The following is a 140,735-nucleotide window of genomic DNA, read 5'->3' on the forward strand; positions in this document are numbered from 1 at the left end:
ATCGGGATCGAATGAGAAAAGCACCTTCATGCCAGCTCAAACAATCTTCCGTATACTCTACATCTAAGGATACGGCCTCTTTACTAAGGTGAAATTCATGCCAACTCTCTATTCTCTTCCCATGTTATTATATACTTGAAGGATCCTAATATTGTTTTGAAGTGCCTTGGATTGTATTATTGAATTTTGGGTTGGTTCATTACTGATTTTATCACCTATACAGGAGACTTAGTGATGTGTGCTCGATTGAATATGCAGTATGGAAACGACAAAATTCTTTGGGGGACTATACATCCCTGGTAAAGTATTGCTAGTAAGCGTTCGTTATTCTAACTTCCGTGACTTGATTTAAACAAAATGTGATGTTCAAACTCATGGTGGTCACTTACTTTAGTAATTTCTATATATTTTTCAATATTAAATATTATAGAGTCAGACAGTTACTCTATGAGATTAGTCAAGGGGTGCGCAAATTAGTCTGGACACTCATGCAATTAAAAAAAATGATTTTTTGTTAATAGCTCGCTAATTTTAAACGAAGTAAATTATGCAGCAGTGACCTACTGAACCCCACTTTCCTTATTTTTCATTTATGATGTGTGATGGGTTGTAGATGTCATCTCGAAGTTAAATTAAAGAAATATATGTATTGCATTGTCGAATTTTATATACCACTAGTTATATCTATACTACAATGTATGTGGGGTTATATATATATATTCTCTACTCATTATTTTTGTTTATTTAAAAAGGAAATTGAACTCTATTATCATTATTATTGATTAAATTTTTAGTCTCTAGTGTTTAAATTTGATTTCAACTTGATTTCTATGATTTTAAAAGTACAGGTGATGAAAAGAAATCGATTAAACCGACAAGCAGAACTAAAGGTATGTTTGTGATTCTGATTTGATTAGAAAAATTCACTACTTCCAAGTTCCAAAATTGAGAAAATTTATTGAGCATAATTACATTTAATTTTCTATGAACCCGTGATAGGAAAAAAATGCAATGAGTTGCTGTTTAGTAAGTGATGAGTGAATAATAAAGGGGTTGGATTTAGTGAATTTGAATTAAAAATGATTCTTTCAAAAAAAAAAAATTTACCCATGAGTAAAAAAATATATAAAGAATCATTTATTCTAGTAGATGAAAATTACCAAGAGATTAGAATATTTAAAAGAACATGAAGAGGATTATGGGTAAAAGCAATCACATTGTAGGGGTAAAGAAAACAAGTAAAATGAGGTTTTGGCTTGAGTAAAAAAAAGATGAAAGATTGAACTTCGGAAGAAAGAATAAGGTGTTTTAACTGAACTATATATTCTCATATTTGACGTGAGGCTTTTTTTTTTATGGCTATAAAAAATAAAGATCAATTTGCAATTTTATCTTAGTGGTGTTTGCAAAATGAAAGTTGATTTTATCTTCAAGAATACTTTATCCTAGTCAAATTAATTTTCATTGATTGTCTCGAGTTATATTTATAGAAGAGGAAGCAGGTAGGAAAGTTTGTTGGAAAATACCTACCTCCTTACTCGCAAATCTTTTGTTAGATGGATAATTTAAAAAAACGAGACAGAGAATAATTTAATAATTTTATCTTACTCGCAAATTATCCATCTAACTGGTTAACACTTGACACTTGAGTTATATTTATAGAAGAGGAAGAGGATCTATCTAATCTTTACCAATATTAAATGTTCGATAAATGAGATAGAGAATGTAAAAATTTGATATTTAAAAAAACTAATGAACTGTTAATTGTCAATTTTTTAATGGTAGTCAGGATGAAAATAAGTCCTCACCAATAAGACAGCAAGTATTTTCGGGTACTATCCAAACGGCTATAGTCTCGGAAATACCCATTTTGTGGGGCAGAAAATTTTGCTTTTGTCTTCGTTTTCAAAGTGACTCCTTAACCAGTTTCACCTAGCCAAATACTTACCCAAAAAAAAAACATTAATATCCCATTTTAAATTACTAGTTTTTATCCTAAATGTATGTACTTATATAACATGATTCTCGATATCTCCCTCGTCAATAATTGATCAAAACTATATTAGCCGGAGAGAGGAAAAATAAAAGCCAAGCAACGTTAGGAAATAGCATGTCCAATTTATTAATGTCATATATAACTCAACTAATTAAAACACCAATAACTTTTCTAAAATTTAAAAGTTGAATCTCATTCCGCTCAATTGTACTAAAAGAAATAGTCGATTCATATAAGAATCCAAAATCATGAACAACCAAAAAAGTGTTCAAATCACCCAATATATTGTAATGGGTGTTGAACAAAAAGACAATGTAAAATAAGCATCAAGTTATGATGCTTGCTAATCCAAATTGGCTAATTTGTTGATGCTCCCCCTCAACATCTTTAGTCAAAATGACATATTGAAAGGATTAGTGATTGATGCCTCTAGAAGAAAGAGTTGTCCATCTGCTTAATGAAAATGATTATTGTGAGCTTGGACAATACCTTGGTGACCAATAGGGGCATCAGTATCCGAGTCAGTTTGCGCGCATCTCCACTAATCTCACGGAACAACTGCCCAACCTTGCTACATTTGATTGTCAATGAAATACATAAGAGACTAATTCTTAGGTGGGTGACTCACCTCGATTTTGAAACCATTTTCTCTAATTTTTTCTTTTATTTACCTCGGTCTTTTTCGGTTCAAAGAGTCAATCCATGATGGTTGAACCTATCTTATCTTTAACTCTAGGTTTGATATTTCACCATACGAGTGTGCTTCTCTTTGTAAAATTTTATCCTTTTTTTTTTTTTTGAAAATTTTCTAGCTCTGCCACCGGTTATTAATGGAGTTGGTATAAGTTATGATGTTTGTTTGATAACATTTTCTTTTTCGTTTCCTCATTCGTAATCTTTAGTTTTTGAAAAATGAAAATGAGAACAATGTTTGGCAATTTTCTTACTTAATGTTCTTACATTTTTTTATTTGAAAAAAGAAATCCAAATCTATTTGACAACTATTTCTAATTCTCTCCTTTCAAATTACATATTAAGGAGAAATCTTTGCTCATTAACCTTTACCTTCACGTGGCCCTATAATAAGAAGTTCCCGCTCTGATACCATCTTAAGAATGAACAAACCATCACTCAATCCAAAAACTTTAAGTTGATGGGTTGGGTAAATTTAATTCATTTATATGGATTCTAATAAGATGAGAGAAAAAAAAAGAAGTGAGAAGTGGTAGGAAAAGAGAAAAAAGAGGAAGAATAGTTCAACTAATTTTTTAAAAAAAAAAATTAAAGAGATTTGGGAAGATTTTGATGAGATTGTGGATTTTAATGAAATAATTAAAAAAAAATAGTCAATCCTTGTTTTCTGATCGTGAAAGTAAGAAGCACAATGCTCCTCACCGTTTAAGGAACGAAGTTATAATGAAGCTTTTTACTTGAAAATAATATATTTGCTAAGAGTAACGTACTCATAATTATTTTTATCCAAATAGACAATCAACAAACTAATTATAGACATGTTACATAAAAATATATATCTAATATTGAAAAATTGGAGATTTGGAAATTAAAACTTTTTTAAGATACTAAATAGACATGATGTTCAAAAATATAGAGACTAAGAAGAGGAGAAGAAGAAACTACTATACCATATAACGGTATGAGTTCAATTCTTATTTCAAATTTAACTCTTGAAGTTTTAAATGTGTCTTACAAGTTCCTAAATTTTAATCAATGTCTCTAATAAATCTTTAAACTATCAATTTTGTATCTAACATGTCTCTAAACTTTAAGTGATGTCTAATAGGCTTCGACTACTATACCATATAACGGTATGTGTTATACTGATTTTATTTCAAGTTTAATTATATTCTTGAACTTTCAAGTGTGTTTTACAAGTTTTTAAACTTTAATAAGTGTCTCTAATAAATCTTTAAACTATCAATTTTGTGTCTAATATGTCTCTTAACTCTAAGTGTCTAATAAGCCTCCAAATTTTCAATTTTGTGTCTATTAGGTATCTCACCCTTCGACATTTTAAAAAATTAACAAATCTATAAGACATGAATTAATTTAATTTTGTGTCTAATCTAGAATGCTAAATTTTCAATTTTGTATCTAATAAGTTTGTGAATGTTTTTAAATGTCAAATAGTTCAAAGACTTGAGACCAATTAGAGACAAAATTGAAAGTTTAGAAATATGTTAGACATAAAATTAAAAGTTCAGGAATATATTATATTCTCTTGTACGTTTTTTAAAGTTTAGAAATCATTCATACACTAACATGAAAGTTTAAAGTAATAAACTTATAATTTAACCCAAATTAAAAGGTCATTAAGAACTAAATGATACATTAGCTCAACAAAGCACTATACACATTTTATATAAAATTAAAGCTATCTAGATGTTCATGATTTTATTAGTCAAATCAGACCTCACTGTACCTGAATTTTTTCTTTTTTTTTGAGGTTGATCTCATATTAGGTACAAAGTTTCTGTCACGGCAAGTTGTGTGGGAAAGAATTGATTTTGGTCTTTCCCAAAGTTGAAAAAAGAAGAAATATTTTCAAATTGAAAAGGACTTAATTTGAACTTTCAGAGAGTTGGATGATGTGACCTAATGCACTCACCCTCAAAGCAATCAATTTTTGAAGTAAACAATCACATCAAAATATGTTGAAGAATTAAAAAATATATATCTTTTTATTCAGTACTTTCAAATGGGTTTCATTCACAGTCTTAATTATTATCTAAATATTTTAAATTTTTTTTCATTTTAATTTTTTTGTTTTGAAACATTCGGATCTATACTTAAAAAAAAAAAAAAAAGATTATTTGGTTCTTTTCATTTTCATTTTTATCATTTATTTTAATCAAGATTTTAAAATTATACTCTGACTCATTAAATTTTTTGAAATATAGTCACTACTTTTTATTAAAAGATTTCCATTGTTTATTAATTTGTGTTAAAATTTTATTAATAAACAAAAATATAGAAACAAAATGTTAATTTTTAAAAATATAGAATCAAAAAGTGACGTTTTAAAAGCATGGGAATAAAATTAACAGAAATTAAAATAGATACGTTCAAACTACACCAATTAAATAAAAAAAAAAGTGAAAAACAGAAAGAAGAATATTTTTTAAAAAAAGAAAAAAAAAACTTATCGTTTTTCAACAAGAAATATACACACCTCATATTAGTGGTATACAGAGAAAACAAAGATACATGGGAATTTTAATTGATAGACTATTTGAAAATTTGTTTTGAAAATAGATTTTATTATCTAAAGAAAATAAATCAACTTTTTAAACAATTTTCAAGCAATTCCTCTCATTTTCATTTTTAATAAAATAAATTCAGAATAGATAGTTTTATCTAGCAGTTTTATAATGTCATTGGATTTACGAGGAAAATCATAAATATATCTTAAATTTATAGCTAAAGTGGTTATTAAAGGTGTTATGCAATGGAAACCGAAAGTCGAGGTACAGGTGAAGATCGGAAGGAAGCCACTGGGCTGCGATGGGCTCGGTCCCGACCCGTGGCACGGCCCACGGCCCTCCAGCGGCCCTTCGTCTTCGATCCACGATTTCGCCCAGGCCCGCCAACGAAATTAGGGTTAGCTACCTATGGAATGTTCTGGAACAACCTAGCGAGTAGCGATCCAGCCTTAGAGGTAAGGGCATCTAAAACTAGCTACATTTCACATTATCCTCCTGCTAACTTAAGCATCGGAGCCCGTGTGACTAGAGTCGCACCGGTTTAGCTCATCTGGTTTTACAGGTACTAGTCCCGGATCAACAAGTTTGGTAGGTGCGAGGAGGAGAACCGGAGAACCGAAATCACGCATCAACAAAAGGATATGCACAGACTTTTAAAATCTACATCCAACCGTTGCAAAGAGAAACCATACATATTATTATTTTCTTGCAAGTGAAATTTTTTAATGCATTATCCTCTTATATTTCACAAGGATTCATTATTATTATTATTATTATTATTATTATTATTATTATTATTACTACTCCTGTTATTATTTTATTTATTATTATTATTATTATTATTATTTTTTAGATAACAACTATTTATTATTATTGTGTTTATAGCTTGGGTAACGTGTCTGTATTCTACACCACGAGGTTGTTATTATTTTATTTATTTTTTGTTTCTAAAGAGGGTGTGAAATTGCATTTATATATTCAATAATAAAATCTTTGTTTGTGACATTATTTTATTTTATTTTATTTCTTGATTTTTGAACTAAATTTATTCATCAATAGCACCATCTGCCAATGATTTGGGCCATTAATTTTTCTATTAAATGCTCACTATAAACTGTGTGAACCATATGATTAAAATTTTTATTAAAAAATTTCTTTAAAATGTGTGTTTATGTTTGATTTTTTTATTTTTAATTTAAGGTTCTACTTACGGACGCTAATTAGGTGACTGTCAATTGAACGATCCTCAGATTGATACATTTATGTTTAATTTGAACTAAATAGATTTAAATTAGTAAAATGTCATACCAAAGCGAGCATAGTTCAACGATAATTGTCATATATCATATATGATACATTTTTTAACAATCAAGCTAGAAAGTAATTAATATAGTTAATTATTCCACTTCGGCTTACAAGTATTAAAGAAAAATAATATTATGATCTTTAAACTCTTACATTCGTTATGAAAGATATTTCTAATGTTTAAAGACCTATGGTCTCCGATAATTGTATAGTCCGTATTTTATTTGTGTGTTATAATTAAAGTTTATTATAATTTGATACGTTTGTATATTATTTTATAGATATGAGTAGCATTGCATATGAGTATGAAATATGAGGCTTGAAAAATGACGTGTGAAATAAAAAGACTTGTTTTATCGACTAGAAAGTTTTTGCACATCTCAAATCTATTGATGGACTTAATTAAACCAATTCATCTCTTTCTCAAAGTTTCCCATCTACCCGTATGAGAGAGAGAAAATAGAATAAAAAATTTTCATTTAAATCCTATTTGGTATTGAAATTGTTTGATTTTATTTTATTTTGGTCATCGTTATTATTATGTTGTCAAATGTTTAACAAAATGGATTCTGTGTATCAAATAGTCCATGTGGTTTATTAGATATCTATAAATGAATTAAATTTATCCAATCCGCTTTTGGATTGAGTGGTAGTTTATTCATCATGTATTAGAACGGGAGATCTGTTGGGTAAATATAGGTTGTATATGAAAATTGGATAATAATAGCAACAATTTACAACGTAACTGACTACAAACAATTATAGATCTTGACAATTTGATGAACACCAAAACTTGATCAAAATAGTTGAGGCACGCTTCAATAGCGCTGACCTGAAGACAATTATTCGCCCTGCACAAGTTGCTAGCAGACTACAGCGATCGTCTCAGCAAGATACAACGACTAACTCCGGTATAACTGCAACTTCGAACTACTCGGATCTGACACAACTCTTAGACACTTGCTCTCAACACAAACAAGAACAAGAACTCAAAAAGAAGAGAGAATTCTTGTGAGAGGAGGAGAATACTCAATTGTGGTATGCTTGGATATCTCAAAAAGAACAAAACCACAACTATATATAGTTGTCCATAACAAGTAACATCTCACAAACATCTTTAACACATATAAAGTTACAATTGTAACTTTAACAAATTAAAGAAAAAACTTCTCATTTGAAGTATAACTTCAAGTTTAACAACATGTAACTTTAACAAAATAAAGTTGTTAAAGTTAGATAACACAAGATTGAAACAAAAACAACTTCATGAAATAAATAATGAAATTGTTACAAAGGTAAAATAAGTTTCAAATTCTTAATATACAAATTTAATTTCAGATGTTAAATTTGAATACTCAACGGTTTTCTCACTTTCTTTCACATATTAAACATCCAACAAGGTCCAAGCCATAAGCTTAAAGAACTTTTATTTATTCATACAAATCAAAAAACCAAATTACAAAACTTTTTCCCAACCTTTAAATAAAAATTTTCTAGCATTCTACCAAGCCTAGGCATGGATTTGAACAAGCCTATATACATTAGTCTCATTTAAGCTCAAACCCTTTAGAATTTAAATTCCCCATCCTAATTCAAATGAATCCCAATAATACTAGAAATTACGAGGAATTAACTCTGTACATACGATTCATTTATCTAAAAATGTGGCTAAGATTTGATTAAGACCATGTCGCGACGTCGAGTTTATGCACACGAGCGAAGTGAATAAGGAAGGAGATGATGCAATTTTCTCCCTACTCGATTCGTCTTAAATTTTAAAAGAAAAATTAAGATTTTAAAATTTCTTCATAATTTGCTTCTTCCACCTAAAATTTTAAAATTAAAATGTAAATTTTTCCATTTCCCAAAAAAAAAAAAAAATTCTAGCTCTTATCCTAAACCCTTCAACTAATTATTGTGTAGCTTGATTTGATTTAACTTGCAGGCTGTCTAAAATTTTTGTTTGCAATAATTGATTTTAGGACAAAATATATTTTTGGCCCTAAGGCTCGAGGTAGGTGTTTATTTGGTCCCTGAATTTCAAAATGAACGCTTTTGGTTTCTGATGTTTGAGGTAGGTGTCTGGTCTATGAAGTTTGAAAATGAACATGTTTGGTCCTTGAGGTTTAAAGTAGGTGTTAATTTGGTCCCTGAAATTTTAAAATGAACATTTTTAGTCCCTGAAATTTGAGAAATAGTTCTAAATGGTTCTTTTTTTTTACTTTTAATTAACTAATATTAAAATAACGTGACAAATTGTAATTAAATTGTTTATTGTAGTTGTTGATGTGACAAATTATATTAATTAAAAATATATGGGTAAGTGATTGTACTTTATCTCTAGTCTCCTCATCTCTTTTTCCTATCCTTTTCCAGCGACCACCACGTCTTTACCGGACATATATCATTTAATTAATATAATTTGTCACATCAGCAATTACAATAAATAATTTAAATGCAATGTCATTTTAATATTAGTTAATTAATAGTAAAAAAAAATCAGGAACCATTTAGAACCATTTCCCAAACTTTAGGGACCTCGAACAAAAAAATGTATTCTGCCTTGATTTTACTTTATTTGGTTGCTATCTACAAGAAGATTGCATTGAGGGGTTCTGAGTCTATTTGTGTATTTTTGTAAAAAATAAATATAAATTTTCTGTATATTAAAATCATTTTAGACTTTTTTTCCTTTTTAAGTGAATCTTTTTAGTGTATTATTGTACGACCCACCATCAATTATTATCACAACTTGGTGCTCGTTAATTGCTTTTTTTTTAATATTATTTAAAAAATATATATTTCTTTTCAAATCGTGAAAAGTTGTCATACTCAAGTTGAAAACTTTGAATTTGCCTTTGATAAAACGAATTTGCATATGTGAAAGTACAATTTTCTTTTGCACAAAAAAAAAAAAAGTACAATTCCATGAAAAAGCAAATTTGGCCATTTTTATTTTTGTCATCTGCAAACTCCATTAAATTAATCTAATTTTCCCTCTCCGACCTTAGAACAAAAAAAGTTTTACTGTGAAATTTTTCAGTTCTATTTTTTTTTCTAATCCTTTTTCTACTAACAAAGATTTCTCTTTTCTCAGTTTTAACCAACATTTTTAAAATTATATACAAATTTTATAAATAAAAAAATATGGTTATTTTCTTTATTATTATTTCTAATTTTTCAATAATAAAATTATATTTTTACTTGTAAAATGCATGGTGATTACGAATGAAACTAAATAAACAACAATGACAAATATCTAAAAGTTGAAATATCTATAATACATGTGCTTTTCATGTAAATTTTTTATGAAAATTTTGACCAAACACAAAACAACAAGCAAAGAGTAGGATGGATTACCGATCGTGTTTCTTTTTCTTACTTCCCGATCGTGTTTCTGTTTCTTACTTCAATAATAAGAAACAAGAAGTAAGAAAAACAAATACTAAACGTGTTTTTTATCACCAGAAACAAATTAAAAAAGAAAACAAAAAAAAAACACAGGAAATAAGAAGCAAATTTAGTAAATCCACTACTCAAAACTTTTTCATCCCTAAATTTAAAATTGTAGTTTTATAACGTCTTAATAAATACCTTGACTATGATAACGTGATTTGTCTATTAATAGTAAATATCATTGATGGGTCTATTAATAGATAAATATTAGCTGATTTAGCACAAAGTACAAATAAATGGTAATACTCGACAAATATAAACTTAAAAAATAGTTGAGTGGATAAAGTATATTATGATTTGATTTCTCACCCATGAAATTGAACTAAAATAAAATATTAATTTCAGAAGAAATTAAGGGAAAACAACAATTCCACCAAAGTTATTATTTAGCAACGCTTATTTCCTTAGTCAAATTGGGAATTCAAAGGGAAGTCACTACAAAATTATTTAAATTAAATGAAGTCCTGCACAAATGAAATTGATGGCTCTCTTATTTTCCCTCATACCTTCCCTTTTAAAAAAGAAAAATAAACCATAGATATGCAAGGCTCAATATGGTCTTATTTGGTAACATTTCAATTTTCTAAACTTGAATTTTGTATAATTATTATGTTATAAGGTTATATAATTTAGAATATATTATATTTTACCTGTTTTAATTTTAACCAACATAAAACGAGTTTATAATATGAATGGATATATTTATAAAGTTTTTAATTCTGCATCTTAAAAATTTTAAATTCCCAATCGAAAAACACTGAAAACATAAAGAAAATCGTTTTCAGAATTTGATCATAGAATCAGGAAAGAAAACAGTTTTAAAAAACGAAACTCACAAATTTGATTAAGTGAATCTGATGACAAAAAAGATAACCGAGTTCCAATCAAACCGATCCTAAATATCATGGCATGCAAGTTTATCACGAGTGAAGCAAGAAAAGGTATAGTTAAAAATATTTAAAAAAAATACAATGGGACTAAGCTGCAGCTGTTTAAATATTTCTCTTTCTCAGCGACTTGTCGATGAATTTGCAGTCACGGGTTCCATATCAGTTTCTTCCAGAAACAGTCACCAAAACGCAACCATTTCTTAATCACTCACTGTCTCTTTGTCCATTTTGGTCGGTAATCAAACAAAATAAAATTTTGTAAAAAAATTTAATAATAACACTAAATCCATTTTTACCATAGCATATCTATTTTCCTCCTTAAACTTATAATTTTTACCTTAAATTCGACCTCCAATATATTTATCCACTAATCTTACCTCACACAGAGAGAGAAAAAAAAGGTAAAAATCATTTAAAACTCACTCATAAAAAAAAAAAAAAAGTAGTTAATTTTATACGGGACATAGAAGTAAAAATTTATAATATTTGTTTAAATTTGAAATAAATATTGATACACTTCGAGGTCACAAATTTAGGGTAAAATTGATACACGCTGCAAAGTCACTAGTAGAAATTAATTTTTTTTCAAAATTTATCCTATATTTTCAACAAAAGTTATGCTTTTGACCTACGATTCAATTTCAATGTATTTTTTATATTTTTTAAATTTTTATTATCATCTTTTATCTTTAATAAAGTTTATTAGACACATATCTTCCATGAGTGACAGCATCAAGAATCCAACGTGATAAAAGTTGTCTGTAGGTATTATTTAGGGTGAGTTCCATGATATGACCCTCTCACTTTAGTTGAAATTAAAAAATAAAAAATAAAAATATATATATATGGACTTGAATTTGATTTTAGGTCACCATTTTAGTTTTTATGTAAAAATAATATTGTATTGGGGGGCAATGGATAATTCCCCTTGATGTCTATTTTCTGTGATTCATTTTTCAATTCAACTAGAATGAATTCTAAACTATTTTGGGAGCATGTGGAAGGCAGGGCAACTCGAACTATACGGAGCGAGATATTTGAGGAAAGACCCGAGCAAATTAAAGAAAAACAAATACATCACTACACAAGTTAGTTAGGATCTGACATATGCTCTTGAAGACGAGAAATCAGATAAGCATTCGCTCACCTAAGTGCGAACTTGAGAGTCTTTTGTTATGTTGGACCGTTTTAAGAATTTATTACACGGTTACAAACTATTGTGAGCATGGGTACTTTGGTGTCTAGCCGTTTTAGAAGCTATCTTAGGTTGGACCGAGCTATTAGTACTATTTTTTATAATAGAAAAAGGTATCGTGAGATGATATTTCTTTTTGGTCCACGTGGCAAGTCGTCTTTTACATTCAAACAAACTTCAAATAACTTGGTATATGTTTGATTTTGCTGTTATTTACTGATATGAGAGATAAAAAACATATCAAACTGACTGTATAGAAAATAGATAAGATTCATGTATTTAAATCTAAGTTACACTATATATAATAATGTCAATTTTATTCTCCATAATAATAAAAAGAAAATAGGGATATATTAGACACTTTAAAAATTTAATGGTCTACAACATCGGATGAGAGTTCGAACTCACAGTTTCTCTATTTGAAAGCTAGGTTAATTATCATTAAACCATATCTGCTTTCGCATCTTATAGTTTGACTTTACTATGCTTGAAAATGGTCAGTAGTACAAAAAAAATTTAAAAAAAAAAAGAAAAATGGAAGTTAAAATTTTATAAATTAAATACATCATGATAGTGGGGAAAAAATTTATGGGGACAACTAAGCATTCCACCTTAGACCAAGTTTTGTTCTCTTCTTAATGCTTTGATTTTGTGACATTCAATTATTTGTGAGTCACATTAAATGAAAATGTATTAAGACTACATTTTAGACCTTCAAGACATGTCACTTCATCTTTTCCATCATCCAATGAAATTTCATTACTAATTTCAACATATCATTTTCCCATAAATAATGCACTTGTGATTTTTGTTGGTATATAAATACCATATATGACTAATTTTATTCATCTTCATTATTTTTGTATAGAAAATGTATGGAGAATTAATTAAATTTAAATATTTATAAATTCGCTTGAAATATTCTTCTAAATATTTTTCATCTGAGTTAATATATCTAGTATGATCTCAAATATATTTGAAAGTGACAAGTAGGTTCATATATATGATTATTTTGACCAAACAAATATAATAACTCTTAATCTTTTGAAATTTTAAAACTTAACGCTTTTTATTATAACTAGAATACATAGATTCTAAAGTAATTAATAATTACTGTTGGTTATCAATTGGAAAGTTTCCTTTTTAGTACCAATTAGAAAGTTATTCAACTTAAAAATATTAAAATTGTATTTTTATATGTAATATAGAATATGATATGTGCAGAGAAATATGAAGAAAAAAAGAAAAAAAGTGCATGCAAGTTGATAATCCTCAAGAAATTTATAATTACATTATAGTTGGGTCATTAAATATACTTTTGTTTTCAAAATACTAAAAATTGTATAAATAAATTAAACTATCGTAATTTGCAATTTTTTTTTATAGTTCAACGATTGTGAGGTGAGAGATCGAACCACCCGACTCTTGAAATATTATTAAAGTGTCTTTATCTACTTGAACTGTGTTTAGATTGACATAATTTGCAACATTTGACTTATAACTCACATCAATATGTTTTAAATGAAAATAATAAATTATGAGATCTCTATTAAATTTTTACAAAAATAACTTACATGATTCACAACCAAATAACTAAAGTCTATGATTTTTTTTTAGTTCAACAAAATGTGGGGTGAAAATTTGAACGTTTCAATTTTTTTGTCAACAATATGTACCTTAATTAATTAAATTAGGTTCGGGTAAATCATTCTACTCTTGCATTTGATGGTCATTGGCGGATGAACCTTTAATTATTCAAGAATAAATAAGCATTTAATAACCCTAAATTTCCTTCTTAAAGTGTCAAAATAGACATTGTATCTATTTCATAATAATTATTTCATAATCATTGAATATTCTCTATTTTCTCTTGTAGAGGGATTGTGTGGTCTATAGCTAGCAAGCAATCTTCTTTAGCTCAAGCCTAGAGAACTTGTCTTCCACCAACTTTTTCATGTTTTAAGTAATTAAAAGCAAAACAGAATCATGAGGCTCTGTTTAAAATAAAATTAAAAAAATAATAATCATAAACTTGTTTTGAATTTTTTTTTTAATCCTATACTATACTTAAACCATTTGTGCTTAATTTTCTTTTGGTCCCTTAACTTTTAAATATTTTATTTTAGTCCTTCAAACATTTTTATAGAATATTTTATCCCTACACTTTATATAAAGAGCTATTTTTAGTCCTTGCTGTCAAATTTTCTTCATTTGTTTAAGAATACAAATGTATTCTAATATTTTTCTTTGTTTATCACATTATCTCTCTCTCTCTCTCTCTCTCTCTCTCTCTCTCTATATATATATATATATATATATAAAGAATATCATAAATTGGTGTTTATTTTTGTTGTACCAACCAAGGGCCTACAAATTTGATTTATTTAATGAAGCCAAAATCAGATTGAAGTTAACCAATACACATTTAATGTTTTTGCCACTAATTTTGTCTTCATTTTGTTGGCTCAAAGTCAAGTCTTTATTCAATTTCATAAAACTTTGAAAGATCATAACCCAAATCCAAAAACTCCAACTAATGTGTACTTTGTGTTTGTTTATGCCAGTAGTTGCATCTTCTAATTAAAGATAATACAAACTGTCACATTAATTATTTATGATTTTATTTGTGTGTCAAATCAAATATTTAATGCAATTATTGTGTAATTATAGTGCTAAAGTTGGGGGAAGAACATATCAAAACTTTGTTTTGGATAAGATTAGAGTTACTAATATCACCTCACCATCACCTAATTACTGTTATTATTTTAACCACTTATCACCCTTTTTTTTCTTTCTTTTAACCACTTGAATGGAGATTTAAACTTTCGATGAATGTATTAACGAAGGGAGATTCAAACTTTTTGATGAACTTATTACACTAACTCTATTGTTAATTGTTCCTGTGAATTCAAAATCAAACTGAATTGAATGAAAATGATTTGGTTTGGTTTTTCTTTTTTATTTTGTGAGTTAAGTTATATACACTTCATTTTTATTTTTGGTTCAACTCACATTGCATTAATTTTGACGGGATGAAACCAAACTATGAACTAAACTTATATATAAATGTAAAATATATTTAATTGCTTTGTGATTCTCTTCATAGATTAATTCAAATTTCACTTAATTAGCCTTCTTAATTAACTTATGAAAATTTCAGTTAATTATAATTATACGGGTTCTTACAGTTTGTTTCGATATGACCATCATAAGTGGCTATGTCATTAAAGCTATGTGACTGATGTTATACTTGTTAATTATAGGTAGAGGTGAGATTCGAATTTCTAACTTTTTAGTCAAATGATTTATATTTATGGTAGATTTTGATCTGGTTTGGAACCGTCAAAGATTGGTATTGGGTCGAGCTTGAGTGTCTAGTCAATAGGAGTTCTACCTTAAGCGAAAAGTCGAGCTTAGATTGCCTGCCTAATGTCAGGATGAGGCTCTATATTTTCCCGATGGTCGATTATACTTGTTAGAAAGTTTGTTACAATATAGGACAGCCTGGTAGGTGTGCAAGATTGGAGCTGGATGAGACCTGTAACCAAATGGAGTTCATTGAGTTTACCTTTTGCAAAAGATCTTGTTTTTCGAGCTTCCATTGTTCTCTACGTGATAAAGTTGTTTTCATCCTTCAACAATATACATCTTAACTAATTGAACTATATTTACATAGACATAATTATACTGTGCGAAAAGAATAAAATAAGTTTTTTTCATATTTTAGTAGGCATGGCACTTGTCATTCAGCATCCATGATAAAAATCCAAGGTCTTACAGGAGATATTGTTTATGTGTTAACGCATTCATGGAAGCTCAAAAGTACAACTCAGCTAATTTAGGGGAAGTAATAGGAAAAGCTCCTACGTCTAAGAATAAAAAATAAAATATAATAATAATAATTGAAAAAACAACAGAAAATAATAACAATAAAGAAACACAATCGAAAAAATTACAACCCGCTAGAAAGAAATACTCTATGTGAAAAATATTACAACTACACAAAATTCTCTCTACGATCCCAATTACAAAAATATACTCTCAAAGATTTATATCACTCACACCACTAAAGTTAATATTACATCAAATCTTAAAGTATCTCAATTTATGGATGATTATAATCCAAATATCTGACTTACGAGTCTTGTTTATAACCCTTCGAGCACATCACTTCATTGTACCTTTTCAATGTGAGATTTTTTGCTTTTCTAATATTTTGCAACAAAACAAAATAAATAAATAAATAAACCTAACAGAAGATCATGAGTATATAAATGAGTGAAAATATAGCTCTATTGGTACGAGACCTCCCGGGTGATACAAAACAACACTATTGGTGTGAAATCTTCTGGGTTATACCAAAATAAAAAGTGACGAGGACTTATGTGTCAAAAGTAGACAATATCATACTATTTGAGGATACGTGAGGTGGGTCTATTGTCCCTAATAGTTTTATGTTTTATTTCTTTTTGGAATTTATACTATTTCAAAATTTCTAACTATAGTCATAAATTTTGTAAAAGGAAAAGCTAGAAGTTTTTTTTTATATATAATTAGAAGTTATTTCTTAGTTCAACTTTTTTTTTTCCTTTTATGTATTATTTCATAAATTTATAACGTATTGTCTACATGTAGAAAACATTATAACACGAGTTGTTGTAATATACAAGGAAATGTTTCGATCAAAAAATATATATATATAGAAGGAAATGAAAAATTATGTATTTTTAGGATTCAAAATACAAACAAAAAAAATTGGGAAACAGATGTGAAAGTACAAGAATATTACCAACAAATCAATAATGTTGTTTAGAATTTTTCTATTGATTGAATAAATGAACAATTTAACAAAATGTTCTACAAACTTCTATTTGTGTCCTTACCTTTCTCTATTCTTCTATTTTTATTATGAAAAAGACATGCATACAACTCAAAAATACTTTCAATAGCTTATCAAATTTAATGTAAATAGAGAGAATTGATTTTTTTTTCTCTTTAATTTAACAATAAACTTCTGTTATGCCTTTAGTAAAAAATAAAAAATAAACAATTATAATAAAATAAAATAAAGTAAATAATAATAATAGAATAAAATAAAGTAAAATAATTTGTTTTTAATCCCATGCATGGCAAACAATCTAACCATCAACTTTATAACAGGTTTGTGCAACAAAATGAGTCAAGGTCCAACTCGATGTCATCGGTGAGATCTTTAGGATCAGGCATTGTCACATATCGTTGGGCACGAGAATACCTAGATAAGGGGAACAGACACTCCAACCCTCACATTATTCTTGGGTTCGACTTAGATTGGGAGACTGAGCTAGAATACGATACATGATGTTAGAGTGCAGTCCCCTGTTTATAGGTTTGTGAGTGAATCGTGTAAACATCTAACAAGCAGTTGAGGAGTAGGTGTACTGAACCGCAGGTAGTTGAGAGCAGGTACACCGAACCACATGTCGTTCAACTTGGGGCGGCGTGTGGTCAAAGACCATATGATCCCTATCTTTGGGTCGCCTCTTCCATGTCGCTCTATCTCCCAACACTCTGAGACGGGATCACAGATACAAGCCCTCTCCTCTATGTGGCATCATTCTAGTTAACTTCTGCGAACATAAGAGGTAGTATGTACTTATCCAATTTAATTATGTTAAAAAAAAAAGACCTAACAAAAAATAAAATTATGAAAAATATATTATTGAAAACAAAATGTGAATGAAATCTCAATTTTACTATTATGTTTGGTGTATCTTTGTAGATGGGTGGGGAGATATATGGTCTATTTTATTATTGCAATAATAACATTATCTCTTCAAACAAGTAATTTTATAATTATAGAAAATCAAAATACATAGAAGTGACTAATTATAAATATCAACTCAAGTTAGCTCATGTTCATTACTATTCATTTAGAGTTTGCTTTTGTTTATGTTTTTTTTTTCTTTTTTTCATTTTATTTTTACAAAAATTATGAGACAAGACCCACCATGCCAACCATTATGTTTCATCCACTACACTATGAATCTTTGTAAATAATTTATAATTCAAAACTTTGGAACTTCACCCTCACAATTGTAATAATATTTCTGTCAAAATTGATTCAGCAAAACTTTGTTATTAGTTTAAATCATATTTTATTCCATAAACTTTCATATTTATTTTTATTTCATTTCAATTGTTTAACTGTATTTATCAAATTCAAAATAGATTCGACTGCAAAAAGGTTCTGATGTGATTAATTTTTTTTATAGGAACCACGAATCTCTTTATGATAAATAGATTCATTTTGCAAGTTTGTTTTCACGGATAGTTCCTACAAAGGGGAAAATCTGTCGGCTTTAAAAAGTCGTGAGGGTTCAAGTTCCGTTGATTCTATATTACTTTTTACTTTTTAAATACTTTAGCGTGAAAGGGAAAATGTAAAGACCACCGTTAAAAGCAACCCAAGCAAGACTATCCTCCTATAAAATAAAATAAAAATTGAATATGAGTGGTTTTCCTCTCGACGATGAATTATAACAAGTTATTATATGATTTCTAGTATACTAAAGTGGATGATTTACTCATTCTATAAATTCAATTACTAATTTGAATTTGAAACAATCTATCTCTATTTTACCCCTTCATTATTGAATTTTACATTTTAAAAAATATATCGTTTTAGTTCTTACCGTTAATTTTATAATTTTTTTAAAATGAATAGTAAGGATTAAAATTATTTTCATGTAAACTAGTTTAAGAACTAAATTAAAATGAAAGTTAATGAGGCCAAAAATAGATTAAAGGTTAAAATATTATGTGGGTTCATAAAGTATTATTTGTTCATTTTGGTTCTTGTACTTTTAAATTATTCATTTTGGTCCATGTACTCTTAAAATGTTTGCTTTTGTCACTATTTTAAAAAATTTAACACAAATTCTATACATAATGAAAATCTTTAATATAAAGTCATAGTTACATTTCAAAAAATATATTAAGTATAGTGTAGTGATAAAATTTTGATAGAAAAAATGAGATAAAAGATAAAATTAAGAGACCAAAATGCTCACTTTTTAGAAGTACAAAAACCAAAACGACATTTTTGAAAGCAGAAGAACTAAAACAAGCCAAAATCGAAAGTACAAGAACTAAAATTAACATTTTGAAAGTACAGAAACCAAATTGAACTAAAATTGAATGTACAGTGACCAAAATAGTATTTTAACCTAGATCATTAAACATGAAAATTTCGGTGACGAGTTTTGTGTGCGATAATTATAGGAAATTTGAAATTGTAGGCTAATAGAGCCAAGAATGATTTCAACACAAACACGTGTGTGAATTATATGAAGTGTTTTTATGCCAAACTTTTATGGGCAAAGAACATGGTTGGTTCTATAAGCAACCAAAAAAGTCTAGTTGGCTCTTTGGCTTCCCCTTATATTTTTTTCTTTTCCATTTTCTTTTAAGGATAGGGATGTGACACAAAGGACCAAGATATGGGAAAGTTCTATTATTTCTTTGTGAAGCCATGATTTTCTTAGAGCAATATGTGAGATATGAGCATATCTTGTTATGGGGAACAATGGGAATATTTTGAAAATTTTATTTTTGTTGTCTACAATTTTAGTGATCAGTGCTCATATTCATGCATATAGTAGAACAATATTGGTTTTAGTGTTATGATTGTGTTGAAAGCAAAATTATTTTGACAACGTATTATAACACGACATATTTCAAAGTCGTTTTGACAAATACCACAGTAATGGTAGCTAAACACGTAAAATTAATTCTCAACATTTCTTTAATTGTTGCGTTTTTGGCAACGTGCCCAAATTCGAATGATTCTTAGAGTTTTGAATGGAGCCTCCTCCAATCACACATAAAGCCATACAAAAATTAACGAGTAAAAATAAAAGGTTTAGATCTCATTTCATCTATAAACTTCATAATTATTGTAATTTGAAAAGCTCATAAACTTTGAAGATGTTCAACTTAGTTCTTGCACTAAAATTTTTTTATTTTGCTATTATTCTATCTCCTAATATTCATCCAGACGATATCAACCAACCCGCGTGACTTTAATACAGGATTATATTAGTAGATTAAAACACATTCAAGACCACGTTATACATATGCCTAAATAATTGACCACGAACTCTAATAGCAAGAACCAAAATAATTATTTGGATTAAAATAGACCTTTAAAAATTCAAAGAAGCAAGATAGAACAAAATTTACAAGTTAGAAACTAAAATATCCATTTTCAAAGTTCAAGAATCAATATAAAGTTCAGATTTTGGTCGTAAAATCAAGTTCAATCTTAAAAACGAAAATATGTTAATAAAATCCTCATTTTCAACCCAAACAAAAAACTTGAATTGCATTTGTTTCAAAGCTCTCAGTCCAAACGAAATTGAAAAAATAGAATCATTTTGAGCCCTTCAAATCACATCATTCAAAATAACTTCTCATACTTTCTCAATTCCAAAATAAGGGCCAATTTTCCTCTAGCTTAACATCATTCTGATGAAACCTGTTTTTTTAACTGCCATTGAGACTTCCATTTGTGAAACAGAGCCACATGCATACATTTCCATTTCTGAGGAAAGAAATTGGCATCCATTTTCATGTTGGATATTCAAGAAAGACAAACCATAGTCACCAAACTTATCTCAACAGCCATATTGAAGAGACACCACAAGGAACATGCAGATGCAGCAGAGTTGATAACTTTTTCAGATTGGTAAATGATAACATGGTTTATTAGCTATGAATTTCGACCTTAATGAAAGGGTTCGTCTTAACCTGGGGGCCAATTCATTTGTCGTCCCCCCAAGAGGTGAACATGAAGATGATAAACCGATTGACCTGCAAAAGTTTCCCAAGTGTTGGTCAATCTTCGGAAAAATATGGCAGAAGCAAATGCTTGATAAAGCAAATACTAAGAGAAGATTTTTGGTATTGAGAGTAAGAAATGAGAGTGAGTACTGACATCCACTCGGTCCATCGTTAATTACAACCCTAAAGCCATCGTCTAGCCCTTCTTGCTTGGCAACGAGCTTGGCAGTGTAAAGAAGGTGACCGAGAATCCCCGTGTGCCTCTCCTCGGCCTAGGAAGCACATGAAAGTATACAATTAAAAAAACAAAAAAGAAATAAAGTAACAATTGTCTTTCCGTAAGGTTACGGAAAAAATCTTTTTATTGACCATATTATTTGTTTATGCATATCTATTTTAGTTTATTTCAATAAGTAACTCCTTTAGAATTCTTATTAACTCCCAAAGCCCTTGAGTGTATTTTCCACAAAAATAAAATATGAAAATGAGCTACTAATTTTAAAACTTCAACTCAATGTGTGAAAATAGGTAAATAAAACCATAAAATACTGACATTTTTCACAACTATTTTGAGGTTATGATCATGTTGATTTCATTTTCACAATTATGTGACAAAGCTTGTGATATCCTTTAGACTTTAGAGAGTGTGGTTAGAGAGAAATCAGAGGATTTTCAAAGGAGTAAAATCCTGCATGGTGGGCTTTCGAGATCTATCTAAACATTTCTTCTAGTGTTCTTTCTGCAAACATTTTTGTAGTTTCAAGGTTATGATCATGTGGAAAAGATCCAAAAGCATCTTTCTTCTTGGAAAATGGTGTTTTACTCTACGGGAGAAGGTTGATTCTCATCCAGGCTGTATTTTCTATATTTGGATTCTTTCCTTTACTGGTATGGGGGGCAAGGGATTCAAGAAAATAAAAAGGGACTTTCTGTGAAAGGGTGTTGACAAGGGTGGGAGTTTCTAATTTTTCTCACTCCTTTTGGAGTTTGTATCTTTGAAAAATTTTGTTCCTTTTCATTTATCAATGAAAAGTTCGTATCTTGTTAAAAAAAAAAAAGGTGGGAGTTCCTATTTGATTAGGTGAAGATTGTTATAAGGCTGTTTGATTCAGGTGGGCTGAACATAGGAAACCAAGGCTTTGTCATTTGTCAAGACCTTAGTTGGATATATATGTGGGGGGCAGAAGCCAAATATAGAAACCAACAGAAGGCTATCTCTCTGGTTCCCCATCCTTCGTGAATTTTTCGAAATTCTCTGTTGGAGATGACTCAGATGTTTACTAGGTTCCCTAGTCTCTACCACCTCTCCTCTTTGAAGTTGGCTTCCCGACTATACAATCCTTCCATATGTTAACTCCTCATATAATTTTTTTGAGAAGAATCCTTCTCATATAACTTTGATTCCCCCATTCTCTTTTGATTGTCAATTTTCATTTCTATTTGTTGCATTTATGGAGACATACACTGGGCATCACTTTAGCTCGTAACGGTGAGTGTGATAGGATTATTAGGATAGGTTGGGGTTCTTATCAGGGTATTAAGGGTATATCAATAATTGGGTTAGGGAGTTCTGGTTATGAATAAGGTGACGGTGAGTGTGATAGGATTATTAGGATAGGTTGGGGTTCTTATTAGGGTATTAAGGGTATATCAATAATTGGGTTAGGGAGTTCTGGTTATGAATAAGGTGAGGGGGTAAGGATGAGGGTAGGCAATTGGTAGTATGGCTTAGTCTTGAGTAAGAATACTCAGGAGAGGGTCCAAGTACCTCAAATTACTTGGTAGCCATTGTAGTTTCTATATCTTTTATATTTCAATATATTGTGAGTTGTTTTGATTCTACCAGAGTGTTGTTCAATAACTGAGGAAGTCTTGTTTCATCCGTTATTTCGAGTCAAAAGCATAGCTCTTTGGCACACACGAAGGTTTCTTTGCCATTTGGTGGAGTATTTAGTTTGTAAGGAACAAAATAATTCTGAGGTGTCAAGAGGAGGAAGGTTTAGTCTTTCTCTAGGTCTAGTGCCTTCTTGAGTGTCTACTTCAGGGCTCTCTGTAATTATCCAGCCCCATTTTTATCTATTAAGAATTTATTTTGGCTCCGTTTTTTACCCAGCCAGATTTCAAATTCTTCCCAATATTCTTATAGATGAATTGAGTTTTCCAATTATGATTTCAAAAAATGAGGAAGAGTCAAAATCTGAGATCAGAATTACTTCAAAAAATAAAATGCCAGAAGAATACCCAGTAAAGCAATACCTTAGATAATCCAGATAACCCATCCTTAACTTTCGGAATGAGTAGAATATGTGTAGGAGCTTGTGGTGATATGTCCCTAAAAGCAAGGACCTGCCATGAAAGTAAAATTAAAATAAGAATCAATTGAATTCACAATGACAGATCTTGACTACTAGTACAAATATTCATCTCGTGACAATATACAAGCCAGGTTAATAAAAAAAATGAGTAGCCAACAGCCGTGATAGTACAGATGTCAAAGGACTCGTATATTAATATATATTACATTCTTTAGAATGAAATAAGAAAATCAAGAAAATGGTTTGGAAAAATAATCATACAAAATGAAAAACTATAAAAGCAAGAAACTTTCTAATCTACTTTTACCAGCCGTGTACTATTTCAGCATCAGTCTTAATCCTAATTAAACAAAGTATTGAAAAGGTATAGCAGTAATCAAAATACAAAACTATCTTTAGAAGTTTTGAAGAGCTCCTCAAACCAAAAAATATAAACGACAGAACATTCTGTAAGAAAAAAGTTGACCATTCCAGACATAAATGAGGCCTGGAACCTACAAAAAATCTTTCAAACTATACAAGAGACTTGTTTTTTAACATCTAATTTCTTGCAAACCAAATTTCTAAAATAAATATTTCAATAGCATTCATTTTAATTATACATTAAATGAAAAAAATAATAAAAAAAATAATAATCAGCGGTAGATTCTAAATTTTATGTCACAGAAAGTGACAATTTCTCCTAGAAAGTAATCTAACATAACATATTCAGAAAATACATTATTCATAATGTTAACCATGTATTTGTTCTTGAAGATGCCAATGCCTAAACTTTATATTTCCTTCTTAAAATCTTTTACATAATAATACAGTTATATATTAATAACGTAAAGGAACCTTGTCATCCTCGAAGACCACTGTTGATGGAATTTCCTTATTAATGATTTTGTCAAATCTGCAAAAGTAACAACCAAAAATATTAGTTACAGGTTGCACTAGCTACTAGGTTTTCGTGAAACTTAATGACATTACTTTTACTCTATTAGAGTATAGTTAAAACTTACAAGGTCTTCTAAAAGGAAAGAATAGATCAAACTCCCGTAGGAAAGAGACAAAAATAAACAGAAAATTAATACCTCCCTAAATTAGAATAGTGGTACAATTAATACCTCCTAAAATCTAAATCAGAAAATTAATCATGAGCCAATTAATAAATCCAATGAAATTCAACCAACAAAATATTCAAAACTCAAATCAAGTCGCAGAAATGTCAAAATTGAACTATAAAATATTTTAACCTAGCAACAAAAATTTAAGTAGGTAAAATAGTACTTAAACTCAAAAATAAAATGTTGAAATTGAGTTAGAAAGCATCTCAACATGACCAGAAGAATCAATTCTCATAAAAATAGGATCATCCAACAATACAAGTTCACATAGCAACCCACAAATCTTCAAAAAATATTTATGCATAAACTTAACAAATTAAGGGTGTTTGATTGCAAAAAACTCGATTAAATTTAGGATTTAATTGGAGGCTATAATTACAAAAAAAAAAATTTGTGGGAAATAATCCACCTCGAAGCAACATGTTTAATATTCAAACAAAATGAATCCACCAAGGTCGAGATAAACTTTTTCCTAACTATAGTAAACATAAGATAAATGATATATAAAATTTCAATACTCCACCTCATGCATGTTTGAAGATTCTTGCCTAGCTAGATTGACAATCAATTTGTCAAGTTGGTTTTTGTGTAGTCCCTCAATTAATATTGCAAGACCCACCTGTCGAGCATGACGAAATCCATCCTTAGCAATCTGTTCTGTACTAAGAAGCTAAGGTGCGCACAGATGACCTTATATCAAGCTTCTCCTTGATGAAGTGTTTGGCCACTTCAATTTTCTTTGTCCAATCATATAGAAAACTATGAAAATTGCAATAATTTTATCACAGCATATCCCTATAGCAGCCAACTAGGAACATTCCAGCTATTCACAAACTCCGTGGGGCAAATCCCTAAATTCTACTTTAACTACTCGTAGCTATTCTTTTTGGCAGTTGGCACATAGGGTGACGGTGGAGGTGTTGTTGCATCATCCTTCCGGGACAAGGGAAATGTTCTTTTGGCATTATTTTTTTTTAATCCTATTTTGTGGAGTACTTGGCTGGAGAGAAAGAATAGAGTTTGGGCTTAGGGGTCTGGGAGGAGGTGGGACATTACTAGATTTAATACCTCTTTTTTTTTTTTTTATACCTGTCTTTGGGTCGATTTCGAAGATCTTTTTTAGTTATCAATTAGGTGCTAATCTTTTGGATTGGAGTCCTTTATAGGCTTTGGGTTCCTCTTAGCAGGTGGTTTTATTTGTCCTTCTGTATTCTTTCATTTGTTCAATGAAAGCCTAATTTCTTATTAAAAAGAATCATAGCTACTATATTTTGTTTTTTGCTTAGCTAGGTTTCTCCCAAGCTTCCAACAAAAGAATAGTAGCCCAAAGTAGATCTTCTGTAGTAAAACTTCTAGCCCAGTCAACACCAACGTTACCTTTTACGATAAACACTATTTACATCCTGCTTTTTTAATCTAATCGTTTGGAAAATTAGGAATTTCTAAGTACCATATTTTCCCCAATGTTTTAAAAGGCTTTTGAGGCTTACGCCTTGAGACCCGCCTCGAGGCAAGGCTCTAACTTTTAGCCTCAAGTCTTACGCCTTCTTTGGACTATAAGAGGCTTACGCCTCGCATAGAAGAGGCTTACGCCTCTTTGAAAACGCACTGAGGCTTAAAGTATACGCCTCGTGTAATGATTACAAGAATACTATTAATTTTTCCAATTCTTAAAAAATATCAAGGTTTTTTTTTTATGGAATCCTAAGCAAGAGTTGTAAGTGTAACAATTCAATCTATTACTACTTTTACTACCTAGACTTTAAAAATATTGAAGACAACAATTTATAGAATAAGTAAGTTCTATTGGTGATAATAGTAGTGATGTTATGATGTTTTTTTAGAATTTTTTTTGAGTGACAAGTAACAGGCGGATATTTTGATAATTTTATATAACTATTATGTTTGGTAATACTTGACCACACAAATTTAGGATTTGTTTAATTCTTTTAATTAAAATTGAGGCTTACGCCTCATACCGCCTTGAGGCTTACGCCTCGCCTTTTCAAGAGAAAAAGCTTCGAGGCCGCCTTTAGCCTTTTAAAACATTGATTTTCTCTAATACAATATTCATTTCCTCTACAATAGAAAGTACATTAGTGTCTAGCAAAGTAAATTAGCTTAGCTAAGTTAAGTCTATTAATCATATTGTCCTTGTATTATAACTTTACTTTCTTTATTTATGAGTCTTAGAACACCTGTGTACAACTCTAAAGAATGAGGAATATCATGGTTTTTCTCTCAGACCTTTTTGAAACTATATGGTATCGAAGCACTATGGTTTTTCCGAGGGTTATCTTTATAGTGAGATATAGAGTTTGTAGTTGAAGTCATCATTTTGGGATAGTAACTACTCCTCACTAACTACCATACCAAAATGAGGAGTACCTCAAGTTTGGTCAATCTGCATACCACCATAGGAGATGAATGTGAGGCTCTCACTCACCATTGTTGTGTGTTCTGTCCTGGCACGTGCCTAGCAAGTCGAAAATCTTCTCCAACCACCATGGTTCGATACACCCATTCACTTTCATTCTATTTAGGTGCTTACTCTGGTCACCCCGATAAAACACCACACCAATCTCAACAATCAGCTAAGGTCATTTCTTGTTTAGAGTGATCACGTTCTGTGTTTCTCCCCTTCCCGCAGTCAGAGACAACTAACACCAATCATTTCTAAAAACGCTACCGCACTTTCATTGACGCTCTCTAGAGGGTTTCTCCCAGTAATGATTGCACCCGACTTTGAACCTAACTCAGGTCCTCTCGTCAAGCTTCCGGTATCAGTTAATAGTCACTTCAAAGCTATACTCATAAAACGATTAGCCTTCTGCTTCGAAATAAGCGGTAAATTCAACTAACATCCATAACGATACACAATCAAAAAGAAAAAAAAAACCAATTCCATTTGTTGATCACCCAATAGCCATGAACCCAATCACGAACCGATCAAAGCACAAAGAATGACAAATTGCAGGGGGTACAAAACTTAAAATACAGAATGTTGAATGGAGAAGCTTACATGGTGGGGGAATCGGAGGGGACGGCTGCAAGAGCCGCGTCCTTCTCGGAAGAAGCCATGGAAATGGAAATGTGGGAGCTGAGAACTGAGAGACGAGTCCTGTGATTTATATCTCCATTGACCATCAGAATTTCAGAGCCCTAATTTTGTTGGCTTTGATATTCTTCCTAGAGCTTTGCGTCTAGCAGATGCCAGGTATAAAGGCTAAAAGCCCACTCTTTAGTATTTTGACCAATTATAAGCTGCCACGTTGGTTAGGTCTGGTGGGCCTGTCGTTTCCTTCCATAAGATGTTTGATTTTAACAACAAAAATAGGTTACTCTTTGCTCCATGTGCTCTTCAGTTATTTTGAAGTTCAAAATGTTTCGTTTTTATCTCTCTGGAATCTTTATTTGTAAAATTTTAATACAAATTTTCTAATAAAAAAATATTTAATATAAGGTCATAGTTGCATTTCAAGAAATATGTTGAACAAAATGTTGTATTTAAATTGTAATTGGAAAAATAGATTGAAAATAAAATTAATGGACAAAAATGGTCCCTTTTTTTTTAAGTATATGGACAAAAACGAACATTTTGAAAGTAAAAGTAACGAAAATGAACAAAATTTGAAAGTACATCGACCGAAATAAATATTTTGAAAATAACCAGGACTAAAATGAACCTTAGTCGAAAGGAAATGACCAAAATAGTATTTTAACATAAAAAGTCATTTTTTTGAAATATATATACATATGACTAAATGACGTTATCATATGTAATAAAGATATTGTTTAGAAAATATTGGTGTATTCTTAGTTGATGGAAATTTTGTAAATACATCGCCACAAATATAAATAAATTGTTGAAATCAAACATTTGGACTTGGAGGACAGTAATTTAATTCCATGCCACACTTTACTAAAACAAAAACAAGACTACATTCCAATAAAACAAACAAATTTTTAACACCCCGTTTGATAAGAAGTTTTTGCTTTTTTTAAAAAAAAAAAAAGAAAATTAAGCTTATAACCCCTAGTTACACTTATATTATTGTTTTGTTGTTATATAATCCTTAAAAAAAATAAATCTAAACCAACTTTTGAAAACTAAAAAAAAACAAGTTCAAAAGCGTTTTAAGAAATGTGGAAAATATATTGTGAGAAAACAAAACATAATTTTAAAAAATGAAATGGTTGAGTTCTTTTTTTTTTAACTTTAAACAAATATTACATTAAAAATATTACATCACAAATGTGTTGAAGCAATTTACAAAATTGCTGAAAATATTTTATTATTTTTCTTTCTTATTAAAGATTCTACCGGTCGCTCCATAGATTCCAAAAGAAAATGAAACTAGAGGATCTCTTTTTGTTTGTTGAAAAAGTAGCCCATAAAATAATTTGGGAGAGGCAACTGCAAATTATATTTTGAAAAAAAAATGATTATTAGATTATTAGATTATATAAAATTGATTAAAAATTTAATCTAATTTTATCTAGAAAAACACTTTAGAAGAAAGAATAGATGTAATCCCACAAAAAAATGTCAATTTCTTCACAATCCCATCTCATTCTCCTGCCAAAAGTAAAACTGATATATTAACAAGAGATAATAGGGGTTTTGATCATCCATAGTTATTCCTGATACTTAACCATATTCCTGACGCATCACAATCGAACTGCTTAGCAAATACACGATCAGTGAAACAGCAGAAAACGAGCACGTTTTGCTGCGAAGTAACTGCTTACGTAGGAGTGTTTCAATAAGGTTTACAAATAGGTTCAATGTGCACATTTATATACAGAGGTTACAGAAATCATCAACTTCATGGAGACAACAACACAGTACTCTATGAACCACAAATCGGATCTTAACTTCAACGGTACACTTGATGCAACCAGCCTGCCTTCTTCTCTCTAGAGACTTGATTTCGAACTCCAACGCAAACCCAACCCATTGTTACATTGATACAATTCTCGGTCCTATCGACCACAAATTTATTCGGGTAAGTTAAGGTAAATTAATAGATGGGGCAGAATCCTCTGTTGATCCACGATCTACACGTTGTTTCTTTCGGGGAGATGAAGGCCCTGCAGACACGTCACCATATGACTCAGACTGGCAAGTCTTCTGCTTATTGTCCTCAGCTGGGGGCAAGACCTCGGTGTCTTTCGATTCACCGCCTAGTTTCTGCTGCTCTTCGATGATCTTCTGCAAATATTTCGCCTGAGCTTCTATTCTCATTTGTAATTGCCTCTGAACCTGATATGTGATTCAAGCAAACCAAACTTAGTTACTGGCTTGAGCTTTTTGAGATTTTAACGACAGAACAACCACCCATAAACTTGATGGTGAAAAACAAAAACCAAAGAGATGACCTACTCCCTCTTTTTTCTTGAAATGCTCAGCTCAAAAACAATAGGACAAAATTATTTGGAATGTAGAATTTTCTAGCATTGAGTTTACGGATCATTCTAGAGGCATTTGGTTAACAGGTTGAATTTGTAGAATTTGAGGTTGGGAAGTTGAGCCTACTTTCTAAATGTGATAGGTATCCTTTGGTTTGCTTCAACTCAATACCTTTTTTCCGATAACTGGGAGTTGGAGCTTTGCTCTCCTATACTAAGCCACTTGCTCCCACCCCAAGCTTCAACTCAATACTCTTCTAAAGTTATTTTGTAAATCTGTTGTCATCGAACTCATAGATGCCTAATACTTATAATTTCCACGAACATCTTGTCAATTTTCAGAAATCACGAATTTTAGTTCCATTCAAGAACAAAATCAGTAATGCCAATGATTAGAAAAGACAAGTTAGAGTACAATGGTGATAGCTGTAGAGAGGACTACCTCTCCCTCTCAAATCTACTCTCATCATCGATCTGCTGTTTCCTAGCATTGCATTCCCTTTCCTTCTTGTACTGCTTGCTACTAACAATTTCCCACCCACATGCCAAGTCTTCTTAAGAACAATAGTCTAACAAACTTCTACCTTCAAGATCTCGGCTAAAACTCTCCTTTTCTGTTAGAAATTCTCTTATGAGAACAGGTCGTTGTCTCTCACTTCAGTTCCTTTCATACAGAGTACCTAGAATGGAGATAGAATACGTACCGTCCTTTCCAAACCCTGTTAACCTTTCTCGACTAGTCCTGCACGACATTAGACAAAAAGCAAGCAGTGGGGGAAGCATCAAAAACTGCCAGTCAGTACATGTGGTGGGTTCAAGGCAGACGGGTATAACAAGAAATAGAACGGGGAGAGGTGAATGGATAAGGAAACAAGGGCCAAGTGTGGGTGAAAGTAAGCAGATTGGGTTGGGTTATATAGATTCAAGTTTGCACAGATTGCACTAGAGGCTCTTGAACCATCCCAAAATCGAGCAAAAACCACAAAGAACAGGGCGAGAACATAGCAATGGCAAGGAGATGAGAACAACTGAAGACTAACAGTGGGGATTGGAGAATGGAAACGAGTGACCTTGGGTGGTAGTTGGTAGCAACTAGTAAAACAGGAAAGCGTATGGCAATAAAGTGAGATTTTGAAATATAGTTTACCATCTTTTTTCTTTTTGATATTTTGACTATCAAGGCCAGCTTTGCGCACCCAACTATTCTTCCAACTATTCTCACAAGACTTGTCTGATCTTACGGCATTTTATTGTCGAGGTAACACGTAGGATATTAAATTCTAGATGAGGTGACCACCAACCATCATGGGATGGCCTAGTGGTCAATAAGGGCCAATGTAAATAGCAAAGGACTTAGAGGAAATGGGTTCAAATCATGGTTCCTACCTAGGATTTAATATCCTATGAATTACCTTGTCAACCAAATGTAGTAGCATTAGGTGGTTGGCCCGGACACACGGATTTCAAAAAAAAGAAAAAAAGAAAAGAAAAGCTAAGGTGGCCACCATATTTTAGACTCATTTTCTCTAAGCTCTTTACTATTTACATTGGCCTTTATTACCCACTAGGCCATGTCCAACCCATGATAAAGGTTATTTGAACCCAGGCCAAGCTTGATAATTATCTAACCAAATCTTAGTTGTTCTACTAGTTTTGTTAAAAAGATTACCTTGTTTTCTTGTAAGAAAAACCTGTCAATTGGTAAGCATCTCTTGCAAATCAACTCTCAATATCCGCCTACCATCTATTTGCCATTCAATATTCCCCTCCCATTATATACTACTTCACACTCACAATGTAACTAGCTCCACCCACAGCCTATCCTAGCCTAGCATTAATAGCAAGTCTTACCAACTTTCAGCTGAATTATTCTACTGCCTCACTATGAATCCTAATTCCTAATACAACTTTTCCGATTGAAGTTTTATAATCTGCTTCTTATGTTATTAATGATTTAATGTTCGTCTAGGCTCTGGCTTCCAATTATTGTATTAAATTTTTTATACTAATATTTAGTGCTTTGACAGTGTGCGATGGTTTCTTTGACTTTGATAATTTCTTTTTAAACGAATATTTCATTGATGGTATGAAATATACAAAAGGCCACATGACAATTACAAAAAAGCCTTCCAGCTTGTAATAAGATTGTTTAGGGAGTAGCTATTGAAAGGGGTTGATTTTGATAATTTATGTTTCTTTAGTTATTAAGTCTATCATGTTTTACACATCGCCCTTTGTTCATCTCCTGTCTCCAAGACTGAGACCAAATGATTTGTCAACTAGAGGTGTGCTGCACCACTTTGAAAAAATTCCATCCTATCTGTGCCCATGTTGCTTAAAAGACGGTGCCCGCTCACTGATCTATTTTATGCGCAGACCTTTGAAACATTGCATTTAATAATATTTCACTATTTCTTATACAGAATCTATAAAGAGCGCACATATTTCCCACGTGGGTAACCAGTTCTTCTTTAAATGCAAATCAAAATCATGTTGTATAATGACCATGGGCTAACCCTTCCATCAAGAGCAGAAGGAAAGTTGTCAAGCATGTATATCTTTCAACTTCAAAGCGAAAAGCAAAAGAGTGGTAAATGACGAGGGAAGGTAAACCTCGAGCTGTTCTTGAAGACGTTTTTGAACCTCCATTTGCAACCTCAATGCCTCATTAATTTGCAGGCCCCTAAAGGATAAGGATGCAAGTCAAAAAACAAACTGGAGCAAAAGAAGTCACAAGAGGAGTTCTAAAAAGGAATGGCTACTCACGAAGAGGAGTCTGTTCCAGAGAGACTCTCTGAGCTTCTTTTCTCATCTTTAGAACCTACACGCCAATAAGGAATAATCCAAGTGAAAATCAATACACTCAATAGACAGATAAACGATTGTTGCTAAATTTTAAGGAAAAGAAAAAAAGCAATACTAAAAAGATTGTTTTACCATCTGCTGGAGATTCTGGCAAATACTTTGCAAGTCGATACTTCTGAAGGAATAAAAATACAGTCAATTTCATATTAGCACCTTTTGTGTATTTTCATCATAGCTGATAAATTCAATACATGGATGCACCTGTAAATGGCTTTTGACATGATATATGGTAAGGCCAGGTACCCCCATCACTCTTAGAACGCCTTTCGGAGTTGCCCCTACAAGAAAATGGGAAGGAAAATTGTTGGTGAAATATCTATCATGTTGAAGTTAAAAACATTAACACTACAAAGATAATGCATTTAAGCATAGAAGTTGCAGAATGAAGATTCCCATCTTACTTAAAAAAGATAAAAATGATAATCTTACTTTCAAGTGGTCATCTACCAAACTCATCCTACTTCATTACAATCTGCCTCTCTCCTCCTCTCTCTCTTCTCTCTTTAATATCACCCTTTTCTCTCTCTCTCCTCTCTTTCTCTTTTCTCTCTGTTTAATATCACCCTCTTGGTGACTTCTCCTCTATCTCTCATCTCTCCTTCATATGCTTTATTTGTCAATGTTTGCCTCAACCCATTCTCCGACTTTCTCTCTCATCTCTCCTACATACGCCAATTTGGTTGCTTGGAGCAAAGTGAAACTCCTCATTCACTTAAGAAGTTTGGCTTCGCAAATCTCCTCAATAACAATGTTTCCCTCCTTGTAAGTGGCTTTGTACTACGAAAAAGAATGCCCTTTTGCAGGAGAGTGGTGGCTGCCAGATATGGAATCTGTGAGCGTGGCTAGTGATTTCTCTCTAATACCACCAAGAGCCCTTAAAGAGACATTCTCAAACTAAAAAAATTTATTGGCTGCGAGACTCAACCAAATTATCGGAAATTTTATGCTTTATCCAACAGCAAGAAAATTTTAGCCACGTTCAAACTCCTCAAATGCCTCTTGGTATCTCAACTTCAGAAGAATCCTTAATGGCATTGAGTTTCAAAATTGGTTCCTCTCATGCAATCTCTTATCAGTTTTGTTTTTAACCACTCCAAGGATAGACGAAACTAATCAGTCTTGAGACTGCTTAGGCATCTTCAGTTTAAATCTCTCCGAAAATATTTCACCAAAATATTAATGAGAAAACAGATAGTCCATTCTTCATTGATACGATGAAATATACAAATAAAGAAGTGGAGGCCCCATAGAGGGTATTACAAAAGAGGAGGAGGGGGGGGGGGGGGGGGGGGGGGGGGGGGGGGGGGTGTTGCCCTTCCAGATCATCAAAAGGTGTGGAAATATAGATGTGTGGAAAGAAATCTCAATTCTAAAATGTGCAAATAGGTGTGAAACTATAGATGCCCCAAGTTCATACAGAAGCTCCTAATGGGAAACAGAAAGTATTAATACGCAAGACAAGGCTTAAAGGAAAACCCCAATATGTCTGTGCAAAAATACAATGAACCCCAAAGTTCTCTCTTGCCTCTCTTTTCAGGCTCCACCTAACCAAATCTTTAGGATGGATGGCACCAACTCATAGGGATAGATTTTTTTGACGTGATAACCAACTTATAGGGATATATGAAGCCTTCTTTATTTCTTATTTGGTGGACATCCCTCCAAAGACAAAGCAAAGTGTCTTCTGTCGACCATTATAAGCACATTCTTTAGGACTTTTTGGAGTGAAAGGAACAAGAAAAAAGATGGAGGGAGGAATAAAAAAAAGGCTTCCCCTCTTAATTATTGGATGGGATACTTTTGGTGGTTGTCATTTGGTGCAAGCTTATAACTTATATCCGTGATTACAGTTTAATCACTCTCTGTTCAGAAATTTCCTTTGGACTGGAGTCTCTCTTCCCCCTTTTTTCTTTGTAATTTCATCTTACCAATGAAATTCTTTCTTTTTATTCAATTATCTTATCAGAAAATAAAATCGAAAAACTGTTTTGTAAAATATAGTTCATTGTGATGGTCTATTGATCAAGTTCACTTCTCGACATGGATACATTTACACTATCCTACTTCATGGATTAGTTTTCTCCTAGCAAGATGTGGAGATGGCTTTGCAATATCGTATGTAGGATTGAGATGAAATACAAAATGATAACCTTCATGATGTGCACAAGGCCTAAAAAAACTATCTCGGTAACATATTCCAATGTAAACAATGCTTCATCAATGCCAAGATTACTTTTGTCTTACAGAGCCTTAAGTATTTTACGATTGTCCTCCTTCCTTTTTGATGCAAATAAGATAGCCTTTCCATAAGCTTGGCATTAATGAAACATTGTTTACATTGAATAATCTTGGAAGTCTTCCATTCCCTTTATGTTATTACTAATTGGAGGGAGCTGTTTCTTACTAGCCTAATACTAATAAGATTTATAATAATAATTAACCTAGGAAAATGCTTTCCAATCCCCTAGGAGAACTAAGTAACAAAGAATGTAAGAATGCAATCCTTTGTTTTCCCAATTCATGATTTCTTTTGGTTCTTACATACACCAAAGTATAGGCACACCACACATGAACATTTGTTATCCATCTTCCACCTGACCTTATAGACACTTGTGTTGAGGTGAGATTACCAAACTCATGGCAGGATCTTTAACCTTCCTATACTTTCTACTACACTAGTTCATTCGTGATTCAATTGAAACCCCTTGAACTCATTCAAAAAACGGCTAGCCACAAATAGACACAGAATCATGTTTAATCAAAGCTATTACAAACAACAAATTGATGCATGGCTTCTTCAAATTTTTCTCCTTCCAGTTTAGAAAATTAAGATGAAAGCAAATGCATAACAACATTACTGTAAATAAAATACCCACTATCTGGTCCACCAAGTTGTGTGATAGCATCCACAAAACGATCATGAAGATCTGATGTCCATCGCAACCGTTGTTTTCCACCTCCTCCAGGTGGCATTGGACTTTTTGCTGTAGATCCACCCAGAACCGCAACACTAGCACTTTGTTCAGCACCTTGAGATTTATGTGGAACTAAACTAGCAGTTGAAAACTTCTTTGCATGATACATGATGAGGAGACTACAACTTGGAGAAACTTTCTACAAAAAAAATTGTAATCTGTCAGCAGCTTAATAGAAATGAAAACTGCCTGGGATATGACTGGCCAGCTTATCAACACTCCAACAGCAAATAAACCAACCCAACCTATCTCTAAAACTTACCTTACCACAAAATTATTACTCTACGTCTGTTAATACAAAACAAGTTCATTTAATACTCTATCCCAGAAAATCAGTCAAGAAAGGAGTCATAAATAATGCTCGAAATCACATAGCAACAAAAAAAATTCAGCCATATAAGATGCAGTTCCCGCTATACTGCTTCAAGATGCTTCGACAAATTCGTCTTCCAGCTTCTACGGAAGAGCATATAATTGAAGTAAACCATAGTATGTAACTACATAAAATTTCCAAATAAACTCAGCTTTAATTAGCTATTCAAAGTCAAAGAACTAGGTTTCAGTTTCACCTGGAAGGGACTCAGAGCTCCGACGAAGGCCGGTCAATTAGCTTCAGAGCCATCATCTCGAAGTCAGCAGGAACACAACAAAATCCCCAATTTCAAGGGGGAGCAAACGATCGAGTGGGGGGCGGCGGCGGTGGTGGTGGTGGTGGGGCACGGCGGCAGCGCGGTTCTCCGGGAAGCAAAATGGAATTGGGTTTTGTCTTTTTAGGGTTTGAGAAAGGAAGAGAAAGGGGTAAGAAATTCTGGTTTTGGCAAGATGGCTCGTCAGACAGAACCAGACTAAACGAAGCTCTTTCTCTCTCTTCTTTCTCTCTCTGTGGTTTTTTTTTTCTTTTTTCCTTTAATTAAATACGAAAAAATTAAAAAACAAAGGAATTAATAATAATAAGAGACGGAGTTTTAATTGTGCAGAGACCAGAGGATAGCGTGAAAAGGACGGCGATATTTATATGGACTTTCGGGTCACCATGTGGGTCCCATCGCAACCCGACCCGAATGTTGGAAAAATCTTTTTTCCATTCCCTACTTTGTTATTACGTTACAACTAAGAGTCAATATTTGAATAGTTTAAATTTTTTCCTACAAACGTGGGATGAAAAATTGAACTTTGTTATCATAATAGTTTTGCTATGTTCATGTTAATTTAATGATCAATATAGTATTTTAACATTTCTTTTTTAGTTCAACATCATATAGGAGTAGAAATTTGAATATACGATCTTTTGATCGATGATACATGTCTTAACGAGTTGGGTTATATCATGTCGGTGTATTTAAACCTATTTGAATCTAGTATATGTTCAAGTTGTCAAGATAAACATAACTTAGTGATTAGGACATCACTACTTTCTTATAATTCATAGGTTCAAATATTCATTTCTGCATTTATGACGTGATATATTCTAAAAAAAATTATGTTCATGTGATAACTCTCCAATTATTTTAGAGGGAAAAAATATTTTGGGTATATAAAAATGTTCACAAGGTAGCTCCAAGCCTCCGATCACCAATGTTTTAGGGCTAGTATATATGTAAAAGTTTAGAGTGAGCCTACATTTCTAGTTAATGTTGTGACTTTTGTGAATTATTTCTAACCTTGAAATGCTTTGAGGCAACTTGTTGATGTTGGAGTATCGGATAATTCTAGAAAAAGTGAACTGACAGTGATAGCTTTTACCCGATAAATTACTATAGTAAAATGAAAAGTTTATATTGTTGCCTTAAAGTTGAGGAGGCGTATAAAAGCTTCAAATGTAGATTGCCTCTAGGATTATTCATCACTCCCTACGAAGAACAAGACAATAAAGAATGGAAGATTCTTACATTTTGTCGAGGAAAAACCAAAAGAAGACAAAAAAAGAAGCTGATACAGTGAAAGGTTGTTGTCCTTTTTAATTTTCCCCTTCACTCGTATTATTTAGTTCATGGGTTTTGTATTTCCTTATTCCATTTTCTTCGTTATGGAGTTAAATAGCTAAATACATTGAGGGGGTTGTGGACCTTTGATTGTTAATGTTGATTTTATGGTTTATAAAGTTGTTTCTATCTAATTAAAGCTTGTTTTGCATTTTTAAGTTCAATGTGCGATCACCATGTTGAATGAACTTTTTATTAGCTTTTGGGAGATTGTAATTAATAGGGTGTGGACGACTTTAAATTGTATTAATCTATCTTTGAGAATAGAGTGTGGGTACTTTAAGGATAAGACTCACCTAATATAGATAAAAACTATTATGATATATTGTTGGTTCAAATGGGCTTTGGATTAGCGTCAAAATTTTGGCAATGGAAAGATGTCGCGTTTGTTTGGTGACTAGTTTTACAACCTTGTTGTTACAGCATCAATTAGTGAATCCTCTTTTTCTTTACATTTGAGTACTCTCCATTTTCACTTCTTCTTTCTTCTGTTTGTGCTGAGGGTTTGATACTTTTAAATCTATTTTATTCATGTTTTAATGCAATTTTATCTTATTTTCAAAGTAGCGATAATCCAAAATATCTTTTGTTTGTTTTTTCCGTTTATCGAGTGAAAGTTGAAATGTTTAGTTACTCAATCCCTGTGGATTCGATTTTTTAATTATTTACTATGCGAGTTGTCTATACTTTCATAAGAGTCGTTAAAATCGTTAACATCAAGTTTGGCTTTGACCGAAGACAAAAAAATTTTGCATATCATACTGCTCAAATTTATTAAATTGTTTATTTTTTACAACGGTTAAAAAATTTAGCATATGAAGCTGCTTAAACTTATCAAATCTATGGCCGCCTACTTAGAAATCAATTTCTATGTGTTTTTTTGGTAATCAAATATAGTAAAGTTGGGTGATTTTTCTATGAGATAGTCGATGTGTGCGCAAGCCAACTCGAACACTCATAGATGTTAAAAAAACATTTTTTACATCGATATTTATTTAAAATTGGAATTTGAAATAGTAGTCAATATGAGCAAAAATTAATATGAAAATATCAATATTCCAAGTGTTTAAACAGCACGTCAAAACAAACATAACTCAGCAGTAAGTTGTATATATTTCCAACTAAGAAGGTGTGAGTTCGATCCTCACCCCATACTAAAAAAACCGCTCACACCCTAATCTTTTAATACAACGAATGAGAATGGGGATTCAATAATCAGATGTCAATTACATCGAGATAAATTCAAATTAGCCATCCCACCCCGATTTATCGTACATAGAAAAATAAATTACATATCCCGCATACTACCAAAAAAAAAAAATAGTTTTTTTTTTTTGTATGCCTTAAATAGATACATTTATTTTCCTGACCCGACTCCATGATTGGATGGGGGTGGAAAGTGGCGGGACCCACTCCTGGTTTCTCAACGATGAATTTGAGGTGGGGAGGACCGGTCGTCGAATAAAACTGAACTCTCTCGTGGGTTTTTACGTACTTTTACCTGAACCTTGTACTACTTCGTTTCCTTTTTCTCCATATTGTATAAATTAATTAAATACCATTCTATAAATATGACAGAGTATACTTTTCAAAATAAAATAAAAGAATATATATATATATATATATATGACAAAGTATACTTTTGGTTTGAGTTTGAAGTTTTTTTTTCCCCTTTTTTCCTGCCTCTTTTTGTAATAAAGAGTTTAAAGTTAATGTTATAAAATCTTGAAAGATATATTTTTAGTAGTAGTTAATAAGAAAAGAAAAAGATTCATGTTAACGGGTCAAGACGAAAATATTTCTTTAAATGTAACTATTTTCACCATAAACTTTAATCTTCATCAGAACATTATGTTCGATACGAGACATTGAAGTCATTTGAGTTTCAACGTAGTTGTTTAATGATTGGTTTTATACCTTGATTAAACATTGTTTATATAATGCTTAGTTTTCTAAATATTCAATGGATAGTTGTGTTAAATTAAATATACAAATGGCAATACTCATCTAAACAACAAAATTGATGAGATTTAAAGTGGTGAAATTTAAGACCCTTTGTGGTGAAAAAAAAAATTATTTCCTTTTCCCATTTTAAGAGACTAGTGTTTTCTTAGACTCTTGCACGTAAGACTTTTTAATTTAATATTATACTAACATCGGTAAAAAAATGAAAAAATCATTATTTATTAAAAAAAAAGATATGGCAAAAAAATGCTTCTATAAATTATATTAATTTAACTCAAGTTTAATGGTAAAATAATTGTTTGAGAGTATTAATTTTTTTACGTTGTACTACAAAAAATGGTGAAACTTTAGAAAGTATAAAAGTTATAACATTTTTTAAAATTTATCAATTAAAATTTTATAATTATTTATAATTAAAAATGAAATAGAAAAATTTTTCCATTCAATCTTTTTAAATTACATATATTAATCAACTTAATGAAACATTTAAATGTTCATTTATTCAAAGTTAATTTTTCAACAATTATATTTTAAGTGATTGAATTTGTAGTCTCTCGTTCCATTTTGAACTTATCAACTTTTTTAGAAAATAGATACTCATAATATTTTACATTTTAAAGTTAATTGTACTTATTTATTCGTATTATATTCATTTGAGTATTTAATTAATAATTATAGTATATTGTTATAATTTAAAAGTTATTTTTAGTCTTTTTAATTTATTATATTAATTTTAATGAGTTATAATTAGTTTATCATGAATGAGAGAAATATCTTTAGAAAATAAATTAAATAATTATGAACTCATTATTAATAATATCTTAAATTAGATTAAAATTTTGTTGTATATTTTAAATAAACTAATTCTATAAAAATTAAAGATTATTTTTTAACTAATTTTTTACTAAAAATCATGTTATTAAAAAAACTCAAGAAACAAGAAATGATTAGTGGGAGAGAGAATTATTCAGAATCATATTACACAAATAAATTATAAAAATAAAAAATATAGTAATAAACATTTTATAGAAAACATTGATATTTCAAAATAATATATAAGATTGTCCACCTCCCTTCCATATTTGAGATCAAACCATTTTGTAGGATTCAATGATGTTTAATTGTAGGACAATACTACTTTATCACTGTTACAAATCGAAATTCTCAATGTGATAGACCATTGTGCAATATGACACTACTTTGTTACTCTTACAAATCGAAATTCTCAATAGGATAGACCATTTGGATTACGATACTACTTTTTTTTTTCTTTAGACAAAAGAAAAAATAAGGATAAACATAAGAAAGAGGAAAAAACTCATATTGCACAAGGGAAGCAATATCCTTTGACCAATCTTCAAGTGAGACACGATCATCTTCGTTCTTTAATGCTAATAGAGCCAAAACATATGTCACTTTATTTCTATCTCTTTTTGTAAAGTTGCACATCAACCCGAGAGTGTGCAATATCAATACACACTACTAAAGCTATACAATTCATAAAAAATCAAGAAAGGAAAAATAAGTAAACTAAGAAAGAGTCAGAGTGAAACTCTATATATATATAGGAGATATATAAGTTGGAAACTTTTGAGGTTCCAACATTCTATTATTAATTTCAATAAAATATAAAATCATAAATTATTAGATATAAAAAATCAAACTTTTCATATTCAAGCTCTTCATATTCATAACTTCTACGTTATTATTTATTAAAGTTATTAAAAACAAAAAATGGCATGTTTAGTAAATTTTAAAATTGATAAAAGGACATAGTGGTCCAAAAATAATTTTTTCGAAAGAGTAGCATTTTAATATACTAGTGTGCTACCACGTGCGTTGCACGAAGTATTTTTAACTTAATTAATTTTATAAAAAAATCACTAAACATATATACATTGTTAATTTTCTATTAAATATTTGGCTCACTATTTTGTCTGTTTTTAATTTCAAGTTTTCTACCTTTTTATAGTGGTAGAGAATAAAAAGTTACAAAAGCTTTTGAAATTCTTGAAACTCTCCAAATTCTAGTATGAATTACAATTAAAGAAAAAATAAAGGAAAACTTTTTGCATTCTAACTTTGTAAATCCTATACATTTATTAGTATTGATAATTAAATAAAAAAATTAATTTTATGTTGTAGGAAAAATTTTAGCATTCTAACCTTTTAAATTCTATAAATTTATTAGTATTAATAATTAATAATTAATTTAATATTTATAATAATGTATTTTAGTTGCATAATTTGTAAATTAGTAAATTTAGTAAGGGACAAAAGTGTCCAAAAATATTTTTCCTACCTTCTCCCTTTTTAATATAGTATAGATATTATTATAGATTATAGATTGTATGCTTCCCCTCTAGTGTTCAACCAATCCAACAACTAATGTTATGTGTGAAAACTTATATATGGTTTAGTCCATTTAGGTGGTTAGAAAAAAGTATATATTGTCATCATCATAAACTATGAAAGTTAGACTTTGACTGAAATATTAAACTTGTATTTTACCCGTAAGTGAAATTTGCTATAACTCACGTACAATAGTCAAATTCAAACTTAATATAGTGTAAAAGATATACTTATTACTACTTCGAAAGTTGAGAGTTCGATCTCCATATATTACTTATTTATTGAACTAAAAAAATGTCAGTAAATATTTTATTTTCAATTTAACAAACGAGGTGGAGATTTTTTAACCTCCAATTAAGAAAGTGTCGGTCATAACCATGTAGAGCCCTCGTTCAAGTTGAGGATTAAAATAGTTTCCTAAAATGTTTGGTGGCATGTGCAATGAGATAATCAAGATGGTTCAACCCGACTACAACCAAACAAGAGTAGGTATTTTATTGTTTCGTTCATTTAATTTCTTGAGGTATTGGCATGAATAGCGTAAAAATAAATATGTATTTCAAGTACAACATTAATCGGAAGTTTTACAAAAATACAATCTAAATTGAATTCCTAAAAATGTAAAACTTGCGTGACTATATTAATAAAAAAAAAGTGACATACAATATGAAATGAAATTTCTCTATATATATTGTTAATGAAATAAATTAAGCACTAAACTATTTAACTATTATGTATACTTTTTTGCAAAATATAAGAAACTTCTTCCATCCATGTGGCATATGTGTCTTCCTCCATGGCCAATCTTAGTAGCTCATGGCGATGATATTCCGTGATCTTCCACGAAAGAAAGAACTAAGTATTAAAAAAAGAAAGAAAGAAAGAAAGAAAGAAACTATCATATGTTCAAAAGATTGAAGTAATCCAACTTAAACCGTAAGAGTTGTTAGGTAAATAATCGATTTGGATTGGGTTAAAAAAATATAAGAACTGACGAGTTCAATCGCTTTCTATTTGTTATATGTCGTAGAGTTAAAATCCAAAAATTCTTGTTGCTATGAGTGTTAAAAAAATCGACAATTTGAAGAACCCAAATAATCCAACCCAAATAGCCCAAACTGTTGCTATTTGGGTTAGATAAAGGTTCAGTTTGGATTGAGTTGTTATCATTTCCAAACAAAACAGGTCGATTTGGTTCACGGGTCGAGTATAAAAAAGTTTGACCCGACTCAAAACATTCGAACAAAATAAAAAATATATAGATTTTTTATAATACAGTAGGTGTTTGGGAAAAGAGTGAAGTTATTAAACCTGTTTAATATTAGGAGTAAATTGAAGAATTAAGTAGTTCGTAGTTATTTAGTCTGTGTTTGAGCCAATGAGTTATTAAGCTTAGAATTGTGTCTGTTGTTGTATTATACCACTAGAACTAGATTCCAATAGTTTTTTTTTTCTTAATTCATAAAAATCGAACCATGAAATAAAAATATTATTTAAGCATAATAATTAAAAACAAAAATAGAAGTACAAAGCCTGAAACAATTTTCACAAAAATTCCAATAACCAAAATCGAATAATCTGTACAACCTCTAAGCTATGGGGAAATTGGGATTTCTAATCCCATTATATAACTCATCTAGATTTTTGACCTCTTTTTAAAAAAACATAATTTGTGATCTCTACTGTTCTAATTTGTGACCCCTTTTCACTTTTTGTCTTTGTAAAATTACCAAAATATCCTTGTTTATTTTAAGTAAAATTACCCACCAATCTCTTCTCTCAACTCTTAGCATTTTTTTTTAATTTTGAATATAATATAGATTAATTTATTACTTAACAAACGAATCCACACAAAAAAAAATCTGTAGATTAAATTATCCAATAATTAAATTAGGGTGAAAAAAAATTGCATGATCCAAGAATAAATGCATAAGATTTTTCCGGAATTAATTACAAAAAAAAATTAAGGTTTCATAAATGTCGTGCCAAAATTGCCCGAGATTTAATTGACAATAATGGTTAAAAGAAACTGGAATTAAGAGGGAGTGAATGCAAGAAAAAAAAATTGGAATTGAGATCCCGGACTGGGATTGGAGGATCCCGGTCCGGGTTAGAAGGATCCCGGTCCGAGATTGAACCATCCCGGACCGGGATCCCAATTCCATTGTTTTTTTTTTTTTTTGCATTCTCCCTCTTCTTGACCCTATTGTTATCAATTAAATCTCGAGCATTTAATGCAATATTGTCCCGAGATTTTTGTAATCTTGACTTTTTTGTAATTAAATTCGCACAAATTATGTAATTATCTACGTAAGATTTGTGGGGAGAAAGGTTGATTTTGAAACATGAGGAAGGTACTACGGTAATTTCACATTTAAAAATTATGAAATTATTAATAAATAAGGAAGAGTGAAGTCATAGATTAGTTTTGTTCAAAATGGGGTCATAAATCCAAGTGAATTATGGGGGGGCAATTTCCCTCAACTTTGGACCAATTTTATTATTATTTTTTCAATTTTAAATTTCCTTGGTTTTTTCATCAACTTAATTGGAAAAAACGGCCCCTTAGGGTTTCGAATTTTTTCGTTCCTTTCAATTTTCAGTTTCACTTCTCTTCCTCTCGCTACGTCTCATCTCCCTCGGCAGGCGCTTCTCTTCTTCTCGCCCATCTTCGCCGGTAGAAGTAAGTCGCCCCCCGTCCGTCCTCCGTGCTGCTGTTCGCCATCCGTTGCTGAACTGCTGTCTTCCGCCGCCGCCGGCACGCCGTAGAGAGGTAGTTCTTGGGAGCTAGTTTTTTGGTTTTTGCTTTTGCATCGAACTTCTTGTTATTTGGGTTCTTATCATGTGGGTTGCATTAGATTTTCAGAATTCCTGTATTTTTGCCACAGGTTTTTTATTACGATTTTGCAAAAGAGTTAGACTTTTGATTTGTTCAATCTATGAAATCATTGCTGGAAAGGAAATTAACTCTATTTATTGTGGCCATGGTACTCATGGGTCAGAATTGAATGTTCACGAAGTGATTTCATCTGTATTTTTAGTTTTGTTACATATTTTGTGAAACTACTTAGCAAATGTTAGCGAAATGTTCTTAGATCAATCATTGTTTAGTTTTGTTCTATATGTTCTGCTTTGTTAGTGTTGTTAAATCAGTAGCTATACAGTTTTTAGTTTTGTTAAATAAGTGGCTATATATGTTCTGGAAATTTGGCCTATGGGTTTCTAAAAAATATATATAAAAATAATGCAACCGACGATCCAACCCAATCCAAAAATTTTGGGTTGGCCATTAAATTTGGGTCTCTCGGTCCCTCATATGGCCAACCCGAAAAATCTTCTTAACCTGACCCAACCCAATTCATGAACACCCTTGTGGGTTTCCTTACGTTTTCATCTTAACAATGTTTTCGGTCGGGGAAGACTGCAATAACCAACTAGTTCGGTTTGGTTTTCGGAATTATAGAAAAATGTAGGTTCAGCTGACTCAAACCGGTTTTATTCCTATCTGTTTAGGTTTTCTTATTATCGTTTTGTCCCTGCTGCCTCTCAAAGCTCGAGTTTCTTCAATTTCTCATCTCTCACAAATTCAATCTCACTGTCGCCTTAAGTGTCTCTAATCTCCGATCTCCACTTTCTTGACTCTCGAATTCGATCGCATCTCTTCACTTTCGCTCACCTCTCTCAATCTTGATCTCACCATTTCTTGCCATTGACAGTTGCCACTGTCTCATTGGTATGGATCTTTCCAATATTTCTTTAACTTCTAAAACACCACTTGAAATTTAAACTTGTTTTATGCTTTATGCTCTCTTCCATATAGACTCTGTGGTATTAGAATGAGGCTTTAAGTTTTGATTTCTGTCTATAGGTGGGTTAAAATGGCTGAAGAGGACCCGAAACCGCTTGCATATATACCAGAGGTTATACTGAAGAAAAGAAAGATCAATGAAGAGACGGCACTGAGGAGAAAGCAGCAGTTGGAGTTAAGGAAGCTCAGTTCGAAGAAAAATAAGGACGGTTTTATTAAACTACCAGAGGAGTTTGTCAGAGAATACCGTGCTAGGGTAACTCTTCCATTCTAGAGGTCATTGTGAAATATGTTTCATTTTTTTGTTTTACTTATCTATCACTGTGACATGGAAAGATGTATTTGAACCTGCTTTTTTTACCAATATACAGATTGGATTATTGGTACAGACCTCTAGCACTTAATCTTATTATGTGAAAATTATTGTTTTAATAAAATTTGGGTTAGAAAAGGTATCAGGTTAGCTAGAATGTTTTGAGCTAGAGGATAGATTGACTAGAATGTTTTGAGCTAGGAAAGTTTAAGGCGACTCCATGTTGTGTTCACGTTCTAATCGTTTTGCGAATTATTCCCCTAGTATTATATGTTCTTCTTATGAAGTTTTTATCTCTCTTTAGTCATTTTATTTATTTAATTTTGTTATGCCTCACTTGTATTTTTGAAAATTTTTATATTCTTTTCATACATCAATGAAAAATTAAAAAGAAAAAAGAAAATATCAGGTTGGGCATGCAATAATGTTGAAGGGGAGGAAAGCTATGGGTTTAGTCAATTGTTTTGAATTGCTGGCTTTGTTAAAATGCTAGTATTTTAGTCATTAGGTTCCATGTTCAAGGATAGTGGGGCTTAAATTCAAATAAAATTTCTTCCAACGTTAAATTGAAGGTGAATAGTAGTTTTTAATTGTCAAAGCTAAGCTTGGAACTTTTTGAAAGTAGTCCACATGGGTAGAAATGAAATATAGTGTGCATCTTGAGTTTCGAGTGTTAACTTGGAGTACAGAACTTTTTGGTATTGGATGATATTATAATTTATAGCTTCTCTCAATCATGTTTCGAGATGTATTGTTTATTCGAATTTTGCTTCCCTCTAGCCTCGAGTATTAGTATTTAGGTGCCCTACTCTGGAGCATTGTTCTATTGTTTGATGAACTGATTGGTTAGAATGACTTTTTAAAACATATCAAGCTTTATCTGCAAGGTAGTTGTAAACGTATCAAGTATCGCGCTCATTCTTTTCATGCAATCATGTATCTTCTATAGGAACTGGACCTTGTCAAAATGAAGCACAGGACAAAGAGAAAAAGACATGCCTTAGTACCATCAAATTCAAGATTGATTTTTATAATTCGAATACAGGGGTAAGAGTGTCTTCACATTCATTTTCTTTGTCTTCCGTTTTTACAACTTCTCAAGACTAGTAATTACACCTACCTTTTTCCAGCAAGAACGACATGCATCCAAAGACGAGGAAGATCTTATATAAGCTCGGGCTAAGTCGGATTTTCAGCGCAGTCTTTGCTAAGGCTAATGAGAGTATTCTGGGAAAGCTGCAAAGGGTGGAGCCGTACGTCACATATGGGTACGAGAACCATCATTTTCTTATCTTATTAGCTCTTTATTTTAGTTACTGTAATTCAAGTCCATTATCGGGATGTTCATCCATCCAGATCTTGTTGGGAAATAGGATGCTAAATCTAAAGAGTAACCATGTGTATTTTAGTAGTGTTAAAGCAAGCCTAGCTAGATCATGGATAGTTCATTAGATTTTGCACCCTTTCGTCCACGGTTTTACTAAAATATTAGTGCGATTCAGATACCCGAATCTTAAAAATGTGTCGGAGCTGATCTATAAGAAGGGATTCGCAAAGATAGACAAACAAAAAGTTCCTATAACCGACAATAACATCATTGAACAGGTATCGCAAAAACCATTTTAACTTCTCTACTGCCTTTAATCTCCTTCACTACCTATTAATTTGGATGGTAAATTTCAGGCATTGGGAAAGCATGGCATCCTGTGCATGGAGGATATTGTTCATCAAATTGCCAATGTGGGCCCTCACTTTAAGGAGGTAATTTCATTTTTATGGCCCTTTGAACTTGACAAGCCAGGGGGAGGAGGACTTCAAGGTAAAAAGACTTTATACAAGGATGGTGGAGATGCAGGTAATAGAGAAGATGACATCAATGATCTGATTAATGAGATGAATTAGGGCTGAGATTATTTTATTATTATTATTATTTTTTTGAAAATTTAGATTTTAAGAAATTGTAAGCTATAATGAGTGTAACTTGTTCAACTCATTTGCTTTGTTTTTTCTATGGTATTTCTAATGTATTTGAGAAATTTTTAGACTACTATATTTTCAACCATGGGAATGGTACCAACCTCTTGTAATATTTATTTGTCATGCCCTCTTGAAAGATTATATCATTCCGAAGAAGTAAAAACATTTTTGGACAATTGTGTCATGCTTATTCAAGTGAAGCCTGCATAGGAACAAATTAAACTTGGTCCTCGTCGTTCTAACAATGTTGGAATCTCTGCCTTGGCTGGTAACGCAAAGTTGAATCGGCGAAGTGTCGACAAAGCCTTCATCTCCGTTGAAGAATCTCATAAAACAGTCGCTCGCCGCCGTAATTCTCGAGAAGGGAGAGGGGGGATCCTCGAAAAGGAGGCGGACGGGTTAGGAGAATGAGAGTCGATTTTAAGGTTTTGAAAATTGGAATTGACAATTATCACATTTTATATATTAGATAACAAATATTTAATATATATATATATATATATATTTTTTTTTTATCCAATGTGTATGTATATTAGATATTTTTAATTATATAACAAATATTTAATACATTTTTTTATCAAATGTGTAGGTATATTAGATAGTTTTAGGGGTTAGGTAGAAAGGTAAGCAATCGAACCATAGTTAGTTTAGTTTCAAGGGTCTAAGGTCAGGGGCAATATTGTAAAAAAAGGAAGAAGAATAGAAAAGAAAAGAGAACAGAAGAGGTTAGGATGCAATTTCTCAGTGGCTTTTCTTTTGTTTTCTTTCGTTTTCTTTTCCAAATTGTTCATCATTGTTCATTTCCTTCTCCCTCTCCCGCGCTCACTCCTCCTCCGCAATGAAGTCGACTGTGAATTCGATAAGTGTTTTGGACGCGACTAACAATTATTGGGTAGAGTTCGACGAGGAGAGAGTTCTTAATTGTGATGAATACGGAAGCCGGAACTCTCCAATTGATTGTAGGTTTGGAGATGAAACTGAGGCACGATGTAGGTTTGGAGATGAAACTGAGGCGCGATAAGAAGACTCCGACTCTTATTCAAATCTGCATCTGGCACAAATGCGTCATCTTCAAGTTTGTGGAGTCACCAGTCCTGAGTGACTCCTCAACTTCCTGACAAATGAGTCCAACACTTTTGTTGGACTTAACCTCGAGAAGAACTCGGAGAAGCTGCAGGACTTTTTTTGGGGTTGGGGCTCCATAACACCATTGATCTGAAGGATTTGGATCGCGGGCAGACACTATCCCTGAGGCTTCTGGCTCTTAACTTTCTTGGAATGGATTACCATCCTCCAAGAAGATTGAAAAAGAGCCGGTGGTCTAAAGATCGCCTCTCAGAGTTACAGGTGGGACACACAACCTCAGATGTTTTTATCTATTGAAAGGTGTTAGCATGATATTTGCTTGGAATGACCGGTGTTTGTTTTTGTTCGCGGACTATGATACTGATCTTTGCTTTACCTGTTTTTTTGTTTCAACTTTTCTGCCTCTTAATCGAAGAAGTTGTGAATTGTCATTAGGATAGGGATATGAATATGCTGTTTTTTGTTCTGTCGATTTGTGAATAGGGCAGAAATCAGAATCTGCGATTACTGGTTAGAATATGAATAAGCCTTGTCGGTGGTCAAACTGTGGACGCCCGAGTCAAACTGAAAGAAACCGACCTAACAGATCGGTTCTGGCTACTTAGGAAAAGACACCGCACACCAGGGCGCATTCGCTGAGAGTAGGGAATTACTCAGATGGGACAACTATCTACTCCATTGATTGGTATAGATACACCACTACACCACAAGTCCATGTATGAAAATCTGTCTGAAACTGATTTGTTGAGCTCGGATTACTTACTAAATTAGGCGTCGGAGTGGCTTACCTCCTTGCAGGTACCCAGGAATCACTCAAAGTATAGCCAACCGACCTCCCAGGTTGCCTTCCGTGCCTTGACAGATTTTCGCATCAACAGTTTGCACCGTTTGTGGGAATCACTGTCATAGCCACATTGACCAGATCGCTCAATCGCTCTACGGCGTCGTCTCGCGACTACCTCACATCCTTCCCGGAGGTTGGTTGCCATTGATTCCACACTATTTTTTTTTCAAATAAAAACTAAATATGCATAAATTGACTCTCTGCCTTGGCTGGTAATGGAAAGTCGAATCGGCAAAGTCAAACGACTTGTCGACAAAGCCTCCATCTCCATTGAAAAATCTCAGAAAACACTCGTTCGCCGCAAGAATTCCCCCAAACTGGACTAGGAAAAGGGAGAGGAGGGGACGTCGAAAATGAGGCGGACGGCCGGGCGTTAGAATGAGAGTCGATTTTAAGGTTTTGGGATATTTGAAAATTGGAATTGACATAATTATCACATTATATATATTATTTTTATTATATAACAAATATTTTTATCAAATGTACATGTATATTAGATAGTTTTCAGGTTTAGGTAGAAATGTAAGCAATGCAACACGACCGAACCCAACCCAAGCATAGTTAGTTTAGTTTTAAGGGTTAAGGGGTTAAATTAAAACTTAGGGTGAAAATTTGTTTTCTTTCTCAGCCGCTTTTCTTTTCTTTCATTTTTTTCTCCATAATTCACTTTCCCGCACCGTTCATTGTTCAGTTCTATCGCCTCTCCCGCACTCGCTCCTACTACTTCCAATGAAGCCGATTGTGAGTTCGATAAGTGTTATGGGCCACATTGCAAATTACTGGATGGAGTTCGACTACAAGAGAGTTCTTACGGTAGTCACCAAAGAAGCGTCCATTTTAATTAACTTGATTATGCTAAATACAGAAGTCGAAACTCTCCAGTTGATTGTATATCAGATATTTTTAATTATATAAAAAATATTTAATATATTTTTTTATCAAATGTGTATGTATATTAGATAGTTTTAGGGTTTAGGTATAAAGGTAAGCAACCGAACCATAGTTAGTTTAGTTTCAAGGGTTTAAGGTTAGGGGCAATATTGTAAAAAAAAAGAAGAATAATAGAAACGAAAAGAGAAAAGAAGAGGAGAGGTTAGGACGCAATTTCTCAGCTGCTTTTCTTTTATTTTCTTTCGTTTCTTTCCTAAATCATTCATCATTGTTCATTTCCTTCTCCCTGTCCCACGCTCACTCCTTCTCCTCGGCTTTCTTTTGTTTTCTTTCGTTTCTTTCCCAAATCGTTCATCATTGTTCATTTCCTTCTCCCTCTCCCGCGCTCGCTCCTTCTCCTCCGCAATGAAGCCGACTGTGAATTCGATAAGTGTTTTGGACGCGACTAACAATTACTGGGTAGAGTTGGACGAGGAGAGAGTTCTTACTGTGGTCATGAAAGAAAAGTTCGTTTTAAGTAACTGGATTGTGATGAATACGGAAGCCGGAACTCTCCGGTTGATTGTAGGTTTGGAGATGAAACTGAGGCGCGATAAGAAGACTTCGGCTCTTATTCAAATCTGCATCGGGCACAAGTGCGTCATCTGTAAGTTTGCGAAGTCACTAGTCCTGCTTGAGTGACTCCTCAACTTCCTAACAAATGCGTCCAACACTTTTGTTGGACTTAACCTTGAGAAGAACTCGGAGAAGCTGCAGGACTTTTTTTGGGGTTGGAGCTCCAGAACACCATTAATCTGAAGGATCTGGATCGCGGGCGGACACTATCCTTGAGGCTTCTGGCTCTTAACTTTCTTGGAATAGATGACCATCTTCCAAGATGATTGAAAGAGAGCCGGTGGTCTAAAGATCGCCTCTCAGATTTACAGGTGGGACACGCAACTTACGATGATTTTATATACTGGAAGGTGTTAACATGATATTTGCTTGGGATGACCTATGTTTGTTTTTGTTTGCAGACTATGATACTGATCTCTATTTTGCCTGCTTTTTGTTTCAAACTTTTTTGTCTCTCAATTAAAGAATTTGTGAATAGTCATTAGGATATGGATATGAATATGCTGTTTTTTGTTCTGCCGATTTGTGAATAGGGCAGATATCAGAATTTGTGATTACTTGTTCGGATATGAATATGTGCTATCAACTCGACCCTAGTTAGAGGAAGAGCTTCGATCAAGCAGCTCATCCCTATAGAGAGGAAAATGTTCCATATCAGTTCTACCCCGGTTAGAGGAAGAATTTCGATCAAGTAGCTTATCCTCGGTTAGAGTAAGAGCCGACATTAGTAGCTTATACCAACATAGAGGAAGAGCTTCCATCTCAGCTCATCCCTACATAGAGGAAGAGCTTTCATATCAGCTCGACCCCAGTTAGAGGAAGCGCTTCGAACAAGCAACTCATCCCTAGTTAGAGGAAGCGCTTCGAACAAGCAACTCATCCCTAGTTAGAGTAAGAGCTGACGTCAGTAGCTCATACCAACATAGAGGAAGAGATTCCATCTCAGCTCATCCCTACATAGAGGAAGAGCTTCCATATCAGCTCGACCCCAGTTAGAAGAAGAGCTTTGATCAAACAGCTCATCTCCGGTTAGAGTAAGAGCTGACATCAGTAATTCTTTCCAACATAGAGGAATAGCTTCTATCTCAGTTCATCCCTACAGAGAGGAAGAGGTTCCATATCAGTTTGACCTCTATTAGAGGAAGAGCTTCGATCAAGCAGTTCGTCCTTGGTTAGAGTAAGAGCTGACATTAGAGTGCATCCCAACATAGAAGAAGAACTTCCATCTCAGCTCATCCCTACATATAAGAAGAGCTTCCATCTAAGCTCATCCTCGATTAGATGAGCAACTTCGATCAAGCAGCTCATCCTCATCTAGAGGAAGAACTTCCATCGTCTGATCATATTTGAGCGAGCATGACAGACCCGACTTAGGTGTTATCGATCTACACTCCAATGGGGGCTACCAAATACAAAGTGTGCATGTCAAACTTCTAAGCGTTTAGCTTAGGTTGAGTTCCCAACTCTTTCCTCCAACTCCTAAGCGTGATGCTTAAGCCAAGCTTCTCAGCTCTTACTCCTACTCCTAAACGCCTAATTTAGTTCGAGCTTTTCAACTCTTATCTCCAACTCCTAAGCTCCCAACTTAGGCCGAGATTCTCAACTCTTACCTCCAACTCCTAAGCGCCCAGTTTTGGCCGAGCTTCTCAACTCTTACCTCCAACCCCTAAGTCCCCAGTTTAGGTCGAACTTCTTAGCTCTTACCTCCAACCCTACGCATCCAGCTTAGGCCAAGCTTATCAACTCTTACCTCTTACCCTAAGTGCTCAGCTTAGACCGAGCTTCTCAGCTCTTATTTTGAACACTAAGCACCCAGCTTAGGTGGGATTCTCAGCTTTAACTTCGAACCCTAAGCGCCCAGCTTAGGCCGAGTTTCTCCAAGCTCTTACCCCATACTCCTAATCATCCAGCTTAGGCCGAGCTCGAAAGACGTAAGTCACCACTTATGCAGATTTTCAAACCTAGGAAAAACTTCTCTACCAGGCCGAACTCGGACCAGCTAGAGAAGGGACTAATGTTTGGGGGGAAAATCGTACTGCCACGTGGAGGACAGAGAAATGTCTAACTTTGAAGATCTTCTCTTTGGTGGCTGACTTGAAGTTGGCAACTTGAAGTGGCCAACTCGAAAATTGTGAAGTGGCATAGGTCGTCTCATTTTCCAAACATTATTTATGGAAATAATTTGGGGTTGATATATATTTATAATAAGTTTGAATTAAAGCATTATTAAAAAAAAATCTGTACTTTATCCCTACTTCCTAAATTGCTAGAGTGTATATTTTGGTTTTATTCTCTATTCTAAAATGCATTAATTTTTTTAATTAAATATATTAAATAAATGAGGAAATTAATTAATTATAATTATAATTATAAATAAGTAAATCAATTTAATTAAAATTGCATGAAATAATTAATTCATATATTGACAATTTTTTCTCTAGTTTTTTTTTTCCCAAATGATTCAAGAAAAATCTAATTTTTTTTTGTGGTTGGTATCTATTTCTAGTTGTGGAGCGATAACTTAGAGGACCGAAATGTTTGGAGTAGTTTAACATGGTTAAGGATTTTGTGTGTGTGTTTTTTTTTAAATTTTATATATTTGTTCATTTTGTTTCTACCCTTTTTATTTTCTTTTTGTTATCAATATCACATTTGTAAAAGATGTTATAATTTTGTATAATTATTTAAAAGGTTTTTCACTTTATAATAAAATGTAATTGTCAAATAAAAATAAGTGAAATTTAATAGTAATGTTGATGATAATTAAGTAATCAATTTTTTAGAATAATTAAGTAATCAAATTTACTTAAGATAGTAAATAGTGAAAATTAAATAACTTGTTGATAACATTTTCTCTACAGTAAAATTTATGTCGAATGAATTTGTATACTCTTGTTTAGACTTTGATAAATACTTGAGAAGTATTTTCATAGATAATTGAATATTTATTTTAAAAATTTATCATTGGAAAAAAAATTGGATGGACAAATGTATTAAAAATATGTTATATATCCTTGTGGGGGAGAGTTTCAAGTTTTCCGACATGTCGAAGTACAACCGACAGATGAATGATTTACCAAACTTGTGTACAACTCCTTGAATGCATATGGATTTTCACTTAAACCATGTTAATTGGTTTCCTAAACTCTTTCTCCCCTGACCATAAAAAAAAAATATAAAGCCAAGATCTCAAAGTAGAATACAGATGTGTAGCAGAGAAGGAAGAAAGACAAATTGTAACGCCCCAGGCCTAGGATTCGAAATCTGGATTCGGCACCTCTTTGGCCTGATACTCACCCATTCACTACAACAGAACAACTTTCACACAAAAGTCCTGCAACAAGCTTTCTAATCCATGCCCCATGCATCAAGCCACTCACAAAATCTAGCATGCAACGTACGACACAATATTAAACTCATAATAGTCTTTTCATAACCAGAATATGTATATTTTACAATAGAAAACGCAACCAACAATATGACCAACAGATGTCCAGCATGCTTAAAAACAACAAGCTTCTCACAAATATTCAGTATGCTTTACATACATGACCAAACAAGCGACAACGTATCTGTTAATCTTTAAGAAGCACATCCAACAACAATACACAAACAATCCTAATTTGCATAGCTCCTTTAGTTAGAACACATTACCAATCTCCAAGTAACCAACAAGATTCAATCCAACATGTTTAAACTCTATCAATATATCAAGAGTAACATTGATAAAGTAATATAAACCACGAACAATCATTCAACAACACTCATGAGCACACAAGCACACAAGCACACAGACATTTTATACATCAAAGAACAATCATCCCCACAAGTAAGAACAATCATCCCCACAAGAAGGAAAGAATTTTAGAATAGTTTATGAGAATAGTTTATGAGAATAGTTTTCAAACCACTATGTTATTGTATCCAGTTGATTACCTGTATGCTATGTGAATGTTTTTCTATAGTATATGTAGAAATAGAAGGTCTTTGGGACCATTTGACTCCGTGCGTTGAGAGAATTACTCTGCTATGTGTATTGAGATTACTCTATATGCTAGTAGACCAGAATTATTCTGTGTGTATTGAGATTACTCTACACTAGTAGACCAGAATAGAATATGGATATATATGTGGTGTTTAGTTTTATCTATCTATTTTATGTTTGAAAGAAGAATGTTTTATATCTTTTAGAATGTGTTTTAGAGTAGGTTGAGAAGTTGGCATAACTGGGTTGCAGGGGATGCAGGGGGATGTGGGGGCAAAGAGGTGCCAAATCCGGATTCCGAATCCTGGGCTCGGGGTGTTACAGAATGGTATCAAAGCGGAACCTCTCCCAGTAAGATGTGATTCGGGGACGAACCAAAGCGAAAGCTGGTGGGCATGTAACACCCGACTAGAATGAACCGATACTACATTTGAATGAGAGGGATCCTGAGACCATAGAAGTATGGTTAAGAAAGCTTAAAAAGAAATGATAATTACTACCTATACTAACAAGATGCACCTTCTTTTTCGGTTACTCAATCGTAAGAACTCCAAAGTTAAGCGTGCTTAACCTGGAGCAATCTTCGACTGGGTGACCTCCTAGTTGTTTTACTAGGAAGCATGTGAGTAAGGACATGGGAACAACTTCCTCCTTGAAACCATTGTAGCAGAGAAGCTGTCGGTGGCGAAAGCTGTGGCCACCATGGTATCACATTTGGTAAATAAGGGCCAATGTAAATAGTAAAGGCCGGCTTAGAAGGAATGAGTTCAAACCATGGTATCCACCTACTTAGGATTTATTATCCTACAAGTTGATATTTGGAAGATATAAAACGAACGCACAGATCGTTTGAAACTACCTTTTCACGAATAAAGTGATAATCAACCTCTATATGCTTTGTGCGAGCATGAAATACTAGATTCCTTGCTAGAGCAAAGACATTGTCACATCATAAGATGGAGGATTTAGGAGACAAATATGAAAATCACGTAGGAGCTAATGTAGCCAATAAAGATCAGCCGCAGTGGTGGCTAGAGACCTATATTCCACCTTAGTAGAAGATCGAGAAACTGTTTGTTGCTTTTTAGCATACCGAGAAATAGGACTATTACTAAGAAGGGTGACAAGATCGGTCGTCGAGCGACAATCATGAGCATCAGCTGCCTAATTAGCATCATAGTAGATTAATTGTAAGAGACAAATCTCTGGGATGAAACAAGATGCCAAGATCCCTTGTGCCACACAAATAACGGAGAATTCGCTTAACAACAATATAATTGACCAGATTTTGCATATATTGACTTACTTTATTAACCGCAAAAGTGATATTTAGTATGGTAAAAGTAGGATATTTTAGAGATCCCACAAGTTGTCGATATAAAGAGACATCAGAGTAAGGAGGAGCTAAAGTAATGAAATTCATGATAGTAGATATAAGAGTGGCACAAGCTTTGACATTAAGCAATCTTATCTTGTCAATGTGAGATCGTCCTTAACCATTCTTAATTATTTGCCATGTCATCTAGTGATATTTTATTTCTAAGAGCTTTTTCAAATTTATCATTTTTTATATAAATGTTATTTTCTCACAAGAGAATTTTGAAAGGAGATGGTGAAAACAAATGTATCTTGTGAAATGGTTGAAAATTTTCCTCCATATCGAGAGAAAGAGGTTTTGGCATCTACCGTTTTAAAAACAAGAATAGAACCTTTCTTGACAAATAGATATCGTGTCAAAATGAGCATAGCTCATCAAAAGGTTGTGAGTTCGTGAGTTCGAATCCCCTCCTCAACATGTTGTACTAAAAAAAAAGATAAATAGATATCGTGAGCAATTTTGTCCTTAACTTTTAGTATGCATGTAATAATTTAATCTCCCTTTAAAATTTGTCTCTGTTTTTTGCCGTTTAATTTTAATGTCATCTCTAATGGCAATTTTTTCATTTCACCCCACCCGCTTTTCTCTTTCCAAAACACCTCAAATTCCATGCATTCTCTCCCTTATCTCTTCACGCTACCTTTTTTTTTTCCTTATTTTTTTCCCCTTATCTTTAAATAAGTTAAAATGAATTGGAAAAACACATAGTTTCTTTTGGTCCATTTATTCCTCAAAATTAATTATAAAATTCATAACTTTATCTTTAATTTAATTATATAATTAATAATGAAATTTCAAAAGTTATAATGTTTTAATAGTTAAATAACTATGTTTCGAAAAATAAAAATATAAAAATATATTGAAATGAATAATTAGATATATTCATAAATTGAAATGACTCAATAAAAAGAATTGAAATGACAAAAATGTGAAAGTTTAAATACAAAATATTTTATCAATTTATTTTTAAAAAATAATTATAATTTATAACTATGAAAAATAGATTAAAAACATCTTTCTATTTTTGGAAAAGATTTTGGGACGATTTTATTTTTTTATAAAATTTTGATGCCAATTTTTTCTTTCAAATTCAAATTCATCTCTGCCTCACAGTTAATTATCAATAACTATTAAATTATATTAGTTTAATTGAAATCATAAAATGTAATATGAAAAGTATAATTATACCTTGGAATTTAATAGCTTTTCAACTCTTTCATTTTCACCACTGTAAAAAGGATTTTTTCTCGACCCGATTTGGGCTTGAAATCAATGAAATTTCTATAAAAATAATTTATATTATAATTTGTAAGAATCTTAATTTTTATTTTATACTTTAAAATAGAGCTACAAAATTTCATATGAAGTGCCTATGTTGCTAATTAGTCTATTTAAAAGGAAATTACAATTTTAACATTTACCAACTTAATATATAAAGTATAATTTTTTAGAACATTATACAACTTTATTTTAATAATTTAAATGTTTAACTAATGAATTAATCGCATCGCTTTAAAATAAAATTACAATTTTAACATTTACAAACTTAATGTATAATTTCTTTTTTTAAGAAAAGTAGAAAATTAAGGCAATCTATATATTTTTTTTTCAACATGTATGGGTGAGAATTCGAATAACCATAAGAATAGTTATCTTAATTAGTTGAGCTATTCGAATAACCATAATAATAGTTGCCTTAATTAGTTGAGCTACGTTCAACCAACCAAAATAGGTTAAGAGTCTTAAGACATATATATTTAAAATGTTGCAGTTTTATCATTTATATTTAAAATTCTTTCAATTAATTTTTAAATTTATTATACAAGGTACCTGCTTCTGTAACACAGTGGTAGTGTGTTCGCTTCGTAAGCGAAAGGTCACAAGTTCAATCCTCGTCGAAAGGTAAATTTATTTAAATAATTTTATTTATTATGATTTTAACCTCTAACCTCGTGAGAATAAGGAACATAATGAACCATGTGCCTTTATCGAGCTATATGCTCGATGACTAAGAAAATAGTTGTAAGTTTATAAATGCTCGAAAATTTATTTTCTTGAACTAAAAAAATAATAATAATAAACAAATATTACCATAGTTTATTAACTTTATTATGTATTTTTTATTTATTTAAAACTAGTAAACAATACAAATAATAATTTATTAAAATATATAATTTAAACATATTTGTCGTTATACCATTAATTATTCAAAATGAAACAAATTTTTAAAATGACAACTGAGAATGCATATTAAAAAAAATAAATTTGAAATAAATACACCACAAGTATTTTGTTTTCCAGAGATTTCGCATCCTAAATTCCCCAAATCAAGGAATATGGTAGGGAGTCGGGACAAGAATTAATTTAGTTAAAAAGTTATATTTAGAAAATAAAAGTTTGTTAAGTTGAAAACTTAAAAAAAAATAAAAAAATTCAAGATTCAAATGGTAGGGAGTGAGAATAAAACAAGATTAGAATTAGATTTAAAATTTAATATAAGATAAATTAGAGTGATAAATTGAATCGAATTAAAAGAAGGAAAAAGAAAACAAATTCCCTCCATCTCAGTGTGAAACAAATCCCCTAAATTTCATTATCATTACTTAATCCAATTAAAATAAAATGACTCACTAAATTTTAAGGTGGGAAAGTAAAATTAAAAAAATCTTACTACAATGATTTATTACTTAAATTTTAATATGAGATAAATTGTAATGATAAATTGAATTTCCACAGTGGGTTAAAAAAATTGAATTATATTAAAAGAAACGAAATTTGTGAGAGACCAAAAGAAACAATATCGAAACCAAATTTGATTATTTAATTTTTAAAAAGTATATGATAAGTGGCTGTAGGTTGAAAATTTAAAAGAAATTAAAAAAAAAAAGAAATTTTAAAAAATTTAAAATTTTTTGTATTCTAAAAAAGTTATTTTTTTTTTAAAATTGAAAAAAATATTCCTCTGAAAAATTTCTCGTTCTCGCTCTAGTTCTAGCTCTCGTTTTGGTTCTCATCGTGGCTAGAATCGGTGGACCAAGGTTCTGAACCCTCATGCACACAGAAGAAAAAGTATAGAAAATTGTTCTTTTTAAAAATTGATGGCAAATGACCCACCCTAATGGTCCTGTTAACGGGTTGGGTTGGATCGGGTTAAGAGGGATTTTGGAACCAACCAAAATTTTCGGGTTGGCCATAGGATTTGTTGGGTTTGAATTGGATAGTCAACCCAACCCAATATTTTTAATTTTTAATTATCATGATGGTGACGAGGAATTGGGATTAAAACTTAATGTACAGTTGAGATTAAGATATGAAAACCTTGAATGTAGGGCTAGGATTAAGAGACGGTTGACATTGAAGATACAAATATTATTATATATATAATTAAGAAAAATACACATATATGCATAAATTTGAGTTGGGTTGGATTGACCCGATTTTTTACAGGTTGAACTCGAGACCCGACCCAATCCCATTGGGTTGGAAAAATCACAATCCAACCCAACCCGAAGCTTCTTTTAACCCAACTCAGGGTTGGATTCATCGAATTATTAGGTTTTTTGAACACTCCTAATAGTCCCCATCACATGCCATATTTTTTTTAGATTGCTTAGAATATCCTGTGTTTGAAAAACTATATATTTCACTTTTAATTCTTTTTTTTTTTTAATTTACAAGAAGGTAAGAAATAAGAAAGAGACAATATACGTATTTTTAATTATGGCTTTAATAAAAATTAAGAATGCTAAATATAAGAAATAATTATTCAAGGGTCGAAAAATTCCTGACGTATAGATCATTTCTCCAAGCATCTTTTTGGTAGAAGAAAAACAATATAAAAAGAGGGGAAAAAAAAAGAAGAAGCACAAACAAACAAAAAAAAAAAAAGAAAGAAGGCAAAAAGACAATAATAACCTTGAGGGCTTTTAGCAGTGTGGTGGCTCCAAGGAGAAGATTTTTTATTTTTATTTTTATAATTTATTTATTTATTGAAATAAAAAAAGAAACAATAAATGATTTTGATTAGGAAGTCTGATTTATTACTGATTTCATCATGTATATATATTGGAATCGAAATCTATCCATTTGCATTTGCTTCGTTTTTCAAATGGTTGTACCAGTGAAGTGTTTGAAATGCTTTTGTGGAATAGTTTTCAAAGTTTCCAGATACCTTAACCACTTAAGTTATATTCGATTTGACCCCTAACAAAGATTTTCTTTTATTAAAAAAAAGATACATTATTTCTGCATCGTGGTTACTGATTATAGTTCAATCTCTTAGTTTTCAGAGACCAATGGGATGTACTCTAATTATTTTAGTGCCATATTGCTATTTTTTTCTTTATTTTTTAGTTGTTAGAAATAGGGCAAATAAATATTACTTACACTAATAAGGTCAAATAATAATAATAATAATAAAGAGAATAGTTTCTAAAAATAATGTATGAGCCACATGTCGGCTAGGAAAATATCGTTCCACATGTCGACCAGGAAAATATCGTTTTTAACCACTTTTATCTATTATTTTAAATATCGATGTCGATGAAAATATCGAAGTCTCAATTTCAGAGACATATCAATGGAAATATCGATAAAATGTCGACGTCGAAAAATATTTCTATAAAAGTTAGAGAAATTAAAAAATCGTAAAAAATATTTAAATTTACGAATAAACATTTTTCTATTTCTAAAAAAAGTTTAAAAGGACTAATATTAGTATTATGTATATATTAGTGAGATTTTGTTGACATTTTTTGTATTTTGTTGTATTTTTGTAATAGGAAGGAAATATCAATTTACCTCTATGTCGATGTCGAATCTATGAATATATGGAGATGTCGATCGACGTGTCGACGAATAGACAAATATTTAATACCATTCTTCTATTTCTCTTTATATGTGTTGGTTTCTATCCAATTTCTCATCCATCTTCAACGCAACAGCTAAAAATTGTAAATTATTATATGACTGGAAAAGGGGAGTTGATTTTGAGGCTTTGGGATATTTGAAATTTGGGGATCCACATAATTATCATATTTCATATGTTTTTTTTGATTACTATCATATTTCATATGTTTTTCAATTATATAACAAATATGTCATAAATTTTTAAATATATGATATTATAAATCGTGAAGTATATTATAATGAGAGTCTCGTTTACTAGTTTAAACAATTTAAACAATTTAAACAATTTATATATTATTATGTGATTTTATTAAATTTTCAACACATTAATATTTTCATAAAAATATTAGTAATTCTTTAAGGATGGATGGGAAGGAAGGATAATTGCACAAATACCCAACATTCACGTTCTGATACCATATTAAAAATGAATAAACCACCACTCAATCCAAAATCTTAAGTTGCTGAATTAGGTAAATTTAATTCATTTATGAGAATCTTAAAACAATTCTTTTTAAGCCTGCTTCCACAATCTGAAGATCTATCTCATTGGAATGTGGTACCGGTTCATCCATTTACCCTTCCGCTCTATTTTCGTCGTCTTAATTTTCATTAAGAATTGTGATCCATGGCGACGAAGTAAAATTTCGTCGTGAAAACCACTATTTTCGTTGCCTTAATTTTCATTAAAATAATTTTACGGTGAAATTTCCAGTCTTTTCTCCAATTTTTTGGCAACGAATATTATATTTCGTAACTACAAGTTTTGTTGTCTTAATTTTCACTAAAAAAATTTGGCGGTGAAATTCCCACTCTTTTCTTAAAACTTTTGGAGGTGAATATTACATTTGGTGGTCAAAAATACCCTATAGATTTCGTTGCCAAAAGTTTTGAATAAAAAATCTCATACTATTGAAAACTTTTGACGACGAATTGCAGTTTTGCCGCCATAGGGTACTTTGGTGACAAAATGTAATATTCATCGCTGAAAGTATCAAATTTAGATGAAACTTTTGGTCACTAATTTCAATTTCATCGCTATAGGGCACTTTTTGCCATGACAATTACATTTCGTTTCCAAAAGTACCCTATAACGATGAAATTGCAATTTGTTGCAGAAGAAGAAAATTATTGTAGTGTATCTTAATTTATTCTGCCCCAAATTATTCAATAAAGTTGAAATTATCAAGTATCATGTCCTGTATATGCTTACCAAAGATCAATTTTTAGTATTCAAAAAAAGAAGATAAATTTAAAAATATTAATCCTCAAGGATTAAATTGAAATCTTTTAAACAAATAAGACTAAATTTTGAAACACACTCCAACATAAAAGACGAAAACATATTTTTAGCTCACGTTAAATCTACCTCCCCTTTCATTTAACAACACTAAAATACGTCAACTTAAATATTACTCAATCCAAATGATTACTTATAAAGCACATAAGTTTCAAATCTCGACCTCACTCGTCTATCGAACCAAAACAAAAAGGAAAAAGAAAGACCTCACGTTGAGTCATATATTTATATGAGCTCGTAATTGTCTAAAATTAAAATATCTTCTCTCTCTCCCATAAAATTATTGCACATTTTTTATTGAATGATACCCATCTCTCTTCTCAGCAAACATCATCTCTATCTCCATTATTTAAACACAAAGTATCAGAAGATTGCAATATTTGAGTCCATCTCTCTCTCATCTGAGCTTGAGCTGTTTATGAGTTATCAAAAATGGCTTTAGTTCATCATTTCGCCTACAAACTTCTTTGAGTTTAAGAAGCAGCTCGTCGATGGCCGTGGAGGAGGATGGCAACGTCGAAGAAGCTTCGATTTGGGCAGTGATCGAGAGACTGCCGACGTTTGAACGATTGAGATCGTCGCTGTTCGACGATGGAAGGGAGGAGAAGGAGAGAGGAACAAGAGTTGTGGACGTTACTACGTTGGATGATGTGGAACGCCGATTATTTATTCAGAAACTTATTAAACACGTCGAGAATGATAATTTCAAACTCTTGACAAAAGTTAGGGAGAGAATCCTCAGGTAAGTCTTTTTTTTTTTCCTCTTGATTTATTGTATTTTAGTTCTTTATCCTTTCAAATATTAAAATTAGTCCCTATAATTTCAATAGATTTTAAAAATAGTTTCATATTTGGAAATTAGGAAAATATATTTAAATTGTGCTCTTTCAAGTACAAAGTTTTCTTAATTTTTTTTTTCTGGATGTAAGGAACTGAATCTACGTCTTTTTTGGTCTGTAAGTCAGATGACAATTAATCTTGGAGTATTTTAAATATTTATTGAAAATACATTAATTAATTATAAAATATCCTTCGAATAGATACAATTACATCTTTATATATATATATATTACTTTGAAAAGATTTCATTTTGAAATTATTCTGGAAAGAAAAAAAATTGTTAGAAGAGAATATAGAACTCTCATGCTAGGATAAAATTTTTGGTGGGAAGTAAGAAAAATTTTGAAATAGGTGCATAATAATAATAATATTATTATTATTATTATTATTATTATTATTGTGGCATCATGCACATGCACGTTGTCTTCATCACCCATCCCCAAGCCGTAAACGGCCGTTTGCCTTTCATTTCTAATTTTTAATTCATCTCAATTATCATTGATTTGATTATTTTAATGGAAAACAAAGCCTTTCCCATCTCCATTCCCCATCTCTATCATTTAATTTGAAGTCGAGTAGGGATTATTTTCTATGCTCGTCTCCGTTCCCGTTTATATGACAAGGACAAGAGAATTCCTTGTCCTATTTAAGGTAGGTCTTCTAGGAGCCGGTTAAGAATCCCACATTGAAAAGAGAAGAGATATAATAATGATTTATAATAGACATAAGCTACTCATTTAATTGTCAATTGATTTTGAGATGGAACCCATGAATATTAATAGAGTCATACCGCAGGAGAAAAATGACTCAAATAGGAGGTTTTAATATTAGAAAGATATAATACTTAAAATATGGATATAAGAATATTTATAATTTATTAATGAAGGGTAATGGTTGTAGGGTTGGTGTGAAGTTTCCTACGGTGGAAGTGAAGTACAAAAATGTGCATATTGAGGCAGATTGCGAGGTTGTCAGTGGGAAAGCCCTTCCAACACTTTGGAATTCGAATCACCCTTTTTTAAATATATTTTCTCTTCTTATCGTGATTTTCAAAATGTTTATTTTAGTTTCTAAATTTTAAAAAATAACAATTTTAGTTATAATGATTATTTTGCAACCTAAAATTCATCCCTCCAAATATCTCGTCTGTAAATTAATATGTGGCTTTGTAAAGCATGTTCTATCATTGTGAGAATACGAGGGCTCGTTGTCTCCTAACAACGGGTCCCAATATTCCTCCCCTTGCATACCAAAACAACAATTCAAATGTTGTAAGGTCAAACGACTATCTATGAGATTAGTCGAGATGTACGTAAGTTAATTCGAACACTCACGGATATATATAGAAAAAACATGGCCATAATCTTGTGGTAGCTAATAAATTCCAAATTTTTGCAATTTATTTATTTATTTTTGAGAGCACAATTTGTTTATGTTATTTTGTTAGGACATCATCAAATTTTGTGGTTCGAAGTTTCATGAAACTAAAATTGACATAATTGACCATGTCAGTGGTCTCATAAAGCCAGGAAGGTAGCATTTTCTTTCTTTCTTTCCTTTTTTTTTTCTTTTTCTGAATGGTGATAATTTTGCCTACTTAGTCCCTTAATTATTTACTAAAATTCGAATTACGATTTAATGTTGTCAATGATAACAATGTAGATGAAGACTTAGTTAACTGTTATTAACATACCGCGCCAAAACGAGCATAGTCTTGATAATTGACATATATTTCAAACCAAAAGATTTGTAAAATACATATGTTTGGTAAAATGTTTGGCAATGATTCGTAATCTCTCTAAATTTAGTTATAATCTCTTTTCTAAGTTTATTTCTTTAACTAAATTTTTTTCTCCCATCTTCTAAAATTTATCTCTCTAAGTTTTGTTTCTTTATAACTTTTCTCTCTCTAAATCCTATCAAATTTTTGTTTAAGCTTTAAATATTAATGGTTTAAAATCATGTTTTATTATATAAAATCAATTGTTAAATAATTATATAAAAATTACTTTCACGAAATCAATTATCATTTATTTTTACTAAAATCACTTTTAAAGTGATTTTTTTTACTAGAATCATTCGTTCTAAAATCATTTCGAGCAATGCCCTAAGATTTCAGTTTTATGAATTCAATATTTAAATTTAAATAAGCAATCAAGTTAAATATCTTCTCTGGAGGATATTTGTTATATTATTATTGCTTGATTTTTGTAGTTTTTTTAGTACAGTATGTGGATGTGGGAATTCGAACTCTCAAGCCTCACGACTGTGTGGATGTGGGAATTCGAACTCTCAAGCCTCACGACTGTCCAGTTATGCTCTGATTGACCTTTGTAGTTAGGTTTGAGCATTTTAGTGTCAAAATTGAACCTTTTTTTAACCAGCCTCTTGATTTTATGGTTAGGATTGAGTTTAGACATTTTAGTCAAGTTTATGACTCAACTTGATAAAATTAGAACTTTTTTTAGAAATTGTTCCGTAATATTTTTATTTCTTATTTTTTGTTTCCTCTTTGTAGGAGTATAATTGTTTTTTTGTTTCTTATTTTTTTATTAAAAGAATAGAAACATGTTGGGTAATAATTGCTTCTTTTTGTTCTCTAAATTTGTTAATTAAAAAACAGAAGATATGAAAATTAATTTGTTTCAAATTTAAATAATCAAAATTTTTATGTTTATTTATTTATTATTCCATTTATAAGTCAAAAATGACAAAAAGAAAATATCTTTTATCTCCAAAACTAAAAATAAAAACAAGTAATCAAGAAACTTGATTACGTAGTTTTTCAAAATTTCTACCCAATTTTATAAACATTTCCTAAACATGAAAAACGAGAAAGAGAAAAGGATATGAATTATTTATGTTTCAATAAATTAAAAAGAGAAAAAACAAAAACAAAAAACAAAAAACGTTACCAAATGAGCTAGAATTCAACTAATTACCGTTTAGGTAAAAATGAAATTCTCTCCCATCTAAACTCAAGAAAGCAGATCGTTTCAGGTTAACTCTGCTGCTTGGTCCCCCAGGATGCGGTAAAACTACACTACTAAAAGCCCTCTCCGGAAATCTTAACAAATCTCTCAAGGTTATTCTTGTCTTTTACCTTCTTTATTTTTCTTTATTTTCTGTTTTATTTGTGTCTTTTTTTTCTTTTCTATATTAATATTCTCTTACCAAAAAGATCACTGGAGAAATTTGGTACAATGGACACAAACTTGAAGAATTTGTTCCCCAAAAAACTTCTGCTTACATTAGTCAGTATGATCTGCACATCCCCGAGATGACTGTAAGGGAAACTCTAGATTTTTCAGCCCAATGTCAAGGTATTGGAAGTCGAGCATGTGAGCTTCTTGATAACATTTTTGTTTCTTGTTTTCTTGGTACTTGTTAATTGATTTTTTTTAAAAGACGGGTCTGATAATTATTTCTTACCTCTACATTTAGTAATTATTTCTTACAACATTTGTAAATAAAAAATTGAAGTTTTACTCGAGCAAAATATATATATGTAATTTTTCAAAGATAAAATATTCAACCCTCCGAAAAAAAGATAAAATATTCAAATGTGGTAGATTTTAGTCTCATACTTTTAAAAAGTGACAAATTTAATTTTTATTGGCAAAATTTTTTATCACAATGGAAACCATATAAAACAAATTTATAGTTACATTTCAATAAATATAGTGAGCGAAGTATCTTGCTAAAATTATATAATTAAAAAATGAGATGAAAATGAAAGGGGCTAAAACGATCACCTTTTAAAAGTAAAGGATCAAAATAAACGTTTCGAAAGTACAAGGATTAAAATAAACAAAAAATCGAAAGTAGAAAGACCAAAACGAATCAAAGTCGAAAAATACAGAGATGACTGAAATAGTATTTAAATCGAATGAGAACCAAGTATATGCTACTAAACAATTGAGCAGTGAACTTCAATAATATTTTGTTTGACCATGAAGATATGATGAAGGAGGTTAGTAAAAGGGAGAAGGAAGAAGGGATTATTCCAGATCATGATGTTGATACCTACATGAAGGCTATTTCTGTCCAAGGATTAATACAAACTCTTCAAACTGACTACATTCTCAAGGTTGCTTTTCTTTTTCTCTTTAGCTTGACAAAAATTTCATTTTCATCATTTGATTTCAATATATATATATATATATATATATAAATTTCACCACTTATTAAAATGTAGATCCTTGGGCTTGATATTTGTGCTGACACTCTAATTGGAGATGCCATGAGAAGGGGTATTTCAGGTGGTCAAAAGAAGAGATTAACCACAGGTAAAAATATTCATATAAATATTTGCATATTTTCAAGTATTTTCTCTCTTTTCCCAACAATAATAATAATAATAAGTAATACGCTTTAGTGCTGATGGTTGAGCATTTATCTTACGGGTGGTCAGTAGGAACATAGATGTTTATCGGTCAGTAGCTAAGTATTGTTATAAAAAAAAATTGAAGGAAAGTTGATTGAATATTAAGAGAAATATAATGTGTGCAGGAGAAATGATTGTTGGTCCAAATAGAGCCTTGTTCATGGATGAAATTACAAATGGATTGGACAGCTCCACTGCTTTCCAAATTGTTTCTTGTCTACAACATCTAGCTCATCTTACAGATGCTACATTACTTGTTTCTCTTCTCCAGCCAGCTCCTGAGACCTTCGATCTCTTCGATGATATTATCTTGATGGCGAAAAAGAAGATCATATATCACGGTCCTCGCGATCAAGTTCTTCAATTCTTCGAGGATTGTGGGTTCAAGTGTCCTGAGAGGAAAGGCGTCGCAGATTTTCTTCAAGAGGTCATTTCGAAAAAAGATCAACCACAATTTTGGTATCGCAACGAAATTCCATATGCATATGTCTCGGTCGATGCATTTTGTAGGAAGTTCAAGTCGTCGAGTTTAGGAAGGAAGCTCGACGATGAGGTCTCAAAAATATTTGACACATCCAAAAGCCCTTGCAATGGTGTTTCCTTTGGTCTAGAAAGTGTCTCTAAATGGCAAGTGTTTAAAGCTTGCGCGTCGAGAGAACTCCTTCTCATCAAAAGAAATTCATTTGTCTACATGTTCAAAACTATTCAGGTGAGTTCTTCCGAAACTAGTAAGAAAACCAGAAATATGAAAATAGTATTTTTCACTGTTCTGAAAAGTCATCTCAAACTCACCTTGGAATCTCATCGTTTCTTCTCTTTTCTTTGAACATGCAGCTTCTCATTCTTGGTTCGATTACAATGACGGTGTTTCTTCGAACTCGAATGGAAGTCGATCTTCAGCACGCTGACTACTACATGAGAGCTCTGTTTTTTGCAATGAATTTACTACTTGTGGATGGATTTCCAGAGTTGGCAATGATCATCCAAAGACTGGAAGTGTTCTATAAACAGAAAGAATTCAACTTCTATCCAGCATGGGCTTATGCAATTCCAGCTGCCATTTTGAAGATCCCTCTTTCACTAATTGCATCATTAGTGTGGACATGTCTCACTTATTATGTCATTGGCTTCAGCGTTGAGGCCAACAGGTCAGTTTCACATTACAAACCCTTTACTTTCTTTATTCTTCACTTCTTGAAATTTGCAATAACTAATAAAACCCGTTTAGTAAAAAAGAAGTTTCCGTTTAATGATGATTTTTTTACTACAACAAATGAGAGTGGGGGATTTGAAATCGTGACCTCTTGATCGGTATCAATTATAGCTGAACTAAGTTCATGTTGGTTCCGTTAATGATTATTAACGGAGGCAAAAGTTAGATTCTAATCTAAACCAAAAATATAACACTAAGATGATGTATATTGCAATGGTTTGAATTGAGATGAGGATCAGATGGGGGAACGAATTTACATGTGATTATTAGTCCAATATTGTCCTTTGCTCTTTTCTGCTTTTTGTTTCTTTTTTTTTTTTCTCGTTTCCTTTTTTTTTTTTACATAAAAATAGGGATTGGTGTTTGGTTTTACTGTTTTTTGTTTTTTTGTTCTTCTTTTTCAGAAATAGAAACATAACCATTTCTTGTTTCTGATCTCTAGAATTTTAAATTAGGAAAAATATTTTTTATTTAGAAATTAATTTTTAATTAAATATTAATTTTTATGGTATATTTACTTTAAATATTTATTATATATTTTATAAATCAATGATAAAATAATGTTATTATTTATGTTTTGAAAAAACTAGTGACCCGAAAAAGAAACAAGAAACTTAATTTTGTTGTTTCTATAATTTCTACACAATTTTGAAAATGTTTCTTAAAAAGAAATGAGAAACAAAAATTACCAAATGTTCATTAAGAAACAGGAAAACTGAAGCGAGAATATTTCCAAACGGTCTTCTAGAATCTATGTATAGAAAATATTTCTCAAACTAAAGACATCATGTAGAAGGGAATTTTTGTCTAACAAATTTAGAACCATATACTATATTTTGTTTAGCAACCATAACCACTAGATTCAATTTATAAACTCATTTCCCCTTAAATTTTGTTATAGTAAATGAAATTTCCACACAATAACCTACATATATTATTCAACAAAGGTTTATGGTTTAATTTTTTATTTTTAGAATATGGCATTACAATTATTAGTTAATGTGAATTTGAACAGTATTCGATCTATAGAAAATGCTATCGATGTCTTAACCAATAAACTACACTTTTTTTAGTACAACATAGGGTGGGAATCCAAATACACGACGTTTTGGTCGGAGATAAGTGTTTTAACTAGTTTAGATATGTTTAGATTGGTACCAATGAACTGGACTTAGGTTGACTTAAAAGAGTCTCATCAAACATATATCATTTTAATTGGTTCATTAATAAACAATCAAATAATATAATTATATTAATAGGATTTGTCAAATCATAGTAACATAACTCAAATTGGTTAAAATATATATAATCAATCAAAGGGTTGGGCAGTTCAAATTTCCACCCTCACATGTTGGGCTAAAAAGAAGTTTCTCCACGATTAATATTAGAAAAGTAAGAGATTCTAAATTCAAATCTCTACAACAATTTTTTTTTTCAATTTTTATTTAAATATTCAATATTTTAGGCAATCAGAGCCTACACTTGAGTTTTGTAGCATTTGATGTAGTGTTAATTTCTCCGTAGGTTCTTTCACCAGTTTATTCTTCTATTCGCGGTGCATCTATCTTCATTGTCAATGTTTCGATTGATAGCTTCAGTGTTCCAAACTAATATTGCTTCCATGACGGTGGGCAGTTTTGCAATATTACTAGTCTTGTTATTTGGTGGCTTCATCATCTCACCTTGTAAGTTCGTAATCTAACTCATTAAAGAGAAAAGAAAAACATTAGAATAAGACTCAATAAATGAACTGTTAGAAAATTAAATTGCTAGAGTTTGAATATAGAAATTCATGAACATTAAATCACCTGTGAACTTGGTAGAATAAAGTAATCTTGTAGATATTTAAAAAAATATATAGTTTTAATAAGAAGAAATTGATTTTTTTAAATATATATATTTTGGAATTTTGTAGCCTTCCTTGCCAGCTTGGTTGGAATGGGTCTTTTGGGTTTCTCCAATTCGTTATGGAGAAATTGGTCTTTCTATCAATGAGTTTCTTGCTCCGAGGTGGCAAAAGGTAAGACTATTATCACTACTTTTTCAATAAAATAGAAAAAAAATAAAATTACGTGACCTTTTTTTTTATTATTACACATAATTAAAGGAAAAAGTTACTTTGTTGATAAGTGAATTTTCAATTTTTATCAAATTAAATTAAAAGTTTGAATGTGAATGATTAACATTTATCAACAGTATGGAGGGGTTTGTTTACATAAATTCAAAGTTTAAAAATCTAAATTTATATTTGAGTTGAGAATTTTTTCAATTTAATCCATATTATGTAAAAATTTCAATTTAGTTCTTTATATTTTTATATTTTCTAATTTTGTCTCTCATCTATTTCTAAATATTAAAATGGAGTGATAATTAAATCATACAACATTAAGTATGAATGGCCAGAAATTTATAGGATATAATATTTGCTATCAGTTTGTTAGAAATTTGATAAAGGAATTAAAAATTTGTTCGTTATAAATATTTTGGTTTATTATCACTGAATTTTAAGATTGAAAATTGAAAAAGTAACACAAAAAAAATAGAAGGTGCTAAATTGAAAATTTCTAAATACTAAGGACTAAATTGCAAAAAAAGTGAATGATGAACAAAAAGTTTTTGTAGATCGAAACTACGAACGGTACTACGATAGGGCATGCAGTTCTTCAAAGTCGAGGACTCGATTATCATCAATACTTCTACTGGATTTCACTCGGAGCATTGTTCGGATTTGCCCTAATTTTCAATGTTGGATTTGCATTGGCCCTAACTTTTCTCAAGCGTGAGTTCGTTCGTTCTTCGTTCTTCGTTCTTCGTTCTTTGATTGCTTTGAAATGCTAATTCAAATCTCGTAGTAGTACATATATGAGTTTCACATTTCGTTCTACATTCAGCTCCTGGATCGTCTCGCGCCATTGTCTCATATGAAAAGCTCGCACAAGCAAAGAGCAGTGATGATTGCAATGGCGGTGTTAATTCTGTGGAAAAAGCTCCTTCTCCTAAGACCACCGTAGAATCGAGCAAAGGTTACGTAATCTGTCCCTCTTTGTTTTTCTTTTTTTAGAATTTTGCAATTGTTGTCATTGTATAAATTTATTGATGTTCTTTTCTATTGATTTTGAACACGCAGAATTGCACTGCCTTTTACGCCTTTAACAGTAGTGTTTCAAGATTTGCAGTATTATGTGGACATGCCATTGGTAATAGTCTTGAGACTCTGAAACTAATATTGAACCTGTTTTTATTTTTGATTTTATAATTGATTCTAAGAATTGTGATTGGTTGGGTTCGATTTATGTTCTGGAAAGGAGAAAACTATTTTGAGAACAATCTCACAGACGAGCCTCATTTCATGGTTGAAGCACTAAAAGCCTGAATATATTACAACTAACTTTTTGTTTTGATTCAAGGAAATGAGAGAGAGGGGTTTCACCCAGAAGAAACTCCAGCTCCTTTCTGATATTACAGGGGCTTTAAGGCCGGGTGTCCTCACGGCATTGATGGGTGTCAGTGGAGCTGGGAAAACGACTCTGCTTGATGTTCTTGCAGGAAGGAAAACAAGTGGATATGTTGAAGGAGAAATAAAAATCGGGGGTTTTCCTAAAGTTCAAGAAACATTCGCAAGGATATCTGGTTACTGTGAACAAACTGATATACATTCTCCACAAATCACAGTGGAAGAATCTCTAATTTTCTCTGCTTGGCTTCGTTTGGCATCCGACATTGATTCAAAAACAAAAGCAGTATGCTGTTCTCATGCCCTCTCAAGCTGAAACTTAAATGGTTATAGTTATTTTTCACTGAGGATAATTTGCTCATGAAATTGACATTAGTTCCTTATTTTGTAGCAATTTGTGAATGAAGTCCTTGAAATCATTGAACTTGATAGCATAAAGGATTCCTTAGTTGGTGTACCTGGTGTCAGCGGTCTATCAACCGAGCAGCGTAAACGATTAACCATAGCTGTGGAGCTTGTTTCCAACCCCTCTATCATCTTCATTGTTGAGCCTACCACTGGTTTGGATGCCAGAGCAGCCGCTATTGTCATGCGTGCGGTCAAGAATGTAGAGGATACTGGTAGAACGATCCCACCAATCGAGTATCGACATCTTTGAATCATTTGATGAGGTAAATTTTCAAATTAGAGCTGTAATTGCATTTGTACATTGAACTTTTTGTCCTCCCTTCAAACATTTGCCCACATGACAATTGTTGAAAACATTTTTTGCCGGTCTGTTGAAAACCCATGTCATTTGAAATTCATTCAACAATCTTGACTAGCAGAACTTGAGAGTGCGGGGATGGCTACAATCACAAGTCTATGATTTTTATGCTGGTTTCACTTTTTGTGCAGTTGATTCTTCTTAAAACTGGCGGTGGTATGATCTACTGCGGACCACTTGGACATCAATCAAGTGAGATTATAGAATATTTTGAGGTCAGTTTTCTCTAAGACTAGCAATTCTGTTGTAACAATATATTCCATTTTCATTGTTTCTGAGCATTCCATTTTCTATTGCACACAGCATATCTCTGGGGTTTCAAAGATCAGAGAGAACTACAATCCTGCAACATGGATGTTAGAGGTTACCTCTCCACCATCAGCAGCTGAACTTGGCATAGATTTTGCTCAAGTATATAGGAATTCTGCTCTATATGAGTGAGTTAAACTCTAGAATCTTTCGTCTCACCCAAGTACACAAGTTAGGATCTCAATTTTTGTTTTCTTCTAATTTTCTTCTTCAGATAAGAAGCTATTTTATCATGCAATGAAAATAAGATAAGAGAATTGTTTCAAATTGATCTATGGACTGTTAGAAAAAAAGACATAAAACATGCTTTTCAACAAATCCTGTTTTGCAGGAATAACAAAGAACTTGTGAAGCAGTTGAGTATTCCACCTCCTGGTTCGAGAGATTTGCATTTCTCAAACATCTTTTCGCAAAGTTTCATGGGACAGTTCAAGGCCTGCCTTTGGAAGCAAAACTTGTCGTATTGGCGAAGTCCTTCTTATAACTTGATGCGTTTCATACATACAGTTGTATCATCTTTGATTTTTGGGATAGTATTCTGGAATAAGGGAAAGGAGCTGTGAGTATTTTATGCATCTATGCAATGCTTTTGGTGCCATTCCATTTCAGTTCTTAAAAGTATTAGGAGACTGACAAGCATGTGAAACTTTTTATCTTCTTTTTGTTTGTGTATGAAGAGAGAACCAGCAGAACTTATTCAATATTTTCGGTTCAATGTATACTGCCGTAATTTTCCTTGGCATCGACAACTGCTCATTGGTCCTTCCTTATATATCAATGGAGAGAACTGTGATGTACAGAGAACGGTTTGCTGGGATGTACTCTTCATGGGCTTATTCACTTGCACAGGTACATTACTTATCTTAACCTGTTCAATCTTCTCGATAAATTGTCATTCAGGCTTTTAGTTTTATACAGACAAACTTTGCAAGTAAAAGTACAAAAGTAAGGACAATGTAAAAAAAATAAAAAATAAAAAATAGTGAAGCACAAATGTAAGGACAAAAAAAAAAAAAAAGATTGAGAAGCCCAATATTGAGCCAAAATAACACCAACAAATAATTATGTAAAACATTTGTCTTAGACACCAAGACACACATTAAAATAGATCAAATTCTAGTCTGAATAATTATCATTCCTCAAACACCCTTGAAAAATACCTTTTATTCTGTTGGAGATGCGAACATAGTTTCCAATCCAATTGAAATTGAAAAAATTCAGACAAGATTTCTATTAGTATTCGACCTTTTAGATAAAATAAAACGCATACAAACTTAAGACCCTATTCGGACAATATCGTATTATTGTGTGTTATTATGAAAATAGAGCGAGGTCTCGTATTTCTTTCTAACCAAATATACCACAGAAAGCAGCTTGCCACATAACTTAAATCCACTAAATGTTTTGTTTTTCTTCATGTCTTGTCTATGTTTACCACTAATATGTCAACACATTACCAGATTTTTGAGACTTTTGAACTTTGAAACTCTATAATGTGAAGTCCTCTCATAAGTTAAGCTGTTAAACTTCAAAATTTTGTATAACTTTGCAGGTGATTGTTGAGGTTCCATACCTGTTTGTACAAGTAGCTGCCTATCTGATTATCACTTACCCAATGATTGGATACTATGGATCAGCATCCAAAGTATTTTGGTGTTTCTACTCAATGTTCTGTGCACTTCTCTACTTCAATTATCTTGGGTTTCTGCTTGTCTCCATCACACCAAACTTTTACATCGCTAACATTTTGTCCTCTGCCTTCTACACCATCCTCAATCTCTTTTCTGGCTTTCTCATCCCGAAACCGGTAAGCCATATCTGACTAAAACAAGGCTCTTTTCTTACTTTATAGTAATGAGAAAGAAATCAAAATTTGTGCCTTTTTTATGCAGCAAATCCCAAGGTGGTGGATGTGGTTGTATTATATGTCCCCAACATCATGGACTTTGAATTGTTTGCTAACTTCACAATATGGAGATATAGACAACACTCTGAATGTGTTTGAAGAAAAGACAACAGTTTCAGGTTTCTTGAGAGATTACTTTGGGTTTCACCACAATCAACTTCCCCTTGTGGCACTCATTCTCATCCTCTTCCCTATTGTGTTTGCTTTTCTTTTTGCATTTTGTGTAGGAAAATTAAACTTCCAAAGAAGGTAAACAAACAATTTCCTTACCAGGCTAAATGTATAATTTTATTCCAAGAATAATCTTGAAATCTTGGGTAGAATTATGAATAAATAAAGATGGAACATAATCTTCCTTCGTTTCCCATAGTAACTATAAATAAAAAAAGATTGAAAAAACTCCATCATAATAAATAAAAAGATAACGATGGAACATACATAATTTTCCTTTCCCACAGTAAGTATAAATGATAAAAAAAGCAAGAAAAAATCAGTCGTAGTTGGGGAATCCTCAATCTTCAAGCATCATCTCCTGTGAGAATGTTGTGAAGAGAATCAAGACTGAAGGACTCAACGGTGAAAATGGACAAATCGCTCTTAACTCGATACAATTTGCGGAGGGTTCCACAGTTGGGATCATACGATGTCAAATGGACTCCATGGAGAAGACACAAGATGTTACCATCGTCACAAGATTTGAGGAACTTGAGGTTAAACTTGTCGATCAAACCGTCATCTTTTCTCGGGAAAAGACTCTGTGGTAAATCCACAACAGATACTTTTGTCCAGGAATATGAATATTGTTGTTGTTGTTCCATCTTCCATACATGGTACTGAAGAGTGGGAGGACTGTAACGAGTAAGATAGAGATTGACATTAAGGACCCCAAGAGTAGTGCAACACATAATTTGGGGATGATCTTCAGTGGATAAGAAATCTGTTGAAAAATGTGAGATTGTAGATCGAATCTTTGACAGCACATGTACTCTGATTCAAAAAAAAGGTCTCCATTGAAGCAAACGCCATGGGATTTGATGCGAACAGGCGAGGCAATGCTAGTCCATTGCCATTGCTGGGGTGGCTTCTACCAAATGCCATAATCTCTACAATTGTAATGCCCGTTTTGTATCTGCACCAGTTTCGTACTATTTTGTACTCCTTGGTCACGGGACTAAACCCAAACCCGTAGTGGCAATAGCGATACCGATACCGTTCCAGATCTCCGGTGGGAAGCTTGATGTACTCATTAGTCACAGGATTCAATATGCCAACACGATGTCGGTCTCGGTCTCGATCTCGGTGAGGCAGAGGAGTCCATTGACGGAATTGACAATTTGGACAGACACCTTGGAATGGGATTGGGAGGTGTTGATCTTGGTCCTCCAGCTAGAACGGAGGCTAAAAGAGGCAACAAAGTTGAAGCCTTTGATGGAATAATATTTGATTGGATATTCCAAGTTCATGCAGTGGATATTGGTATTGGGGTAACTATAAGCAAAGAAAAGATTTGAAATTTGATCAGTTTGAGATTCAAACTTACAACTCAAAATCAGATTGTTCCAGAGTTTGCAGACGAGCCGAGAAGTGGGCAAATTGAAGAAGGGGAGTTTCGAGAGTATTAGTTGAACAATTTCAGGTGGAAGCTCGAAATTTATGTTCATAATTTTCCCTTTTTCCTTAGCCATCTCAAAACTCACAACAAAATTATCCTCTCATTCATTCCTATTTATAATAATGAATATTTGGGTTACCTTTTCCTTCAGGAAAAGGAAAACGAAAACAACACTAAATCTAAAAACGATATATAAATTATTATATATTATCATGGCATAAAATATTTTTAAAAAATAACCACAAATAATAATAATAAAATTAAGAGTGATAGAAGATATAAAAGATAAGATCGGATTTACCATGAGATAAATTATTATAATTCTCAAAACCCAGATTCAATTTTGAAATTTAGATTTTTAATGAAATTTAAGCCAAGTACATGACCTGATTAGACGACCATTTTGGGACTCTAATTTCAAAATTGTTTCGACAAAATTTTACTTTTATCTTGCCAGTTTAGAAGGAAGCCTAATTTAAAATCTAAAAGTTTTTCTTCCATATTTTAGCATTTACCCTCAAAAGTTTTTAAATCTTTCTAAATTAAATTTTAACCATCCAATTTTTTACCGACCACAGTCCTCTGTTTTTCACCGCCAACGTTTGGCATTTGATTTTACTTTCGAGAGTTTCGATTTCCATATCCGACAAGGAAGCATTGGTTTTTTTTTTCTTTTTATTTTTTTCGTTATAATTTGAACTTAGTTTTAATGGGTTTCTATCGAACCACAAAAATAGTTTCTTAATTGTGTTTTACTCAAATATTTCCTTTTATATTTTACTGCAATAGACTTTAATACAATCAATTTAATATAATTAGCTAAATAAAAAATACCAACTCATTGCTATATAACTTTTTTTTTTCTCAACAAAAATCAATATTTCACCTTGGAAAAATTTACAGACAAACTCTCCCTGCTAATTAAACCCAAAAATCGATTTTTCTTTTTTAATTTAATATTTAGAGTGATGTGATTGAATTTCAAGTTTATTTTTATATTTAAATATTATTTTTTAAATGTATTTTTTATTTAAAATAAATAATTTGTCTAATTAAAATTTTTAATACATTTAAATTCATAACTCTAAACTTTTCATAATTTTTATCCTCCCCTTCAATAAAAAAATCCACAAAAATTCTCTAATTTAATCAAAATCAGAATTAAGTTTTATTAATACACAAAATTTACTATTTATTTTTAGTCAAAATTTATAAATTTAAAGCAATTGGGTGTGAAGTAAAAGCATAACCATTCACAATTTTCAAAATTTCCTTAAATGAGTTCCCCGATAAGAGAAATTTACATCTATGTACAATATTGTCCGCTTTGGACATGAGATCTCACAATTTTGCTTTTGGAACTACCCAAAAGGCTTCATTCGAGTGGAAATATTATCTTCACATATATAACCATGATCTTATCCTTTCCTACTCAATGTGAGATTTTGTTTGCATTTTTACAAACCCAACAATTCTCAATTCGAGCAAAGTACCATCGAATCTGTCTTCAAGTAGTCACTCATCAATCCACTCTCGAACCAGAATGAAAGCGGATAGCACACACCCACAGATTACATCATAACTACATCTTACAAGGCTCCCCACAGATTCTACCAACACAGCTAGGTTTAGACCATGCCTCTAACACTGGTAGTCCAAACAAGGGATACTTCACATTTTCACAGTGGTACTATATTGTCCGCTTTAAACATAGATCCTCTGAACTGTTAAAACTTCAAAACTTCGTCCAACGAGGTGATTGATGAGGTTCCATAGCTGTTTGTACGAGGAGCTGTGTATGTAATTATAACTTAATCAATGATTGGATACTATGGATTAACATCCAAAGTATTTTGGTGTTTCTATTCAATTTTCTGTGCACTTCTCTACTTCAATTATCTTGGGTTGGTGCTTGTAATTTTAGCAAGGTAAACAAATTATTTCCTTAACAGGCTAAATATAAAATTTTGTTCACGAATAATCTTAAAATTCTTATAAAAAAGGATTGGAATCGGATTGAGTAAAACGCAGCTAAAAAGGATTTGAGAAGAAGTAGAGAGGAAAGAAGAAGAAAATAACACAGTGATTTTACGTGGAAAACCCCTAAACGAATTAGGGTAAAAACCACAGGTAAGGAAGAAGAAATCCACTCAATAAAGTAGGAGTTACAAACTTTCTTTCGTAAGGAGAACAAAATCTGTCATAAGAAGAAACTCACTCTATCTTTATCTCACCAAGCCTCACACTCACTTTAGCTCACTTGGAATTGAGAATTTTTTTTTGGGATGGATTGTCAAGTATGGGTGCCCACCTATTTATAGCTTATCCATATTTGGTCATCAAACAAATTTCTATGACTACAGAATATGCCACATATTATTAGCCTTGGATCTGGTGATGATCTAGTGGTCATAGATTTGCCACATATTCCACTCTAGAAGATTCTAGTTGCTTCAACTCTCCAAGGGAAAGCTTCTCGAGCAAGCTTTGGAAAATCTCTTAACCTAGTGGCTTCTAGAGACTTCCATCTTCAAGGAGGCTTCTTGAGTAAGCTTGGGAAATATTATTTAACAATCTCCCACTTAGAGATTTGATTGATAATCAATCACATCTCCGCACCTTTCTACCTTGCCACCTTCATGTTGCTTATATTTCTACTAGGTCATTCGAGGATCGACACCAATTGAACTTGTCAGAATTGATTGCCTTTTTTAAGTAGCCTGCTAGGTTTTCTTTTGTGTGAATTTTGTGCAAGTCGACTGTTCCTTCCTCCACTTTCTCACGAACGAAGTGGTATTGCACTCGGATATGTTTTGACTTGGAATGGAAAGCTAGATTCCTTGCAAGATATAAGACACTTTGACTGTCACAAAACAGAGAAATGCTCTTCTTGTTCATGTCCGAGTTCCTACAATAGCATTTTCAACCAAACCGCTTCTTTACTAGCCTGTTTAGCTGCAACATATTCTGCTTTTGTTGTTGACGTAGTCACAACTGACTGTAGTTTTGAAACCCAGCTTACAGCTCCGCTAGCAAGAGTGAACACGTATCCAGTGGTGGATTTGCTCTTATCACGATCACCTGCATAATCTGAGTCAACATATCCTCTGACAATAAAGTCTGATCCTCCAGAACACAATGCAACATCAGTAGATCGTTTGATGTATCTAAGGATCCTTTTAATAGCATTCCAATGCTCTCGACCTTAATTCGCCATACACTGACTAACTACTCCCACTGCATGTGCAATGTCTGGTCTGGTACGGATCATGGCGAACATTAGGCTTCCCACTGCTGATGCATATAGTACTCGAGACATCTCCATCCTCTCTGCTTCACTGTTAGGGCTCATACCAGAGGATAACTTGAAATTAACAGGAAGAGGGGTAGAGATTGGCTTACAGTTTTGCATGTTGAACCGTCACAAGACTTTCTTCAAATAATTTTTCTATGATAGCCAGATCTTCATGTTATTTCTGTCTCGGTGAATTTGCATCCCCAGAATCTTGTTTGCTGGTCCTATGTCCTTCATTTCAAACTCCCTAGCCAACTAAATCTTCAATTCTTCGATACGATCTTTGTTGGGGCTTGCAACCAACATGTCGTCAACATACAATAACAAGACAATAAAGGCTGTTTCACCAAACCTCTTGAAATATGCACAAGGGTCTGCATTAAGTCTGTTGTATCCAAGGCTCACGATGGAGGCATCAAATCTCTTGTACCAACCCCTTGGTGCCTGTTTGAGACCGTATAGAGATTTGTTCAACCTACAAACCAAGTTCTCTTTTCCTTTTACTTCAAAGCCTTCTGGTTGGAGCATATAAATTTCTTCTTTGAGATCTCCATGGAGAAAGGTAGTTTTAACATCTAACTGCTCCAACTGTAGATCAAATGTAGCATACATTTCCAGGACTATTCTAACCGTAGCCAGTCAAACTAACGGAGAAAATATTTCATTGAAGTCAATACCTTCTTTCTGAGCATATCCCTTCACCACCAATCTTGCACGATACCGCTCCACTTGGTCATCATTGTTGCGCTTGATCTTGTACACCCACTTGTTGCCAATGAGCTTTCTCTCTCGTGGTAGCGTTACAAGTTCCCAGGTCTTGTTCTTATGGAGAGCTTCTATTTCTTCCTGCATTGCTGTCATCCACTGAGCAGCATCTAAACTAGTCATTGCCTCTTGGAGAGTTAATGGCTCTCCATCCTCAGTTAGAAGACAATATGCAACATTACTCTCCATAATGTAGTCAGATTGCCAACTGGGTGGTTTTGTCGGCCTACCTGATCGACGAGTCCCTGGTACTTGTGATCCATCTTGTTCCTGGATCTCGTGCACTAGTTCAGCTTTAGAAGAGTCCTGTTCAGATTCTTTCTCCAAGTGTACTGTTGTAGTCTCTGAACTTTTATTTATAGTGCTATCATCCTCTACAACTTGTCTCTTGTTCTCCATAAAGACCACATCCCTGCTGATGATAATCTTGTGGTCAGTGGGATCCCACATGCTATACCCCTTCACACGATCAGCATACCCCAAGAATAAACATTTCCAGGATTTTAGATCCAGCTTTGTAGTTTTTTAGGCATTGTACATCACGTACACCGAACTTTCGAATGTATGGAGGTTTGAATAATCACCTGGCTTGCCCGTCCACATCTACATCGATGTCTTCAACTCAATTGAAGTTGATGGAGCATGATTCACTACATAACAGGCGGTATTGACGGCTTCTGCCCAAAAAGCTTTGTCTAAGCCTGCAGTTGCTAACATTGCTTTTGTCCTCTCCAACAATGTTCTGTTCATCCGCTCTGCTACTCCATTTTGCTGAGGAGTGTAAGCCATAGTGAATTGCCTCTTGATGCCTTCCTGGTTGCAGAAATCCGCAAACTCATTGCTCGTATATTCCCCTCCATTATCTGTCCGCAAACACTTTAACTTCTTGCTAGATTGAAGTTTTACCTGCGCTTTGAACACTTTGAAGACCGAACACACATCTGCCTTCCTCTTGATAGGATACACCCAACATCTTCTGGAGTAGTCATCTATAAAGAACATGAAGTACCCTGCTCCTCCTAGAGATGTAACCGGTGCTTGCCATACATCAGAGTGAACCAATTCTAGAATCTCTTTACTTCTAGAATTTGATGTGTTGAACTTTAACCTGTGCTGCTTACTTGTAACACAATGCTCACAAAAGGGGAGAGATACCTTAGTGAGCCCTGGGAGTAGATTCTGCTCTACAAGAACCTTCATTCCTTGTTCGGACATGTGTCCAAGTTTCTGGTGCCCGATCATTGAGAGCTTGGACTTCTTGAGGCAACTGATGCTTCTCCATCTTACAAAATCTCTCCCTCCAATATGTACAAGTTTGTAGCCACCATTTTTCCCTTCATAAGTGTAAGTGCACCTCGAATGACCTTCATGATTCCCTTTTCCACGATCACCTTGCAATCAAGGTCATCTAATTGACCTACCGAGAGCAAGTTCTTTGTCAGGCCTTCTACATGTCGCACTTGTTGATTTGTGCGAACTATATTGTCATGGAACTTCAACTTGATAGGTCCAATACCGACAATCTTCAGGGCATGTTCGTCACAGCTAAACACAGATCCTCTAGAGACAGGTTCATAATGATGGAACCATTCTCGTCGAGAGGTCATGTGATAAGTGGCTCTTGAGTCGATGACCACACGTCAGCTAAACTATTTCTGCCTTCAACAGTTGTCGTTGCTTCACAACACAAGATATCAACTTAATTCAAAGTTTTTGCTACATTTCCTTGAAGATTGGAATATTTCTTATTTAGACTCCAACAATCCTTCTTCATATGACCCTTCTTGCCATAGTGGTAGCACTTCATGTTCTTCTTACTTCTTGATTTTGCCCTTCCTTGATTTTGGCTCCCACTTAAACCACGTTTCGTTGATCTACCTCTTTTCACCGCCAGAGCCTCTGCTTGTCACGAACTTGCCAATTTATCTACTTTGTTCTTGCGTCAATTTTCCTCTTCCAGGACAGCAGCTCCAATATCTTCAAAGTTTAGAAAGTCGGTGAGAACATTATTTGTCAGGTTGATGACAAGTTGATCATACGAATCAGGAAGACTTTGAAGTAGAAGTTCAGCACGTTCATTTGGCTCTATTTTACAACCCAATGATGTGAGTTGAGAAAATAAAGTATTCAACGTGTTGATGTGCTCTGTGCTCTGTCGTTGGAGTAGATTCTGACATCCGAAGAGTATACAATCTCCTCTTAAGGAAAATCTTGTTGTGAAGTGACCTGGCCTCGTACAACTTTTCGGGATAGATCCCAAATCTCCTTTGCAGTTTTCTTCTCTTTTATGCTCGACAACACTTTATCTACTAGAGCCAGATGAAGATTTGCAACAACATTCCTGTCCATCTCGTTCTACTTATCATCTGTGACATCCGCCAGCCTCGCACTGATGGCTGCAAGACAATTATCTTTTCTCAAGATAGCCTTCATCTTCATCTTCCACAACGAGAAATTAGTCCCGTTGAATTTCTTAATCTCGTAATTTGCCGCCATTACTTCTATCATGAACTGTATGCAATCCTTCACGACTTTCAATTAAGGTGAAAGATATCTAACTTATTTTTTGACTTGGAGGATCCACTATTAGTGGCAACCACAGAGCATACGATAAGTAGATATTAACACGCAAAACCAGACTCTGATACCATTTGTTGTAAAAAAGCACTGGAATCGAATAGAGTAAGAAGCAACTAAAAAGGATTTGAGAAGAAGTAGAGAGGAAAGAAGAAAAAAATGACACAGTGATTTTACGTGGAAAACCTCTAAACGAATTAGAGTAAAAACCATAGGTAAGGAAGAAGAAATCCACTCAATAAAGTAGGAGTTACAACATTTCTTTCTTTAAGAGAACAAAATCTTTCATAAGAAGAAACTCTCTCTATTTTATCTCACCAAGCTTCACACTCATCTTAGCTCACTTGGAATTGGGAATTTTTTTTGGATGGGTTGTCAAAGTATGGATGGGTCAATAAATCTAGATGGAAATTTATTTTTAAAAATAAATATGGAAACAAGAAATCAAAACTGAATCTGAAATCTGAAGGGAAAATCTCAAATCAAATCAAATCAAAATTGAGGGCAATAGTATATGTCGATGAAATTTGATTATATGATAAATATTTTACGAAATTTTTCTCCACAATATATTTTTGTTTATTTTTCTAATTGAATGAAAGTAAACCCAGGGGACCAATTTCTGTAGCTGATAAATATTTTCTAATTTGATTACGATAAATATATTGTAAATATTTTCTCTCCAAAAAAAAAAATATATATATATATATATATATTATTATTATTATTATTATTATTATTATTAAAAAATTGATAAGTCATTATTGGATTCTTTTCACTACATTCTTGAAGCTCGAGGATTCCCAGATTACTGTTGCTTTTTCTTGCTTTTTTTTCATTTATAGTTAGTTAAAAAATATATTTGATCCCTGTACTTTCACTTTTAGTCTCTATCGTAAAAAATTTTATTAAAACTAAGCGTCTAATTTATTATATAACAATTTAATATTTCTAATTATAGTTTATCTATCTATATATATAAGAAACTTAAAAAAAAAAATTCACGATAAAGACTAAATCATTACAACTTTAAATTACATAAACTATATTGTTACCTATTAAAATTCAAGAACTAAATTGATGCCAATCTGAAAGTACAGGGATTAAATCGTTATAAACTAAAGTTAAGAGACTAAATGGTTACTTTAGTCAAATTATAGAGATCAGAAGTGTGTTTTAAACTTTATAGTTACTATGGGGATAGGAAGATTATGTCCCATTGTTATTTTCTTATTTATTGTTATTAGATAGGGAAGCTGATGGAATATTATGTTGGATTTTGTTCTCTTTTTTTTTTTTATTTATAGTTACCATTGGAATGAAGGGTTTTCATTGTTGGATTTTCTTTATTTCTTTGGACCTTTTTTTTATTTTGACTAGCAAACAGTAATTACAACAGAAAAGGAAAATAGGGACTAAATGCATATTCAGAATTCTCCATAAACATTTCAAGATTATTCTTGGACAAAATTATATATTTGGTCTGGTAAGGAAATTATTTGTTTACCTTCTTTGGAAGTTTATTTTTCCTACACAAAATGCAAAAAGAAAAGACAATACAATAGGGAAGAGGATGAGAATGAGTGCCACCAGGGGAAGTTGATTGTGGTGAAACCCAAAGTAATCTCTCAAGAAACCTGAAACTGTTGTTTTTCTTCAAACACATTCAAAGTGTTGTCTATATCTCCATATTGTGAAGTTAGCAAACAATTCAAAGTCCACGATGTTGGGGTCATATAGTACAGCCATATCCACCACTTTGGGATTTGCTGCATAGAAAAGGCACAAATTTTGATTTCTTTCTCATTACTATAAAGTAAGAAAAGAACCTTGTTTTAGTCAGATATGGCTTACCGGTTTCGGGACGAGAAAGCCAGAAAAGAGATTGAAGATGGTGTAGAAGGCAGAGGACAAAATGTTAGCAATGTAAAAGTTTGGTGTGATGGAGACAAGCAGCAACCCAAGATAATTGAAGTAGAGAAGTGCACAAAAAATTGAGTAGAAACACCAAAATACTTTGGATGCTGATCCGTAGTATCCGATCATTGGGTAACTGATAATTACATAGGCAGCTACTTGTACAAACAGGTACGGAACCTCAACAATCACCTGCAAAGTTATACAAAGTTTTGAAGTTAGAGGACTTCACAATATAGAGCTTCAAAGTCTCATAAAATTGGCTTATGTGTTGACATATCAATCGTAAACATAGACAAGACATTAAGAAAAACAAAACATTTAGTGGCTTTGAGCTCTGTGTCAAGCCGCTTTCTTTGCTACCTTGTGGTATTTGGTTAGAAAGAAATATAAGACTTACTCTACTCTATATTTCGCAATAATATGATATATTGTCCATTCAGGGTCTTAAGCTTGTATGCCTTTAAATCAAAAAAGTCTAGTACTAATAGAAATGTCGTCCTTGAATCCGTGAATTTTTCTAATTTCAATTGGAAGTGGGAGCTATGTTTGCATCTCCAACAGAATAAAAGGTCTCTTTCCAGGGTATTTGAGGAATGAGGATTATTCAGACTAAAATTTGACCTATTTTGATGCCTCTCTTGGTGTCTACGACAAATGTTTTACATAATTATTTGTTGGTGTTATATTGGCTCCATAATGAGTTTCTCTGGTTTCTTCATATCTTTATACTTTGTCATTTTGAATTTTTATTTGTCTCAATGCAAGCCGGTCTTATAAAAATAAAAGCTTGAACGATAATTATCGAAAAGATTGAACTGGTTAAGATGAGAATGTACCTGTGCAAGTGAATAAGCCCATGAAGAATACATCCCAGCAAACCTTTCTCTGTACATCACAGTTCTCTCCATTGATACATAAGGAAGGACTGATGAGCAGTTGTCGATGCCAAGGAAGATTACAGTAGTGTACATTGAACCGAAGATATTGAATACATTCTGCTGGTTTTCTCTTCAAACACCAAAACAAAAAGAAAACAAAAGGTTGCACATGCTTGTCAGTCTCATAATACTTTGAAAACTGAAATAGAAGGGCACCAAAAGAGGAAAAGTGGAAATTGTATATATGCATAAAATACTCACAGCTGCTTTCCCTGGTTCCAGAATACTATCCCAAAAATCAAAGACGATACAACTGTATGTATGAAACGCATCAAGTTATAAGAAGGACTCCGCCAATAAGACAAGTTTTGTTTCCAAAGGCAAGCCTTGAACTGTCCCATGAAACTTTGGGAAAAGACGTTTGAGAAATGCAAATCGCTCGAACCAGGAAGTGGAATACTCAACTGCTCCACAAGTTCTTTGTTATTCCTGCAAAACAGGATTTGTCAAGAAGCATGTTTGTTTTATGTCTTTGTTTCTAACACTCATAGATCAATTTGAAAAAATTCTCTATCTTATTTTCATTGCATGATAAAATAGCTTCATATCTGAAGAAGAAAATTAGAAGAAAACAAAAATTGAGATCATAACTTGTGTACTTGGGTGAGATAAAAGATTCTAGAGTTTAACTCACTCATATAGAGCAGAATTCCTATATACTTGAGCAAAATCTATGCCAAGTTCAGCTTCTGATGATGGAGAGGTAACCTCTAACATCCATGTTGCAGGATTGTAGTTCTCTCTGATCTTTGAAACCCCAGAAATATGCTGTGTGTAATAGAAAATGAAATGCTCAAAAACAATGAAAATGGAATATATTGTCACAACAGAATTGCTAGTCTCAGAGCAAACTGACCTCAAAATATTCGATAACCTTACTTGATTGATGTCCAAGTGGCCCGCAGTAGATCATACAACCGCCAGTTTTAAGAAGAATCAACTACACAAAAAGTGAAAACAGTATAAAAATCATGGACTTGTGATTGTAGCCATCCCGCACTCTCAAGTTCTACTAGTTAAGATTGCTGAATGAAATTCAAATGACATGGATTTTCAACAGATCGGCAAGAAATGTTTTCAACAATTGTGATGTGGGCAAATGTTTGAAAGGAAGACAAAAAGTTCAATGTACAAATGCAATTACAGCTCTAATTTGAAAATTTACCTCATCAAATGATTCAAAGATGTCGATACTCGGTTGGTGGATCGTACAAACTATTGTTCTACCAGTATCTGCTACATTCTTGACCGCACGCATGACAATAGCGGCTGCTCTGGCATCCAAACCAGTGGTAGGCTCATCCATGAAGATGATAGAGGGGTTGGAAACAAGCTCCACAGCTATGGTTAATCGTTTACGCTGCTCGGTTGATAGACCGCTGACACCAGGTACACCAACTAAGGAATCCTTTATACTATCAAGTTCAATGATTTCAAGGACTTCATTCACAAATTGCTACAAAATAAGGAACTAATGTCAATTTCACGAACAAATTATCCTCAGTGAAAAATAACTATAACCATTTAAGTTTCAGCTTGAGAGGGCATGAGAACACCATACTGATTTTGTTTTTGAATCAATGTCGGATGCCAAACGAAGCCAAGCAGAGAAAATTAGAGATTCTTCCACTGTGATTTGTGGAGAATGTATATCAGTTTGTTCACAGTAACCAGATATCCTTGCAAATGTTTCTTGAACTTTAGGAAAACCCCCGATTTTTATTTCTCCTTCAACATATCCACTTGTTTTCCTTCCTGCAAGAACATCAAGCAGAGTCGTTTTCCCAGCTCCACTGACACCCATCAATGCCGTGAGGACACCAGGCCTTAAAGCCCCTGTAATATCAGAAAGGAGCTGGAGTTTCTTCTGGGTGAAACCCCTCTCTCTCATTTCCTTGAATCAAAACAAAAAGTTAGTTGTAATATATTCAGGCTTTTAGTGCTTCAACCATGAAATGAGGCTTGTCTGTGAGATTGTTCTCAAAATAGTTTTCTCCTTTCCAGAACATAAATCGAACCCAACCAATCACAATTCTTAGAATCAATTATAAAATCAAAAATAAAAACAGGTTCAATATTAGTTTCAGAGTCTCAAGACTATTACCAATGACATGTCCACATAATACTGCAAATCTTGAAACACTACTGTTAAAGGCGTAGAAGGCAGTGCAATTCTGCCTGTTCAAAATCAATAGAAAAGAACATCAATAAATTTATACAATGACAACAATTGCAAAATTCGAAAAAAAGAAAAACAAAGAGGGACAGATTACGTAACCTTTGCTCGATTCTACGGTGGTCTTAGGAGAAGGAGCTTTTTCCACAGAATTAACACCGCCATTGCAATCATCACTGCTCTTTGCTTGTGCGAGCTTTTCATATGAGACAATGGCGCGAGACGATCCAGGAGCTGAATGTAGAACGAAATGTGAAACTCATATATGTACTACTACGAGATTTGAATTAGCATTTCAAAGCAATCAAAGAACGAAGAACGAACGAACTCACGCTTGAGAAAAGTTAGGGCCAATGCAAATCCAACATTGAAAATTAGGGCAAATCCGAACAATGCTCCGAGTGAAATCCAGTAGAAGTATTGATGATAATCGAGTCCTCGACTTTGAAGAACTGCATGCCCTATCGTAGTACCGTTCGTAGTTTCGATCTACAGAAATGTGATCACAATCAAATTGATGTTTAGAACCTTTTCTTATTTGATCATCATCTACTAGTTTGGTTTTTTCGGATGTGATTTGGATTTTTTGTTTCCTTTTCGATATCCGTGAATTCAGGCCGACTTAAGTGCACCTCTGGATCTCATTAGCAACAATCTAATCTTATAATATTTGATAACGAAAAATACATAAAATTTTTATTAATTCCTGATATGGATGGCTATTATAAGATAAACAGATGTAATTTGGATTTAGCTTCTTTTATTCAAATTTTTTTATTTAGTCTACAGTGTTTTTATATTTTTCAATTTAGTCTCATCTCATGATTGCTGAAAGTTAAAACGAGCTAATAAGTATAATAGTATGAGAAAATCTGGACTCAATGCTCTAAAATACTTCTAAGAAATGAGTAGAAATTTTAAGGTTTCTCCTATGCTATTTTTCTCCTCTAAATTTCTTAGGCTTAAGTGTTATCTCATCAGAAACAAAAAATTTAAAAATATTTTGCTAAATTGAAACTTTGCGTGCAGTAGAAACTAAATTGAAAAAAAAATACAAAATATTAGGGATTGTAATATATTAAGCTTCTGAATTTAAACTGAGCTAAGCATAAATGTTAAATTACAAATTTTAGTTTTTTTTTGGGGTGGGTGATCCCAGACTCATGGTTCGAGATATATTTCAATTACCACCCAACTATCTCTAAACTTTGAATTTCGTGTCTAGTAAGTTATTTTTAACTTTTAGTTTTGTCTCTAATAGGCTTCGATTCATTTAACATTTTTTTAATTTATTAGACACTAAGATTAAAATTTGCATCTCATTCTCTAGCTTTCAATATGGTAAATTTTTTTTTTTTCAGAAAAAATGTTTATAAGACAAGAACAATTTAGAGATTTATTAGATATTTTTAAGTTTAAGAAAATATGAGATTCAAAATAAAAAAATGTAGAGATATATTTTATGTTTTTAAATTTTAAAAACCTATATGACCCAACTCTAAAATCCATCCACTAAACTTATAGTTTATATTATATTTACATTTGAGTTGGATTTGAATTACGTTGTTTTTCAAAACTTTAAACTTTCTACTGCTTTAAAAATATATATTTATTTAATATTATTTATGTGTGTGTTTTTTTTTTTAATTTAGTGAAATGAAATAATAAATTTCACTGAGAATCTCACCTTTTGCCACCTCGGAGCAAGAAACTCATTGATAGAGAGACCAATTTCTCCATAACTAATTGGAGAAACCCAGAAAACCCATTCCAACCAAGCTGGCATGGAGGCTGTAAAATTCCGAAAATAAAAAAGAAATCAATAAATAAAAATCAATTTCTCCTTATTAAATTCTTTTTTTAATTTCTAAAAGATTAAAATTTTCCTTTATTATGCAAGGTGTAGAAGTGATTTCACATGATATTATAATATGAAGTCCTATCTTTTTTTAGCTTACAACATGTGGGGGTGGAATTTAGTAATTTCATTTACTCCTAAATTAATAAATGTATGTGTGTGTATATATAATTGTTGGGTTTGTAAATAGCACCGACAATATCATACTATTGACTATTAAGATATTTGAGTTACTTGAGGTACCGTTGTTCTTAACGAGTGGTATCAAAGCCATGACAAAAAAAAAATCAACTATGTGGGAGAAATCCTCGAAGATGAGACCGAACAAGAGTAATTGGTGGCCTAATAGTCATTACAGAACTTGTGGATGGATCTCAAAATCGAACAAAAAGTACTCAAGGTGGTGAGCAAAGACATGTTCTGTGCTCGGTTGACGAGCAAGACATGTCCTATCAAGTCGGGTAGATTGGTAGGAAGCCTATCACAGTTGGGTAAACTGATAGGAAGAGTGAGGTACCTTTGTTCGAAGGGAGGAGATTGAAGGTGCAATAGAATGACACCTTGTGTTCCCACAATTTGGTTCGTGTAGCAAGTGATCTATCTAGAAGTGCTCGATAGAAGCAGACTCTAGTTATCAGTCGAGAGTAAATGAGTGCATAACTATTCAAGACAAGATACAAGTGATACTTTGTTTAAGGGAGGATTGTTGGGTTGGTAAAGTGTGCAAACAAAGTCTAACAATCATCCCTCGAACAAAGTGCCACCTGTATCTTTGCCTCGAATAGTCATGCCACTCATTTAGTCTCAGTAGGGAACGAGAGCTGGCTTCTATCTAGTACATCCAGATAGTGCATTCGTTATACGAACCACATTGTGGCTTGGAGCAGGTTCTATTGCACCCTTAATCTCCTACCCTCGAACAAAGCTACCTCAGTCTTTCCTATCAGCCTACCAAACTATGATAAGCTATCAACGTACCCCAATTTGATAGGGATGTCTTGCTCGTTACTCGAGCATAGAGCATGTCTTTGCTCACCACCTCGAGCACTTTTTATTCAATTTTGAGATTCTTCCACAAGTTTCGTAATGACTAATAGGCTTACCAATCACTCTTGTTCGACCCCAAGGATTATTTTCCATACAGCTAGGTTTTTTTACCATAGCTCTGATATCACTTATTAAGGACAACGGTAGTCTCATACCCTCAAATATCTCCACAATTGTACGATATTATTGTCCGCTTTGAGCATAGCCCTTGCGGCTTTGCTTTTGGCTTCACCCAAAAGGCCTCATACCAACAATGATAATTGTAATTCCTTATATAGCATAGATCACTCTCTCCCCTAGGAATTTTGTTTGCACTCCTTACAAACCCAACAATAATGAGTTAGAAAGTGATTTACAAACTTACGATGTGTGATGATGAAGCCACCAAATAACAAGACTAGTAATATTGCAAAACTGCCTACTGTCATGGAAGCAACATTGGTCTGGAATATTGAAGCTATCAATCGAAACATCGATAATGATGATAGATGCACCGCGAATAGAAGCATAAACTGTTGAAAGAACCTAAAAAGCAAAGTGCCAAAATTAATTAACACTACAGCAAACCCCGGAAACCCCAAAATTCAAGTGTAGACTCTACATTATCTTTTTTTTTTACTTCAACAATATGTGGGTTTGGGATTCGAACCTCTCACCTTTTGGTTGAATTAGGATCAGATTCGCTATTATGAGGCAAACTTACTAATATAATTACATTATTCGATTATTTATTAATGAGTCAATTAATGTGATATATGTTTGAGGGGATTCTTTAAGCCAATTTTTTTTTCGAAATTGATGCTATGTGGCTTACGCTAGTGGAACTCTATAATCGAAAATTATTTAAACCAACCTAAGCATAACTTACCGATTAAGACTTTAATTTACTTTGTAGGTCAAAGGGTTCAAATTCATACTACCAAAAATTGTAATGCTATATTCTAAAAGAGAAAAGAGAGGAAAAAAAGGACCCATAGAGTTTTGTTGAATATATATAGGTTATAATTATGTGGAAATTCATTTACTTTCAACAAAATTTATAAATTGAATGCAGCAGCTATGGTTTTCAATACGCTAAATACAATATAATCTATAGTTCTCAATTTGTTAGATGATAACTCACTTTTATGTTATGTGTTTAGTTGAGCTATTTTTTCACTCAAGGACTTAGCTATTTCATAATGTTTTTTGTTTCTTTTTTTTTTAATTTAAATTTCTCATTTTTTGTTTTCAGTGTTTAGTAACTAGATATTCTTGTTTCTCATTTTTAAGTCAACAAAATTAAATTTCTTATTTCTATTTCTAGTTTTTTCCAAAACATAAATAAAAGTATTATTTAATCATTTTTTTAATAAAATGTGAAATAAATAAACATAAAAAAATTAAATAATTTATTTTAAAAATTACTTTTTTTTTAATTTAAAATTTTAGAGAACAAGAGACAAGAAATGATTACCCAACGTATTTCTGTTTCTCTCTTAAGAAAGAAAAAAAGTACCAACTACCTAATGCAATCAGTATTTATTTATTCAAAAAGAGAGAAACGAGAACAAAAAAACAATAACTTCTCCAAACAAGTCCTAATCTTCCAGCATTCATTAGGTGGACTACATGTAAATTTATTCCTCGCTCCTCATTTTGATTCAAACCATTCCAATATACATAATCTTAGTGATATATTTTAAGTTTAGAGGACCTAGCTTTTGCCTTTACCTAAGTTATATTGTATAACGAAATCGCCGCTAGATTGAGAAACTTTATTTACCAAACAGGTTATTAGTTATTATAAATTTCAAGAAGTGAAAGAACAAAAGAAAGTAAAGATTTTGTTATGTGAAACTGACCTGTTAGCCTGAGGGCTGAAACCAATGACATAATAAGTAAGACATGTCCACACTAATGCTTCAATTAGTGAAAGAGGGATCTTTAAAATGGCAGCTGGAATTGCATAAGCCCATGCCGGATAGAAGTTGAATTCTTTCTGTTTATAGAATACTTCCAGCCTTTGGATGGTCATTGCCAACTCTGGAACTCCATCCACAAGTAGTAAAATCAATGCAAAAAATAGGGCTCCCATGTAGTAGTTAGCGTGCTGAAGATCGACTTCCATTCGAGTTCGAAGAAATACCGTCATTGTAATCGAACCAAGAATGAAAAGCTGCATGCTCAAAGAAAAGAGGATAAACGTTGAGATTTTAGAGTGAGTTTTGAGATGATTTTTCAAAACAGTGAAAAATACTATTTACATATTTTTGGTTTTCTTATTAGTTTTGGAAGCACTAACCTGAGTAGTTTTGAACACATAGATAAATGAATTTCTTTTCATGAGGAGGAGTTCCCTCGACGTGCAAGCTTTAAACACTTGCCATTTAGAGACACTTGCTACACCAAAAGAAACACAATTGCAAGGGCTTTTGGATGTATTGAAAGGTTTTGAGACCTCCTCGTCGAGCTTCCTTCCTAAACTCGATGACTTGAAATTTCTACAAAATGTGTCGACAGAGACATATGCAGATGGAATTTCGTTACGGTACCAAAATTGTGGTTGATCTTTTTTCGAAATGACCTCTTGAAGAAAATCTGCGACGCCTTTCCTCTCAGGACACTTGAACCCACGATCCTCGAAGAATTGAAGAACTTGATCGCGAGGGCCGTGATATATGATCTTCTTTTTCGCCATCAAGATAATATCATCGAAGAGATCGAAGGTCTCAGGAGCTGGCTGGAGAAGAGAAACAAGTAATGTAGCATCTGTAAGATGAGCTAGATGTTGTAGACAAGAAACAATTTGGAAAGCAGTGGAGCTGTCCAATCCATTTGTAATTTCATCCATGAACAAGGCTCTATTTGGACCAACAATCATTTCTCCTGCACACATTATATTTCTCTTAATATTCAATCAACTTTCCTTCAATTTTTTTTTATAACAATACTTAGCTACTGACCGATAAACATCTATGTTCCTACTGACCACCCGTAAGATAAATGCTCAACCATCAGCACTAAAGCGTATTACTTATTATTATTATTATTGTTGGGAAAAGAGAGAAAATACTTGAAAATATGCAAATATTTATATGAATATTTTTACCTGTGGTTAATCTCTTCTTTTGACCACCTGAAATACCCCTTCTCATGGCATCTCCAATTAGAGTGTCAGCACAAATATCAAGCCCAAGGATCTACATTTTAATAAGTGGTGAAATTTATATATATATATATATATATTGAAATCAAATGATGAAAATGAAATTTTTGTCAAGCTAAAGAGAAAAAGAAAAGCAACCTTGAGAATGTAGTCAGTTTGAAGAGTTTGTATTAATCCTTGGACAGAAATAGCCTTCATGTAGGTATCAACATCATGATCTGGAATAATCCCTTCTTCCTTCTCCCTTTTACTAACCTCCTTCATCATATCTTCATGGTCAAACAAAATATTATTGAAGTTCACTGCTCAATTGTTCAGTAGCATATACTTGGTTCTCATTCGGTTTAAATACTATTTCAGTCATCTCTGTATTTTTCGACTTTGATTCGTTTTGGTCTTTCTACTTTCGATTTTTTGTTTATTTTAATCCTTGTACTTTCGAAACGTTTATTTTGATCCTTATACTTTTAAAAGGTGATCGTTTATTTTAATCTTCATAGTCACACGAAATTTTATTGATGTTCACCGCTCAATTGTTTCATAGCGTTCTCGTTTCACACGTTTGGTTTAAATACTATTTTTGTCTCTGTATTTTCAACTTTTATTCATTTTGGTTTTTGTACTTTCAATTTTTGTTCATTTTGGTTCATTTCGATCTTTGTAATATTGAAAATGGATCATTTTGGTCTCTTCATTCTCATTTTTATCTCAGCCTTTTGAATCATATAATTTTAGCATGACATTTCACTCACTAAATTTCTTAAAATATACCCATAAAGTTTGTAGGGAAGGGTTTCCATTATTATATTTAAATTTTGTGTTAAAATTTTATAAATAGAAACAAAATTGGTCATTTTTTTAAAGTATAGGTACCAAAACGGATGTTATGAAAGTTCAAATACTAGAATGAACAGATTTGAATGTATCGAAATTAAAGTGAACGTTTTGAAAGTACAAAAACTAAAATGAACTAAAGTCGAAAGTCCAGGGGACCAAATTAGTAACATTCTTATTTTATATTTTTAGTTTATAGGTTTTGAAACATGTTTGTTTGATACACATCTCTATTTCTCATAATTTTCCAGAAATGATCCTGAAGTTTTTTGCTTCTTACTTTCTCATTTTTTTTCCCTAAAATATTTCTGAAAGTGATTAAGTATCATTTTTAACCCATAACTGCATAATAAATATTAAAAACTAAAAAAAAAAAGAAGACATAATATACTCTTTTGAATATTTTATCTTTGAAAAATTATATATATTTTACTCGAGAAAAAAATTCAATTTTTTTATTTATTTACAAATTTTAAAGAATAAGAAACGAAGAAATAGTTACTAAAACACATTTATAATAAAGACTGAGTTCGTAAAGGTAAGAAATAATTATCAAACATGTATTCATTTTAAAACAACAATTAATAACGAGAACCAAATTCGAAAAGTTTACCTGCTCGACTTCCAATACCCTGACATCGAGCCGAAAAATCTAGAGTTTCCCTCACAGTCATCTCGGGGATGTGTAGATCATTCTGACTAATGTATGCAGAAATTTTTTGGGAAACAAATTCTTCAAGTTTGCGTCCATTGTAACAAATTTCTCCGGTGATCTTTTTGATAAAAGAATATTAGTACAAAAAGAGGGAAAAAAAGCACAATTAAACCAAAAAAAAAAAGAGAAAAATAAAGAAGGTAAAAGACAATAATAACCTTGAGAGATTTGTTGAGATTTCCAGAGAGGGCTTTTAGTAGTGTGGTCTTCCCACATCCTGGGGGCCCAAGCAGCAGAGTTAACCTGAAACAATCTGCTTTTTCTCAAAAGCACTTTTTCAAATTTGAGAGAAATTTCATTTTAACTCTAATGTTCTCCGAGCACTCTTTGGTAATGTTTTCGATTCTCGTTTTTTATTTTTTGTTTTTGAAAAACATAATCGTTAGGTAACTACTCCTCTTTCTCGTTTCTTATTTTTAAGAAATATTTCTAAAATTATGTCAAAATTTTAGAAACAATAAAATCAATTAATTTCTTGTTTCTGGTGTTCATGTTTCTAGTTTTGGAGATAAAAATATTATTTTATCTTTTTTAACTTATGAAATCTATAGTAACTATCAAAAATAGATATGAATTGATTTCAAACAAAACTAATTTTCATATAAATTTTTTTAATTTAAAATTTTAGAGGAAAAAACAAGAAATGTTATCATATGTTTCTTTTTCAATAAAAAAAAATAAAGAAAAACGAACAAGAAATAATTACTAAACACAAAAAAATAAAAGACAGAAAAATATCAAGCCAGACTTAACCAACTTTTAATTTATCAAATTGAGTGGTAAACTTAAATAAATGTCGAAACACAATCATACAAATACTTGAGTATAGCCATAAAATCAAGATCATAAAAACACTTAAATCCACATTGAAATTCTCAAACTAACTACAAAAATCAAGGCTAGAATAAAAATACCAACCAAGAGAAGATATTAATTTGATTTATTTAATGCCAAAACAAGCGTAGTTCAACAATAATTGACATATATTTTCAACTAAGAAGTTGTGAGTTCGATGTTCTATTCCACATGTTATACTTAAAAAAAAATTTTGACTTATTTAAATTCATATTAGTTTCGTAAAATTAAAATCTTAGGATAAAATTGGACTTATTTAGCTAAGTTTATTCTTGGAAGTAGTGACAATAAATGAGAAATAAGTTGTGCCATTTAAGCAAACTATACTATTCAAAATAAAGTTAAATTATAAACTAATCTCCAACTTTGATGATTATTTCTAATTAGTTCTTTAAATTTTTTAAAAATTTAATTAAGACCGTTGAAATTTAAATTTTGATTCTGTATAGTTTTATTTATGTATTATCCTTGACAGCATAATATCAAATTTTAGTATGCAGTTAAGGGACTAGCTAGATTGACAAAATTCTCAAAATTAAAAAAAGAAAAAAAAATGTAATTAAGTAGCCAGAAAATAAAATAAGAAGTGAAAGGAATCAAAGAAAGGCTACCTTCCTGGCTTGATGAAACCACTGACATCCTCAATTATGTCAATTTTAGCCTCTTGGGACTTTGAACCACAAAATTTGATGATGTCCTAACAAAATAACATAAACAAATTGCAAAAATTTGAAATTCATGAGCAACCATATATAATATTATGTTAATATTTGATCTATCAAAGCGGGTTGTTTTGGTCGACTTTTAATACTGAAATTCGTTGTTGATGGACAACGAATTCACGTATCTTCATAATGATCGAACATGTCATGTATTATAAAGTCACATATTGGTTTACCGAAGTGAGTATTAGACGGATGAATTTTAGGTTGCGAAATAATCGTAATAACTAAAATAGTTATTTTTAAAATTTAGAAACTAAAATAAATATCTTGAAAATCTTACCAAAAGGGTGGTTTGAAGAGAATTCCAAAGAGTTGGAAGAGCTTTTCCACGAACAACCTCGCAGTCTGCTTCAATATGCACATTTTTGTACTTCACTTCCACAGTTGGAAACTTTACACCAACTCTACAACCGTTACCCTTCGTTAGTAATTAAACATTCCTCTGTATCCATATTTTAAATATTATATTTATTTAATTTTGAAGTATAACGACAAGTGTTAAAGATTCCATATTAAAAAAAATTAAAAAACTTCGATTTGGTTTATTATTTGAATCATATTTAAAAGTACTTAAGTTTTGATTGGTCAACACTTATCTCAAGTTTTTTTTATACGATTTATCTCAAGTTTTGATTGGTGCAGACTTGTCTTAAATCTCATCATCATTAGATGTTTATTATTTTTAGTTTTATTTTTTATTTTTTATTTTTAATTGTCAAATATTTATAATAGTAAATATTTTTTTTTGTTAAAAAAATGGAAAACATAACTAGTGCATGCATATGCCACAATTGGCATTTGTTTTTATTTTTTATTTTTTATTGCAATGCACGCGTTTCAAAATTTTCCACCTTCATTTATAATTCGATTCTCATCTATTATTTTAATAAAAAAATCTCAATATTTTTTTTAACACTTCCAAAGTTAGAGAGGTCAAATGAAACTTTTCATAATTAATCTCTGCAACTTAAATAAATATTAAAAATAGTTTCTACGATGAGTTTAAGTTTATAATTTTTATATTTAGCTTGGCAAAAAAGTGTGGGATGTAATCGGGTTGGTTTAGGAGAAAAATGGGAAAATTGATTTAGTTTAATTTTTCCCGAACTAAACTAGTTTGGTTTCTGGTCGATTATTAATGATTTTTTATTGGATTATTGATTTTTAATCTCAAATAAATATTTTGAATCGAAGAACTGGTTTGTTAAATTTGAATTATCTGTTTAGTTTCTTACCTCCTAAAAAAGGAAAAATAAAACTTTGTACTTAAAATAACATAACGTGTGAATAGGTTTCTTTAGTTTCTAACTATTTTTAAAATTTATCAAAAGTATATGAATTAAATTTCAACATTTAAAAATTCATAACTAAAAATGGCAAAAGAAGAAAGAAAATCGAAGATTCTATGGATCCATAGAAAATACGCTTACTTACTTGTGGATTCTCTCTCTAACTTTTGTCAAGAGTCTGAGATTATCATTTTCAATGTGTTTAATAAGTTTTTGAATAAATAGACGACGCTCCACATCGCGCAGCTTAGCGACATCCACAACTCTTCTTCCTTTCTCCTTCTCCTCTACTCCACTGTCGAACAGCGACGATCTCAACCGTTCAAACGTCGGCAATCTCTCAATCGCTGCCCAAACCGAAGCTTCTTCAGCGTCACCGTCCTCCTCGGCCGCCACTGACGAGCTGCTTCTGAAACTCAAAGAAGTTTGTTGTCGAAATGATGAACTAAAGCTTCTTCTTCTTCCCATTTCCACCACCTCAATTGTTCTTGCCGGCTCTCTCTCCTCTGTGGTTGGCGCCATTTTTGGATAACTCATCAACAGCTCAAGCTCAGATGAGAGAGAGAGACACTGAACTCAGATATTGTTATCTTTTGAAATACTTTGTTTAAATAATAGAGAGATGATGTTTGCTAAGAGAGAGATAAATTTGTATCATTCAATAAAAAATATGCAACGATTCTTAAGAGAGAGAGAAGAGATTTTCACTTATTCAATTACAAGATCATATATAATATATATATATAATATACTCAACATGGAGGCCGTCTTTTTCTTTCTTATTTTAACCTAAAAATAAGTGACGTGGAGATTTGAAACTTGGGGTTTAGTAGAAGTTGAATTGGATAATGCTTTCAAGTTGACATATGAGTTGTTAAATAAAAAAGGGAGGTAGATTTGAGGCTAAATATATATATTTTTCCATCGTTAATTAATGTTCGAGTATTTTTCAATTTAATCTTTATTTTAAAAAGGTCCAATTTGACCCCTTAAAATTTCTAACATTTTTCAATTATATTCTTTTTGTCAGTGAATACTAAAATTTGACTGTGAGGATATATACATATATATGGTATGATACTTAGAAAGTTTTGCAGAATAATTTGGAGTAGAAATTAAGATACATGAGAGAAGAAAAATGAGCAAACATAGAAACCTTCTCTCTTAGATTAACCAATTCTTCATTTTTGTTCCAAGTACAACAAAACCTATTTTCTAATCTAAATCTAAATCTAAATTTATGCTAACCTACTCATACCACATCATGTAACCTTTTTTAATAGTCACACCAAAAAAAAAAGAAAAAATTGAAATGGATATTAAATTGAAAATTTTTAAACAAAATTGAAAAAACACTCAAATATTAACAACCGAGACATATATTTGTAATGTTATACTATATACAACTTAATTGGTTATAATAGTATTAGTAATTTCTCGTAGGTCAAAAACTTGAGTCTTCACCTCTATATATGCTTATAATGTTATACTTAATTTAAAAGAAAAAAAAAAAACTTCTATTATAATACTTGTAGAATCATTTGTAGACTAAAGAGGTTAAAGTTATATGACACAGTAAGAGTGAGAATTCAAACTCACAACTTTTTTTTCAGAGACAAGTGTCTTAACCAGTTAAGTTAGACTCAAGTTGACACTTTTATATGTTATATTTATATTGGTTAAATTATATTTTTAGTCCTAGTATTTTGCCACATTTTAGTCTCTACACTTTTAAAATCTTCATTACCATCGTCTCTATCCTTTGATCTAATGGAAAAAAAACTCTAAAATAAAGGAGATAAAAAAACCAAGATAGCCCAAAAAATACACATGGCCCATGCTCTCATTAGTAGATAATCAAAATATGAGAATGATGGATAACAAAACACTTCTAAAAGTATAGATGCAAAACTAAAACTATATAAATTACATCATCAATGGTAATTTAAGCTTTAACATTTTTAATATATACTTTCAATAAATGCACCATTTTGATTCCTACGTAAAATAATACTTAAGTTTCACTTTTAAGGAAAGAGAAAATCAAATAAAATAATGAAGGGACAAGGATCATCCAAAAAGTTTCATGCTTGTAAGGGTTCTAAAGATCAAGTTTGAATTGGATTTTGTTGATTAAATAAACAATTTATATTGAATCAATAAAAATCATTATATGTAACAAGAGTATCAGATCTCATTATTTTTATATACAAAGTAATCAATATATGTGTGCTGTCAAATAAGCATAGTTATATATATATATATTTTTTATTTTGTATGCTTGGTGTTGTGGGCATGCTTGTCCAGGGTGTGTTACCCATGGCCGCATGTCCAAACCATCCTCACCCCTCGCTTTTCTTTCATGTCTTTAAAACTATCTAGTGTAATTTTCTTATATCGGGTTTTGGGGTTGTAGGTGGAATTTGGCCGAGCGGCTTTGGAACTAGGTGTGTATTAGTAAGATATGTAAGCACACTAAATTTCAAACCAATCGGAGTTCACACGGGCCCTGTAGGCCACCGAGTGACTCCTCATCACTTAGGACGTCTACACCTGCCACACCAAAAATGCCTTATAATGTACCTTAGGGGGGACCAAGTAGTCATCAAACCTCCCCCCGACCAAGTGTTGTATACTTTCTTGCAATCAAAGCTTTCTTGCATCCAATGTCTACAATGCTTGTTTTAAAGATGTTTTCGACTGTTTTTTTCTCTCACGTTTTCTAACACAATTTTCTCCTAAAACGTGAGCGGAGGCTAGACCCACGACCGAAATTGCCCGCAACTTACAGTTTTTCCCGGTTGACTTGCTCGTTTGAGCTAGAGCAAGTGCCGCACAATCGCTCGAGCTGCTTTGAAAATGTGCGATTGTGACACTGGCATGCACCGTCTTGAAACCTTGTTGGTTAATAAAATTATAAACTTTAGCATAGCTCAAATGATTAAGGCGCCTATCTCTGACCACAATGTCATAAGTTCGAACCTCCACCCCTACAATGTTGTACTCAAAAGAAAAAAAAAATAAGCAGAGTAACGTTACTAAATTTTAAAATAAATGAAAAAAAGTTCCTTCTATGTTACTCGAAACTATGCGTAAATAAATTTAGTTACACATTGATCTTAAAATTTGAAATATACTTGGATTTTTAGTCCATATATGGTACACACGGTTAAAAAAAATATTGATATGAATATATGTATATAAGATAAATTTTGATTAATTTAACATAGACATCATGCCACCAACCTCTTTAATCTGCCATGTTAAGCACTCCGTTAGTATCGTTAAAAATATTTAGTATTTTTTTTTCAAAATATAAGAATGTAATATTATATTTCCATTAGTATTTTGAATATTATAACTAGAAAAATAAAATTAAAAAAAACAAAATATATATATATATATATATATATCGAAACATGTAAGCAAGCAATTGCATGTTATCTAAAATCTTCAAAACAAAAAAAATTAATTAATTAATTAAAATATTATAAAAACAAAAAAAAATCAATAAAATCTCGTTTATAAATTGTTGATTGAATCTCCACCTTTTTGATATTCTAAAATTGTAATACAATATTCTAAATAAATAAATATGTAGAGAAAGTAAACCACACATACCTACTAGTCTTTGAAAAGTTCGAGTTATCGAGTTGATGTTCTCGACATATCGAAAAGTATCAATAAAACATGTAATTACCAAAAAAAAGAAATAATACTAATGTGAACATAAGTACTATTAATAAAGATTTGTATTTAATACCTATCTATTAATTTAATTAAAAATTTTCAAAAACATTTTTGGATATTTCTATTTGAGATTGTGACATATTATGTTCACTCGATCATCAACGTGCATCATGCCACTCAAATTAAGAGTCTTTGGGTAACTTTTGGACCAAGCCAAAGATATGACTTTCCAAATTGAATTCTCTCATCTCCTTTGAGGATGGTTAAATTTCATTTTAGTCCCTTAATTTTTTTAATTATTTTATATTGGTTCTTAAACTTATAAAATGTGTATTTTGATCCTCAAACCAAAAAAAAAATTCTCCATTATTTTTGTCATTAATTATTTCATATAATTAAATAACTTGATTTCGAATATGCATGCCTATTGGAGTGCTTGTGTGGACATGTACATTAGGAAACTACATAATTTATCGAGATAGGTATTGAGTGGGTGGATGAATTTTAGGTGGTAAAATAATAGAAAAATTAAAATTGTTTTTCAAAGTTCATAGACTGAAATTTTTTTTAGTTAACTCGGGAGTGAGAATTTGAACATCTAAGTTTATCTGAAAACATATAATGTCTTAATCAGTTGAAATTATGTTCAGATTTGTGTCTCAAATATTTCTAATTGTTTTTTTCTTTTTGATAAATATAATGTCTTCGAAGGGCTGTTTTAAAAATTTATTTACATAAATGCCAAAAATTTTCTAATTTTACACTTTTAGATTTCTGCATGTAGGATTTTATTTTAATTCTGATTTTACCCTTATTTATTGCATTTACATTTATTATAGTATTTGGTTTTTTTGAAATATAAAAGATTTAATTTCATGAATTATTATCATAATCCTTTAATTAAGTAGGTAGCACTTTTATTACTATCGATATATACATCCACCAGTATAATTTATACCCAAGATGTAAATCACTATCGGTATATATCCACTAGTATAATATTGTAGGCAGTATATATCCACCAGATTCTTAATTGTAAATCACTATCAGTATATATCCGGATTTATACAAGTTGAGTTATAAGATATATCATAATCTAATCAGTATACTATATATCCTCACATATACAATATTTCAAACGAAATCAGAAATTGAAAGTTATCAGATGGAATGCAAATCTTTCAATCTGGAGATGAGCTATTCTGGCGACTGAGAAAAATAGAGGAGGCTAGAGATGAAAGCAAGTAGACGTCGGCCAGAGACGAAGGTAGGCAAAAACGATCGGAGAATAAGATTCGACGAAATGAAATGCTCTTGCAACAAAGAAAAGTGGAGCCGGCCGGAGAGGAATGCAGATAACGACGATGGTCGGAGAAGAGGAACAGAGGTTCGGAGGAAGGAAAACCGACGGTCGGAGGAAGAAAAGAAAAACGAGGAAGAAGGAAGGGGTGGGTTTCGAAAATGGATGCTTTTTTTTTTTTTTGAGTTTTGAGATTTTTTAATTTTGGAAAGTATCATTAACACATTTTAAGGAATTTGACCTCCCAATTTACCAATTCTATATTTTAATAATTATTTAATATTGAGATGGATCATATGGATATATTAGTAATTTGTGTTATGGGTATCATCTAATTAGGAATTGTTTAAGTGTAAATTTTACACTTGTTTTACACGATTATGATTCTTAAATAGACTACCTATGTACTAATCCCTATTTCTAATCGTTGATGCTTAGTAAATTATGTATGGACGCATTATTTTGTAGTGTAATTATCTTTTAAGAGAAAAATAAGATTTAGTTAAATGGTATGGACCATACACAAACTCAAAAAACAAGACAACAACATTTCTTTTTTTAATTATTTTTTGTGGAACATGTTATTTTGTACCGAAATTGGTTTTAAGTGGAATCAGGAATTAATAGAATGTTTGCCAAATGTATAATTTAATAACTTTTCTTTTTATAAATGTCATATCTTTTTCTTTATTTATTTATTTATTTATTATATTCTTATATAAATTACTTGTTTTCTTAAAATAAATGAAGTTGTTCTCCTTTTGAAATTACACGTCATCAAATCATATAGTTCTAAAAGTATTTTTAAAATAATAAAAATACATGATTGGTTTGATAACAGTTTTCCAAACAAGGTGATCATCAAATGTAGATTTATTTTTTTTTCATTTTACAAAAATTGAAGTTAACTTAATTATAGTGTTTTTTTGTTGTTATATTTTGTAGAGTTAATAAACATTTTCAAAATTATATTAGAAAAAGAAAAAAAAATTAGTATACAAGTTTAGTTTTATTAAGAAATATTATAATTTTTTTAATTAATACTATAATAAAGGAATTATTTTGAGAAGAAGAAGTGGCATGGGATGTGAGATAGCCATGGATAAAAGCTTATGGAAGTTGATGGCTTTAGCATGAAGCATGGTGCGTAGATACACCTCTAACAAATTTTCACACATGTATTTTGCTCAATTTTTTAGAGAGAGAAAGAGGAGAGAGAGAAGAGTCGGGCGAGGATCATTAGGTCAACATTTAAGTAATGATGTTAATTAATGACATGAACGTAAGTTCAAAGACGACATAATTGAAATATTTTGAAGTTCATGGATTAAATAGACATAATCATCAAAAGGTTAGAGGCTAAATTTATAATTTAACTAATTACTTACGGTTGCAAATATATTAAATATTTGTTGACATGTCGATAAGGTTCTAAATGTCAATGTGAATGGAAATGTCAAGATATGAATTATATGGAAACGTCGATGAAAGTATTGATATTGATGAAAATTTTTGGAAAGGTTACAAAATTAAAAAAAAATATCGGAACAAATATTTAAATTAATAAATAAGTATTTTAATATTTTTAAATAAGTTAAAAATTATTAATATTAATATTATGTCGATATTTCTATATATTTCACGAGTTTGATTACATATATGTGTGTATATATATATAACAAAATACTTCATGCATAGAAAAAAGAATAAAGTTATTTTTTCTAAAAAATATACTAAAATTCAAGACATAAGAGATTTTTTTTTTTTAATTTCTTGAAAACGATGTCGTGTGGCTTATACAATGAATCTCTATAATTGAGATCCGTTGTCTTTGTAGACGACATCACAAGGCCCACATTACGTCATCCCCCGAGGGACCAAGACATTAGAGATAAAATTGAAATTTTTAAAGGATTAAAGACAAAATTGAAAACACCTCTAAACATTAGGAACTAAAATATATATATTCAACTTTTTTTTCTAAGTACATATATATGTATGTATGTATATATATATATATATATATATAACTTATTATTAAAGAATGATACTTTTAATATGTTTTCTTTAAAACCAAACACTGCAAGTTAATACTCTCTAAATTAGCCATTCTTCAAAAAATGCTCAGCTTTAACAAAGTTGATTAAAATTAGAATATTATTGTATTTGTGTCCATGCACGAAAAATAAAAACTCCAACTCCACGAATGCATATTACTCACCATCATGTTGGTGAAGGCTTTGAGAACTCACAGGGTTATAGACTCCTTTAACTCGACCCTCGTTTTCCACAAACACTTAGATTGTAAATCTAAATAATTGGCATCAGCCATGACGAGTAGATGATCACATAAAAACAAAACTTTACTTCTTTCCTAAAAGTCAAAGACTCACATACTCACACTCACCTTTTTTGTTGTATTAAAAAAAGACGATCTCCACGACAACTCAACTTAATGATATACCTTAATCATCTAAAAATTTTAAACAAAAGCTATATTATCGCTTCTAAACTATGATGTTTATTACAATTATATTGGTCCATTTTTCATCTATAAAAATTCAACCCTCAAGTTTTTATAATGGTAAAATTTTGACGCTACCTATAGCTCAGTTAAGAATTTTGCATGTATAAATTTTTGCAATACAAAATTTATGGATACAATAGATTTACAACAACTACTATAGTCAAGGAAATTTTACATTTTCATATGTAAAAGTCTGAATCAAAATTTCTATAGGATCACAAAAACATCAGCAAAACATAAAAAATATCACTAATACGAACATATTATTAACACTAATCATTTTTTACTAAAAAAAAGAGTGAAATGTTTATTTATTAATTTAAATATTTATTATGAATTTGTTATTTTTTCAAGTTTTTCTAGAAATTTATCCATACTTTTCATCAACATTTTCCTCGACTACAGTTCATAAGTGATTGGTGCAATTTCCCCTTTTTCTTTTTCTAGATTTTAAATAACTAAACTTTAAATTTAAGACAACTAAATTATTTTTTGGACTTTTTCCATCTTTAAAACTCCTTATCCAAAATCAACTGAAGATGGAAAATCAAGAAAGAATTTCAAAACCCTCAAAACATATTGAGACAGAAAGAAAAACTTTTCAAAAGAGTAAAGACAAAATTGGAACCTGTTCTAAACATAGCGAACCAAATTATATTATATTTTTAGCCTTTTGTTTCCAAACATAAATGATTTCCTTTTTCTACCCAGGAATGTGCAAGGAAATTGGTCAGTTTTACCTTCTCTGGAAGTTCAATCTTCCTATAAAAAGTCCAAAAAGAGAAGCAAATAGAAGAGGAAAAAGGAAGAGAATGAGTCTCACAAGAGGAAGTTGATTGTGGTGAAACCCAAAGTAATCTCTCAAGAAACCAGAAACTGTTCTTCTTTCTCCAAACACCATCAATGTCTTGTTTATGTCTCCATATTGTGAAGTTAGCAAGCAATTCAAAGTCCATGATGTTGGGCTCATATAATAAAACCATATCCACCATCTTGGAATTCGCTGCACAAAAGGAGGAAATTTTGATAGTTTCACTCAAAGTTGGTATTGAATTTAGTCACAAAGTCAAACAGAGAGTGAGAAAAAAACTAAGCCTCTATTTGAGAATGATTTTGTTTTCAATGTTCTATTTTTAAGAATTATGTTGTTTCCTCGCAATTAGTATGCTTTTAAATTTTTTCAATTCAAAATAACATTTAAAAAAAGTATATAACAAAATAAAGTAACATATATAGAGGTAGAAGTAGTGTTTATAAGATTAATTTTTCTATAACAGAAAGATAAAAACAAAATGATTATCAAATAGAGCTTAATTTACTAAAAAAAAAAACAAACATCAAAGAGGAGGTTCTAAAGTCAATCAGAAATGGCTTACCGGTTTCGGAACGAGAAAGCCCGCGAAGAGATTGAAGGTACTGTAGAAGGCAGAGGCCAAAATGGAAGCAATATGAAAGTTTGGTGTGACGGAGATAAGGAGCATCCCAAGATAATTGAAGTAGAGAAGTGCACAGAACATGGAGTAGAAACACCAAAATACTTTGGATGATGATCCGTAGTATCCAATCATTGGGTATGTGATAATTACAAAGGCAGCTGCTTGTACAAATATGTAGGGAACTTCAATAATCACCTGCAGAGTTAGAATGAAGTTTAACAGCTGAACTTATGAGAGTACTTCACAGTAAAGAATTTCAAGAACTCAGAAAATTGGCTTCAAGAAATTAAGAGAAGTATAACATTTAGTAAATTTGAGTTTTGTGGTAAGCCACTTTCTTTGCTACTTTGTGAATGTCGAGGGTTCTTGGGTGAGTGTTAAGTTTAGCCCCCTTCAATAATGCCTCCCTCTTTTTGATAACTGGGAATTGAAACTTTGCCCCACTATACCCAGGGCACCTGCGCCCGACCCAAGACCTAGACCCTAGAGACATCAAGGGTTTTTGGTATTAAGCTCACCAGAAGGTTCGAACCTGAAATCTCAAAATCAGTATGACCAAGAGATCCCAAACTCTTGCCAACTAGGTTGTCCCTTGGGGACATAATGCCTCCCTCTTTTAATGTCTATGATAACATTTTGTGAGACCTCCAATTAAGAATACTTATGTAATAAGGGGCAAAGGGGAAATTCCCCCTCCTCTGACAACTAGACAGGATGTACCTAGTCTTGTCTTTTGTGATGTCCTTGTAAGGGGGATGTGTCTTTGGGTTGCCTAGGTTAGTTGGGGGCATGTTTTCTTTTGTGTCTTGCTTGTCAAGTTGTCAAGTCTAGTGTGGAGAGTTCCAGCCCTCTTGAAAGGCTGTGATTGTGTTTGACGTATTAAAAGAGGGGTGGGGCTTTGTTTTGGGGGGGGGGGGGGCAGGAATTTCTGGACGAACCAGGAAGGGGGCAGGAATTTCTGAACGAACCAGGAAGATTCCTCACACATTTTTCTCTCATATGGGTTGACCTAGTAGTCAATGGGACCAATGAAAATAATAAAGAGTTTAGAGAGAATGAATTTAATTCAAACCATGGTACTTATGAATTTTCTTAACAACCAAATAAAGAAGGGTCAGATGGTCCTCTCGTGAGATTAGTCGAGGCCATGAATTTTAAGAAAATTTTTTTTTTCTCTTTTTCTTTTTCTGTTTCTAAAAATTATTTGTTGGTGTTGATTCTTAATATGGTAATTGCCCTTCTCGTTTGAGCTTGTCTTTTCATTTGGGCCTTGCTTTTAGTCTTTTGCTTTTATGGTGTAATTAAGCTGATTTTTATAAAAATAAAAGCTCAAAAGATAAATATCCAGAAGATCGAACTACTTAAGATGAATATGTACCTGTGCAAGTGAATAAGCCCATGACGAATACATACCAGCAAACCTTTCCCTGTACATGACAGTTCTCTCCCTTGATACATTAGGAAAGACTGTTGCGCAGTTGTGGATGCCGATGAAGTTTACGGATGAGTACATCGAACCAAAGTTATTGAATAAGTTCTGTTGGTTTTCTCTTCAACCATAAATACAAAAAGAAAGACAAAAGGTTGCACATGCTTATCAGTCTCCTAATTGTATTTTGAGAACTGAAACGGAATAGCACCAAAAGCTTTCACATTCAGAAAGTTAAGACGTTGCACAAATGCACAAAATACTTACAGCTTCTTTCCATGCTTCCAAAATAGTGTCCCGAAAACCAAAGATGATGCAATTGTATACAAAATACGCGTTAAGTTGTAACAAGGATTCCTCCAATATGACAAGTTCTGTTTCCAAAGGCAAGCCTTGAACTGTCCTGCAAAACTTTGCGCAAAGACATTTGAAAAATGCAAATCTCTCGAACCAGGAGGTGGAGTACTCAACTGCTTCACAATTTCTTTGTTATTCCTGCAAAACAATAGTAGTTGAAAAAGCTTGTTTTATGTTTTTGTTTCTAACTCTTATACTCAGTACATAACAAATTAGCTTCTTATTAGCTCGCTGAAGATTAAAAGCAAACACAAATGGAGATCCTAACTTATGCACTTGGATTTGAATGAAATAAATAATTGTAGAGCTTAACTCACTTATACAGAGCAGAGTTCTTATACACTTGAGCAAAATCTATGCCAAGTTTAGCTTCTGCAGCTGAAGAGGTGACCTCTAACATCCAAGTTGCAGGATTGTGGTTTTCTCTAATCATTGAAACCCCAGGAACTTGCTGTGTGTAAATGAAAATGAAATGCTTAGAAAAAAAGATGGAATATATAGTCACAAGCAGCATTGCTAGTTAATGCTAGTCGTAGAGTAGACTGACCTCAAAAAATTCTATGACCTTACTTGAATGTCGTCCCAGTGGTCCATAGTAGATCACATGACCACCAGTTTTAAGAAGAATCAACTACATAGAAAAGGAAATCAGCCTAAATTAAGTCAACGTTCAAAAACAGTTTTATGCTTTGATAACACAAATTTAATGTAAGCATGTATGGATAAGTATATTTTTTAGAAGTTATTCTCTCTTGAATACTACTTTTAAAAGTTTATGGACATGTGATGGTAGTTTTGAAAACAGCCTCCAAAATAACCCTTAATATTGTTAAAGAAGATTGAAAGGGGAAATATCAAATCAAATATTTTCCTGCTGTCTCGTCAACATGAGCTAAACAACTAATGCTTATCGATTTCGTTTAAAGTTGTCTTTAATTTCAACAAATCCCTCAATGTCAGAACAGAGCATTGCAGCAGCAGGAAGCTTTTACCTCATCAAATGATTCAAAGATGTCGATACTCGGCTGGTGGATAGTACAAACTATTGTTCTTCCAGTATCAACCACATTCTTGACCGCTCGCATGACAATTGCAGCTGCTCTTGCATCCAAACCAGTGGTCGGCTCATCCATAAAGATGATGGAGGGGTTGGAAACAAGCTCCACAGCTATGGTTAATCGTTTACGCTGCTCGGTTGATAGACCACTGACACCAGGTATGCCAACTAAGGAATCCTTTATGCTATCAAGTTCAATGGTCTCAAGGACTTCATTGACAAATTGCTATGAAACAAGGAACTAGAATCAATATCATAAACAAATTATCCTCAGTGTTATAACTAATAACTAGCTAAAGAGGGAAAAAAACCATACTTAGTGATAAATAACTAGTAATCATTTCAGTTTTATCTTAAGAGGGTAAGAGAAGACCATACTTCTTTTGTTTTTGAGTCGATGTTAGATGCCAAGCGGAGCCAGGCAGAGAAGATCAAAGATTCTTCCACTGTTATTTGTGAAGAATGTATATCAGTTTGTTCACAATAACCAGATATCCTGGCAAATGTTTCTTGAACTTTAGGAAAACCACCAATTTTTATTTCTCCTTCAATGTATCCGCTTGTTTTTCTTCCTGCAAGAACATCAAGCAGAGTTGTTTTCCCAGCACCACTAACACCCATCAATGCTGTGAGGATGCCGGGCCTTAAAGCCCCTGTAATGTCAGAAAGGAGCTGGAGTTTCTTCTGGGTGAAACCCCTTTCTCTCATTGCCTACAATCCAAATAAAAAGTTAGTTGTGCTTTAACCATGAAAATGGGGCTTGTCCGAGAGACTGTTTTCAAAACAGTTTTCTACTTTCCATAACAAAATTCAAATAAAAATTCGTGTCTCACTGTAGAACTCAACCGATTACAATTCTTAAAAAAATTTATTACAGCCCAAATAAGAAGGGAAAAAAAATTAAATTACAAGTTTGGTCCCTGAATCTTGAAGGTCATGCCTAATAGATTCCTGAACTTTAAAAAGTGTCTAATAAGTTCTTAAACTTTCAATTTAATGCGTAATAAGAACCTAAACTTTAAAATGTGTCTAAAAAAGTCTTTGAATTTTCAATTAATGTCCAATAGGTCCCTAAACTTTCAATTTTGCGTCTAATACATCAAGGATCTATTAGACATAATATTGAAAATTCAAAGACCTATTAGATTCACAGTTGAAAGTTGAGACACATTAGGCACGTTTCAAAGTTTAGGGACCTATTACTATTAGAAGTATACATTGGACACTTTTTATTGTTTAAGGACTTATTGGACACAAGTCTCAAAGTTTAGAGACCAAATTTATAATTTAACCAATAAAAAAATATTCCAAAAACAGTCTCAAAGACAAGCTAATTTAGTTAAGAGTCTTGAGACTATTACCACTGGCATGTCCACATAGTAATGCAAATCTCGAAACACTACTGTTAAAGGTGTAAAAGGCAACGCTATTCTGCCTGTTGTTTTGAAGCAACCGGACCATGTAAAAATCAAAAGAAAAAAGCATCAATCAAGAGGGAAATAGGCCAAGGCAAGACTCAAGAAGAAAAGCAGAACAATATACGCATGAACAAGGATCAAAACAATACTCCTGCTCCATCTCAAACTCACAGCAACAGCCAAAATATTCCGACGGTTAAGTTATTATAGCAGAAAAACAGAGTAATTCGGAAGTTTCTCAGAGTAGCAGTGTTTTCGCGAAAAAACAGGGGATTTCCAACACGACTAGGGATCTTTGAAGACATTAATACTGAATCAAGAATTGCAGAGTTCAAAACAAGGACAGATTATACGACCTTTGCTCGATTCTATGGCGGCCTTAGGAGAAGCAGCTTGCTGTTCCACAGAATTAGCACCGCCATTGCAATCCTCACTGCTCTTCGCTCGTCCAAGCTTTTCATATGAGATGATTGCGCGAGACGATCCAGGAGCTGAGATTAGATCGAGAGTGTGAGAGAAGTGTTCGTATTTTGCAGTAGGAAGTTCGAATTAGAACTTCAAACATGGAAAATTGAAACTTACAGTTGAGGAAAGTTAGAGCCAATGTGAATCCAACATTGAAGAGTACTGCAAATCCGAACAGGGCTCCGAGTGAAATCCAGTAGAAGTATTGATGAAAATCGAGTCCTCGACTTTGAAGAATTATATGCCCTATCGTCGTGTTCGTGCTTTGCCTCTACAGAAAAATGCGAGCAGGGAAGCCATTGTTCATCCATACAAAATGCGAGTCTTCGACTTTCCTTTTTGTTATTTCATTTTTAATAATTTTCTCTGTCATTTTCAATTTATTTTTTAAAGTTTTTTTTTGGTAAGGATCAATCGTCGTTAAACTAAGTTTATGAATGATTAAACTTTATTTTATTTCCGATACACGTTCGAATTTTAAAAATGTCTAATTAATCTAAGTATTTAGATTTTTAATTTTGTATCTAATAAATCTGTTAAATATATTTTTTACGACAATTTATAGGTCTATTAAATACAAAACTGAAAAAGTTGTGGTCAAGATTCAGAGACTAAACTTATAATTCAACTTATCATAAAAGAGAGACTTGTTATGTTATGTATTAAGTAAATCTAACAAGGATGGATCTTTTAGATAATTCTCAATTTGATCTTTCAGTCTCTTAAAATTCTCAATTTTAACGTATTGATGTATAAAAAAATTTATCTGGTAACATACAATTTAAACATGTGGTTGGAAGACATGAAATTTTGTCCAGATTTTAGATAGGCAAGGTTCAATTTCATGTGTTAAGTAGCACATCAACATGAAATTTTTAAACAATAGTTTTTAATACATTCAAGATGAAATCGATTATTAGGTTTCTTAAAAATAGAAATATATGGTGGTTGTAAATGAAAGTAGACTAAATAGACCAAAGAGTTTCTAGATAATTCTCAATTTGTTCCTAATTCCTAAATCTTTTAAAATTCTCAAATTTTCCTTTTAATATATTAGTATACAATTTTGGTACAATTGATGAAGAAACTCAAGAACTTAATTAAACTATAGGAATCAAATTAAAACATTTAAGGCATATCAACCGAATTGAAACTAAGCAACCAACATGAACATAATTCAGTGATAATTGACACCTACTTCTTTCTTTGAGGTTAGAGGTTCGAAACTCATATCTCTAATTTGTTACATTAAAAAAAATTCGAAATTAAATCCAAATCATAGAAGGCTTATTGTAATTTATTAAAAGAACAGAGAGAAAAAAAAATGTTAAAGGTAACACCTTTTGCCATCTTGGAGCAAGAAATTCATTGATGGAAAGGCCAATTTCTCCATAACTAATAGGAGAAACCCAAAATCCCCATTCCATCCAAGCTGGCATGGAGGCTGCAAAATTGCAAAAGATGATAATCATAATAATAATAATAATAAATTTCTCTTATTTAAAAAGATTTTAAGAAAATTAACTATATGGCAATTTTGTTTCTTAACTTTTTGAGTTTAGTAGTAATTTAACATGGCATCAAGACAACCTAAGATATCTTTGTCTTTGTGATTAATATTTGATAGTTCAATTATTGAGCCTTATGCCAATTTATATAAATCAAATCAAAGAAATGATTCACAAAACTTACTATGTGTGATGATGAAGCCAGCAAATGTCAAGATTAGCAATAATGTAAAACTGCTTATTGAGGGAGCAACATCAATGCTTCGGATCACCGAAGCTAGTAGTCGAAACATCGATAATGACAATATATTGACCGCAAATAAAACAAGAAAATGTCGAAAGAACCTAAAAAAACAAAAGTGTTCAATTAACGTTAGACCAAAAATGTTAAAAGTTTAAACTTAGGCTTTGATCTCATTTTCTAAATTTAGGATCTCTTGCTTCATTGCTAACTTTAATTTCTAACACGTCGGCCTAGTTCAACCATATTTAACATCTATCTCTGCAGATTATGAGTTCAAATCCCCACCTTCAATTATGTATTAAAAAAATACTAATTTTAATTTCAAACATACTCAAAATTACCCTTAGATCTAAAATTAGCGTTAAACGTTTTCCTTTCTATCACCTATTTTATTTTTATTTAACAAACATACTCAAAATTATAAAAAAAAAAAACGTGTTTTCTTGTTTCTAAAAATATCATTTTATTTTTAAAAGTTAAATTTCAAATAAAAATTAAAATTTAAGAGAAATAAAAGCTGGAGTATTTTCAAAACTTTAATTAAAAGAAGGCGTGGATTTTGAATTTGCAACTTTCGAGGGAACTAGAATAGTCCATCATTTTTTTCCCTTAAAAACCAAAAGTAACCGACACGAACAAGAAATAGGAACGTCTTGAACGTTATTAAACAAAAGATGAATTTGAAGGAGTGAAACAAACCTGCTGAATTCAGGGGTATAACCAATGACATAATAAGTAAGAGATGTCCATACTAATGCTTGAACAAGTGAAAAAGGGATCTTCAAAATGGCAGCTGGAATTGCATAAGCCCATGCTGGGTAAAACTTCAACTCTTTTTGTTTATAGAAAACTTCTAGTCTTTGAACTGTCAATGCCAATTCTGGAACCGCATTAAAAACCAACATTATGAGTCCATAAAACAGGGCTCCCATGTAGTAGTTAGCATGTTGAAGATCAACTTTCATTTGACTTCTCAAAAAAACCGTCATTGCGATCGAAGCCAGGAAGAAGAGCTGCTCGAGAAAACGAGAAGAAAAAAAATCGAAGGTGGGTTGAAAAGTACTATTCAAAATTTTCACAATTAAGTAGAATTAAAAGCACTAACCTGACTAGTTTTGAACACGTAGACAAATGAGTTTCTTTTCATGAGGAGGAATTCTCTCGATGCACAAGCTTTGAACACTTGCCATTTAGAAACACTGTCTACACCCAAAGAAGAACTTACATTTCTCTTGCTTTTGGTTTTGTCGTCATAAGGTTGCGAGACCTCCTCATCGAGCTTCCTTCCTAAACTCGATGACTTGAACATCCTACAAAATGTATTGTTCGAGACATATGTGTAGCGAGCTTCGTCGTGTCGATACCAATACTGTGGCTGGTCTTTTTTCGAGACGACCTCTTGAAGAAAATCTGCGACATTTTTCCTTTCGGGGCACTTGAACCCGCAATTCTCGAAGAACTGAAGAACTTGATCGCGAGGACCGTGATATATTATCTTCTTTTGCACCATCAAGATTAGATCATCGAAGAGATCGAAGGTTTCGGGAGCTGGCTGAAGAAGAGAAACAAGTAATGTAGCATCTGTAAAATGAGCTAGATGTTGCAGACAAGAAACAATTTGAAAAGCAGTGGAACTGTCCAATCCATTTGTAATTTCATCCATCAACAAGACTCTCTTTGGACCGACAATCATTTCCCCTGCATATATAATTTCAACTTTCTTTCATTTCTCACATTGGAAATACAAGCTGCATCAAATTTTGGACGTGTTTGATACATTGTATCTAATAAGTCTAACTTTATAAAGTGTCAAATAGATCCGTGAATTATTTTTTAACATGATTTCCAACATTACCTATGGTTAATCTTTTCTTTTGACCACCTGAAATACCTCTTCTCATGGCATCTCCAGTTAGAGTTTCAGCACAAATATCAAGTCCAAGAATCTGAAATACAAACAACTTGTAAACTTTTTTTTCAGTTAATTATGAGAATAAAATTTAGGCAAATTTTTTTAACGTAGTTTATTTATACTTTATTTATTCTATTACTTTTATTAAAATTAAAAATAGAAAATTTCTTGAAATCCTAATCAAATTAAAATAATAAAGATTTTAAGAACTCATGTTTTGATCTTTTAAACTAGGGTGAAATTAATTTAGAACCATTATTAATTGATGTGGCTTTTTTTTTCCTTTGAGCATTGTAGTTAGGTGTAGAAATTTTGTGGCGGAATATAGCTCAGCGGTAATTGACACCTACTCTTTATCTTGAGGTTGGAAGTTCGAATCCTCACTTTTAAATATCGTTGAACTCAAAGAAAAAAAAAAAGAAAATCTTACAGTAGGGAAGTTATTTTTACGATTGTTGATAGTATGTCAAATTTTTATCATCACTTGATTTAAACCTATTGTTGGCGCTATTTGATTTTGTGCCCGTGATCTAGTGCGAGTTTAGACATTTTTATCACTAAATTTTAGATATTTTATCGAAAAGAGTACTAATTTCACGACTTACTAAAGTTTCAACATTCAATCTAACGAACCTAAAAACTTTTTAAAATTATAATCAACCAATTGATCAAACTAAGTTTAGTGTAAAATAATGAAGTCGGATTTGGCACAAAGAGAATTGACCTTGAGTATATAATCCGTATGAAGGTTTCGTTTTAATCCTTGAACTGAAATGGCCTGTTTAAAAGAAAAGTATATACGGTTTTCACCGAAGATGTGAACGATTTTTGCATCACTAATACATCAAACAAAGAGGTATTTAGTTACCTTCATGTAAGTATCAACATCAGAGTCCGGAATAATCCCTTGTTCCTTCTCTCTTTTAATAATTTCCTTCATCAAATCTTTGTTGTGAGAGCAAAACCACCACAAAAATGTTATTAATTTTCGACCTCGGGCATTATTACTGAAGTTTAGTGGACTATTTGGTAACATTCTTGGTGCCTATTTCTTGGTTATAAGAGTTTTAACAATAAATTTCTAACATTTATAGACACAAAGAGTATTATGATTGGCGATCAAATTGGAAACTTATAAACAATAAAAGCTTAAATTGAAAAATTAAACACACGCTCAAACAAGAAAACGTGTAACTTAACCTTTTGTTTTAATTCAAAAAACATTTAATAAAAGAACGAGAAAGCAAGAAGCATGAACATTATCGATTCTTAGACATAGTAACAAAAATTTAGGAAGCTCACCTGCTCGGCTTCCGATGCCTTGACATCGAGTCGAAAAATCGAGAGTTTCCCTAACAGTCATCTGAGCAATGTGGAGTTCGTTCTGACTAATGTATGCAGAAGTTTTTTGTGGGACAAATTCTTCAAGTTTGTGTCCATTGTAACAAATTTCTCCACTCATCTTTTTGGTAAAAAAATATTAATACAAGAAGAAAAAATACAAAAAAATAAAAAATAAAAACAAAGAAGGTAAAAGACAATAATAACCTTGAGAGATTTGTCAAGATTTCCAGAGAGGGCTTTTAGTAGTGTGGTCTTTCCACATCCTGGAGGCCCAAGAAGCAGAGTTAACCTGAAACAAATTGCTTGCTTTTAAGTATTGCTGAAACTTTTTATTTTTATTTTTAATTTATCTCACCTCCCTATTTTAGTTGAGTAAATTAATTTCAACTTTAAAATTTTAATTTTATCGAGTTGAAATAAACTTTCAAATCCAACCCTGCAAACACTCGAGTCTAGCTCTAAAATCAAGCATATTAAAAGATGTTTAAAGTCAACAACAACATAAAATATTAACAACATATAATCATGATTAAATAAGAGATATACTTGAAATTTTTAAAAATTATAAAATATTTAGAGAAAATTGTGTCATACATTAATTTATAATTTTTATTTAAATTAATGACAGAACCATCAATTTTAGAAATAATAATAATTACTTGAATTATGTTGAAATTACACAAAGGAAGTAAAAAAATAATAAAAATAGTTAAATGCAGGGTACCTCCCTGGCTTAATGACACCGCTGGCATCCTCAATTATGTCAATTTTAGCTTCATGGGACTTTGCACCACAAAATTTGATGATGTCCTAACAAAATAACATAAACAAATTGCAAAAAACAAATGAGAAACTAGTTTCCACAAATTAATAAAGGAACCAAACATTGAGGGGGTTAACCGCAGTTAAAAATTTGATAGCTATTTAGTTAATTATTATTATTATTTCATGATATGTCTATTTAGTCTATGAACATTAAACAAATTCAATCGGTCTATTGACTTTTAATTTTTATTCTAATAAGTCTAGGTAATTGAAATTATTAGTTAAATATTAACATTGTCATCCGCATAACATTAAGGAGTGATGATTTGACACAACGTAACACAAGGAAATAAAAGTATATAAATAACATAAGGTCATAGATATGAAACAACAAAAAATCAGTTGAAAAAAATATTCTACCGCTAGTCTAGCTAGTCTACTCTTCCTTGTACCATGATGTGTCAAACCATCACTCTTTAGTTCAATCGGGGCGTCATACATGAGCATTTAACTAAATTATTAATAGAAACTTGTTAGATTCAAAATTGAAATTTATCTTTTAAAGTATATAGACTAGTCCCTGGGAGACAGCACAGTGGCAAGAGTCTTGAGCCTGGAAGGTTGGTCACTATGTTGCTCAATCTAGTAAACAATCCCCGATTTTAAGGATATCCACATGTAAGCCACACAACATCAATTCCAAGAAATTAAAAAAAAAAAAAAGGTCTATAGATTAAATAAACATAATCACCAAAGTTTGGTTAATAATGGTATAATTTAACCCAAAAAAATAACTCACATAAAGCTTGGTTCGAAGAGAATTCCAAAGTGTTGGAATGGCTTTCCCATGAACAACCTCGCACTCAGCCTCAATATGCACATTTTTATACTTCACTTCCACACTCGGAAATGTCACACCAACCCTACAATAATTACCTTCATTAACGATTAAACATTATAAATTTAATTCCCAATACTCTAAATTTTTTAGATTTTTTCCTTGAAATTTGAATATATTTAATTCTACTACTATTAATTACTAAAATATGTTTTCTCTACCAACAAAACTCAAATCAATTTATTAGACATGTCCCATTAAGTTGGGTCAATAATATATTGACTAAATAAAATTATATAATCTAAATTTCAAAAACTTAATTATTTTATTTTTTTACACAAAGCTCAAAATATAAATAGAAAAATCAAATTTATAGATAGAAGAAATTATTTGAGGGGTTAGAACAAGGGACCACACAACATCATATCATGACGATCAAAGAGAGAAAATGAGATTACCTGTCAATTCTCTCTCTAACTTTTCTTAAGAGCTTGAGATTGTCACTCTCAACATGCTTGATGAGTTTGTGAACGAAGAGATGACGCTCTTGATCATCAAGCTTAGTAACGTCCACGACTCTTCTCCCTTTCTCCTTGACCTCTCCTCTGCTGCTAATGTCGTCGAACACTGACGATCTCACTCGTTCAAATGTCGGCAATCTCTCGATCGCTGCCCAAAGCGACGCATCTTCAACGTCATTACTATCATTGTCTGATGAGCTACTTTTCAAGCTTCTTCTTATCTCGGCTAGTTCAGTTCTTAGTGACACCCTCCCATTCGTTGTCCCACCCATCTGATCCATCTTCTCAAAATTGAAGAGCTCAAGTTCATATGGAGGGAAGATATGGAATTAAATATATGAAAGCTTATGATGCTGTTTAAAAAGAATCAAGTGAGTATTATATACTATGAAATGTAATCTTTTTGAAGTTTCCTTAGAGATATAGAGTATATACAAATGCACAATCTTTATTTGTTTACTCAAAAGAGGACTACATTTTACTATTAACTAGATCTAAGTTTGAGAGAGAGAGTATAAATATGCTATCTTTTTTATGTTCACTCAAAGAGAGAGACAACTATCAAGGGAAAAAAAAGAGAGAGAGAAATAATTTTTACTATTAAAATTAAAGTTTTGAGGGGAGAATAGAATGAATTTCGAATTCAATATTTTATTTTTTAAGATTTTGAATTCAAAGACCAACATAAACATTAAGATACTAATAATATTCTTTAAAGTAGTTTGAATCTGCCTTTTCTCAACCGAAGAAAAATTGGATTCAAATAAAGAGATTTGAACTCCCTTCGAGTTCGTATTCAAATTCGTAAATGATTACTATACACTCATAAAATTATATCATATTTTAATTTTTAAAAATATAGTATCTCATCTTGATTAAGGATTAAAAAGAAAGAGTATATCAAAACTCTAAACAAAAAGGACAAAGTTTGAAGGGTTCTAAACAATCTAAAAAAGTTTAAAACAGCTTGGAATGAACTTTCTTTATTAAACAAACATTTTATTGAAATCATTCCAACATCTCCAAAGATTGGTAACCTTTTTTTAAGAGAAAAGAAAAGTGTAACATACCTACTTTTTAACTTTAATAATTTGCATAATTTTTTTAAAAATATTTATATTTTCATACAAATGAAAATCTTACCATTTATTCAAATCATACTAAGTTAAAAATTCATTAAATCAAAACTCAAATATTAATTCATTAAAATCAAAACTCAAATATTGACAGAGAGATAAGTGCCTCTCTAAGAGGCAGCCCCCATTAGTAAGGGCAAAAAAATAAATGTTTCTTTATTTTTTCTCTTGATCATTCTACGAAAATTATGTTCTTTATGTCATTTCGTACCAAAATTGGTTTTTAAAACAAATAAAGTTGCTTTATCTTTTAGAATTATCAGTATATATATGAATATAATGATTTTTGTATATATAATTATTCTACAACTTTAGAAGTCATCGTTCAAAATTTAAGAAATAGTTTAAAAAAGACAGAGAACTATTTAGAAAATAGTTTCCCAAAAATTTTAATTATATCTAATCTTTTATTTGAAAATGAAGAGATTCATTTTTGTATTTTTTTCTAGATTTATACAGTAATTTTGTATAACTCATAATTAAAAAAACCATATGCAAGTTTGTTTATCCTAATTCATTAGATCCACCCGTTAAAATATTTGTAATTTAAAATTCAAAATTTCACCCTCACATTTGTTTGCAGTAAAAAGAATTATATATTCACACAAAACGAGTATACAGCAGTAATTGACATATAAAAACAAACAATATTATTAATTAAATCATCTTCAAACCTAAAAAAGATTGTAGGTTTGAATTTCCACCTCTACGTAATATTGGATTGAAAAAAGAAAACGAGTGAAATTCACAATTATTCATGTCAAAAATCACTTAATTGTAGAGAATCATAGTTTAGAGAGAGAACATTTAACACTCAGAACTATGACTACTACACACCAAAGTAAAATTTGTGAGTTCTAGGAAGTTGATTCAACAGTAGATTTCGTGTATTAATCATACTAAATTTTTTGTGTACGACCTTTTTCTTTACTTTTATCTTTATTTATTTTTTTGTGAATTAGTGAATTTTTGGCTGAATTTGACCTTACTTTTTGTTAAAACTAGTGGTGTCTACGGTGAAAATTAAATAAAAGATAAAAATTACAACAGTAGTCTCGATCTTTTTGATAAGATTAAAAGCATAAGATAGAAACTTAGACACCTTATTAAATTAATTAGGAGTAAAAATGAAAGGATGAGAGAGAACATTTAACACATAATATTAAAAACCCTTCAACAAAATTCACACTTTTTTTTCCTTCGATATAACAAAAAAAAAGTGGGATTTAAACATGCAATCTGTGGGTCGGAAATAAGTATCTTAACAACTAGTTCTGTTGAACTATGCTCGAGTTCGCAACAAAATTCAAACTTTTAAACAGAGATGATTCTAGAGAGAAAAATATTACTTAAAATGGGATTTAAACTTACAATCTCTTCTGGATCGGAAATAAGTATCTTAACAACACAGTTGAATTGTGCTCAAGTTGACAACCACTTTTGAATGGAGATGATTCTCAATTTTGTGAGGAGAGAGAAAGAGAGAGAAATATTACTTACAGTTTCCAAGTAGATGTGGTAGGAGAATGGTTATGAAACTAAATAGCGCAGAAGAGCTGAAGAGATTAAAAAAAGGCAGCAAAGGCCTCAATTATTTATGCATGGTGGCCTCTTTTTTAACTCACTAGTGGATGACTTTTTAGGTCTATAGTACAACATTATAACATTAATTATATACTTAGAAATGAAATTATAACATCTATTCCATACATTCATTTCGTTTTTAGTTTTATATTATTTTTTTATTTTAATGCTTTTCACGTCTCTTAAACACAAATATTTAAACTTTTAGCAAACCATCGGTCTTCGAGAGTTAGGTCTTGTTTGATAATCATTTTGTTTTTACCATGGATTTGCGGAGATTAGGTTTTATTTGATAACCACTTTACTTTTAATTTTCTACGTTTGAAAATTAAATTTTAAAAATATAAAGGTAAAAATGAAATAATATCAAATGAGATATTAGATTTTCTGTTTTAAAAAATATTTCTTGCATGTATGTACATATTTTTATAAACATTTTTTTAATATAGGGCAAAATTTTGGAGAAAAAAAATTAGATCTTAAAAACTTGTTTTTGTTTTTGAAATTTGACTAAAAATTTAAAAATTAGTGATGATGCCCTGTTTTATGACTATATCTGTTTTTAGTACAACAAATACTGAAATGGAAGATTGAACCTTGAACAGGGTGAGTTGTTTTAACAAATCTTCACAAACTTTCCATTTAGAAGTATGACGTGGCAGCTTTGATTGGTTTTTGCAACTTTTAGTATACGAAAGCATGAATAATGGAAAATGTAACTTTTTGTTTCTTTTTAATAAAGATAACAATACTCGTCTACTTTTAGCTTCAACTTTATTATTTAAATATATTTTTTTCAAATGATTATTACCCATACTGATTATATATATATATATATATATATAAAAGGAACAGATATGATCCATTGTAATAAAAATATTATTCTTATAACATATGTTTGAAAAATTTAGCACCAAGCTAGATTTAAAAATTAAATTTAAGGCCACCTCTCAGAAGTAGAAAAATATTTTTTTTCTTAAAAAAAATAAAAAATAAAAGAGCATAGAAAATTCATATTGTTGTTGAAGTTAACTAAGAATAATTTTAACGCCAAAGCCAGCATAGCTAAACGATAATTGACATATACTTCCGACCACAAGGTTGTAAGTTCAAATCTCTTCCCTAATATGTTGTACTAAAAAAAAAAATAATTTTAACAAACATATGTAATAACATATCTTGTTCTATTAAAAGGATAAATACTTTTTTAATGCTAAAGTTTCAAAATCTTACTATAATTAAAACCATAAAGATTTTGAATTGGCTCCAAATGGTTTTTGAGTGTTTGTTTAGGAGACGGGATAATTGAGCAATGAAGATAGATTTTTTAATCATCCACCATGAGTTGATGATAGGTAGAAAGCAATATGATAATATCCGTCGACATTTTTATCAATATTTCCATATATTGCAAAAAAAAATCAATAAAATAAGAAAAAACCAACCAAATATTATTGATCCATTAATATAGACATAATATTAATATTAATCATTTTAAACTTATTTATAAAAGTTGAAATAATGTTGATTTAAATAATTCTGATCAATTTTTATTTTTATAATCTTTTCATAAATATCTATCGATATCGACGCTTTCATAAAATTAAGATCTTGACATTTCCATTAACATTGACATTTAAAATCTTGATTGATAACATAAAATGATAATTTGATCGTTTTTGGTGTTTAGACGTGAAAATCTTTTCCTTTTTTTTGCGATTATTGATCGATACATTTCATTAAAAGATAAAATCAAGTAGAGTAGGACAAGTCAATTCATTTGAATATCATTTTCTTGTTTGAGGCAACATCAATATGCAATATGCTTTTGTTTAAAGGGATTTTGGTTTATGCTTTTAGAAGTGACCTAGCTATCAGCTTGAATATGTCATAAAAAAAGTATTATTGGTCCACCCATTGATGGCTTCTAAAGATGAAATAATTGATGCTTATGATCTCATGCACATGACATATATATCAACTAAAAAGTTGATATCACAAAAATAAATAAATAAGTTTTTTTTTTTTGTTTAAAAATCCATAATATATAGTATTTAAAATGAAAGTTTTACCTTAATTAATAATCTTCTTCATAAAAGATTTCATTCCCGAGGAGGAACAATTTTTCAATCTGAACATAATTCAACTAGTTAGTTGAGACTTATATTCTCAACCAATGAAATCAAAAGTTTGAATTCCCACCTCTAACTCAAAATAATAATAATAATAAAAGTATTTTTAAAAAAATATTTCATGGACGGATAATTTTCCTCTTACGTTAATTGATGTGCATAACGTATTTGATTACGTTTATTTCAACGCAATGTATGCATATATAGATGAGACATAAAGAGTAGGCATCAAATATCTCACTACAAAATTTAAGACTTTCAACGATGAAAATTTTTCATCGCTGAAGCCTAAAATTCATCGCTGATGTGTTTCAGCGACGAAACGCAATGTGTCGCTAGTTTTGTCGTCGAAGAATACGTGTCGCTAAGAAATTCAACGATTCAAACAGGCTTTCATTGCATATTAGCGACAGAAACGGAAATGATGCAGTTGCACACTCTTAGGATCTTGGGTTACTACCTGCATTGAGGTTTCAAACACTGCACTGGTCACAACACAAATCTCAATTACAGGAATTCTTGAACCACACGTCATCCATTATGAAAAATCAGAAAAAGATTAAAGAAAAACACAGTAGGCATCAACTAGAAAAATATCTATTTCTTACCAGTTGGAAATTGAAAAAAGGAATCACAAATTTTATCAAAGTCAAAAACAAACCAAAAGTTAACAAGCAATTAAAAAAAATGAATGTATGAGCCTCCTTTAATAAGTAGTGACACATTAGAAGTGGATTCCACATATTTTAAAGTGACCAATTAGAGAAAAGATGCCAACCCAATCCCAAAACAAAGATGGATCATATTCATGTTGTTAGTATAAATAAATGGTCCCACTAAAATGTAAATTAATTGGTTACATATAATTAGTATTTACCATATAATCTTATTTTGCAAAAACAAGTAAGTTTAATCATCCACCCCAAGTGTTGTACTCAAACAATATATATAATCTTATTCTAAAAATATTTTAAGATATCACACAGGAAAGTCCATAAGGTCCAGGTCTTACAAGAGAACCGTCTCGGATAGGTTCGACCTGTCTTACTTACTGTGGAACACTACAGAGACACTTCCCTACAGAGCTAGTGGCTGACATCTAGGTTTGACATTAGGCACCCGACACGTCCGACCTTCGAAGCGACATAAATAACTACCCGTCGGATTTCCAATCTATAAATAGAGGGTCACATTTCCGTATCAAGTATCGAATTCTATCTCGAACTCCCTAAATCCGAGCGTAAACTAACTTGAGTGTCGGAATGTTAGCCTCTCTTATGCAAGTCTTTTCTTTATCAAGGTGCTCAAGCTATTCTCACCGCCATACCTTGACTAGGTTTGACCTTACTAAATTTCGTTGCATAAATAAAAATATGTCAAACAACTAAGAGTTAAGAGTTGTGTTAATGATTCTATTTTAGGTTTTTTTTTTAATACTTATACCCATGAACAAAATATAATAATAATAATAAAGCCTATTTTGATAATTATATCATTTTCTATTTTCTATTTTTGAAAATTAATGGTACAAGTATGATTTCTACGTCGGTTTCTGTTTTGTTGTAACTATGTTTTCAAAATCTAAATCAAAATTTGAAAACTATCTATTTAAGAAATTGTGATAAAATAAATATAATTTTTAAAAACAAAATCGTCATTCGATTGATTCTCAACAAAAGAACATATACTACAACAAATGAGAGTCGAGTTCAAACTCAAGGTCTCTTAGTCTAATATTAGTGTCAATTGCCATTCATCCCAATTCATATATATCTTTAATAAAATAATTATATATCATAATACGTTTTTTTTTTTTGAGTACTCATAATACATTTGTTTCCTAATGGATGAAGGTGGACTCCACTCATTAGTAAAGTTAATAAGTTATTCCCTACAACCATTTTACAAAGTGGAATCCCCATTCAATGATAAAATTTTATGTTTTGGGTAAGATTTGAAATCATTTTTATGGAGAAAAAAATCATAAAAATATAAAATTGATTTTAAATTAATAGATAAAAACAAGGTATTAAATGTCGACGAAAATGTTAAGGTTTCAATTTTATGAAAATATTGATCTCGAAAGATTTTTTATTTTTGGAAAAATTATAATAATAAAAATATTCATATTAAATATTTAAAATAATGAAATAAACATTTAACTCTTTTCAAATAAGTTGAAATTTATTATTTGTACTACATTCATATTAGTAATATTTTATTGATTTTTTCTATATTATGTCAATTTTTTTACGATATCATAATATCGATTCACTCATCACATCGGTGTCAAAATCCAAAGATAAATGGAAATGTTGATAGAAATTTAATACTCTTAAATAAAAGTTTGAGGAAATTACATAAATGACAAAATATAAATATGTATTTTTAAATATAACAATAAGTTTAAAATTCTACGCTAATAGCATAATTTGATATTAATTCAATCCAAACAAATATCACACGAGTAGGAAAAAAGTCAAGTTTATGACATTTTTCAAAAAGATAAAAAATGCCAATATTTTAAAAAAAACATATATGTAATATTTTTTATCGTCGAGCATAATTTCCTCTAAAGCAATTATTTCGATCACCTGAATATGAAACCTATTTAATATTCGTATGGGGACACAAATTAGATGAGAAAGGCATTTTAAAAGAAGATCAAATGTAGAAGAACCCTTCAAATAACGCAAAATCCACTTTATAGCCAACTAGTAAATGAGAGTATAAACATCGACAAAACTAACATAATCACGAAAGCCATTTCGAGAAGTTTTAATAGCAGGATTCATGCATCGTCAAACTCAACTAATCGAGGATGAAACAGTTTGAGAATAAAACTTCCCAACAACGCATCCATTACAAAAGAGAGATCAGTTTTTTGAACCAGAATTGGAACTATTGAAAACTTGTTTTACAAATGAAATGGCAAAATGACCCAAAACACCTCTGCCAAAGATCAATATCAGAAACATGATTAGAAACAGTACAAGCATAAGAAGGAGAATTATTAACTCCATGACAAGATTTGTCAAACTACTTGTTCTAATTTGTAGGATTTACAGAAAGGAATAGAGCCAATCACTATTTGCCAAATTACTCTTAGATTCAGCTTCAAGTGAAAAAAAAGAAGCCCATAAACTTATTGGAGAGAGATTTATCTCATTTTTTGCTGTAATCATAGATGCAATAAGAGGTAAATAATATGATATATTTAGAAGTTAACTCTTCTCCAATAGTTTAATTAATCAATCAACTGTCAAAGCGAGCATAGCTAAGTGGTAATTGGTATATACCTAAAATCAAGAGATTGTGAGTTCGAATCCTCTCTCCGACATGTTGTACTAAAAAAAATTAATGAATTTGAGTTAATCGACTTATGTCAATTAGAAATATATGTCAATTACCGTTGAGTTAAATTCATATTAGTTTTTGTCATATTCATTTTTAACTTGAATGAATGATTGAATAAACAATATTAAATTATGTTTATGGTTGGTTTTAATATTTTTGTATTGTTCATAAATTTAACTTATATGACAGGTCTAATTTAATTTATTAGAAATAAGAAGTGCGTGCTTATTGTTTAAAAGTTTATAAGTAAGATAATAATAACAATAATAATTAAAAACTAAAAACTAGGAAAATAATAAATATAATAGAAAATTAAAGAAGAAAAAAATCACGGCGGGATTCGAACTTATTTATGGAAAAAAAATTGAAAAGTTTTAACTGGAAAAATGGTCCCGGCGGGGCTCGAACCCGCGACCTTCGGCTCATAAGACCAACGCTCTAACCAACTGAGCTACGGGACCATTTCTTGATGCATAAGCTGTGTAAATTATATTAATATATAAATACCAAACGACGTATTTTTTGAAGTTTACTGAACATTCCGAATTATGATTTTAATGATATTTAGAAACTAATTGTGAACTTAGCGTAGGTCAAAAGTGCATTAATATTTGTATTATACATTTTCATTCCATTATTTAACTAGTTTAGAAGAAAAATAATAATTTCTTTTTCTACATTTTTAAAATTTTGATTGTAAAGATATTGAAATTTATTGTAATTTTTTTAGTAGTGGCGAAGATTCGAACTCATGACCTTGTATTCAAACATAAATGTCTTAATCTATTGAACTATACTTATGTTATGTTGATTGAAATTGATTGCAGTTGTGAAACCAAAATTTCATCACCCATGGGTTGCAAGTGTTGTTAAAAACAATTTTATAAAAAATTAATTTCATAAATTTCTAAGTAAATAGGTAAAGTTTTTATTATATTTACCAAAATAGAACCACTTAAATTGAAATATGTTAACTTAAAAATTCAAATAGTCGAAACATTTATTAAATAGTTAAAAATTAAATTTGAAAAAAGGGAGAAAGTTTTTATATTTATTTAATTTAAGGAAATTAAAATAATAAATGGAAAAAAAAAAACTATGTTTAGGAGGCAAACCACCTCCAATGATATCTTCCTTCTCTTTAATTTAAGTCCTTCATGATGGTCCTAGTTTATCGCAATTTAACATCTGGTCACTGTAGTGTTGTTGATGTTGTTTTCCACCAAACTTACAAGTCGGTCACGTGCTAACGAGGATGAGCTGAGGTACTCACAAGTAAACCTACACAGGGAACAAACACTTTGATGCCTAAGTTAGTTGCAAGCTCGAACTATTCAGGTCGTTCTCAGACGAAATAATGCACCTAATCAATGGAGCGGAGTGTCCCTTTTATAGGCAGGCGAGGGAGACAAAGCAATTGGGTTGTTACTTACAACCAACGGTTATGGCTGTCGGGACCCCAGATCGGTGGTCGAACCCGAGGTCGGATTCCTCTGGTTGGTGGATGTATCTTCCTTCATCTCAGCTCGGCATGGATCAGGTCGGCGGTACTGATTGTCCGTTCTATAATATGGTGAGTTGATGCTTATACATGTGGAGTCTGATTTTGACCACCGACAAGTGTGTTCATCTTTTTATTGGAAATACTTCTTATCCACCTTAAAGTAGAATGGAGAGATAAAAAATTCTCTATACTTTTTATATATGTATGGGACATATATGAAGTATACTTGACAAGTTTATTGTCTTCTTTTTGGACGGGTATCTTAGGTCGTAGAATTATCAATAGGCTAAATATATGTTTTAGCCCATAATGTTTACATGCTCTTTTAATTTAGTCCCTATTATTTAAAAAGTAATTTCAATTTAGCATTTTTACTCTAATATTTTTCAATTATACCCTTCAACAAGTCCAAATATGAGAGCCACCTTCATCTTTGTATCATTCTCAATTAGTTGATTATGAGATTTTAATTAATTAATTAATGTATTAACAAACTGCTTACATTTAGATTCAGTTCTTATCAGTCATTTTTCTCCAACGAATGAGTTTTCTAAATGGGCTGAGGATCTAAAAGAGCGAAAAAATAAAAATAAAAATAACGATAACAATAAAAAAGGAATAATAATAATGTTTACCTTGTAATTGGTAGGTAGGAGAAAAGAAAGAGAGAAAAGAAGTTTCTTATCTTTTAAAATAAATAAATAAATAGTTATCAAAATTTTAATAATAATTGGTAAGAAGGTTCATGCCTAAGGATTTTCCACTAGAATACGAGCAAAAGAAAAAAAAAAAGTGTTCTTGGAAACCTACCATGAAATCCTTTCAAAATGTGACCGAACTTCACCAAGAAGGCTTTGTTCATTCCATTGACCATATTCTACCCAACAATTTGTAAGGGAGAGAAAAAAAATAGGGAAAAATATACTTTTGGTCATTCATGTTTGAGATAGGTGTCTATTTAGTATTTGAAGTTTCAAAACGAACACTTTTGATCTTTAAGGTTTGGTGTAGGTGAGTATAGTCCTTTTAAGTTTAAAAATAGACTTTTTTGGTTCGTTTGAAAAATAGTTCTAAATTGTCATTTGACCATTAGTTGATTGTTAGTGGCTTTCCATTCCTCTTCTCTTCTCTCTTTCTCTTTCTATTTCTCTCCCTTCTCCGACCAACAACCACCGACCATTTTTATCTTTACCCATCACCTGCCGTCGATGGCGAGCTGAAGCACCAAAAATATTATTAGAAAAATTAAATTCTCTGCTACAAAAATAGTTCCATATAATAATTTTTCCTCGTTTTACAGAAACAAAAAAAATTATCAATAACACTCAAGCTATGTATTAGATTTAAAAAGAAAAAATGGCCAGCGGTTGTTGGTCGGAGATGAGAGAGAAAGATGAGAGAGAAAGACAAAGAGAGAGGAAGAGAAGAGGGATATGGGAAGCCACTAACGGTTAAAGGACCATTTAGAACTATTTTTTAACTTTAAGGACCAAAAATGTATATTTTGAAATTAGGAACTACATAGACATCTATACCAAATCTCAGTGATATAGATGGCAACGGGGCAGGGCAGGGCCGAGGGGCCCATCCCCATCCCCGTCCCGTTGGGGATTTCTCCCCCATCCCCGCCCTCGTCCCCGAAATTTTGGGGGTGGGACGGGGTGGGATTCCTCAATCGGGCACGGGTTCCCCCATTAAAATATATTTTTTTTATAATTTTTATTTTTAAAAAATTTTTAATTAATTTTTTATTAAGAAGTGAAGAAAAAAATGGCTAATTGGACTATTAGCTTTGAGTTTTTTTAGTTTAAAAAGTATTTATAAAATTTTTATATATTAATATTATTATATAAAAAATAGAAAAATAAAATAAAATATTAAACGGGACGGGACCGCTCGGTCCCCGATTAGGATTTTTGGTTTGACCCTGTCCCCGGTCAAACCGATCGACCCGGGTCCCGCGGGTTTTTCTACCATCCCTACTCAGTGATAAAAAATGTTCATTTTGAAACTTCAAAGACCAAATAGACACAAGACCAAAAAAGATAGTTTCTTTAATTTTCCATTCTGTGTTGGATAGAATTCTGAGCATTCTGTGTTGGATAGAATTGTGATTTGTGAGATACTTTTAAAGTTAATAATGACCTTTTAAATTAGTTTATTAAACATTTTTAAAGTTTAGAATGCAACATTGAAATATTTAAGATATATTAAATATTTTTAAAGGCACCACGTCTTCTAAGATTTAATTTAACTTTCTTATATGTAATTTAACTTTCTTTCTTATTTATATGTACTTACCAATAATTTTTCTTATAGTAAAAAGAAATCCTGCCAATTGTTTTTTTAGTACATATGATTTTTTCTTATAAAATTATAAATTTCTATTTAATTTTTAACGATTTTATTTCGATTAGCTATTGTTTATTACTATTATTAACTTCTTAAAATAGAATATTATTGTCATCAGATAATATTCAAATAAAATAAAATTCATATTTTTCGTGAATAATTTTTCTTTTATAAAAATGAAATACTAACCTTTTTTTTAAATTAATGTGATTTTATTATAAATTATTACAAACTTTTATTTCATTTAGCTATTATTTAACTTGATGTATTTATTATTGATTAATATTAATTAAATGGTTAAAATATCATTATTATTAAATACCATAACAAAAAAATTAATTATATTTTACATCGATAATTGTTCTTCTAATAAAAATTTTATTAGTCTTTTTAATTTATGTCATTTAATTTAATTTGTTATTATTTGTTAATATCAAATAAATTGTTAAAATAATTTTGAAAAAGGAAATATTAGTATCAAATACCATAGCAATAAAATAATTTAAAATTTATTATTGGTTATTGATATTTTAATTAATATTCCGGTAATTATCATTTGTCTAATTCATATGCCCTAATACGAGTAAATAAAAGAATATCAAAAGATATTATATTTTTATTCAAGTTGATTTAGAATAAGAACCAAACAGTTATTGATCTAATTGAGATGACTCTTCTTTTCATAGGCTTTAAAGAATATTTCCTCTTTTTCATTTCCTCCCTATCTTCCATACATTATAAGATATTACAATATTCCTCACATAATTTTGCTTGATTAGTTAATTAGTTTTTTTTGCTTAGAAAAAAAAAATAAAAAAGAAGAAGAAAGTATTGATAGATACTCGCTAAGCATCATTACAATCAAACCCCTTGAACTACATCATGTTAGGATTTAACCCAATTTGTTTCAATATATAAAATTTTGAAAACTACGATATTAACCATGAAAAAAATTGAGACCATCATCTCTGTTAAGAAAACGAAAAAAAAAATCTCTGAAAAATTTAGGTTTTATTGTAATAATCTTATAGTTTGAGTGTTCCATTGCAACAATACTTAATAATCCATGAGTGGTTTCGTGTTGTAATATTTAAAGGTTTAATCCCAAAATTTATAAGTTTTAGAGAGGCGATTGATTAAATTATAAATTCAAGTTCGTTCGTTATCGTATAACCTTTCTCTAATTCAGGAGTTTTTTCAAATTCAATTTTTTTTCCTTAAAAGAAAATTGTTTTGAAATTCAATAGTAACAGCGCATATAACTCTTTTTTTAAAGTCGAATATTTAAATCTCCACCGCAAAATGTTGTATTAAAAAAAGAAAATAAGGGTCTTAAGTTCGATCTATCCTCAAAAAATAAAAAATAAAAAATAAAAAAAAACGGTTATTTTTGGGGCTTTTCGTATACCATTTATTGGTGTGGTTGCAAGAAGCCCTCTCATTGAGTTCCCGTGCGAATCATCATTAATTCCATAAAAGGAAAAGCCACTTTTATTTATATTTATAGTGGGTAGTCAACAAATTACTTTATGTCACATTCCAATATTAATAATTCGCTACTCTAATTTAAGCTTCCCATAAATATGTTACTATTTGAAATCCCCATGGAATTTTTGTCCCATTAATTGTAACTCAAAGGCGGAGTAATCATCATTAACTTGAGCATAACTCAATTAATTAAAATAGATATCACGACTAAATGAGTTCGAATCTCTACTATAACATGTTGTTGTACTAAAAAATGATAAAATGATAATAAATGATGATATCAATAAAATCCACCAAGGTTTTATGACTCTTTTATTATAATAATTATTATTATTTTTAAAATCTAAGATTGTGCGAGTCATTTTTAAGTTATATTTGAAAATAATTACTAGTCCAGGGGTGGAATTTGACCCTCCAACTAAGAAATGTTTTGATCAATTGAAGTTATACTATAATGCATTGTAATTAGTTGAATTTTGTGTGATTTATTATTTGAATTTTTTGAGAAATTTTCTTGTTTAATGTTGATGAAGTAAATAATTTTACACCATGTTCAAGCTTTTTTTAGTACAATATGTGGGGTTGGAGGATCAAACTCACAACCTTCTTGAATGGAGATATATGTCAATTACTACTGAGTTATGTTCGTTTTGGCAAAGCATGTTCAAGTTTAAAGTTTAATTTGGATATAAAATTGAATGTTTTTAAGTACTCAAAAAAAAACTTTTTTTTGATGTTTTAAATTAAAATTTAATTAGAAATTAAGTTCAAATTTCTCTTTAAATTACGAGGACTCCCTAGTTAAGCCTAGGGAATGAGTATTAGAGAATCAATGATAAAGGTATTGGTATAACATTTCTCATGGGTGGAAGGTTCGAGTTTGAATCTCTACGTCACAGTTATAATAATATATTCTTAAAAATAGTGAATGTCTTTTTTAAGTAAAAAAAATATTAAATTAAAAAAATAACAATTTTATGATGTGATTTTTTTAGTACAGACATGTGGGGTGAGAATTTAAACTCATGAACCTCTCAATGGAGGAAAAGTGCCTGAACCAATTTCCATTTCAGAGTTTTTATGTGTTTTCACACACTCCTCGAGTTTTCGAAAACTGAATAACTTGTCTTCACAACTATGTTCAGGTTGACAATGTACCAATTATCGCTGAGTTATGCTCGTTTTGACAATGTTACGATGTGAATTAATTTTTGAGATGGTGTTTTAATTATGATATGACTTTTCCAATTGAAAATGTGGTATTAAATTTTGGAGGCGTCATTGTTGCTATTTGCTTCCTATTCAATTTATTTGGTTGGTTGTGTCATGTGTTGATAATTCTTTTCGTTTTTGTTTCTATTTTTTTGTTATTTATTTTCTAAACATTTAATTGTTTGATAACCGATTTATAGTTTTTAAAATTTGAAAAAAAAAACTATTAATTGTAAATATAATCTAAAAGGTTAAAGAAAAATAATAAAACACAATACTTGATCACCATTTTGATTTTGGTTTTTATTTCTATTTGTTTTGGTTTTGAGTTTCTATTATTTAAAAATAAAAAGTAACAACTTATTATTCTATATTTTATTAAAAATAGAAAACAAATTGATTTGATGAACAAAAAATTTAAGTGCATAGAGAGAAAAATCATAAAGACGAATGAATAATACAATTAGTGTCACATGCAAGCATTAGTTGATAGAGTTAAAGGGTACATACCCATTAGACACATTCAAAAAAAATATATACATGGACTAAATAGGTATAGCGGAAAGTTCAAATGAATGAATTTTTAATTTAACCGCTATTTTTTGGAGCTCAACTATTGCAGGTGAGAGATTGAATCACTAAGAGATGATAATATATGTCTTTATCCACTTGAGTTATGTTCGAATTTAACCTCTTATTTCTCATACTTAAATCACAATCTCATTAGAATTACGTCATGGAATTCCATACTACGTACTATTTTATTTGTAGCCGGACTAAAAAACGAGTCACATGTATCAAACAGACACTATCAATATGACTTACTATCTATGATCTTAATTTATTAAAACAAAACTTATCTTGTTTAATATCCTTAGTTTTCATTAACCCCGACATAAACATTAACTAAATGACGATTTGATTACCATCTCTAAAATTGATAGTTCAGTAGAAAATATTAATTAAATGATAAGAATGATAATGAAAAGTAATTTATAATTCAAAAAAGGAAAAGAAAAAAAAATCCCTCCATTTATGATGCCGTGAAGGTCTAATATGGGAGAGAAAATCTTTGGGCAAAAGGGGTTTTAGAGTTTTGAAGATCAATGAAGAGACAGAACAGTTTCTTATCATCGTCTTCTCAAATCGAAATTTCTTCCGATAACCTCCGCCGCTCCAAATCCTTCGGCTGCGTTTCCGGCCTCCTCCATTTCCTCTCCAACAACCAGAGCCGCCGCAACAAATCCATCACATTCGGTTCGTTTTCTCCTCCCTAGATTTTTGCACAATCTTCACCGATTCACTCGCCCTAATTTCTCGATTCTTTTCCCCCGATTTCAGTACACAACAATAATCAAGAACTTCACGATGCAATTTCCGAGACGAAATCGTCTCCAATCCGCATTGTTCCTCAAAATGCCTCATCCGATTCGCGGCGGATCTCCGGCCAGATTCCGGAGCTTGAGCGATCCGAATCCCTAATTTCGACGGAGGAGAACTTCCGCGGAGCGAGAGGTCCGATTGTGCGACTTATGGGACTGGAAAGTTGCGCGGCAACCGCCGCGACGGAGAAGCAGAGGCAGGTAATGGATGCTTTGGAGAAATGCGAACAGGACCTGAAGGCGCTGAAGGACTTCATCGACTCGTTTGAGTCGGCGCCGGCGGAGAGTTTCCGATCGTCGTCTCCGGCCGGTGCCGGAAAAGGAATTGAACTGTTTTCCGGCGGAAGTTATCGGGATTCGATGAATTGGGAGCAGCAGCAGCAGCCGAGTCCGGTATCGGTGCTTGAGGAGATTAGTCGGCCGCGGCGTTTTGGTAACGTCCATGGCTGCCATAGCCTTTTCTCCGACCGGCCATCTGCAAATTCTGGTACGTTCTTCGTACTTCAACTTAAAAAGAAAAAAAATATATTTTAGCAAAAAAAAAAAAAAAACCTAAAAAAAAGAAAATAATCAGTAATACTTTGTTGTTTTTATTTTATAAATTAGATTTTGTTATGTTAGACATGCGTTGGTAGAGTTAGAATAATATGAGTAGATAGATTTTTATTTTTTCTGTTGAATTATAATCTTAGTCTTTATTCTACTTCAATACACTTTGGATTTGTTTTTATTTTACTTTTATTGCAACAACACAGTGAGTTTAAATCCTATTTTGGTTTATTAAATGTGCAATTTGATTATTGTAAGTTTGAAAATTGATTATTTTAAACTTTGTTTCTATAATTATAATATAGATCTTTTAACCACTATGAAGACTTTTTAATATAAAAAAGTTAGTAATGTGATAGAAAAAATGAGACAAAAAAAGGAAAGTAGATCATCCAAAATATTTCCTTTTTAAGTTTATAAATACAATGAACTTTTAAGGAGTGTTGGATAAAAATGAATAAAAGTTGAAATACATGGAAATTAAATCTTAAAAAAAGATTTAAACATATCCTCTTATTGTTAAAAAAGAGAAAATAAATAAGAATATCGATTTTTATTTTATTTTATTATTTTTTTAGTACAACTATTTTATTTCAATTTTTTTCTTATAGGTCCTGAAATTTCAATTTCATGCTTATAGATTCAAGGTTTTTAAACTATAAATTCTATTTCTAACTGGTTCTTGGACTTTTAATTTTGTGTTTAATAGTCCTTAATTTATTTGGAATTTTGAAAAACTCTCTTACTCATTAGACACATAATTGAAAGATTAATACAAAGAAAAATTAAAAAGAATAAAGAGAAAAATTGATTGAAAATAAAAAAAAAAACAATATTTAAGTACTTTTGGATCAATATGGTGATCACGAATAAAAATTTGACAAGGTTTTAAATATTTTAGAAATAAAAATAGGGGAAGTAATTATTATGTTGGAGGTGAGGTGAGTAATGATAGCTCATCAATGTGTTGCAGTAAGAAGTAATAATTTGGGGGACAAAGTAAAGTAATTGGCTTTATTGTTTAGTGCAATTATTCTCAACCCCAATAACTCCTAAAATCACTCGCACCTTTTGTTTACTTTTACCCTATTTTTCAAATTTCATAAATATAGCTGCTTTGGTTTGAATTTAGTTTCAACTTGATAGATCAAAAGTCTTTCGATTTTGATTTATTTGTATTTGGTCTTTCAAATAAAAAAAGAAATGACATTTTTTATCCTTATCCTTGGTTGATTTAACAGAAATATGAGATAGATGAATGAAATATTTCTCATAGATTGTAATACTATCGACTTTTTGTGGGATGTTTTTAACTAGGTTGGGAACTACGACGAGTCTAACAATAGTGGCACTGGGTCATATTTTTGTTGAATCAACTAATGGTCAATGGACTAAATTGGTCTTGTTTCAAAAAAAAAATTGACTAAATTAGTTTGATGTAATGTGGTTGACCTTGGATATAATATCAACATGTCACATCAATATTTTGTTAAAGGTTTTAATATAGAAACCAAATAGAAACGTCAAAGCTTGTATAACTCAATAGTAATTGATATAATATATCTAAAATCAAGAATTTGTGAGTTTAATCACTCGTCTCCACATGTTGTACTCAAAAAATAAAAAGTAGAAACCAGATAGAAACATAATTCAAAGTTTAGAAACATTGACTAAATTAATAATTTAACCTAAAAAATTTGTTTGAATAGCCATATTTTTTTTAGAAGCTATTGTTTCTTATTCTCGTTTAATGTGTTATCACAAGTGATCTAACTTTTTTATTTGTCAGAAAAACCAACCTTCCTAGAAAAAGAAGAATTTGATGGGTGTTGTCTAATGTTCAACTTTTTCCTTTTAATGGCTAAGTTAAACTCGATAAAAATGTTAGATATTTGAATTCTCACTAACCCATGTTAGAACTTAAAAACTCCCTCCAAAGCCTCGTGATGATTCTTTGGTTTTCTAGTTTTTGCGATTCATCTAGGGGCTACAATAATCTACATGCTTTAGTTTTTGTTTGATTTGTGATAATGGGAACCTGATTTTAAAAAACTCTCTAAATGAAAGATAAAATTGAAATTCTTTAAAAAGTAAAAAAGAGAAATATCACAGACGAAGCCTCCAAAGGAGTAGCTCAAATTGGTAAGGGCTTGGGGTCTCTTAGTCATATTGGCTTAGAGGTCTCAAGTTTGAACCTTCCAATAAGCTTAATATCAAATTCAAACCATCCATACGTAGCTTAAGCTTTCAATGGAACATAATTTAGTGTTCTTAACAACAATGTAGGAATAACAATGCAACAAATTCAAAGGAAGAAGGCAGGAGAAGAGGACATCTTCAAACTAAGCAAATTTGAGAGGATTGAAGTAGTAGTTGGTAACTTCAACTTCCTCAAAGGTGAAAAACCAGTTGAATCCCCATTTTGTAGTAGCAAAAAGGCAATGAGAGACAGCGTAGAAGGAGTCTGCAAAGACATTGCTTGGGGTCAAAACAGGGAAGTGGGAAGAATAGGACTGGCTTTACAACATCACATTTGTGGGGAATTGATTGAAGAGTTGGTAAAAGATTTGAAATTTTGTTCTACTTTTAATTATAGTTCACTACCATTCGAGGCTTGCAAGAGAAGACTATGTTTGTAGTGTCTTTTTGGCTTGTCAATATAGCATAAACTTATCCATTCTTTGATTTCATAGGTGATAAGTATTTGATATATATATATTTTCTTTTTTTTTGAGTTGAATATATAGGAGTGGAGATTTGAACTTCCAACCTTTTGATTGAGAATATATATCTTAACCAGTTGAGTTATTCTTAAGCAATGTTTTAAAGATCGATGTAGATGAAAATGTCGATGTCCAATTTCATAGAAATATTGATGAAATGTCGATGTCAATGGATATTTCTGTATAAATTTAGAGATTAAAAAATCGTAAAAAAATATTTAAATTAACAAATAAACATTTTCCTATTTTTGAATAAGTTAAAAAATAATTAATCTTAATATTATGTATATATTAGCAATATTTTGTTGATATTTTTCGATGTTTTTGTACTATGATGGAAATGTCGATTTACCCCTAATGTCGATGTTGAACCTGAGGATATATGAACATGTCAATAGATATGTCGACGTGTCGAAAGATATTTAAAACCATGTTATTAAGTTATCATTTGAGTTGTGTTTATAGATTGTTATTAACTATTAGTACTTTTTTTAGATTCAAATCTAATTCTTGTTGTGGCTGTCATATCTATAACCATTATTGTGTTAAAATCAAAATGTAGAATGTTGGATTATGTAGATATATCAATCATATACTTATTATAGTATATCACAAATATAGTTGATATATCAATGAAAAACTTACAAGTAATTTTAAAATCTTTAACTTGAAGATTTATTAGTAATATACTTAATTTATATCATACATTTATTTAGTATGATTGATATACGTATATCAATTATAAAGCTAAAATATCAATTATTCAATATGTTAATTATATATTTCGTATTAGGTGAAGATAATGTGGGCAAATCACAATAACCAAAAAACCGAAAACATAATTTCAAAAAATGTCATATTTTACAAATATAAATTTATAAATATGACAAATATTTTTGCTACTCAATAA

General features: G+C 31.5%; 5 protein-coding genes, 1 long non-coding RNA gene, 1 other non-coding gene and 2 pseudogenes across 12 annotated transcripts; 4 read left to right on the forward strand and 5 right to left on the reverse strand.

Moving 5' to 3' along the window:
- Window positions 1–20,502: 20,502 nt before the first annotated feature.
- Window positions 20,503–27,517, reverse strand: HIT3 (HIS triad family protein 3). The gene is made up of 5 exons (XM_022298597.2): window positions 27,333–27,517; window positions 24,039–24,096; window positions 23,143–23,232; window positions 21,041–21,158; window positions 20,503–20,916 (listed from the first exon to the last, which is right to left on the reverse strand). The coding sequence occupies exons 1-5, from the start codon at window positions 27,455–27,457 to the stop codon at window positions 20,849–20,851; spliced, it is 459 nt and encodes a 152-aa protein (XP_022154289.1). The 5' UTR covers window positions 27,458–27,517; the 3' UTR covers window positions 20,503–20,848.
- A 1,498-nt stretch (window positions 27,518–29,015) lies between these two features.
- Window positions 29,016–36,475, reverse strand: LOC111021560 (myb family transcription factor PHL7). 2 transcript variants are annotated; one of them, XM_022298576.2, is made up of 7 exons: window positions 36,132–36,475; window positions 35,464–35,697; window positions 32,789–32,865; window positions 32,660–32,702; window positions 32,489–32,543; window positions 32,336–32,405; window positions 29,016–29,576 (listed from the first exon to the last, which is right to left on the reverse strand). In XM_022298576.2, exons 2-7 carry the CDS (start codon window positions 35,669–35,671, stop codon window positions 29,325–29,327), a joined length of 705 nt encoding a protein of 234 aa, XP_022154268.1. In that variant the 5' UTR covers window positions 35,672–35,697; window positions 36,132–36,475; the 3' UTR covers window positions 29,016–29,324. The 2 variants fall into 2 exon arrangements, with proteins under 2 accessions (XP_022154268.1, XP_022154267.1); XM_022298575.2 differs by having other exon boundaries at window positions 35,464–35,701.
- Window positions 36,476–44,419: 7,944 nt separating this feature from the next.
- On the forward strand, window positions 44,420–48,071 carry LOC111021521 (large ribosomal subunit protein uL30z). The gene is made up of 6 exons (XM_022298514.2): window positions 44,420–44,634; window positions 45,730–45,925; window positions 46,932–47,029; window positions 47,113–47,250; window positions 47,485–47,587; window positions 47,666–48,071. The coding sequence occupies exons 2-6, from the start codon at window positions 45,740–45,742 to the stop codon at window positions 47,882–47,884; spliced, it is 744 nt and encodes a 247-aa protein (XP_022154206.1). The 5' UTR covers window positions 44,420–44,634; window positions 45,730–45,739; the 3' UTR covers window positions 47,885–48,071.
- Window positions 48,072–48,547: 476 nt separating this feature from the next.
- On the forward strand, window positions 48,548–51,911 carry LOC148211511 (uncharacterized). 2 transcript variants are annotated; one of them, XR_015790671.1, is made up of 2 exons: window positions 48,548–50,022; window positions 50,581–51,911. It is a non-coding gene; the product is annotated as an uncharacterized LOC148211511 (long non-coding RNA). The 2 variants fall into 2 exon arrangements; XR_015790670.1 differs by lacking the exon at window positions 50,581–51,911 and adding an exon at window positions 50,113–50,370.
- Window positions 51,912–63,361: 11,450 nt separating this feature from the next.
- Window positions 63,362–76,196, forward strand: LOC111021528 (pleiotropic drug resistance protein 3-like; annotated as a pseudogene). Its single transcript, XR_015790957.1, has 21 exons — window positions 63,362–63,708; window positions 64,707–64,872; window positions 66,790–66,891; window positions 66,988–67,147; window positions 67,766–67,896; window positions 68,005–68,095; window positions 68,319–68,902; window positions 69,028–69,341; window positions 70,931–71,099; window positions 71,322–71,426; window positions 72,029–72,185; window positions 72,298–72,451; window positions 72,534–72,603; window positions 72,814–73,146; window positions 73,252–73,531; window positions 73,758–73,841; window positions 73,930–74,063; window positions 74,267–74,494; window positions 74,613–74,784; window positions 75,488–75,742; window positions 75,828–76,196. The product of XR_015790957.1 is annotated as a pleiotropic drug resistance protein 3-like (transcript).
- Window positions 76,197–85,492: 9,296 nt separating this feature from the next.
- Window positions 85,493–100,178, reverse strand: LOC111021552 (pleiotropic drug resistance protein 3-like; annotated as a pseudogene). The gene is made up of 22 exons (XR_015790900.1): window positions 99,741–100,178; window positions 98,587–98,710; window positions 98,193–98,278; window positions 96,885–96,969; window positions 96,625–96,784; window positions 95,316–95,446; window positions 95,121–95,211; window positions 94,314–94,897; window positions 93,874–94,187; window positions 92,394–92,554; window positions 90,812–90,915; window positions 89,457–89,613; window positions 89,227–89,358; window positions 89,053–89,126; window positions 88,510–88,842; window positions 88,114–88,404; window positions 87,805–87,888; window positions 87,583–87,716; window positions 87,150–87,377; window positions 86,847–87,018; window positions 85,945–86,199; window positions 85,493–85,859 (listed from the first exon to the last, which is right to left on the reverse strand). The product of XR_015790900.1 is annotated as a pleiotropic drug resistance protein 3-like (transcript).
- Window positions 100,179–107,741: 7,563 nt separating this feature from the next.
- LOC111021539 (pleiotropic drug resistance protein 3) lies at window positions 107,742–123,070 on the reverse strand. Of its 2 annotated transcripts, XM_022298540.2 has the most exons (24): window positions 122,914–123,070; window positions 120,344–120,759; window positions 119,847–119,970; window positions 119,007–119,092; window positions 118,487–118,571; window positions 118,241–118,400; window positions 117,807–117,883; window positions 117,663–117,716; window positions 116,882–116,972; window positions 116,132–116,724; window positions 115,726–116,039; window positions 114,967–115,127; window positions 114,615–114,718; window positions 113,392–113,545; window positions 113,166–113,300; window positions 112,753–112,826; window positions 111,770–112,102; window positions 111,327–111,617; window positions 110,882–110,965; window positions 110,652–110,785; window positions 110,245–110,472; window positions 109,927–110,098; window positions 108,489–108,743; window positions 107,742–108,115 (listed from the first exon to the last, which is right to left on the reverse strand). In XM_022298540.2, exons 2-24 carry the CDS (start codon window positions 120,685–120,687, stop codon window positions 107,849–107,851), a joined length of 4,320 nt encoding a protein of 1,439 aa, XP_022154232.1. In that variant the 5' UTR covers window positions 120,688–120,759; window positions 122,914–123,070; the 3' UTR covers window positions 107,742–107,848. The 2 variants fall into 2 exon arrangements, with proteins under 2 accessions (XP_022154232.1, XP_022154233.1); XM_022298541.2 differs by lacking the exon at window positions 117,663–117,716.
- A 5,932-nt stretch (window positions 123,071–129,002) lies between these two features.
- TRNAI-UAU (transfer RNA isoleucine (anticodon UAU)) lies at window positions 129,003–129,076 on the reverse strand. The gene has a single exon. It is a non-coding gene; the product is annotated as a tRNA-Ile (tRNA).
- Window positions 129,077–136,193: 7,117 nt separating this feature from the next.
- On the forward strand, window positions 136,194–139,871 carry LOC111021569 (uncharacterized). Its single transcript, XM_022298587.2, has 3 exons — window positions 136,194–136,428; window positions 136,513–137,040; window positions 139,389–139,871. Exons 1-3 carry the CDS (start codon window positions 136,278–136,280, stop codon window positions 139,739–139,741), a joined length of 1,032 nt encoding a protein of 343 aa, XP_022154279.2. The 5' UTR covers window positions 136,194–136,277; the 3' UTR covers window positions 139,742–139,871.
- Window positions 139,872–140,735: the final 864 nt, after the last annotated feature.

The sequence above is a fragment of the Momordica charantia genome (assembly GCF_013281855.1).
Source record: "Momordica charantia cultivar OHB3-1 chromosome 5 unlocalized genomic scaffold, Mcharantia_2.0 BLBB01000005.1, whole genome shotgun sequence".
NCBI classification, from domain to species: Eukaryota; Viridiplantae; Streptophyta; class Magnoliopsida; order Cucurbitales; family Cucurbitaceae; genus Momordica; species Momordica charantia.

Bases quoted from the DNA above. Each gene is read 5' to 3' on its own strand.
- HIT3 (XM_022298597.2), bottom strand. From the start codon at position 27,457: ATGGTCAATGGAGATATAAATCACAGGACTCGTCTCTCAGTTCTCAGC. The intron at 24,097-27,332 runs GTAAGCTTCTCC...TTACTTTTGCAG, and splicing joins CCCTCCGATTCCCCCACCAT to ATTTGACAAAATCATTAATA. The intron at 21,159-23,142 runs GTATTGCTTTAC...TGTGCTTCCTAG, and splicing joins GGTTATCTGGATTATCTAAG to GCCGAGGAGAGGCACACGGG.
- LOC111021539 (XM_022298540.2), bottom strand. From the start codon at position 120,687: ATGGATCAGATGGGTGGGACAACGAATGGGAGGGTGTCACTAAGAACT. The intron at 117,717-117,806 runs GTAACTAAATAC...TCTTTTAAACAG, and splicing joins ATGTTGATACTTACATGAAG to GCCATTTCAGTTCAAGGATT. The intron at 114,719-114,966 runs GTAAGTTTTGTG...GCAATTTTGCAG, and splicing joins TGGCTTCATCATCACACATA to CCTCCATGCCAGCTTGGATG.
- LOC111021521 (XM_022298514.2), top strand. From the start codon at position 45,740: ATGGCTGAAGAGGACCCGAAACCGCTTGCATATATACCAGAGGTTATA. The intron at 45,926-46,931 runs GTAACTCTTCCA...TATCTTCTATAG, and splicing joins TCAGAGAATACCGTGCTAGG to GAACTGGACCTTGTCAAAAT. The intron at 47,030-47,112 runs GTAAGAGTGTCT...ACCTTTTTCCAG, and splicing joins TTTATAATTCGAATACAGGG to CAAGAACGACATGCATCCAA.
- LOC111021569 (XM_022298587.2), top strand. From the start codon at position 136,278: ATGAAGAGACAGAACAGTTTCTTATCATCGTCTTCTCAAATCGAAATT. The intron at 136,429-136,512 runs GTTCGTTTTCTC...CCCCGATTTCAG, and splicing joins CAACAAATCCATCACATTCG to TACACAACAATAATCAAGAA. The intron at 137,041-139,388 runs GTACGTTCTTCG...ACAACAATGTAG, and splicing joins CCGGCCATCTGCAAATTCTG to GAATAACAATGCAACAAATT.
- LOC111021560 (XM_022298576.2), bottom strand. From the start codon at position 35,671: ATGTATCATGCAAAGAAGTTTTCAACTGCTAGTTTAGTTCCACATAAA. The intron at 32,703-32,788 runs GTGCATCCATGT...TTATTCCTTCAG, and splicing joins ATGTCAAAAGCCATTTACAG to AAGTATCGACTTGCAAAGTA. The intron at 29,577-32,335 runs GTTTACCTTCCC...ATCACATATCAG, and splicing joins GTCTTCAAGAACAGCTCGAG to GTTCAGAGGCAATTACAAAT.